Raw genomic sequence first — 125,991 nt, forward strand, 5'->3', positions numbered from 1 at the left:
TGGGTTCAATTATGGTGCGAAGAGGTGTTTTTCATTTCTATGTGAACAACAGACTAACAAACACTTGATTTATATACATGTAGATTAGTGTTTCAATCAGACCATAAAGTTGTTGTAGTGATAGGAAAATGTTCAGGATCTTACATGTGCCTAAATGTGCTAGGGGTGTTTTTATTAATTATGTCAAGAATCAGCTATTGTGATAATCTGATCTTGTTTTAATTAAGATGGCGTAGCCTTGTAGATCTTATCATCCTGTGAGTTGCCTTGTCAAACTAGCTCACATTTTACAGATATCTAGAGTTATCAGCATTTAATTAAAGAAACAACAACTCCTTGTAAAGCTCACTGATGGGGATCATTTTTATTAACCACGGGCAGCAACGTTGGCCACCATTTCAATGAGAAATTGTTAAACTGGCATGAAAAATGTCAACTGTTTAGGTCAATATCAAAATAATGGCACCTTTTCTAGCTGCTAGTGATATGTATAACCTCTGGTTGCCATTAGCCATAAACTAGTTGCAAAGTTGTCTTTTCCTGGTTATCTCCATGAGTCTAATAGATGGTGAGCAAGCCATAAAATGGATCAGCCAGTTGAAACCTGTAGCAGAATAAGTGCACATTCATTGTTCTCACTTTAGTTTTTATAATGTTTATAAAAACTAAAGTGAGAACAGAAACTACTTCTCTGGTTTTGTTGTCAGCGGAGCCATAAATACTGCTTTATAAATGGGGGAGGGTGCTATTTAGGGTATCTCACAAAATCAACAACTAAGTAACCACCATTAACCACTTGTATAACAGTGCTCTTTCATAACAGAGTACTTGTATAACGGTGTACTTGTATAACAGTGTGCTTGTATAACGGTGTACTTGTATAACAGTGTGCTTGTATAAGGGTGTACTTGTATAACGGTATACTAGTATAACAAAGTAGGGGAGAAGTGGGTAATGTGGACAGCTGGGTAATGTGGACAGTTAAATTATTAGCTAAAGTTTATAACCAATTCCACTTGTTTCATATTATAAAACCTTTCCTTTTTATGTTAGAAGAAGCCACATGCTGATTTGGAAGTCTCTATCCATCATACATCAATCTGTAAGCATCTTAATATTTATCATACAAATAGTAATTTTTAATTCAATTTTACTACCTGGGTTACATAGTGTAAATGTTGTTGGAAATTTTGGGGTAATATGTAAACAAACAAAGCATATTGTGTTGTTTATCTCTATTGATTGTCAGAAGGCAACTCCTGACTATGACTGAGGTTTATCAAAATTTGTAATAATGTATAAGATGGGGTAATGTTGACATGTTCACATTACCCTTATGCCATGTCCAAATTACCCTGTGCTGCAAGGCATATGATATAAACTGCCTAATTTGCTAGTTTCAATGCAAAGTCTAAATTGTTACTACTACTACTAGGCTTCCTAGTAAATTTACTAATATATGTACATGTAAATTTCTCAGTCCAACAACTATTTGCCAATCACTATGAATGCCAAAGTGAATGTGGTTTTGCACCATCTTTTGATTGGGATTAGTAGACGCGAGGTTTTTAAATGTTGTAATTAGAAAATGAATGCTAAATTAATTGCCTTAATTTAATTAAAACTATCGCCTCTGAAAAGTTGGAAGCAGACTTTTACTGGCGCAGGAGTGGGAGGTTTTTCAAGCCAAACCTATCGGATTGTAAATGTGTGAGCCACAGCCAGCTCGAATTAGTCTTACCTAAACCGCTGTCATAGGGAAATACAGAAAGAACCAGAAGTGGACTCATATTTGGTTTTAAGCCATCATCATATGATTTAAGATAGACATAATTTGTTATACCAACAACACTCAAAGACAATCTGAGTTATTACCATGACTTAGTAGAATTATAATCTTATATTGTCAGATTTGATTTATTCCTGTACAGTTTTCGTTAAATTGAATATAACCAAATGCATATATTACTTGTAGTTATCTAATATCTGAGAAATTTTTACTTTTAATGGCAAAAAATGACATGTTCACATTACCCAGTGCACCTGTCCACATTACCCACCGACGGTGGGTAATGTGGACAATCTTGAGGTTTACGATATGGTGGATTCTGGAAAAACTATTGCTTGTATTACGAAACATGCAATTAAAAAAAGAATGCCAACAAACTCTGCAAGCTAAAGATATAATTTAGAGTATTCTAAAGTAAATAGTAGTAACTGTAACGAAAAGAAAAACTGTCCACATTACCCACTTCTCCCCTACTTGTATAACAGTGTACTTGTAAAACGGTGGGTTTGAATAGCATTGTACTTGAATAATACTTTACGTAATAAGCGCTGTGCATGTTCAACAGTGAGCATTCACAGCCAAGCTATAACCATCATTATTTGTTTCTATGAAATAAAAATTCAACGGTTAATTTTTTTGGAGTTATCATTTTATTAGACGATTTGAAGAATTTTGATTTTTCAATCCAGTTACAGGCATTATAATGGAATCACATGTTATCAGCCCATTTCTCACCCTCTAAAGGCATTATCTAGGTTTGAATCACATGTTATCAGCCCATTTCTCACCCTCTAAAGCAATTTTTGAGCGTTTTGCATAGAAAAACTTCTTCTGCACTTTCATGGAGCAGATTGGTGAGCGTACATTCAGAGACAGCTCTGTATGAATACAGATTTGCCCAGCCAGCTGAACAGAGCTATTGGTTCTTTCAAAAACAAAGTTGTCATAGAATGGTGCAGTAAATCGAAGAAACTGTTCTTGGTACTTTGCACTACCCAGTGTTCAGTGAAAGCTGTTATCATGAGTTGGAGTGGTGACTAACCAAACATAACATTAAGAGTTAGATGTGGCCAAATAGCTGAGAGGTATGGATATAGTATAGCATCATATAACATATATGCTATGTTATATATAATATAGCATAGCATCTTATAAGAAAACTGTTATGTTTCTGCACGGAAGCAATTAAATAGAGTATTAAATTAGAGGAATGGTTTATTGCACACTCCAGAGACAACTGATTTGATAACAGAAAACCCAAGTATTTATATGTTTGGTCATAGAAAAGCTTTGTAAAAAGCTACAAGCATTATTAATAGCTATAATGAGACAGTACTATATAATATTAGCTTGTATAAAGCTTTAGCTAAAAAGCATAATGTTTGTTGGCAAAGTACCAGTAATACTTGGCACTTGCATGACACCTCCTCACTAAGCTAAAGGTTCTTTCTGGTTCTCTTAGACCTTCGGGGTTTGTCTCTGCTATACTCATCTCCATCAGGTAGACGAGGGTTGCGTGGTCTTCTTCTAGACGGAGGTTGCTCTGTTACAGTTGTAGGGGCTGGTAGTTGCAGTTTTGTCTCCTCTGTTATATCAGGTTTATCTCCAGGGTCTTGATCTTCTTCTGTTGAGTATCTTGGTCTGAGTTGTTCAACATGTCTTCTCCAAGTAGGTCCCTTTGGTACCACTTTGACATTGAGACTACGAGTTCCATATATCTTAGTAAAAATGGCTGGAACCCATCTAGGTTGTCTGTTGCGTCTAGGTCCATGATACAAGGCATAGCATGGTGCTCCAAGATTGTAGCTGTGTATCTTGCTAACTGTCTTTTCTGCCGATCGGTTGACTTCTCTGGATTGATGAAACTGTGCTATGTGTGCGGGTGATGGCAATAGGGTGTCAATCTTGCATCTCATCTGTCTTCCATTCAGCAGCTGACTGGGAGAGTATCCTGTAGGAAGTGGTGTCCTTCTATAGTGCATCAGGAACTGTTGTAGTGCAGATTTAGGTGAGAGTGACGATTTCTTCATGGCTTGTTTGAAGGATTGTACTAGTCTTTCAGCTGCGCCATTTGTAGCTGGATGGTAGGGTGCTCCAGTGAGGTGAACAATGCTTCTCTCTTGACACCACTGCTGAAACTCTCCTGAGGTGAAGCTGGTAGCATTGTCAGTGACTATGGTGTGAGGGTATCCAAAGTGTGCGAATACCTCCTCTAAGATGTCTGTGGTAGCTCTGGTAGAAGTAGATGACGTCCTGTGTATGCATGGATACTTTGAGTAGGCATCTATCATCACTAGCCATTGGCTGCCCATGAAGTTCACTGCATGATCTAGGTGAAGACGACTCCATGGCTTCTCAGGTAGCATCCAAGGATGTATAGGATACTTCTGTGGAAGCTTCTGGTGTTCAGCACAGGCAGTGCACTGTCGGCTTGTCTCCTCTATATCAGAGTCAATGCGAGGCCAATAGACAGCAGTTCGAGCTAGATTCTTCATTCTTTCCATTCCAAAGTGTCCAAGGTGAAGGATCTTTAATACTTCCTGTTGTAACTTGACAGGAATGACTACTCTGTTGCCATATAGAAGACAACCTTCAGTGATAGAAAGTGAATTTGAGATCTTGTGGAAGAGTGACAGCTGAGTCTCCTTCATCTCTTTGTTACCAGGCCATCCTTCTGCTGTGTAGCGCATTACTGTGGCTAGTGTTGTGTCTTTCTTTGTCTCCTTTGCTAGAACATTGTAGTCTGTAGAGTTGAGCTGTTGTCCAATAGTGTGAATAGTGCATACTGTATCAACATCATCCTCATCTTCTCTTGCATCAAACTCTTTATCATGTCCAACTGGCAGTCTTGAGAGGACATCTGCATTTTGATGATGCTGGGTAGATCTGTATTCTATGGTGTAGTCATACTGATTTAGTACCAGTGCCCATCTTGCTAGTCTGTTGGCTGCTAGAGCTGGAACTCCTTTGGTAGGTCCTAGAAGTGTGAGAAGAGGTCTGTGGTCAGTTACCAAGATAAACCGTCGACCATACAGGTACTGGTGATACTTCTTTAGAGCAAATATGATTGAGAGAGCTTCTTTTTGTATTTGTCCATATTTCCTCTGTGTGCTGGTCAGTGTTTTTGAAACATTGGCTATTGGTCTCTCACTTCCATCAGGATAACGATGAAATAGTACAGCTCCCAGTCCAGTTTCTGAAGCATCACATGAGATTCCAATGTCAAGATCTGGGTTGAAGTGTGCTAAGACACTATCAGTTGATAGCATATCTTTCAGTTTGTTGAAGCTCTTTTCTTGTTCAGTCCTCCACTTCCAGGTCTCTCCTTTGCGTGTCAGTTTGTGCAATGGTCCTGTGAGTTGTGACAGATTGGGTATGAACTTGCTGTAGAATTGTGTAGCTCCTAAGAAAGATCTTAGCTGAGTTAAGTCTGTTGGGACTGGCATCTGTTGTACTGCATCTGCCTTCTTTCCTTTAGTGATTCCCTTTGAAGTGAGTTTGTGTCCCAGATACTCTACTGTAGGTTGAGCAAAACAGCACTTGTCTTTTCTACATCTGAGCCCTCTTTCTTCTAATCTTTGAAGAAGTCGACGTAAGTTTTGTAGATGGCTCTCTGCATTGGCTCCACTCACTAGTATATCATCTAGGTATACTGCTACTCCTGGGAGGTCTTGTGTCAGTTGCTCCATGATTTCTTGAAAATACCCTGGTGCTGAGCTTATGCCAAAGGGCAACCTCTTCTGTAGTAGTACTCCTCGGTGTGTTGATAGTGCTAGTCGTCGTTGACTTTCTGGTGCCAACAATATTTGATTGTAGGCATCTGCTAAATCAATCTTTGTGTAGCAATAGCCTCCACCTAGTTTTCTGATTAGATCTTCTGGTAGTGGGATAGGTTTCCTATGTGTTTCTAGCTGATTATTGATAGTCTTGGAGTAGTCTCCACATACTCTGATCTTCCCTGCAGCTTGACCTGTTGTAGATTTGCGTACAGGTACAACTGGTGTTCCATACTGGTTGAATTGAGTTGGTTCCCATATGCCTTTAGCTACACCTGCTTCGTATGCTTGGTTGAGCTCTTCTGTCAAGGCAATAGGAACTGGTCTGGGTCGGCAGAAGACTGGCTTTGTTGAAGGTTTGAAGTTTATCTCTAGTTCAAAGTTCTTGAGACATCCTAGCTCGTCTTTGAATATTTCTGGAAATTCTTTGCACATCTCCTTACACTTGATTTGTAACCTCCCATCTGGCTGGTTCTCTGTGATTGTTGATACAAGGTTCTGTTGTAGCTTGTCATCAATAGAGATGCCTAGTTGCTGTATAGCAGTTTTTCCTAGTAGGTTGAGATCTTGTACAGCACTAATCACAAATGGTAGTCTGACTTCTTTCTGTGCATCCAATTGGGCAGTTAGCTCACATCTGCCAAGCGTCTCTATGAGATGTCCTGAGGCTGATTTGTAGTTAACTGTAGTAGGTTTTAGGTTTGGCTTTCCTAGCTTCTCCCATATTGATTTACAGATGAAGTTGTCACATGCTCCAGTGTCCAGTTCAAGTGTGAAGTTGTCTCCCTCCAGTTTGATGTTTTCAGCAAGTTTCACCATCTTGGTTGATGTGCATTCTATCATCTTTACTGGTTTTTCTGCTGCAGATGATTTCTTTTTCTTGCATGCTCTTTCTATGTGACCTTGTTTAGAACAAAAGTTGCAGGTGGCTGCTTTGAATCTGCAGTCATCCGCTGTATGGTTAGTTCGGTCACATCTGTAGCATAGCTTTCCTTCCTTCTGCTTGTCAGGTGTAGAGTTGTTTTTCTGGATTGGTTTGTATCTTGATTTCTGTTGAGCAACCTTGTTGACTTTAGACGAGTTTCCATAAACTGTCTCTTTGGCAACTTTAGCTGCTTCTTCTGTTTCCTGTGCTACCTGTATAGCTTTGTTGAAGTTGAGTTCATTGTCCTTGACCTTGAAGAGAGATTTGAGAACTGCTTCATTGTTTACAGAGCAGATAAATCTTGTTCTGAGAGCCTCATCTAATGGATCTGTAATGTCTATGAAGGCACATGTAGTTGCATCTTGACGAATTCTGGCAGCTAACTCTTGAATAGTTTCTCCAGGTTTCCTCTGCATGTCACTCCAATACTTGTAACGCTCTCTAACAATGAAGCGCTTAGGGTCATACTGGTCTTTGAGAAATTCCAGTATTTCATCTATGTTGAGGTCGTTGATCTGCTTGGGTGTTGAAAGCTGAGCTGCCATATTACTAAGCTGCTTGTAGAGTGTAGGCTGTTGGTTGGTGAGAAAAGTGCCAGCAATCTTGTCTTGATGAATAGAATTTGCTGCAATGAATGTGTTGAATCTGTCTATGTAATCTGTTAGTAGCTCTGCTGTTGGGTCAAAACCTGGGAAGGCTGGAACAGCGGTTGCAGCTGTTTCTTGTTTCCGTTGTAGGTTTTGTAGTAGTAGCTCCATCAGTTTCTTATTCTCCTCCATTCTTTCATTTTGCTGACGTCTGTATTCCTCTTGTTGCTGCTTGAACTCCTCATGCTGCTGCTTTATCTGCTCCTCTTGCTGCTGTCTCTGGTCCTCCTGCTGCTTCTGCATTAGCTTGATCAGGTCTGCTACTTCTGCCATTGTAGTGGTGCAATTTTGAACAGTTACTCTTGTAATAAACTAGAACTCTTTGTATCGATTTTATCAATGATAAAATCTGAACAAAACTCTTTGTAACTGTTCAAAAGAGAAATCCTTGTCGCCAATTAGCTTCTGTTTATGTTTCTGCACGGAAGCAATTAAATAGAGTATTAAATTAGAGGAATGGTTTATTGCACACTCCAGAGACAACTGATTTGATAACAGAAAACCCAAGTATTTATATGTTTGGTCATAGAAAAACTTTGTAAAAAGCTACAAGCATTATTAATAGCTATAATGAGACAGTACTATATAATATTAGCTTGTATAAAGCTTTAGCTAAAAAGCATAATGTTTGTTGGCAAAGTACCAGTAATACTTGGCACTTGCATGACAAAAACCATTGGAACTTTTATGGTAGGCCAGTTTGAAGAGCAATCTTTTGAGAGTAAGTGGCCTGTCTGGGAAATAAAGGAGAATATATAAAATAATTAGCTCAGCGAGCTAATGTTGACACAGAGTAAAGAATTTAAAAGCTAAAAATAATACATTTAATTAGCTAAATTCTATAGAAGCTAGGAGTATAGTGTGGAGAGCATGCCCTTATAGACTGAGAGTGTGAATTACTGTGGTGGGTCAAATCTTTTTCAGGGCCAGTGATCGGTCTGACCAATTTCTTTCATAAACTATAGTAGTAGCAGTGAAAGGTCATGTGTTATATATGCACAATATGTGTGTATTCATGTATGCAGTCGTCATGTGCTATTGGGCACCACTATATGCACAATCATTCTTAGAAGTGGTAAGGTGTTCAGTGACTGATGGTAGCGCACTTGACCAGGAATCTGAACATCCAGGTTTATCTCTATGCGATGTGATCTTTTTGTAACGCTTTTAGCGTGGCTTGAAACAAACAACCCTAAATTGCATTGCTATCAATACGATAATGACATCATTGTTATCAAAGGTACGAGAGCTAGAAGCATTGTTTATGACCCTAGTTATGATGTTTTGAGGCCCTTGTAGTGATGTTTTATGGCCCTTGTGTTGTTATTGTATTTAGTAATGCTGAATGGAATGTTTGTCACTAATACCTTTTACTTGTTTTATCAATTTGAAAGCATGCTGCTTGTCACACACGCATACGCATCACAACAAATACATGTCAACTATACAGCCATTCATTTCTTTTTAAATTGACTTTTAGTAGATGGTGTTCTTATATTAAATACATTATTTTCAGATGAATACCTTGTGGACCAGATGTGGCACGTATAGTCTACCTAAATACTTAAGGGTTATGAACTGAATGGAGAGAAATAAGCAAAGATTTTAGTAGACATTGCGGACTTAGTACGAAGATAGATGAAGTGGCCAGGGAAGACAAACGCAGATGACAACCAAGCGCGACAACAATAAGTAGGTAGGCGTAAAAGCAAAACTCTGCAGAAGTTCTACCACACCACCTATTTTTCTCATTACTCCAATAAATCACTCTATCCCTTCTCTAGCTACACAACTACACCAGATATCTTTCTCATTCGAACGGACGTAAAGAAAAGACCAAGCGACTCTTACCTGAAATTGATTCGAACATAAACTATAACTTAGAAAAGCTCTTACCGCCTAATGCGTGTAAACGATCATGCCATCATTTCCTCTTAGGTCAGTTCTTTAAGGTGCTCAGCCAAACAAGACTTGTACTCCCAATAGCCATTCATTGTCACCTTAAATAGTCGGACATCTTTCACCTTATCTTTATAGTGTTCAGATCTCATAACGAGGCTCTGTTCTTACCTACCAAATTATTAACTTTCTTTTAAATTCATCGTGCACTATCAAGAAAGTCACAGTCAAGCTTTATTCACACTGCAGTGATTTTTGATCAGTCCATGTGAAAATTGCTCTATTCCAATTCATGCAAAACATCTACCTCCATTCTACAACTTAATTTTATAAGATTAGTCGAGAAAAACAAAGCAATCCGCTACTTCAACGAGTACTCGCTAACAATGTCCCTAACTTGAAGCCCAAAGAGACATCTATGTGACCTTATCAGGGCTGCTTATGACTCAGGCAGCACAATTTCTAACATTCTTTCAGTGGTCAAAGAGCCTGCTAACTGCTGTTGCTTCCTGCGTAACAACATTGTGTAACACCCAAAAAACCAGCCAGGAAAATTTGGCGATAAAATTTTAGGATATTGTGAAACAATCCCTACGGCAACACATGAAACAGTGACCGATTCTGATAGTGACAGTAATATCACTGATCAACAATCATGTCACAATAGTTATGTTTGTTAACTAGTGAAAGAAAAATAGCAGCAGTTGTTGGCACTGTCATGGTGGTCGATTGTGTATTCGCAATAGAAGTCTAGCTTTCTACATATAAATTAGCTTCATTAAAAGGAACTCATCAGCATTTTAAATATGAGCGCTAACACTTCAGAGGGCTCCCTCCAAGTGTGATTAAGTGTGGATGGTGGGCGAGATATAGAGGTATTACAGTAACGGCTGTTGACCAGCTTCCTGGTCATCGATAAGCTTCAAGGATGTGAATGCGGTTCCAACGAAACAAAGGAGCTGTTTGTCATAAAATCAACTGCTTATAAGGGTGTGAGTATAGTTGGCCAACTCAAATCAGGCAGAAAGACTCACAGATCAGCACCTCATCCTTCCAATATTTTTCTCAACACTAAATATGGTTGAGCCAAGTAAGTATATTTAGCTGACACAATCTGCTTAGTAAACCGACATACGAAGAGGGTCAGCAGTTATATTCTGTAGCTGATAAGTAGGACAGCGCCTCTAACTACCAATAGCAAAAAGAGAGATTTAGTTTTAGTAAAACTGAACTGATTTAAAAAAATAATATAAAGTTTTAATTACGTTTAAAAAGTGACTAGAGGGGTTTATATTGTAAATGGAACAAGAACTAATATCATGACACCAGTGAGACATCATATGTGACATCTCTGATAGGTCTGAGTAGTCAAACAGGCCTAAGGGAGCAGCAGTTTTAAAGTATAAATGTTGGTTAGCTAAGGTGGCAAGTTTAGCCTTCAAGTAAACACAGTGAGTATACACCCAATTAAAATACAAGGTTACTAAGACAGTCTTCAACTATTATCAATAAAAAATGATATGTTTGCTGGATAGAAAGCAGGTGGTCTTAGAAGGTCTATGGTATGCAATGCTATCAACGCTTGTTGACTTCACAGAATAACCTGTAGGCTTGGAATAGCCTAAAAAATTAAAGTAATATAGTATAACAAGATGAAGCTTAACATAATACAATTTAATATTATATGCTCTATATACGCTCTATATACGCTCTATTATACGCTCTACATGTATATAAATCTCAGTTTGTGTGTGTGTCAATCAAACTTGGTGAGGTTTGGGTTTGGGGTTTGGGCTTTTCCTCCAAAGCGTGTATAGTTCGGTTTGTCCAGCTTCAGCTATTAAACTATTGGGATGGAGAATCCGTATTGCAGAAGATTTGTTCTCAGAACCTCTCGTTCTCCAGGCAAATCCCTGACCAATTAAGCTAAGCAAGATTGACTGATTCATGATTCATGTATGTCGCTATGTGGGTAAAAATATGCTACCGCTCTACATTACGGCGCAACATAATTTTATGCTTGCTCTCATGATTCTTATTAGTAAGCTTACTCAAATTAGGCATTGGCAATGTGCCAGGCTAATGGCAAGCGGCAGACAACTCTCATTGCCTCTCATTGCTTATAAGCCGATTTTTAATACCCGTACTAGCACTTCGCTAATACTATTATATACTATTGCCTAATATAATACCGTGTTTAGATCTCCAACTCCTAATCGGATATACTGCTAGAAAACTTTCCAACACTGAAAATACTGTAACTAATGGCTAATTATTGGTGAAGAAGACTCCAACTTGCCTATAAAGGTATAAATGTCTAAAATTGAACAACTATTGCTCAACCTGGGTTTTTGTTATATTTTAGACCCCTGCACCGACCAAGCTACCAAACCTAGTTTACCAGACTACCCACAAACGATGCCAGAATACACAAAGCAACCGGCACCACCAGTATGCTCACAGGAGCCAGCAGAAACCAGCAGCAACCAGCAACTACCAGCACCGGTGTATTCACTGCAGCCTACAGCCTCAGGGTTTCAACAGCAAACAGTAGCACCAGTGTATCTTGTCAGTGACGCCCCTTACACAGCACCTGTGCAAATACCACCTACAAGTCCTCCTAATGATTATCTGGCTTTTTCCATCTTTACGACAATCTTCTGCTGCGTTTGGATTGGCATCGCAGCAATATACAAGTCAGTCAAAGTGAAAGAGGCAATTAGAGCAGGTATGACTTACCGTATGTCATTTGCTTCAAATGCAAATCAATTACATGAAAGTTGCTTTTGTTATGTGTTGGCCCTTCTAAAGGCCTCCTATCCAATGAACTGGCTACAGAAGCTCTTTATGTGCTTTGAATGTCTCTGTCCTGTTACAAGCCAGTTATGAACTTTTACAATCACTTGATTGGATAGGTTTTTAGAAGGACTGACAGCGGTTGTGTAGCGTAACCAGTAAAGTAATTTATTCACTAATCTATATAAATCTCTAAAATATTTGAAAAAATATTACGAAGAAAGTAAACTTTTAGAAGTTGCGCTACAAATTTGTTTCGTGCGGTGCAATCATCAGACGCGGTTGTATTTATGTATATACATATATATATATACATATATATATATATATATATATTTATATATATATATCTAAAATCAGTAAAACAGACTATAACTTTAGATAGAACACTTCATTACCAATAGTTTCACGCATGTATATATCATATACATATCATATGTAATATATATATTTGTGATATATATAACAGGTGTGACACCATAAATGTAATATATATTACATAATTATATATACATGATTATATATATACTCAGACCAATGAATTTGAATGAAGGTTTAAAAATCTTTAGTCAACTCTCATAAGACTATAATAAGTCTGAACTCTATTTTTAGGAAATGAGCAAGCTGCGGCCGACGCTTCAAAGACTGCAATGACTTTGAATATAGTAGGAGTTATTTTGGGTATTATTGTTCTGGTTGTAGTAGTATTATTGAATTTCTTTGTGTATTATTGAATATTTCCGATGTAATAATTTCCTATAACTGAGTCAACTGAACAACTTGTGCAGACCTTCTGGTCTTTTGGATGCACATTACATGTCTATTATCAATTTTCAATTTTGCTATTTCATATAGCATATAATATTTTCATAGTATAATTTTAACTTTTTTGCAATAAGTTGTATGTTTTAAACATATCTACGCTTAATTGGAAAGGTAGACATTACTATTAGATTGATTTTATCATAATTGTCACAATCTATTATCTTGTTGTTGTTATTGTCTGCGCTCAATTATTTTATATTCTTGTGAGGTTGGCTTCCTTCTTCACTCATGTTGAAAAAAGATCAATTGCATTAATCATCAAAAGTTGTTTTTTTTAAATATATTTTGTATAACATCAAACACTGGCATTGACTCACTATAATCTCTCTCAGTGTAACCTTAGAGTGACCTTGAATGAAGCTACAACACCAACATTCACAAATGGTCACATTCACAGTTAATCTGATTAGGTGTGCTTAAGGGTTTGCCTCGAATCACAGATCAACTGTCAGCATCTCCAGCTGCTCATCTCTAAGATGTACCAGTTTTTTTAGTTTGGACTAACTGAATGCCCGGCGTCGCACAAAAAATAAAAAAGTTTTTGCACAGAAAATTGATTTTCAATCAACACATACAACATTTACCATTTTAAGTTTTAAATAAAGGTGTTTGTTTATTCTTGCGTATGACAGGTAAAAGCATAATTCTTATATTTAAAAGCTTGAGGCATAGCTAAAGCAGACTGTTGTAAAAATTTTCTGACTTCTTGTGCTACACAGATATAAACAGTGACAGGTTATGTAGTTTCCATTGACTAAGTTTCTTTACCCAATATATTTGAGTAACTTAAGCTAGTCTAAATTTTTACGATAATAAGAGCCGTGTCTATCCTTTGGTCTGGGCTCTTAGAAAAACTATTACAGCTCACAGGAATTCAAAAGATGCAAAGATATAAAGCTTAGCATACTACCATTAAGCCACACAACCAGCTTTCTATGGTATGAAATAATTATACATATAATCGTTACGCTCCATGATCTCTAACGCAATCATCATCTTCAAGCATACTAGAATAAACAATGATTCCATACTATGTCAAGGTGGGTGCATGGTGTAGTGGTTAGTGCGCCTATCTGCACAACTGGTGTTTGTTGGTTCAATTCCAGTACGAAAAGGTGTTTTCATTCTTATGAAAACAACAGACCAACAAATAAGTTATATATATATATATATATATACATATACAGTGAAACTCGGATAAATCGCCCTCGGATATATCGAACACATGGTTAACTCGAATGGATTTGCTTGGTCCGTTCCCACGCAATGATAAATGGCTTTAGATAACTCGACCGAAACTCCGTTAACTCGAACAGTTTTTTTTCCAAACGGCAATCGAGACGGTTCTTACTATCGCTTTAGAATATCACTTTATTCCAAGCCATAGAGATAAACATCAACTTTTAGTAGTTCTTAGGCTTCGTTATTACCAACATCGGCAAATATTCTCATTAACGACTTTTCTAAAGGCTTGCAAAAATCAAATTTTACCAAACATCCGCTTAGCGATAACCCTCCGAAAGCAAGAAAAGCGAGGTAAAATTTGGATAACTTTAAAGTAATATCGGCAAAATTGATAATGGGTTTTTAATAGTAAAGCAGTTTTGTAATAACTGACTTACTGCAAAAATTGATCTTGGTTAAAACTCTCGGTAGAAAAATACCTATGTATTTTTTCTGAGCGTTTTAACCGCGATCAGGTTTTGCCAATTTTAATCTGAGAACGTCCTGGCAGTCACATCACCTAAAGCAACAAACAAATCTCAAGTGATAAAAAAATATCTATACTTTCTGATTAAAAATATTTAAAACTTCACACGAGAGACCCTTTAACTTGCAACAAGCAATCTATGCTTTTAATTTATATATAGTTTGTATATGTACATGTATCCACTGATAAATACGTGCACTTATGACTGTCCTGATAACTTGAACGCTCTAATAACTCGAACACTTTTGCTCAGTCCCTTGAAGTTTGAGTTATCCGTGTTTCACTGTATATATATGTTAGGATAGGAAGATGGTAAGGACCTTACATGCACCTAAATGCGACATTGATATTTTTATTAATTATGTCAAGAATCAGATATTGTGATAATCTGATCTTGTTTTAATTAAGATGGCGTAGCCTTGTAGACCTTACCATCCTATGAGTTGCCTTGTCAAACTAGCTCACATTTTACAGATATCTAGAGTTATCAGCACTTAATTAAAGAAAGAACAACTCTTTGTAAAGCTCACTGATGAGTAATATGTGATCGTTATTAATTATGGGCAGCAATGTTTGCCACTATTCCAATGAGAAATTGTTCAACTACCATGAAAAATGTCGACTGTTTAGGTCATTGTTAAAATAATGGCACCCTATCTAGCTGCAAGCGATATGTATAACTTCTGGTTGCCATTAGCCATAAACTAGTTGCAAAGTTGTCTTTTCCTGGTTATCTCCATGAGTCTAATAGATGGTGAGCAAGCCATAAAATAGATCAGCTGTTGAAACTTGTAGTAGAATAAGTGCACTCATAATCTTTATAAGGGCATTAACGTTTTTTGTTACATGGTGCTTCCGGCCTTTTAATTACCGTAGTTTCTATAATACATAGTTGCAAACAAATAAAAGTATTTTAAAAAGGTCTATTGCAAAGTGATACCACATTGGCTGACCAGGGTTTGGTACGATGAGACAAGTCTCTTACCATGATCGGCTTCAGTGCGGAAAGGGTTAATCTTACTCAAAAGATGTTATTGATAGCCATGGTAGAGAAGTAGTGCATTTCTAACCCTGAACAGACAATTGCTCCTAGTAAATAAATCACTGCTTATTCTGCTAGACAAAGTCGAATGTATAATTTAACCAGCTCTAAATGCCTACAGTTGGTGTACCAGTTGCATGAATCTATGCTAAATGTACAACTCTGCTTGTTTATCACCGATTTAGTTAGGCATGTCTTTCCTTTATAGAGTGGCTGTTCACATACATGTGAATCTACATGTATGACTTAATACCTAGCTCATTGTCTATGTTCATGTGTGTCTATGTCTATGGTTGATTTACCAGAACTTTATGTTGATGATTGATGTACCAACTCTTTATGTGTATGTTGATATACCAGAACTCTATATCTATGATTGATTTACTGACTCTTTCTGTCTACGGTTGATATACCAGTTCTTTGACTATGGTTAATATACCAACTCATGTCCATGATTGATATACCAACTCTTTATGTCTATGCTCAATATACCAACTCTTTATGTCTATGGTTGATATACCAACTCTTTATGTCTATGGTTGCTATACCAACTCTTTATGTCTATGATTGATATATCGACTCTTTATGTCTATGATTGATATATCGACTCTTTATGCCTATGGTTGCTATACCAACTCTTTATGTCTATGGTTGCGATACCAACTCTTTATGTTTATGATTGATATATCGACTCTTTATGTCTATGGATGATATACCAAATCCTTATGTCTATGATTGATATATCAACTCTTTATGTCTATGATTGATATATCGACTCTTTATGTCTATGGATGATATGCCAACTCTTTATTTCTATGGATGATATATCAACTCTTTATGCCTATGATTGATATATCAACTCTCTATGTCTATGGTTGACATAATAGTTGCAATACTCTGTTTATCCATTGCTCATATGAATAAAGAAGCCTTAAGTCATCTCTTTGACCACTTTTATAGAATTTAAACAAAGACTATTATGCAGAGCTTACAAACATAAACAGGTCAAGGTGTAGCGGTGATTCCTCTCACTCACCACTCCATGAGAAGCTAGGTCCGGTGGCCTACTTTAACATACCAGCCAGGATTAGCCGGGAGTTCCTCAATAAAAGGAGTTTCCTCATAGTGAGCTACCAGCAATCATTCATTAGGTACATTATCACTCTCTCGATTGCTTGTAAGGTAGCTCAACGTCTTGAGTACCCAGAGATATAACAGATATTTACTGCTGAACCAACATGGCTGCCGCAGCAGGTAAGCTCTAAATCAAGGAAGCGTGTAAACACTTGTACCTGTGAGATACACAGTAGTTAAGGATTTATATATATGTAGATAATATACATGTATATAATATATATGAATATGATATACAGGTATATAACATACATGTATATTATATGTATTACCTGGTCCTATGCTGCGTTTCTGCTTGCACCAGAGCAGTACAGAATATAAAATGTCAGGTAATGTACTATTTAGCATGAGAGTAGTATATCTGCTATTCCTACCTTTGGTTAAGCTACTTGTCTGGCTTTATCCTGAGTGTGATTTTCTGATCAATCTCTAGTGGAGTTACCTGCCTGTTAAGGTCCAGACTAATTTGCATTGTGGTATGATAGAGACAGCAGTTTAAGGTAGAAGGCCCTTTCTGTCACGACTGGGGGCCTCCAGGGAAATTGAACGCTTCCTAAAACTACAAATTGTTGTTCAATTGTTTCCAATTGTTGTTCACCTTAATATCACATGTGCTCTTAAAAACTCCCAAAAACAATGTCTTGCAAGGACTATATCTACAGAGATCAACTTATGGTGATGACTAAGGCTTCATACTTATATCATTTAAATGAATGGCTTGTCTGTGATAAAGTACGGCAGCCTATGGGAGTTGAACCTGGGAATTCTAATCTACGGAAGTTTCATGATGGCGGCGATTGACTGTTCGTTTTTTAACTTTTAAGAGCTTGTAATCACATTTCCACATATTTTGCACCTACAACACAGCAGAGTAGACATGGTGAATCTTTTGATACCAAATAACTGTGATGTGAATTTTGTTGCAAGTCAACCTATAAATATCTTGTTTTCTCTCCTGCCTCAATTAGGAGAGTATCTCTAATACTGTATGGGGCAGGGGGGGAGGGGGAGGTTTAGAGGGGTGAGGGGGGAGGGGAACCACTACTCTGACTGCTTCGTATCTTTAAAGGAAAACTGTCAATATTAGCACAGCTGACCAACTATAAAACAGTGGGTTGAGGGGCACATAATGCTTCTCCAGCTGTCCACAAAAGTAATAATCAACTTGGAGTTGTGCATTCAACGTATGCCTCGACTGTTTCATTTTCTCTACTACAATGACTGTTGTGCTGTAATCTCACCTAGCATAACAATATAAATCAGGCACTGCCCAACACTATAAATGAGGCACTGGGGAACTAAAAAAAGATTTGATGGTAAAAAGATCTTAGTCATCTCACTTTAGTTTGTATGTAAAATCAAGATACTGGTGTTGACAATGAGCGGATAGATCAAGCCATTGTGGCACAAAGCCTCTTCAAGGGATGTAGCCTGTGTGCGTTCACTTTATGTCAAGTATAGTACTATTATTCTTTCAGATCCATATAATGAGAAACCAGCCAGACCTGTTTACCAGCCACCTACTGCGCCTTCAGAATCTGAAGTACATGTGACAGAGCCAGCTCACCAACATCCTACTGGCACAGCATATCCTCCTCCATATACTAACCTGCCAGCAGGTTTCCCAAATCCCGTAGCAAAAGATTATCCACCAAATCCAGGAGCCCCGGGCTATCCACCAAATTCAGGAGCCCCAGGCTATCCAGGAGCCCCAGGCTATCCACCGAATTCAGGAGCCCCAGGCTATCCACCGAATTCAGGAGCCCCAAGCTATCCACCGAATTCAGGAGCCCCAGGCTATCCACCGAATCCAGGAGCACCCGGCTATCCACCAAATCCAGGAGTACCAGGCTATCCACCAAATCCAGGAGCACCAGGCTGTTTGGAAAATCCAGGAACATTCAGCCACCGCAGAAATCCAGAAGCACCAACCCACCCAGCCAACTCTGAGACATCGGGGTATCCACCGAACACGCAACCAGGGTTCTCACAGAACACCGGTGCTCCAGACGCACAGCCAGTCTCCTTTCAAACAGGACACGAGAAAAATTTGACATCTCAAGGCTACATAAACAATCTAGCAGCACATGGCTCCATAGACAATCTGGCAGCACATGGATCTTTAGGGAATTGGACAAAACCGGTCTACCCAGAGACTCCTGGAGCTCGAGGATACACACAAAATCCTGAGGTAGTAGTAGGCTATCAGGCATCAACAGGTACACCAAGCTATCGAATGACTCAAGCTGCCGCTATCCCTGCCCCTCCGGTAGTTGTGCAGAAGATGCCCCTGGCCGGTCCTCCCAATGATTATTTTAGTTTTTCTATCATAACCACTGTCGGCTGCTTCTTTGTCCTTGGACTTGTCGCTCTCTACCAATCAATGCGTGTACGACAAGCAGTTCGAGACGGTAAGACTATGATTCCTTGTTAGTGACTTGAGCTACCATTTTCTTGCTAGCTGCTATACTCTAAAGTTTTTGTGATGAACATGCGGCATTTTAAAGAAGAGCATCCGGGTTATCTAACACGCAAATTTACTACGTATTACTACTAGACTCTATTCTCTATGGAGCACAGTCTAGACTCTAACGACTCTAGACTGTGCTCCATATTTTCTGAGCCGCATCTCTACATATTATAAACTTGTGAATGCTTGTTTTATTGGCCAGGGTTTAAGCTATGCTCTACCAACTTGCTGCTATTTCTAGTCATCGAACCCAATCAAATATTTATCTACTAACTTGTAAACAAGTCTCTGCAACTCCTTGAACGTTTCGCTATAGCGACAGAGAATCAAACGTTAAACACTGAAAATTACAACAAATTTGTAATATTTACAGGAAATGCGGCAGTCGCAAAACAGGCGTCGAGACTGGCCAAATTGCTGAACATATCTGCAGTAGTGACTGGAGCTATATTGTTTATACTCATCATAGTGGCATCCTCAGTCTAGCACACCAGAGCCACGGCTATTCTACTTGACATTGTCTTTACAAGGATGCTTCCAGAAGTCTTAGTGATTCAGTTACCATGAATGAACAGTGGAAAACACTGATGAGAGAATTCCGTGCACTTTCAGTGCATCTCTGTTTGTGGGACGAATGGGCTATTGGATATATCAGCGAGCCAGCGAGCCATAGCAGTAGAGCAGATTTTTTTTTCTTTGACATAATTGCCTCCTATTTAAGGGGTAAAAATCCTTCCCCTGGCAAAAAGTTGTACGCTCGGAGATTTGCAGTGATAACAATTAACTGGAGACTTAGCTACTGGATGTTCAAATAGCCTAGTATCCTAGTCTACTAACAACTGTGCACTTTTTAGTAGGTGTTCTCCTGCCAATGATTATTTTTGCTGAACAATTTTTTTTTTCACGAGCCTCAACACATCACAGGTGAGAATATATCAATGATTACAATCTACTCCATTGGCCTGTGCTAAGTTTACTGAGCTCGGTAAAAAGGTTCCTTTCAAGCATCCACAATTGTATTGTTGCAAACTTTCTTGCTTTAAGAATGTAAACTCATCAATCACCATGTCTTGATGACACGTTAGTCTACAAGTTTGTCATCATCGGCAAGATGGAAACAGCAAAGATCCGCAAATCAAGCGAGTTTTCTTACTCACCAATGCTTATCGAATGTTTCATTCTTTACCAAAGATGGAAACCGCACTTGCGAAGGATGCACAAGAGAATGCCGTGCAAGCTATTCCATTTTAAATATTTTCCACACTTCAGTCGCTCTTATTTTGGTTTGAGCGTTTCCAGATGCGCCGCAATTACCTCTGGTATAAAAATCATCATATTTTATAAACGAAGCATTCTCGTAAATCCACAACATATGAATATTCATTGAAGTACTTATGCCATGGTAACTCAACACGCACAACTCTAAATCTTCACCATCCAGGTATATTTATACTTATTGATACCCTCAAACAACCATAGACTCATATAGGCAAAAATATAGGCCCAAGGGTGCATTCCTAAACCACGGATACAAACATACACACGCCTCAAATGCTAACCTACGCATGCAAGTAAAAATGCATACATGCAGCCACATACATACATTGTAAGTGCGCAAAGCTATACTAGTGCTCATAGAATGACAGCCTCCAGGCATGCAGTGAGTACTAATAGCAACTGCTGAATAGCTGGGAAGATTCTAATTCAAGCGGAGTAACTTTCAACTCTGGTTAATCATCAAAGCATTATGGGCCACCCAAGCTTTCCTATAAATTATTGTCGTTATGCTTCATTTTTCGACGGTCTATGGTCAGAACTGGAGAGCTGAAGGCTTAACTTCCCAAAAGATTTCATTTTAGTCTGCGCAATGCGATGCCGCAGAGTTTGGGCTGGTGTGATTGTTGTGAGCGAAGATGTACAACAACGCGAGACACACCTAAATACTACAACTATGCTGCTGTGTAGCTTCTGCTCTGGAACTCGTAGCTTGGCCACAGCTGCCTGTGAGAACTGTACATACTATTACTGTTCAGGCTGTCTTGACAAGTACCATCCTAGCGTAGGCCCGCTCAAATCTCACAACATTATCAAAGGTAGGTATTGCTTGCACCTGACAAGGCTGGTGCTGAGAATTATGTTAAAGTTACAAATTAAAGTTAAACAATTGCTTGTGAAATGTATCTTACAACTAGAGAGAAATAGTTGTTGAACAGTTATATGAAGCGGAGTTGGAACCCGCTTACAATAAGATATACTTCTTCAACTAACTACTTAAGGTTTCAAAGATAACTCTTTCGTCATAAAAACATTTTCTCATACCACAAACTACAGCCTCGCAACAACTCTCTAACGCTAGCCATCTAACTAGGAAATTGATGAAGCTAATAAATCATATTTACCATATATAACGACACACGCCAAAGGAATTCAAATTTGTCACATGATGGTTTGGTGTTGAGAGAGCCAGCTACGTTGTCTCTTAGGCGTTGGCTCTGACGTTGTGCTCTTAAACGTTGGAGCGCAAGTTCATGAAGCTGTCAAACTTTCATTATAGTTTCATTACAGACCAGTCTGCTCCTTCCTGATTTCTACACCACTTGACTTCGTGAGCAGCTTACCAAATAACACAGAAATAGTTCCTGTCGATATGATCTAATGTTTTCAACCAGGTTTATATAAGAGTCTAGTAAACCTTGAAACCGGGTCACGGTAAGGCTTTGCTTTAAATAAAATGTGAAAGTATGAAGAGAGGCATTATTTGATTGCAGCATCTGCTCAGCACTGTGAGGAAGCCTTCTGCCAAAGCCACAATGAAAAATACTGTATATTTTGTGAAAACTGCGCGAAACTTCTCTGTTTAAAGTGTGTGGTTCACCACGCTTCTCATGATCTCTCCAACACTGACGAAGCTTACAAGCACGCTAAGGTTAGTCATGTGAAATCGATTGACATATTTATCAAGTAAACTATTATTAGAGGCTGATTTCTAATATAGAAATTTTAATGTATTTCTTATGAGAACTCTATAGCCAGAATCCTGGAAAGTAAAGACAGAGCTCATACGCGATTACAGAGCTTGCTACAAGTAACTAAATCAGTCATAGTATAGCTGGCTGTTTCTAATGTCTGTTGTTACTCATCTAATTTCAGGGAACTTTAAGCAAAAAACAGGATGACCTTGACACCCATTTAAAGGCAGCAACTAAATTAAAGAAAGATCATGAGGAGCAAATAAAGTTACTGAAGGTACAAGGTAACACATGTGCAGTATGCAAGCAATAGACATTTATAGAGTGAAACGAAATTGTTAGATACAGTATTTAAGCACTAGATGTCTATAGAGTGATGAGAAACTGTTAGGTACAGTATTTAAGCACTGGATGTCTATAGAGTGATAAGAAACTGCCATTGATCAGATTACTCACAAAGAGCGGTTCGTTTGTATCCCTTACTTGGGCACTCATTATAGTAAACGCATATTATTCATAGATGGATGCTATAGAAGCTGTAAAAAAGGTACAAGTGGAATGTGAGTTCCTGAGAAGCAGTGTGTCAGCGCGTGAGAAGACCATGATACAGACCATACAGAAGGTATTTAACATAATCATGAACTATCCTTGATCACAGCTTCAGAGTCTTTTATAACGTACTGTCTGCAGTCAGAGTCAGCTAATAGAAGACAGGGTGTCATCCTCAGGATGTTGCTTTTGTACATAATTCTGTTCACTCACTGTCATATATCTTGTGGATTCCTTATTCCTTTTTGTAACATAAAGATATCTTTAGAGAGTCTGCTAAGTACAGCGCACGATACATCAGGAGTTAATAAATTGATACTAACTTAATCACAATACCCGGATAATAAAAAGTCTAAAGTTGAATAATATATTTTTAGTCAATTGTCGCACTCATAAAAAGACTAACAGTGTGTCAACCAATTATAGACACAAAAACCTAGTTTGTCAAAGGGTGAACAACTCCTGTAGGTAAAGAAAGAAATGTAGGGTCACCCTGTCATTTGATTATCTATGTTAATAAGAAATTATCATGTTCAAATAACAAACTAAATCTGTGTTTTTAAATTTCACCAATGGAAGAAGTTTATTTGTTTTCCTGTTTTCAAACTCTATAAAATTGAAAAATTAAATGTGATTAATTTGTGCAAGTATTTTATATCATTCTTAGTTCGTCACTCAAATGTTTTAATAATAATATTATGAATATTTGGCAGGTATGTAGTTTAAGCTACCAAATTGATCAGTATGTTGAGACCCAAAAATGATAATTTCTCAGGTCTGCGGAATATTTTCAACCTGTTCAAGAAAAATGAAACTGTCTAAGTTAATTGAAGACATTGCAAATTATAAAATATATATCTACTCTAATCTGTAAATATTTAGCGCTTATTAAAACTATACAATCGGTATTTTTGGTAAACTTTCCAAGGATGCATTGGAGAAAACAAAAGATATTCAAAAGGCTCTAAAAGAAATCCCAAAGGTGTCATCTGATTCAATGAAGATTATGAACAGATTGTCTGGAATACAGAATCATACCAGCATCAATCTTTTCCTTGCTGTAGGTCTTATTCTTCCTTAGCATTATCTAAACTTATGAAACATTCAAATTCTATTTACAAATCGCTTTATTAGTCCACATCTTAGTACGAGTAAGACCAAAGAATGTCAGTCTATAGTTATTAGTACTGATCCTACAGTGAAGTATAAGTAACATCCAAAGAGTGTCAGTCTATAGTTATTAGTACTGATTCTACAGTGAAGTATAAGTAACATCCAAAGAGTGTCAGTCTATAATTATTAGTACTGAATCTACAGTGAAGTATAAGTAACATCCAAAGAGTGTCAGTCTATAGTTATTAGTACTGATTCTACAGTGAAGTATAAGTAACATCCAAAGAGTGTCAGTCTATAATTATTAGTACTGATTCTACAGTGAAGTATAAGTAACATCCAAAGAGTGTCAGTCTATAGTTATTAGTACTGATTGTACAGTAAAGTATAAGTAACATCCAAAGAGTGTCAGTCTATAGTTATTAGCACTGAATCTACAGTGAAGTATAAGTAACATCCAAAGAGTATCAGTCTATAGTTATTAGTACTGATCCTACAGTGAAGTATAAGTAACATCCAAAGAGTATCAGTCTATAGTTATTAGTACTGAATCTACAGTGAAGTATAAGTAACATCCAAAGAGTGTCAGTCTATAATTATTAGTACTGATTCTACAGTGAAGTATAAGTAACATCCAAAGAGTGTCAGTCTATAGTTATTAGCACTGATTCTACAGTGAAGTATAAGTAACATCCAAAGAGTATCAGTCTATAGTTATTAGTACTGATTCTACAGTGAAGTATAAGTAACATCCAAAGAGTGTCAGTCTATAGTTATTAGCACTGATTCTACAGTGAAGTATAAGTAACATCCAAAGAGTATCAGTCTATAATTATTAGTACTGATTCTACAGTGAAGTATAAGTAACATCCAAAGAGTGTCAGTCTATAGTTATTAGTACTGATTCTACAGTGAAGTATAAGTAACATCCAAAGAGTGTCAGTCTATAGTTATTAGCACTGAATCTACAGTGAAGTATAAGTAACATCCAAAGAGTGTCAGTCTATAGTTATTAGCACTGATTCTACAGTGAAGTATAAGTAACATCCAAAGAGTATCAGTCTATAGTTATTAGCACTGATTCTACAGTGAAGTATAAGTAACATCCAAAGAGTGTCAGTCTATAGTTATTAGCACTGATTCTACAGTGAAGTATAAGTAACATCCAAAGAGTATCAGTCTATAATTATTAGTACTGATTCTACAGTGAAGTATAAGTAACATCCAAAGAGTATCAGTCTATAGTTATTAGTACTGATTCTACAGTGAACTATAAGTAACATCCAAAGAGTGTCAGTCTATAGTTATTAGCACTGAATCTACAGTGAAGTATAAGTAACATCCAAAGAGTATCAGTCTATAGTGATTAGTACTGATCCTACAGTGAAGTATAAGTAACATCCAAAGAGTATCAGTCTATAGTTATTAGTACTGATCCTATACCTTAGTATGAGTAACTTCTCAAGAGTGTCAGTCTATAATTATTAGTACTGATTCTACAGTGAAGTATAAGTAACATCCAAAGAGTATCAGTCTATAATTATTAGTACTGATTCTACAGTGAAGTATAAGTAACATCCAAAGAGTGTCAGTCTATAGTTATTAGTACTGATTCTACAGTGAAGTATAAGTAACATCCGAAGAGTGTCAGTCTATAGTTATTAGCACTGAATCTACAGTGAAGTATAAGTAACATCCAAAGAGTATCAGTCTATAGTTATTAGTACTGATTCTACAGTGAAGTATAAGTAACATCCAAAGAGTGTCAGTCTATAATTATTAGTACTGATTCTACAGTGAAGTATAAGTAACATCCAAAGAGTGTCAGTCTATAGTTATTAGCACTGAATCTACAGTGAAGTATAAGTAACATCCAAAGAGTATCAGTCTATAGTTATTAGTACTGATCCTACAGTGAAGTATAAGTAACATCCAAAGAGTATCAGTCTATAGTTATTAGTACTGATCCTACAGTGAAGTATAAGTAACATCCAAAGAGTGTCAGTCTATAGTTATTAGTACTGAATCTACAGTGAAGTATAAGTAACATCCAAAGAGTATCAGTCTATAGTTATTAGTACTGATCCTACAGTGAAGTATAAGTAACATCCAAAGAGTATCAGTCTATAGTTATTAGTACTGATCCTATACCTTAGTATGAGTAACTTCTCAAGAGTGTCAGTCTATAATTATTAGTACTGATTCTACAGTGAAGTATAAGTAACATCCAAAGAGTATCAGTCTATAATTATTAGTAACTCAAGATCAAACTTTAACAACTTCACTTACTACTCTCATGGTGTATCCTGCCTATAAATGACTAGGAGTATTTTGGTCTTGCCGATTCAGAAATTTTTGATTATCTAAGATTTTATGCGAGAGCAGATTATACTAGCTATTGAATTGGTGATTTGGTGATTCCTCTTTTTGTGTTTTCAGCAATTTGGAGAACTTAGTGCTTGGTAAGTATCAACCGTGGTCAAAAAGTACAGAGAAAGTTCAGTATAAGAATATACTAGTTTTACCAGCTGTGCACACTTGTCCACATATATTTCATAAGCTATTTAATTGTAGTACGGATAAGCACCTTGCCTTGCTCAATTCTCTAGCACCACCTCAGCAATATGCACTGAATTTCAATTATAAAAGTTTCAACTGCTCAAAGGAAGTGTCCATGCTTGGAGATAAGTTATGTATTTCAACTGACAATCCACACGGTAAGCATTAAATATGTGCTTGTTATGTCAGTGTCCCAACTGTGTGATGCTATTTCTGATAAACCAATAATAAAGCTTTAGTTATTAGAGTTGCATTAAGTTGATTGATGGTATGTGGTAAAATATTCTTGCTCACAAATAGGTTAGTTGAGTAACTAGTCCTCATGTGAGTATCTCTCTAAACGGCTGAATCCAGATTGGTGCAAAATGATTTTAATCATTTGTTTAGCCTTTGATTTTTGCTAGTTAATCATTGTCATTATTTCACAATTATTACGTTGACATTGATTTTGTTACTAAATTTGTTATTAACTCGAAAGACAGCCGCACAATATATACTGCTCTATTTTTAGACTTAGTCTTACATACGTGTACTGCGCTAATGTTAGAGTCTGATACACTGTCCCACTCCTAGTCATATAGTCTGATAGACTGCCCCACACCTAGTCATATAGTCTGATACACTGTTCCACTCCTAGTCATATAGTCTGATACACTGTTCCACTCCTAGTACTATAGTCTGATACACTGTTCCACTCCTAGTACTATAGTCTGATACACTGTTCCACTCCTAGTCATATAGTCTGATACACTGTTCTACTCCTAGTCCTATAGTCTGATAGACTGTTCCACTCCTAGTCATATAGTCTGATAGACTGTTTCACTCCTAGTCATATAGGTAGTCTGATACATTATTCTACTCCTAGTCATATAGTCTGAACACTGTTCCACTCCTAGTTGTATATTCGGATATACTGCTACATTTCTTAACTTCCATTAAGATATATTTAATCATCAAACTTATATTTTGATCCAATCAAGAAACTGAATACATACTTTTGTATTGTTTCTGCTTGTTATGTATTTCTAGCATAGACCTATTAACTATCGTATACTATAGTATACTATAGTATACTCTAGTATACTATAGTATACTATAGTATACTATAGTATACTATAGTATACTCTAGTATACTCTAGTATACTATAGTATACTATAGTATACTCTGGTATACTCTAGTATACTATAGTATACTATAGTATAGTTAATAGGTCTATGATCTCTAGTAATAAAAAAAGAAATGTGCTCATTGTGTAGAATGTCATGCATCCAAATAGTTTTTTTCATTGCCATATACCATTTTGTTGTGTGATATATTAGTCTAATCCATTGCTTCATGCATTAAAATTTTACATTTCATGCTCGCCAACGGCCCATGGTCGTGATTAGCCATTTAAGATGTTTGTGAGCTTGACATTGGGTTAACTTTAGAGGAGAACAAATACATAGCATAGCTCATCAACCTGTGAACTAGCTCTAGTAAGTAGGTCAGGTACATGTGGACTAGCTTTAGTATGTAGGTCAAAGGCCTGTGGACTAGCTATAGTAATTAGGTCAGGTACTTGTGGACTAGCTCTCGTAAGTGGGTCAGGTGCCTGTGGACTAGCTCTAATAAGTAGGTCGGGCGCCTGTGGACTCGCTCTAGTAAGTAGATCAGGTGCCTGCAAAATAGCTCTGGTAAGTAGGTCAGGTGCCTGTAGACTAGTTATAGTAAGTAGGTCAGGTGCCTGCGGACTAGCTCTTGTAAGTAGGTCAGGTGTTTGTGGACTCGCTCTGGTAAGTAGGTCAGGTGCCTGTGGACTAGCTCTTGTAAGTAGGTCAGGTACATAGATTGTCATAGTGCCAAGATAACGAAATTAAAATATTTACATATTGCAATTACCTTTTTGTCTACTTTTTTAAACCAGAGTAAACAATAGTTTTTCCCAAAAACATTTTTGCGCCACCTTTTCCTACATTACCATGAATGATCATGCACAGGTCAAGGTTATTTTTGTAGACTTCCCTTTCATAGCTGGGCAGAGAGACAGTGATGGTGATACAAGTAGCTTATGCAGTTCTCAATCAGGACTAGCTAGTGAACATTCCACAACATTTTCTTGCGACGAACTACAGGAAATGGTGTATCAAGCCGATGTACACGACAGTAGACCATCACTAGCTAAAGCAAATCGACTCTCTGAGTATAGCAGCAGAACTATTCCCTCATCCAAAAAAGACACAAACATTGTAGAGCCATCTAACAGTGAACGAAATGTTCCTATAAGTTTTGCGGTAATTTCACAGATCACGTTGATATATTCAATCAAATTTTACGAATTAACCTTGATAAGCAAGTCATACCCTGTTATCATATACCTATGATAAAGAGTTTATCATGACTTTATAATATCTATGTCTCACAATACGTGTCACAAACCGTATAACATCGTTAATAATAATAATCATAATAATCGTTAACATAATCGATGACTGAGTACGTTGTGCAAAGCTTGCACTGTGAATAAGCTGCGATGCTCTGGCTCTCTGTTGGCATGTTAAAAATGTGATTGCGTCAAAAAAGCCGATCAAATTATATTGAGACCAATAAAAGGCTAAAACATCAGCTACAATTTGATGTCATTTTTGTTTTTGTAGACTAACACTGTCCAGAGATATAGGCGTTTGAATGAGATCATTTTTTGAAACGCTGAGATTTGAGCGGGTGCTTTAATCGTGACGTGTATAGTGATACATGTGAAAAGTGTTTGCCAACGATAAATATAATATCTCTTCGTTAGCCAATCATCAACATGAAATTTTTTTATAGGTCATAATGCATGTTATCCCTCGTAAAATGTGTTGTTTGTGATCTCGAAATTAGGAATTTTACTTAATTATTAGATCCTGCATCAACATCAAAATTTACTGAATTAATTGACATCGTTAATTTACTGAAATGCTGCATCGACACATTTTATTGATGAACAACAGAATTGTATTAGAAAACTGTATCTGGTTTTAGGTTTTGGGGGTGAGAATAAAAACAAACTCGATATGGCTTAATATTTTCAAAAGTCAAATATGCTCTGTTTTGAGATGCTATAGGCTAGTCATCAATTAAAATGAAACATTTAACAGACAGCTTTATGATACAGGGGAGAAAGAAGCATTGCTTAGCAAGAGAGGATAACTTCTATTGCTACTCCCAAGGTGGGGCAACCCTCAAGCTACATGTATATAGTTGTTGGAGTCACAGATTTAGTGATAAAAAACCTTAGCTGTTCATATATCATTTATTTACATGTATCTGTCGACCATATCTTGCTTTTACCTTATAGCTTCCGACCACAGTTGCCTTGCAGAATAATGTAATTACTAAGTAACATCTCCCGACACATTATAACAGAAGTAGTTAGTATTTGCATGTGCAAGGTTTTACAGCCCGATTAAATAGGTCGATATGCACATGTACATTTATATACATGAGGCTGAAGTGTGTTTACACGCTTTAACCAGCCATGATTAGTCCGCTAGTTTAGAGACGACCAATTAAACTTAATTCACTTATTAAGAAACTTGTTAAAAGTTGATTTGCAACAAAATTCACATCACAGTTATTTGGTATCAAAAGATTCACCATGTCTTACTCTGTTGTGTTGTAGGTGCAAAATATGTGGAGATGTGATTACAAGCTCTTAAAAGCTCAAAAACGAACAGTTAATCGCCGACATCACGAAACCGCCGTAGATTGGAACCAGTTATTTATCTGACGTAATCAATCCATTTGGTTATAGTTTTCACATGTGATGTTATCACGTGAATTGAAAGGCCAATAAAAGGCTCAATATAAAATGTCTCGTAGCACTAGTTTATGACAAACACTTTGGGTTTTACTGAAGAGCCCTTACCAAATATAGATGCTCGCTAGTAAACAGTTTTGTTTCGTCTTGGTCTAATCATCTAGTCGTAATCTGATCATATGACCCAATACTTCCTGCCAAACAGCGCGAATAATTTCTGCAGCATTTTTCGATTATCACAAGTGACCAACAGGCTCGTCATGTTTATCAGAGAATGATATGTACTCCTTCGAGCTAAGAGTAAAAAATTAAACGAATTTTCACGGTAGGCTATAAGATATCCGTGCTGAAAGTGGCAGCATTACAATGAGGATGAAATAGACGTGGAAGGACAATAGACATGGTTTTATTGAATGCGTGAAGTATATTTGTGAAAATCTTTTGACGAATGAGGTTGCATGGAAGTGTAAAAAGAAGCCATCGTGTTCAACTATGTCCCAATCAAGCCGTTTTGGAAAGAGATTCTAATCTACGGCACTTTCGTGATGGTGGCAATTAAATGTTTGTTTTTGAGCTTTTAAAAGCTTGTAATCACATTTCCACACATTTTTCACTTACAATACAGCAGAGTAAGACATGGTGAATCTTTTGATACCAAATAACTGTAATGTTAATTTTGTTGCAAGTCAACCCTTTAGTGCATGGAATGATAATATGAAACTATAGCTAAACAAAAAAAGTGTGAGAGCGATATTTTTGGCAAGTTTGTATAAAACAAACAAACGGCTGTATTATTCTTCAGCCATTGATGTGCAAGTATCGTAACCTGGACACATCTTGTAGGCTAAACCCAGACCTCCTCCCTACCCACAAACTTTTCTAAACAGAGTTCTCTCAAAACATCCTGAATTCTTACCCCACAGTTTAAGCCTTGATGCTGTTCTGAGGAGACAGCAAGAGCATGACCTGGAAGAAAAGGAGCCATGGTTTGAACCTAAGAAACCATCAAATATTATGCAGTTGTTTGGAAACCAATATGTTTGTGAGTTGATTGCGTAAGCCAAACTTGGGCGATGTTATTGATTGCGTATGTCAGTTGAAAACTCACAAATGGTCTCAAAGAGACCATTTAAACTTCATTGATTAATATAAAATATGAAAACAAAGCAAATTTGTGATCTACACTTTAGACACTCAAGCTGAAAAATTATTTGTTTAGCTAAATGGTTATGTTAGTTCAAAAAAAAAAGAAAGAAAATTTTGTAATGAATTGGCTGCTTTTTTTCAGTTATGAAACAACTAGTAACGCTGCTTTTTGTGCGCTGACATAGGTTTTCTAAAGACAAGGTCACCAAAAGTCAGATGAAAGGCAACAAACCTCCTCGTTATTATAGTAACACTTCTAGGGAGATTTGGTTCCATGTAGGTTGAGGCATTCTGAATCATTTTATGCTCTGACTTTACATAAGGCTAAACAGGAAGCCACTGGAAGTTTATCACAGTTACTGGTAGAAAGCAATATACTTTTCTTACAGATTGTTTATCTCAGATCGTTAAAATATTCCATGTATTTAGTACTGCAATATTTAATCTATCATACAAATATGCTACACTGGTGTCATTGTTTCCTTGCGAGCATAACAATATGTGTAGAATACTGTCAATACTTTATTGGCAATAATTTAATTACAAACAGAGAGGCTTTCTAAATTATGTCGTACAAGAATCATAAAAAGGCAACAATTAGCCAATAAAATAAAACAAATGGTTTGACATATATCAGTTAAAATACGATTATCTACTAAGAGAACAGATATTAGGTAGAAGATTGTTAAAATGATATTTTCAAAATAATTGTTAGAGGCTGTATGCAATTTGTTCATATCACGTAACTTGAAAACCTGTAACCGCCATGTAAAAAATGAGGACACAAACTATAAAAGATCTTAAAAGCTATAATTGCCATAAAATAAACATTACGCAGAAGTAATGTAAGAAAATGTAAAGATTTGGAAAGATCATTCGTTGGAATAAGATATGCTAGAATATGATGTAGATTTGCAATTAGTCAGGATGCTTTTATGTGCAACTACAATAGAATGTGTATTACTCTTTCACAAGCTACAAACCACTAATGTCCATACTTTATTCTTGCTATACAGACAACGCAAGGTAAGTTGTCATATTCAAGGAGTTGTCATATCTTGTGAGAAATGTTCTTGAACCAACATAATTCAATTTGCAGTAGGCAGTAACAACAACAACATGAATAGCCCTGTGCGACAAGGTATCTTCCAATCTTGTAAAAGAAACCAACTGGAGAGCGTTTTACTAAAGTTCAAAGAAGAATGTGGTGATATCGGAGACCTCCTTCGGTTGGACAAGAGCGACTCTACAAACCACAAGCTGTGAGTTTAGAAGTATTATCTCATCGCACTAAGTATTGTATCCGAAAACAACATCAAAAGCTATATTAACAAGTCATAAAATACAAGGATTTATATTATTTGTTTAATGTTTGTTTTTCAAGTGTGTGACCTTCCTTAAATTTCTCCATGCTTTCAGGAGTGCCATGTCCAAAGCTATTCCAACTACGACACAAGGAGTGACACAGAGGTCTAAACATAGCTACTATTCTGGATACAGACTTACTTCAGAACGAAAAGAGGATGAGCATGTGCAGGAGCTGCTGTTTCAACAGACATATGTAGCCGAAGAAAATAGTGAGGGGAAGATAGACAAACCCTGCAATTCAGACATGATAGACTAGCCCTGATCCTTCTATAGAAAGAGTATCCCTCACCATCGTAAATGGATGGGCCTTTTTATATCACCTTACAACCAACAGTGTTATTAGGATTGATGTGAGCGCTGCTTTTTCACAATACATCAACAGCCCAGCTCAATGAGTTTAACAGACTATTGAATGGTACGATTAATTTGCCTAAAGCTGTTTAGCTTTAATCTGTTTGATGTGGAAACACAATAAATTAAAATCTGTTACATTCACTAATGTTCACTAATAGGGAGAACGGCTTAACCTTTGCCATTGTCTTACATCAGAAGTGTCCTGTTGGTAAGAAAAGTGTGTCTCACTCTTCGAGTTTTGGGTTTGAATCTATTTATTACACAAAAGATTATTGAGTTTAGGCTACAAAGATTTTTGAAAAAACTTAGTTTCTCAAGCATGTTTCACTCCTCAAGCAAAGGAGATGCTTCTGCTAACATACCATAAAACCTCTAATTGAATGTCACCTTTAGTTGAACGCCACCTCCATTTGACTGCCACTATGACATTCTTTGATCTTTACAAAACTATAATAGCAAGTGATTAGTAGAAAAGTGTCCACAAAATCGAACAAACATTGACTCGGTTTAATCAATAACAATTAATTATTTCAATGTTTCTGTTCGTATTGAAGTCCGTTTTGGTGACTATAGGGCTTTTCAATTTTTCGTTAAAACTTTGAAAGCAACACCATAAAATTATGTAATTAATAACCGCATCAGGCTTATTATTAGTGGTTTCTTGTTTACACGGTCTTGTTACTTCGATGTATGTAAAAAATGGTTTACATTTACAATGGCATATATATGACCTGCTTTAGGCTAAAAGTTGTGCTTACTGCCCATGCGGCTAATAGTTTGGTCATTGGTGCAAAATGCAACGCGTAAAAGTTTTGCTCTGCTCAAACAATTGTTTGGATGCTAATATCAACTAGTTCAACAATGCAGAAGAGGAGTTGAGGTCAGACGACATTGTGGAAGGTATAGAACAGCGAGAAGATGTTCATTCCGCCAAAAGAATCAATCAGAACGCCACTGGCTGAGCAAATGATGCAAATATTTTTGTTTAAAAAATGTTAATGTTTGTTTTCACATGTATTATAAGTATGGCTCATTTATGCCTCTTGTTTTTGAATATATATTTGTAGCATTTGCTAGATTATTTTTATTATTATATAATTTATAAATTTGCAGATTTATAGCATATTATTTGATAGCATTCTTGCGGTTATTGTAACACAGCTTATAATGGTTTGACGCTCATAACTCCCTTCCATTGCACATAGGAAGCCAGTTTTGGCTGCAAACTGTAGCAAACATACCAATGAGTGCAATGAGCCTTTATGCAGCATCTATATATAATTATATTTCTCAAAGTAGGTCTGTCTGTGGATTGGTCATTCCGGTCATAGCTAGAGTGCACACTGATTATTTTACCGATGCGGCTAATAACAAATATTATTACGATGCTTCTGATAACAAATATTTTTCGTAAAGTTCGATTAATATATCTGGGGTCAAGGCCAATTTTTCTCACACAGACAATTATATAGTCTTCGTGGATAGAGCCTCTACCTAGTTCTACCCCATTCTCTCACCATTCAATCAGACAAAGACAGCCCGATATCTCATTTTCAAGTTTGTACCAATGTTGAAAGGTACCAGTATCATCGTATTCAAAGTTTTGATGGATAGCTTCTGGTGAAACAGTAACCTTTTTTATACACACACACACACACACTTCTATGCAAGAATTTTCATTATTAACCCTTTCGCGGGCAAAGCGACGTTTTTGTCGCTTCGCGATACTCCTTCATATGGGTGGAGCGACGTTTTTGTCGCCATAGTAACATATTTCTTTTATTGCAGTTTTTGGTTAGCTAAATGCCGGTTTTTGTTTACTTTTTTGACCGATAGCAAGCTATGATATATTGGCTTTAGTTAACCTCTGAAATAATTTTTCAATTTGCACAAAACGATCATTTTCAGCAATGATAAATGAACAAATATTGCGAAAAAACTTAGAAAATTGTTCTAAATAATTTTTAAACTTTTTTTCTTTTTGGTTCTGCTTTAGCTGTTATTTACTAAAAGCTTGGAGAGTTTTATTTAGTTGATCGTCATGGCGACTTCTAAGAGAACTCTCCGAGATTGTTCTAATACAGCAAGTACTAGTACCAGAGTTACTAAGTGAATCCCAGCTGACAGTGACCTATTAAATTTAGTAGCCAGAGATGACAGTGAATCAGGTTCAGATTGTGATTGGAATGATTTTACATCTGGAAGTGATATTGATGAAGAAGCTGGTAGCAGTAATGATGATGTGGTGGGTGGGGGTGATGCCAGTGCCTGGAAGAATATTACCAATATGAAGAGAGATAAATCTCCTACAATTCATCAGTTTGTAGCAGTGACAGGTCCAGTATTTCCTCCAGTAGATGCTGTGTGATGGGTACAAAAAGACAAGAATAAGCACATGGTGCAAAGACTGATGTAGGCCTTTGTAACGGAAAATTCTTTTGGATATATCAAACGTAAATAGTGCTTATTTGAGTGTACACTTGTATCATAAAAAGATATACAATAAATATATTTATTTTGGTAGATCCACATATATAAATATTTTTATGTTATACATTTTTATTTATTCATAATATATATATATACATCTGGACAGATACATGTATGCATATGCATGTTTATACATAGATATATGCACATAAGAACATACAAAAGAGTGTATAAACCTTTTAAAAGAAATTGATTTTGCAGAAAATTAATTGGCCAGGGGGTCTGATATAGTCCTGAAAATTCACCTGTAAAAGGGTTAATGCTACATATTCAGAACCTTTATTTTGTTTTCTCAGTTCATATTAATTGTATCATTACCAAATCATATTTTATTGTAATCGTAGCAAAACCGACTTAATTCAGCTATTACTTGCAAATTATTTCACATTTACATCTAAACCTTTTTATAGTCATTTTATTTTTTTAAATCTATTTAACTTGCACGAAACATTTTCCTCGTGATATGAAGTTTAAAAAGTTCTTTGACAAAGTTTGTAAACCTTTACAGTTGTTTTTATTTTCTCTCCTAATGTATTTCAGTTACACAAAACACTTTTCTCATGATATGAATGCTGTTATATGTTAAATACAAATCAATTTTCTGACCAAAGATTTTTTTATTACCCGAGCAACACCGAGTAGCACAGCTAGTTGTTAAATATAGTTATAAGATAAAAGCATGCCTTCAAATTTATAATGAAATAAAAAGGGTTACACAGGTTAATTGTATCATGTTTTGGTACGAATTTGAAGTGTACACGATGTGCAGATGGTTACGATTGCATTTATTGACAGAAGGAACAGATAATAGTAATGGCGTTTAAGCCTCACACATATATTGATATCTATCACGTCATTTCCGTTAAAAGACAGCATAGTCGTTAAACATTAAGAGCAGCATAACTCTATGGACACAACCTCCATCCAAGACTTTAGATAGTAAAATACATGACAAAACAAAAGGTAATTAGTTAGTTGAGTACACACAATAAAACAAGACAACTTCTTACTAGCATAGTCTAAAGCTAATGTTAATAACATAAAATGCACCAAGTAAAAGAAAATATAAAACAAGACAAGTACCCCAGCTGTGTGTGTGTGTGTGTGTCTAATACATTTGAAAATCGTCAAACTTTGAAGGTCGTTTATGAGCCCGAGAACTACACCTACTACTGGAAAGGCCAACCTCTATAAAAACGCTAGACTTAGATTGCTCATTTGGCACCTGTGTCACACTTTCATCTACTTGTAGGCTATTGTCAAAAGAACTGGGAGATGCAAGCTGCTTTGCAAAAGATGCGTTTCTCCAAACCAAAGAACCATCTGACCTCGCACAAACAATATCGGAACCTTGAAGCCCAACAACTGTATGCTCTTCTCGTCTATAGTTAGTGTCTAGCTTCCCCTTGCTCTCCTGTCTCATAACCATCTTATCTCCTACTCCAAACTCAGTCTCTCTAGTGCCCCTATCGGCATAGGTTTTCATTTTCTCCTTGTATTGACCATCACAATCCCTAGCCTCACTGTCTATACCACAAACAACATCGCTGTACATAGGTAACTTTGTTCTCATCTCTCTTCCAAACATCAAAGAAAAAGGTGTAATTCCTGTTGCTGAATGAGGTATCGATTTGTAGGTCATAGCAAATTCCTGCACAGCTCTTTCAAGATCTCTGCCCTCTTCCTTCGCAACTTTGAGAACCTTCAAAAGAGTCCAGTTCATACGTTCAACTTCCCCATTGGCTTGGGGCCACAAAGGTGTGATCGATACCCATCGCACCCCACACTGCTTCAAGTACCCTTGACATTCACCTGACACAAACTGAGGACCATTATCTGAGCGAAGCAACTCCGGATACCCATACAGTGAAAACACATTCTCTAAAAAAAGGACAACTTTCTCTGCCTTGGTATTCTTTAAAAAAGAACATTCAAAGATTCTACTAAAATAATCGACTAGAACCAGAACAGAACGACCATCCGGCAAAGGACCCAGTAAATCAATGGCACAAAAACTTCCAGGGACCATTGGGCATTTGGGTGGGAGTGATTGGTACAGGAGGACCATCCTTACTAACTAACTGACATGAAACGCACTGTCTACAGAAAAATTCAGCCTCCTTATTGACACCTGGTGACCAGACTTTCAGATGCAATCGCCGTTTTGTCTTTACAATCCCTTGGTGCCCTTCATGAGCCAAAGAAAGAACTCTGTGTCGCAATGACACTGGAACAAAAATACGGTCGCTGCGGAGAATCAACCCTTCACAACTACTCAGCTCATTGCGAACAGCCTTTATTGCAGAAAAAAACTGCTGCCAATTACCAGTTTGAAGTGCTGAATTAATAGTCTTAGACTCCTCACAAGTCAAAGCTGCCTCACACATCTCCTTCCAAGACAGAGCACAAGGCATAGCAGTCTCTACAACTGCCCTGATGTATGAATCATCAGTGACAGGCCCAGAGACATCTCTTGATACACTCAAACGAGACATGGCATCAGCAATATTCTCAGAGCCTCGCCGGTAGACAAGATTGAAATCAAATGCCTTAAGCCTAAGACTCCATCTTTTTAACCGGAGGTTGGCCTGGGACTTGGGTTATTAAAAATTGCAACTAAAGGTTTATGATCAGTCACCAACTGGAAACTGTTCCCTAACAAGTACATTTTGAAATGCTCACAAGCCCAAATCAAGGCAAGCGCCTTGCGCTCAATCTGAGAATAACGTGATTCAAAATCTGTCAAACGTCGATGCCCATATGCCACAACGCGAGAAACTCCCTGTTGAAATTGGCATAACACCCCACCAAGACCGGTAGGACTTGCATCTGCGACCACACTGGTGGGTGCATTCCTGTCATAGTATACCAAGGTTTCACAGGAAGTCATCAAATCTTTGATAGCTACAAGGGCATCCTGGTGTACCTGCAACAATTCAAAATGAACACAGCTCTTGGTCAGTGATCACAAAGGTGAAGCAACAACAGCAAGATTGGGAACATATCGATCAATGAATTGCACAAGTCCTAAAAAACCTTTCAATTCAGCTACATTTTGGGAAGTCTAGCTGACAAAATGGAATTAATCTTACCAGTGTCAGGTGAGACACCGTCACTCGAAATAACATGACCTACAAACTTGATCGAGGAAACACCAAATGCACATTTAGCAGGGTTCAAAGTAAGACCACACTCGGACAAGCGACTCATTACTTTTAACAATCAGACTTTGTGCTCAGCACTAGTTTGACCAAAAACGACAATGTCGTCAGCTAAATTTAAAACTTCCTCAAGCCTATTCAAAACTGTCTGAATGGTGTACTGAAAAATCTCAGGAGTAGCAGATACTCCCATTACTAACCGCTTCATTCTAAACAGACCGACATGTGTTACAAAAGTAGTAATATTCCAAGATGCAGGATGCAATTCACACTGGAAAAAACCTTGTTTCAAATCCAACTTTAAAAACACTTTGGACCCATTGAGCTCAACTAGCATTTCCTGCATTGTTGGCACAGGATAGCATTCCCTAACAATTGCTGTGTTGGCTCATCTTATATCAACACACAGACGAACCTCGTCCCTTTCTTTAGGCACAACAACCAAAGAACTTACCCAAGTTGAACCTATACCCTGAACCTGCTCAATGACATCCTCTTCAAGTAATTTTTGTAAAGCCTTTTCAACTTTAGCCCGATAGCTGAAAGGTAGACGTCTGACTGGCCGAGCAACTGGCTCACAGTCTGGATTAATGGGTAACTTAACCTGTACATTTTTCAATTTGCCCATACCAGAAAAACACCCAGGGTACTTGTCTTTCACAACACTTTCCAAACTGGCTTCAGTACTCAAGCTACTAACATTAGTCAAACAAAATAGCCCTAGACTACTAGCAGTGGCAGCACTCAACAAATTGCATGCAATACCATCAAAGACATAAAATGTAGCATTAACAGTCTTACTATCTACTGAGATATTTGAATTGAACTGTCTTAACATACGCAAGGGTGCACATTGTCCATAAGCAAATAATTTTTTGGTAGCCGGTTGTAATACAACACTATTGCACAAAATGTCATAGGTCTGTCTATCAAGTACATTATCTACAGTACCTGAATCTACAAGAAATGTTACTGAAATACCCACCATTGATGCAGCACAAGTGGGTGTGCCCTTACCAAGTGTAAGCCCATGGCCTACTGTAAACTCATGACTAAAATTGTCTACAGCTTAAAGGCGAACAAGTCATAGTCGTAATGTCCTCAGGTGTAGCAGCGTTATCGCCAGCAATAGCATTCACCGTCGTAGATTTTTTGTTCTTCGCTTTAAGACAGAACCTCGAGCCTGCAAAATGTCCCTCCTTCTTGCATCGGTTACAAATTTTACCCCGTGCAGGACAGGAAGTGTCACTAGCTACATGGCCAGGCTTTGAACATCGGAAGCATGTAACGGTCTTTGAAGTCTTCTGTCCTTTTCTAGTGTTGCTAGTCGCAAAAGTGTTATAGTTAGATATTGCACTTTCTTTATGAGCGACACGAGCGACGACATTAGGGGTAGTGACAGCTATAGCTCGAGAATCGCCATCTAGTAACTGAACTGTACCAGCAACTTCCATAGCTCCAGCTAATGTCGTGATTCTAGTATCCTCAATGAGTTTTTTCGATAATCCTGAATGATTAACTCCAGAGATAAATTGCTCCAGCAAACTTTCATCAAATCTATCTTTAAAATTACAGTGTCTAGCTCCCTTTCTGACTCGAATCTGGAAATCTGTAAATGACTCACCACTCTGACGTGTAATTGAACGAAACCGCATACGATCCAGCCTCATGTTTCTAGGCTCGCCAATGTATGATTGTAAGCTAAGCTTTAAAGCGTCATAATCAACAGATTGTGGCACTGCAGGCAAAACCAAGTCTCTCAAAGTCTGATACTGACCAGCACTAAGTCCCATTAATAAGATAGGTACCTTCTTTGCATTCTCGGTACTAGACACAGCAAAGTAGCATTCCAATCTTTCCAAAAACGAGTCAACCTCGGTGCCGTCAACAAACGTGGGAATAGGTAATCCAGCCATCACAGTTAATAATAACGAGTTAAATAACCAGAAAACGAATCAAAAGTAAGCTAAAGCATCCTTGTCGCCAATATTACGTTTTGGTACGCATTTGAAGTGTACACGATGTGCAGATGGTTACGATTGCATTTATTGACAGACGGAACAAATAATAGTAATGGCGTTTAAGCTTCGCACATATACTGATATCTATCACGTCACTTCCGTTAAAAGATAGCATAGTCGTTAAACATTAAGAGCAGCATAACTCTATGGACACAACAAATTGCAAGCAATAGATATATTTGATAGAGATATTTCTCAACTTCCCAATGCATATTTATTTTGAGACAAGTTAGAGGTAGGTTAGAAAATTTATTGCATCTAAAAAAGGTTAATGTGGCTCCACCCGAAGGAGACTGAAAAATATAGGCGAAATTTGTTTTGCCCGTAGAAGGGTTAAATTTATCTTTCCAAAATTCTGACGAGCTATTTAAAAAATACAAAACCAGCCTCTATTTGAACGCCATTTCTATTTGATCGCCACTATAGAGAAGGGTTGAAAAATAGAGTGCCATGGCGTTCAAATAGAGGTTTTATGGTAAATTTTCAGCAAGTGAAAGAGCTGCACTCTTTCAACCAGATTTGAGAAGTATGGTAAGAAATATTTCTTTGTGAAAATGGAGTCTTCAATGGGCACACTTTGCCTTGTCGGCAAGCATCATACTTGTGAAAAGCAGCTTGCTGTTATTACACTTGTATTTAGTTAGACTGAAATGAGTCACTGTGAAATACCTGTACTACCACATGACCTTACATATAATTTAGAGACTGACAGTTTGGAGATCTTCATAGCTTACTTTCCTTTCATTGATAGACAGGTCAGTGTTAAAGATTACTAGTCAGTTCATGCGTGTCTCATAAGGAGTTGCCTATCCACTAGTAAACAAGCAAGTTATTGCTAAATGGACTACCCTGTTTTTTCCGTTATATATTAAAATCACACTATAATAACGTAAGCAAAGCACATTGCACATTTATGGGCTTATGCAAACTGTCAAAGGTTTGCATAAGCCCATAAATAGCTTACGGATTGTGCCTCCATGGCCATTGGATGTGATACCATCAGGATATGTTATTAAGGACTCTGCAAAAATGTTGTTGAGAGGCTTTACATATTTGCAATCATGCCAATTGGATTTAATGTAGTGTTTTGCACATTTTTTCACGGTCTGACATGGAAATACAAAAATCTGCTTTTAGCAAATGTGGTGAGAGGGTCTGGCAAGGTCCCTACCAGTCCATTTATTTCTGTTCAGAAGAAGACGGTGGTAACGGCGAATCATATAAAGCAGGCTCTCCAAAAGGCACATCCTCCTTTATTTTGTCTGAATCCGCAAGGATATTCCAGAATTTTGCAGAGATTATTCTGTGGCCTAGTCACAGCGGTGAGATGACGGAAGCTATCACTGATGGATGCATTTCTGGCAGTTATAACTTGTGAGCACTGTTGAGAGCTTTTGCAAAAAAGATACCTCCTTGAAAGATTGTACCACAGAAGCTTATAGCAAAGGTTATGAGGTCAAGATGAGGATGCCAACCAGCAGTCTGTATGTATACTACTAGATATGATTCGGGTTATGATTATGGCCATCCTACTTTGACCTCACTGTACTGACAAAACAGCATTGCCCATTGAGCATGGACTATCCTCCATTACCCATCTAGCAGAGGCCTTCCTGCATTGCCTATCCTCCATTACCCATCTAACATAGACTATCTTGCATTGCCTAATCTCCATTACCCATCTAGCATAAGCCATCCTGCATTGCCTATCCTCCATTTCCTATCTACCATAGACTATACTGCATTAACAATACCGCACTGACGATCCTGCGATGACAATACTAGTGCATTGACTGCCCCCCCATTGACCAGATTGTATTGACCATCCTACATTGGCTATCCTGCATTGATCACACTGCATTGACCAAACTGCATTGACAATTTTGCATTGGCAATATTGCCCTGACCATCCTACATTGACAATACTTTATTAACCGAAATGCATCGAATATACCATCATAGCTGCAGAGCTGCCGAAATTATGCTCACCTTTGACCTAATTTGCTGAAGTTTGGTTGAAACTGAAAGAAATGATGGGTTTTTTCTCTAAAACTGCTACAGGTAACTGCTACTGGTAACTACTACAAGTGAATGTAACAGGTAACTGTTACAATTAACTGCTACAAGTAACTGCAACAGATAACTGTTACATGCAACTGCTACAGGTCAATATAACAGGTAACTGCGACAGTCAACTTCTACAGGTAATTGCTACAGATAACCGCTACATGTAACCGCTACAAGTAACTGGCCATCCAAAAAAAATTATTGTACTCAGCCTCATTAGGTCTTCCTTATGTTGAGGGACTGCTAGCAGTTTTTCCTTCTACTTATGGTCAGTCACTATGTCGTGGATGATCTATGATCTATCGTCTTTTTTTCAATCTATTTTAAATAAAGGCTTATGGAGTTGTTCTCTCACGGCTCTTTGTAAGATCATCGCCTATTTTATAATTTGCTCGCTAGAATAGTTAAAGCGATTCTTTTAGATTTACTACACATTTGTGAATATGACTCCTGACAATTTTAGCTAGTTTTAATACATTTTTGGACCCATTTTGACCCTCACGCATTTTTCTAGTTTGAGAAAAATAAGAGTCAAATTTGATACAAAATGTATTAAAACTAGCTAAAAACATTTTAAAATCTAGTAGAAATTGTCGGAGTCATTTTCATGTATGCTTGAAAAAGAACTTCGACCTGTACTAGCTTGAAAATAATTTAAACCTGGAAAGAAAATCCTTGATTTGTTGTTATTTTACTTAAATGCATCTGGTAAACCATTGGAAGCAATTTTATGACGATCTGGCATGATTTTAGCCATCACGCATTTCCTCACGCGTTTCACTAAACCCGCATTGCAGCATACTAAACCGGCATTGTAGTATGGCTTGTGTGACATGCTTTACTCACTGCACTGAGCGTACGTATTTGTTTACACTGAAACCTCTGCATCGTATTAAGATGAGGCATAACTAGCAAATTTATTGTCATTTTTAATGATATTATTCTTAGAAAAATATTCAGCTTTCACTGGTAAGAAACGTGCGTGAGAGAGCGAGAATAACAACGTTCGCTTCACTATCTCAAGAGTTTACAGCGAGTCAACATTTGTTTACCTAATTACGCTTAGTGTGTTATTTAGATTTTTTAAACACGCGTACATGTAGCTTCAGAACTGATACTAGCCAAACTCTGATACTACTTAATGTTATTTTGAATTTATTTTATTGTAAGCGTCGCGTTTGAATGAATATACCGGTATATTTTTCGAGTTGAAAAAAACTATTAATTTATGTTTTGGAGTTGTTTTCCGTACGATATTTACTAAACAAGCCTATCTAAGACTTGATTCAACGAATGAGGCACTGTCGCAGTCGATATTGAACCATCGTTCAGTATATAAACATTTTATTTACTAAAATTATAACGTTCGCAGGCTAAACTGCTGCGCGATTATACGGCACACGCGTTTCGGACAGAATTATGGAGATCACCACGACCAACCCGTTTTGTTAGCAAGAAAGAAATGTTAGTACATATATCTCTACATGTAAAACATTGAAATATATAAACGAGCACAGCGTCTCCATAAATTTTTTGGTCTGCACGATTTGAAGAACAGCTTGGTCCCATTATTCACTGATTCGCTAACAGAGGGAACATAACAGCCGCCATTATTTAACTTGCAACCGCGTTTTATCGCAACGGAGCTTATTATTTTCATAAGTATTTGTACAAGGATCCCATGAAGTAAACAAGCTTCTGGCGTAGTCTGCATTGTTTTTCAGAAGGAAATTTTATATTCACGTAATTAGCATGAGCTGTTCATGGTGTATTCTGACTACATTATTATTAAATTTGGCCGTCACAGCAACGTGAATAAGAATAACAAGAATACAAACATATAACAAAAATAAATTTATTCAAGTAAGAAAACTTTTTTATGATCGTGGATTTACCAAGCTAAAGCGTTTGCGTTGATAAATTTATATTTGAGTTGCACCACTGGCTCTCCAAAATATCTCTTGCTATTGTGTGTATGAAGTGTACGTCGTTGCAAAGACTGTTTAATTTACTTGAGTTATTCTAGTAATTTGTTAGACTAACCATCTTCAATGAATAGTAAGTTGATCTTGTAGCCGCCTTGATTGTAAATTTTAGTAAAATGTAAATAATTCATATTTTTCTGAAAATATGCCTGGGTTAAGGAAGCTTTGAAAATGATACATGGGCACTACGAAATAGCTCCACCCTTTCCAAAAAGATAAATGGCACAATTCCTATTGCTTTAGAGTTAAATGGACATTTCAATATGTCATGTAAATTTTTAATAAAATATCGGAAATAAGCTAATTTCATAAGCTGTGTCATGATGAGACATTGTGTAGTTGACCCTGAAACTAGCTTCAGAGGTCTATTCAATGCACATAAGACCTAGCTTAAAAAAGTGCACAGAGTTTGCTCTGTCCATATTTGGTTTCCAAAAGTAGTACAAATATAGTATTAGGTGCTGAAAGATGAAATCATCTGATTGAATGCGCTACTGAATTTGATTTTTGAGTATTCGTCTGTCAGGTTGTAAATCAGCGCGTAGTCATACAACCCAAAAATTGTTGATGTAGTATACACCGCCAAAATACTTTAGTTTTGCGAGCTACTAAAAGTTTGTGAATATATTCAATAGATTTAGTTGGGTAACTCTTTGTTTATAAATAAAAAAATAATAGTCTATTATCTTGAGTTTTGGCATCTCTTTTGTACTTTTATAGCTTATTTTTCTGGCTAGAGATTTTCTGCAAAAAACAGGTATCGATTCAATCTAATACTTTTTATTCAGGTATTGAATCATCCCACATATACTCGTTGAACTCGGCAACCATTTACCTGGATTTAGTCAACTTTGTCTATGAGAGTGATTTTTAAATGCATTAAAGAATCTGTGATTTTGTTGCTTTTCTATGGCAGTTGTTGCAGACCATTGTTCAAATACTGTTTCTTTTCATAAAACTGATTTGCTTCACCTCTCTTCACATATTTGAAAGTATCAGGCTTGTAACTTTTTTGGTAGCTCAGGTTGGTCATTTAACTTGCGACTGCAGTACACTCAGCATCGCCAAGAAATATGATGGAAGCACATTGTGAAAAGGATTGATACAATTACATTTCATTTGTGCATCATTTTAAGGCACCTTATCATTGCTGTTGTTAGCTGTTGCTGTCTGTCTTGAAGATTCCAGTGAATTGACATATGATCTCAGTCCCAGAATGCATTAAGCTCGTATCTGAAGGTGTTACTGCATATTGCAAATTTGCTATTTCAAACAGCTTGAGCACCTATAATACTATAATATTTTAGTTCCAAAGTCAGTATTTTCCTAGGTTGTTTGATAACATAAAATTTATATATTGTCGTATTGCCTACTAAATAATAAATAAGGCTTTCAATATTTACAAATATGCAATTTGACAACGATGTGTTGTTTTCGCACTACTCTCTCCCAATAGGCTTTTAAAGTAATCTAACAAATGAAGATCTGTTCTTTCTGTGGGTCTTAGCATTACCAGATTCATTGTGCTGCAATATGGCTGTCAAACCAAATATTAAAGGCCTTTCACTAGTTGCTGTGAGGTTGAGTCACAGTGAATCTTTCTTTTATCTGTTTTTGAGAAGTAGCTAGGGGACTTTGTCACATTGTAGAAGAATGATAGGGTTGTGGCGCTTGAAAGTGACTGTCTGAAGTATACCGGGTGTCATGCTGACGCGCCACTTATTCAACTCGCTTCATGCATTTTATAGGTGGAGTTGTGAAGGATGGCTACAGATGGCAACTCTTTACACCTGGAAAAACCGTTGCTGGTAATGGCTTTTCATTTACTAATATTTGTTGGGCAACTTCTTAAACTATTTTAAAATTGCTCGATTTTTTGCCCTGATTCGCTAATGGCTTTTGCAGCGAAAGGAAAAAGCATCGATTCTGTCTTGCATCATCTGTGGAGCCGTTGGACAACTTGAGAAGCCCTCAGAAAGTTTGCTTTCTCTTCTGATTAAGGCTGACTTTGTCAGCTCAGATGTTGCACCCTCAGAAACAAGCATTTGTTCACAGTGCTCTCCATCAGCCAGCTTGTTAGAGCGAGCTGGCAATGTTTGTTCCGTTGTCAGAGACAGTTTGCAGAAGAGGTTCGCATTGTCTTTGTAAATGCAGCCTTCTTATTGTTCATCAGCAATGTCACATTGGACCCAGTCTCATACCTTCTCATATGCCATGCCTATGCTTTTCTAATCTGCGTACGACTCGTGTTCTTTTGGTTGGCGATATAAGGTCAAGCGGAGGAAGTATTTTTATTCACTAGCTTTAGTTCAAATTGCTTTTGTATAGTGCAGTATTTTTACAAGCCTCATAATGGGGCCGGTGTAGCTTAATTAATCTATAATCTCACAGTAGATAGATCCCTTGCATCGCACAAGTTAAATTCTAACTTGAGGTCATCTGCTCCTTACACTAATTGCTCAGGGCTCATGTCGAGTTTTACTAACATACATAAATTTTTAGTAAAATACATAAAAAATTTAGTTTGATTATTGATAAGGAAAAGTTTGTCAAGTTTCCTATGTTGATGAATGCATGTTGACAATAAAAAAACAATTCACTATTGTAACAATGATGTTAACAAGGTTTTAGTCTAACTGAAAAGAGATTGGATTTCACCTACCACAGCCTAAAAGAGCATGCAATTTTGTTTTTTCCTTTTCTCTATCAATATCTGATGCTAATTTGGATTTGATGGCATTTGTGTATCAGAAACACATTTTTTGTATTGTTGCAATTGGAATATTTTGGGCTCGTTATCAATGTCCTTGATGCCAGTGCATGCGTAAACACAGTGCTAAATGCCAACTAAAATTTACAATTTTCTATGAGTTTATTTTACACTACAAAGTAGAATTATTGATTATATACTAGGTGCTGTAAACCGATGACTTTGAAGTCGTAGTTCTGGAACATACTCCATTTGTTAAATTGAACGCATCCATTGTCCATGGTCTTTTTCCACTGAGTTTCAAAATCCATTAGGTTGATGCTCTACTCATGTATCAGCCTAACTCAGTATTTGACTTTTAGGCATCTTAATGGAGGGAACGGTGTTGTGAATACTGCCCTAACAGCTCTACTCTTAAAACATGGCAATGATGTAAACATGCCTGGAGATGTTGAGACTCAGTGGAAAATACCTGACAATGATGGTAGGATTTGATGCAGTTGTCATGCCACTTTTTTTATAATATTTCTTTGCTGGTCATGACAAAGTCTGGAAAATCTATATCGTCCCATTGTGTTTAGATTCAAAAATCTACTTTGTTGTTTCTCACCTGTTGCATAACCATGCTCACTTCATTGATTCTCTCAAGCAGTTGATAATAGTCAGAGGTTTTCCTTTGTAAATGTCTTGTAACAAGTGTTGACAAACTGATTCAAATCTCAGCAAGATCACCCCGTATAATAAACAGCACAAAATGCACTTACCATCATTCGGTACTGGAAGCAGGTAGTTTTACATACCAACTTGCATTTGTCTGTTACTGCTCACACAGACTTCTAGCATGATGAAAGTCTGATTGACTAGCTATGTGTTCCACCACCGCACGACATTTGTTATAGTAGCTGTACACTTCTGTTCGATCCCCATTGCGAGAGATAGAAACCAAAATCAATGCTTTGAAAAAAAACATGATACATGAGCAGTTTCCGCGTTGATGAACTGATGTTTTTATAAACTTAAACTTTTCATTGTCATATCATTACAATTCTTTGCAGTATAGCACTAAAAACTTTTGCTATGAAAAAATTTTGGTAGCATACAAAAATCTTTACTGAGGATCGTTACTGTTTGAATATTTTCAGGGTTTTTAGTATTACATGGTGGTTGCAAATAGAAACTACAGTAATAAACTCATAAACTATATCTTTGGTTTCTTCGTGCACACCAGATGCTAACTACCAAGGGTACTGCTACCAAGCTAAGTCATTCTTGGTTTGACAAATATATGATAAACTCGGTTTCCTCTTTTCTGTCCACTGAAAATGATTCATTCTCAGAGTCTGTAAGAGATGAATAAATCTATTTGGCCTTACTTCCGTGCATCTTCATTACACCAACTGGAAAGGCCTTCGAGTTGCTTCAAGGCATTGTATGTTTAATGTGCGATTAAGGTTGCCCCAATATTCTGTATGGGTTTGTACTAGTGCTGGGCATGGGTAGTAAAACTCGTTGAACTCGCGGTTTATCTTCTCTCGGGTAGTAGAAATTTTGATTATTTTGATCTTGCTAGTTCGGGGTTTAGTACACGAATCTGTCGAGTAGAGTGGACAAAAACTCGGTCTATTGCGCTCTGAGCACTGTTTATCTACTCGCCTGTTAACGCCACGAGCACGAATATCGGTAGATAGAAAATAGTAAAAAATAATTAATAGATTGAATAGAATTATAATTACGTTGTAAATTTTAAGATATGTCTGATGTTTGGGAATTTTAGACATAAAATCCGTATCAAAAAATCTAATACCCGAAAAACCCGTTGGCCAAGAAGTACTCGTGCCAAGCACTACGAGCTACCCGATACTTGAAAAACTCGAACGGAAGGAGGTGAGTCTGAACTCGATGGCCAAGAAGTACTCGTGCCCAGCTCTAGTTTGTACTGTATTTAGTAATACTAAATGCCCGTACTGTTTTTCTTAGCTTTGTCAAGTGGTCCTTTTTGCAAGAGTAAGTTAAATTAGGAGAAATGCTGATATTGTGATTGCACTATCCATTATTTAGGGTTGGAGATGTTTAAGATGATGCATATTGGTAGTTACAGAGCTCCTTGGTCGGCATTCATTCAGGCAATCATGCCAAACATCAGATCTTCAAATTGTATTCCCATTTAAATTGCTCTCATCACCAAGTTAACACATTGGTGTTTGAGCACTTTAGTATCAATTCATCTCAACACAACGTAGGACAGAACCACATTTGTTGACAAGCGTGCAGTTCTTATCCTGTTGCTATTGTCATAGGGCTATTGTCTTATAATATCACCCTGGTGGGTGGTAATCAAAGGTTTCTATGTAATATTAAACTTCATCACTGCTGGCTTTCTTTTGCTAAAGAGCATTCGTCATGCTGTGTTTTCGTACCACAAACAACATCTTCCGTGCTCAGTCCGCATGCTTCCGCTAAATCACTTTACAAAATCCTTCAAGACCGCTGCTAACTGTAGTAATCACGTTAAGGGACAATTTCTAAGAACAAGTGCAGTTCAGAAAACCAAACATGCTATATCTTTTACAATAGTCCACTGAAGTTTGGTATATGAGGTCGATGAAAGTTCGTTGCGTGCTATTTGATCTAATCTGCTGTTAAATGTGTTTTAAAGGTTTTAATCACATTTGCTTCCTAATCATTTAAAAAGCTTGTTAAATGCGGCTTTCTAACACCTAGATTGTTGCGATGACAGTGAGACGTTGTGGCATGGCAAGTCATGCTATGCTTTGGTAGTACAGTGGAGTCTGCATTATTCAAACTGAGGCACCAAGTCAAATAGTTTAAATGAGCCAGAGTTTGAATTATAAGAGCCGTGCTATATCTTGTATTTTACATTAGATTACTAACGTACTGTTGATGGTCTGTTAAGCTCTGTGAGTTCTCAATGCATCCCATAATTTTACATATAGAATTTAATACTGTATTTTTTAATCTAATTAGTGATTTACTAGAAAATAGAAATATTCAAACATTTTGAATAAAGTATGTATATGTTTTATTGATCATATACGTTTATTTCAATGTACAAAAATTTTTCAGTCCAACTAATTGAACGGAAGAGTTGGTGAATTGTGTTATCAGAGTTTGTTTCAGAATATCTGCTGATGTTACTCATCAAGTCAAGAAGAGTTTTGACTAGCAGAAAGAATCTTATCTTTATTATTATCTCTCCCTGTTAATACTGTAGATTTAGAAAGAATCTTCCTTTATGTTATCTCACTTGGTTTTACTCTATGAGTTTCATTAATAATACCAACCTTGTACTAATTAGTTTTTATTTTGTAATTCTGCTTCAGTTCTGAAGATATGTTTGCAAAAGTAGAAAAAGCTTTGAATAAAGTTTGCAACTGCATTTATTGATTAGCCTTTGATTATTCACTTCTGTATCCAAGATAAATGTTCACTATTGCTCTAGTTTGATGCAGTCATAACGCATAATATTTTTTCAGTGACTCCATTTTCAATTGTTTTTCATGTTCACAGAATAAAGACAGCTTTACCAGTAGCGCAACTATAATATTGACCCACCTCTCCCGATCGCTAAAGAGTATATGTCACAGCAGTCACGCTAGATTCTCTGACTGCGACTAATACTAATGTACTCAGCTCTGTTTATTTTTACACTTTTACTATTTTTTGGTTTGAATAAATGGTAACAGTGCATCTTAGGTCTGTACAACACGCATACAACGCATGCGCAATGTACATACAAGGCACGTGCAACGCACAAACATTGTGGATACAACGCCGACACAAGTAATTAACAACGCATGCGCCACAAAGTGACAGTTAAAAAATATTATTAATGTGTAATAATGATAATAATAGTAGTAATAATATTATATTATTATTCTATTTATAGTCTGTTAATAAAACAGGTCTAAAACATTACACAAAGTATTCTATTTATTTTCTATTGACCATTGTATGTGAGTTGTGAGAATAGTGTATGCGCATTGTATCCACAATGTTTGTGCGTTACGAGTACCTTGTATGTACGTTGCACATGCGTTGTATGCACGTTGTACCAACCTAAGATGCACCGTTACCGAATTAACCAGAGTCGATTCGAATTAGTCAGGCTATTTACAATTGTAAGTAATATAAAGGTACAAGGACCTATAAAATGTTTGAATTAAGCAGAAGTTTGAATTATCCAGGTCCAAATTATTCAGACTCCGCTGTATTTTTTATTAGTCCTCACTCGAGTAGTGGAATGGAAGGATCACTGTATTTGTTATTAGTCCTCACTGGAGTAGTGGAATGGAAGGATCACTGTATTTGTTATTAGTCCTCACTGGAGTAGTGGAATGGAAGGACCACTGTATTTGTGGTTAGTCCTCACTCGAGTAGTGGAATGGAAGGATCACTGTATTTTTTATTAGTCCTCACTCGAGTAGTGGAATGGAAGGACCACTGTATTTGTGATTAGTCCTCACTGGAGTAGTGGAATGGAAGGACCACTGTATTTGTGATTAGTCCTCACTCGAGTAGTGGAATGGAAGGACCACTGTATTTGTGATTAGTCCTCACTGGAGTAGTGGAATGGAAGGACCACTGTATTTGTGATTAGTCCTCACTCGAGTAGTGGAATGGAAGGACCACTGTATTTGTGATTAGTCCTCACTCTAGTAGTGGAATGGAAGGATCACTGTATTTGTGATTAGTCCTCACTTGAGTAGTGGAATGGAAGGACCGCTGTATTTGTGATTAGTCCTCACTGGAGTAGTGGAATGGAAGGACCACTGTATTTTTGATTAGTCCTCACTCAAGTAGTGGAATAAAAGGATCCATGTATTTGTGATTAGTCCTCACTCGAGTAGTGGAATGGAAGGATCACTGTATTTGTGATTAGTCCTCACTGGAGTAGTGGAATGGAAGGACCACTGTATTTGTGATTAGTCCTCACTCGAGTAGTGGAATGGAAGGACCACTGTATTTGTGATTAGTCCTCACTCGAGTAGTGGAATGGAAGGACCACTGTATTTGTGGTTAGTCCTCACTCGAGTAGTGGAATGTAAGGACCACTGTATTTGTGATTAGTCCTCACTCGAGTAGTGGAATGGAAGAAAAGATTTCCAATCGCGAGTACTGTCACCATACTTCAACTAGGTCAAACTCTATTCACATCAACAATTGTCCAAAGGAAGTTGGGTGTTCCATTACATTCATTTCTCTGTCATATTCCTTTTGTTTACAATATGAATTTACTGTCACGTGGTTATTCTAGATGGTCTACAACTGGTCATTGAGGATGTAAGAAGTGGTGTGGATCTTCTTGAAGTCAATAATGAAAGCAGCCATTCAGCCACAAACCTTCCAATCACAGGGGATCGGCTGGTTGTGGATGGCAGCGAAATTGTAAGCTTCCTTCTACTCGTGCATAGCTACATCGCAATACCTTACCGTTAAAGAGATCTAATTCCATGTATTAATGATATCTGCTGTATAGATAGCATGGTTATTAGTATCTCTGCAGGATATATATTTCCTCAGTAAGTTGGCCTGCTCTTGTTAATCATATAACTATATATAGATTAACTTAGCTTCAATGTGATGATTTGAAAAGTTTGCATTGACATGTCAGTTGTTAGAGATCACCTTATCACTAAGTAGTATACTTTGGTTGTTGTAGCAAAACCCTAACCCACAGTGTCTACCAACAGAAGATGCAGGTAAATGTCAGTAACTCCATTTTTAGCATTTGTTTAAATGATGGTTTTTAAATTAGAGAATCTGGGTTTTTATATTGAACGATGTGTTTAGTGATTTTGTGGGCAATAACTGAGATATCACATATAGTAATTAGTGTTATAATTCATGGTTATCCACAAAAATACTTCTGTTCACTTACTTTCTGATTCTCTACAAATAAACTTGTCAATGATTGCTTTCCACATGTATGACACTGAAATTTTACAAGATAGTAATAAAATCTAGAAGCAGAAATTTTTTTTACTTAGGTGATTCATAAACAGGAGATCGATATGAAAGATCATGCAATAAACTTTGCATAGACAATCATGATAGAGAGGCTTGCAGGACTGGTGCTTTGCGAACCATGTCTTGACCATTGGGTGTATAAGCCAATCATTAGTTTGCGTATCAATTGGTGAGGTTGCAATAGAGCTTCATGAGCCTCACATTATCTATTGCCATGGCCAACAACAGTTGTGCTAAACCGGTGTTATATTTTAAGTTTAAATAGTGTCTGTGCTTTTGTATCGTGTCTCCATTTTCCAAAGTTCTATAATTTTAGTAAATGTAAATGAGCGACCATTTAATAGTTTCTCTCTATTTTAGCTTCTACATCATTGTCAAGTAATCCAGCATCACCTAAGCTACCTCCTCCACTAGAGAACACAAGCAGTAAGTATTTGAAATATAAAAATAACTGGCCTACCGAAAGGGATATTATAAAGTTATTGTCTATGTTATTGAGGTGTTAGTGTGTATGGGTATTTTGCTGCCACATACTAAATTCATTGGTTTTGACATCTGCTTTGTATTTTAAAACCATCATATGCTGGAATAAATGTTTTTATGGGAATATACTGATTTGTTGGGTTCCACAATCTAAATAACTTACAATAACTCCTTAATAATTACTGCAGGTATCAGCACATGACATTACAGCTAATACGTTACATAAAGATTATGTAAAAATATTTAAACAAATTAGAGTACAGTAGACACCCCTACAGCGTAAATAAGCTGTTTTGACGACGTTTATGTTATAGGGATTTTATGAGGTGTAAATTGCATGTAAATAGCCTAATCTGTAAAGATCTTCCTAAACTCATTCCTTTGGCCCTTCAAAAGGAAAAAATTAAACTTAACTTTTTTAGTCATGCTGTACAGTAACTGTGATATTATTGGTTTGTATCGATGACTTTTCCCGTTCTTGCTATCACAGACACTTTGTAAGGGTCCATAATTGTGGTAATTTTGCTTTAAGTTGGGGATGTGCACACCTTCAATGCCAATTTAAATCTAGGTACTTTTTTCTCTCCACAGCAAGGTCCGTGTTTCAAAAAAAAAATGCATATGTTTAAAGTAGAGTGAAAGAAAATGATATCTTTATTATAATAAGAGTGGTATTTGTCTGTCTGTCCGTCTGAAGCCAGGGTTAAGGGTTAGGATAAACATCACTTTCAATGAGACTCCAACTCGTAACATACAGATTGGTAGACCAACACTCTTAACACCTGCAACAATCGACTACCTTTAGATATTTCTGAATAATTGCGCAGCTAATGTTTCTCTTTGCTTTATAGGCAGGCATGATGGTCTTTCATAACATTCTAGGCGGCCAGTGTACTAGTATATATAATAGCCATATCCGTATATGTCGTTGTTTTTCCCCAAGTTCAGCAAAAAAGAAAACAATATTTTAAGGCCAATTATGGGACTTGTTCTTCAAATTAAATTTGAGAACTTGTACTGGCTTGACAATTTATGATGCATGAAGTTTTTTATGTAAAACGATACAAAAACTTGGCATAAATTTTTCTTGTCAAGTTGAATTTACGTAAAAGAATGTTTACGGTATTGGGGCATCTATTGTATCTGTAAAAACTATAAGTTATATGTAAAACTAAAGCAATGAAGTAATTATCAAAAGAGGTTTTTATTGTGACTTTACCTTAAGGTGTGTGAATGCGAGTGCCTCCTTGGTGCTAGATAGTTTTGGAGGTAGAGGTGGTGATAGAGGTATGATGTGTAACTCAATTTACCGTAAAACCTCTAAATGACTCCCTCCTCTATTTGAACGCCATCTCTATTTTACCATCCCCTGAGAGAAGGGTTAAAAAATAGAGCGCCAATTCTCTAATTGAATTCTCCATTTGATCACCGCCACTGTGATATTCTTTGATCTTTATTGATGGCATATTATTTATGTTGATGGCATTCTCTTTATTTTAGATTCTACATCACTGTCAAGTAATCCGGCATCACCTAAGGTACCTCTGTCACTAGAGAACACATGCAGTAAGTATTTGAAATTTGAAAATAGCTAGCCTACCAGAAGTAATTATTATTGTGATCTAGCTCAAGTTATTGAGATAGATGTTAGTGCGTATTGGTCTTTTACTGCCCAATACATGACAGTATAAATTGGGACTCATGGGGTAGGTTCTTAAGAATATACCCCCTGAGAATGTTGGGATGGCGAATCTTTGGAATGTTGGATGGCGACAGGGAGGAAGAAGGAACCTCTCGGAATTGCGGAAATATTTGAAGCCAGTCTTGAATAAACACCTGTAGTGCATTTTAGACAGTTTTACAGACAAATGATGTTCGGCAAAGCAGTAAATGCTATCAGTATAAATGCAGGTACTGTAAAAGAGATTATTCAAGTAGGCAATCCAAAATTCTGGAGAAATATTTTTGAACCAAATCAATTATTACAATCCATCGTTTTTTTGGCGTCATCAAGTCGTTTGCACATGCGCTTGTTCACGAAAAAGCCGCCATATTTGTAGAAAACGATCGTTTTTCTTTTATTTACTAGTACTTTTAGGTGTTTTGATATTATAATAAAAAAATTGCAAACAAAAGCATCATTTTCAAAATATCATTGCAAAAGCTTCATGTTTTTAACGATAAAATTTTCTATAAAGATTGCCGACAACGATAAAATGACGTCACGAAAAAACGAAGGGTAGTTATATTGATAAGTAAAAGAATCGATCAATTATTACAATAGCATTTAAGATTAGCAATAAAATTGATTGCTGTTCATTTGATCTTTTTAAACAAAGCCCTCATTATCCAAATAGAATTTGAGGACTTGTGCCGACTTGACGCTTTACTTCAAGTAAGGCGTTATACAATGCAATAACAAAAATAAATAATTACAATGCAAAAACTGTGCATAAGTTCTTTACTCTCAGAGGAATTTCGATAAAAGGCGATTTATGTTATATAAGGTGTCTACTATATTGTTCTCTGTAACCGACCATTCAAGTTCATGGATATATTGCATAGGCATAATTAAATTAACAAGGGAGCATACCATATACAGTGAGTATGTATTTAGTTTAATTGCAGCGCAAGGGCTACTTTAATGAACCCTACACTGCCATGATTATTTATTATGCTAAGGTTTGTCTTTCGGTTAGACCTAATATTAGCAGGACCTAAAAATATTCTTATCTTGAAAAGCTAACTAATTATGTAGTGTCAATTGCAGTCTTGGCCTCCAACAGAAGTGACGTTTCACTGTTTTATAGATAAAATGATGTAGATATTGTGCTCACTTTATTTAGCTCCAACCATGTATTTGTGATATTCAGAATTAACAAGTACACATCTGACTGCATTGCACAATGCATGTGTGTGACACATTATAATACAAAAAATCACTGGGGAAGTTTTGTGAATAGATTGGAATGAATGTAGACTGGGTTCTATAACAGATGAGAAGGAAAATTAAAATTGTCAAAAGTGAGTATCAATGCTTTCGGAAAGAAATTAGTATATCACTGAGAGGAATACTTATTGACGTTAGTTTATTATTCATTCCATTACTTTTTAAAGTTGATCCATGTAAATACAGCACTTCTGTAGAGATCCACTCTTGCATTTTTTGGAAAGCGATTTGGCGTTTTGAAAAGAGATTCCAATCTACGCCAGTTTCGTGATGGCTGTGATTAACTGTTTATTTTTTAGCTTTTAAGAGCTTTTAATCGCATGTCCATATCTTTTGCACCTACAACACAACAGAGTAAGACATGGTGAATCTTTTGATTCCAAATAACTGTAATGTGAATTTGGTTGCAAGTCAACCTTTAAATGATTGACAAAATCAAATGGTGTAGGCATTAAATTCAACCGTATCACCATTCATTCCAGTCTAATAATATTCAACCCAATATAGCTAAGGTATATTATTGTTATTGTAGGGAACACTAATAAAAGCATTGGTTCACTTGATGTAGCTAATGACAGAAGGTTAAAAACTAAAAGCGTTTTGACTTGATACAAAAAAGGAGTAAATGAATATTTGTCTTGTCTTCTCACCGCGCTGAAACATGCTCACCGCTGAAACAGACTTAAGAGCAGTCCATAATTTGTGAGCCAATTGATGTAAAAATTATAGTTTGTAAATATTCTAAGAAAATCCTCTAAACTCGCTTGCTTTTTATCAAAATAAACAATGCTGCTGCTAAATCAAAGATACAACCGATAATCCTCACCTACATGTATATAAGCTCTGAGAAACAATGAGTTGGTTTATGTTTATAGTTTTCAATGTAGTAGACTCGCAAGCTAAAAATTTGCTTTTTGCTGTTCTATGTTGTGACATTGAGTTTACGTTACGCCATCAACCGTATCGAACACTGTAGAATACACTACATACAAACCTTTGCCGGAAAAGGTTCTCGATGTTACTATGATTAGGCAAGAACTTGGGCCGGATGAGGTCAATCCGTTGTACAATTTATGGCCCTGCTCTGGCTTCTTTTTAGTTCAACTAATCAAATCTCCTTAATTGACTTGGCAACATTTAGTGAGCTCAAATGCTCCTATGGTAAAGTTATTTTTGTCAATGCTGTCATTTCTTGCAACACAACCTTTTTTTTAAATTTTACTGTCAAGCTCACCCAGATTAGCACCATTACATGATGCAAAAATGCATAGAACCTAATTAAAAACACTTTCTTGCGCTATAAGTTTACAGTATATTTTGTATAAATAAAATCTTGACATTGTGTTCAAGGAACTTACACAGGCATGCAAAGCTGACTTTAAAATAATCACTCTGTGGTTGCCATCTCTCGCTGCCTAATTGCTTAGCTTAAGTTATCTGTGTGCATAACTGCTCATTACATAAACAGAAAAAAGAAACTTGTACAAAAAGCTTAACTGTCCTCCTTCAGATTCTCTGGCTCGTCATCTGACCAGCAGTGCCTCTGAGCGCAGCTGCGAGTCAGGACTGACAGAATCGAGCATCGCGTCAAGCAATAATGGACGAGGAAAGCCAGGTTGGAAGTGTTCACAGTGTACGATGGCTTTTGTTTCAAGCTCATTGTTAGTCAGTCATGTACACAGTACACACAGTGATATGAAGGCTGGTGAGATGATGACTTGTCCCTTCTGCACTAAGAACTTTCCTACGTTTACCCAGCTTGGTAGGCATCTTTTATATATTGATGCAAGATTTAAGATTGGAGCAAACTGGTGTAGGTAGCGAACGTTTCCACTGCTTGCTGAGGCTGAAGATGTCAGGGTGTGCCGTAGTCGGATGGCGTCAAACTTCGACATACTAAGTTAGATTGTCAGATTTATATCTTGTGTTAAAAACATGGTTGAGGGAGCAAAGATTCTTGTAAGAGTCCAATGTATTTTGGTTACCCTACAGGATGAAAATATTCGATGGATTTAATAACTCGCGATTTCGCAAACAGGCGATTCCGCGAATTATTAAATTTCGTGAATAATTAGTTCTATTGTTAAATACAAGGGAGAATAACTACTGTCGCAAATTAAAAACTAGTCGCGAGGTAGAAGTAGTAAACATAGCCGAGTTTCAGATTTTTTTTAAAATCATTGCCGGAGATTTAAGTTAACCCCATTGCCAATGCATCACACTTCTTTACAAAATTATTCAAGTTTGTCAGAAGTTATTCGGAATTCGGCACAGCATCTTCATCGAAAAAAAAATGCTGCAGTTCTTTACGTTCAAAAAACTCAACTTACCACAAGTTGTTGGTTCACCAAAGGCCTCCGAACATTCATGAAAACCTTTGGATGAAGCCAAAAATTTATAGCTTAGCATGAATTATGCTTAGCTTATGAATTAGCTTATGTATAAATATATTATAATTAATTACAAACATGAGTGTACAAATACCATATTTCAAATACAAATTAAATTTTGCAAACAATGAATGGAGTGAATAAAAACAGTTTGGCCCTTATGGCGATTGCCTGGCAATAAAATTAAACTGCTACTCTCGATAAGTAAATACTAGCGGGTAATGGTGCTCCCCGACTAGTTATTTTGGTAATAGCGTCACTGTCTTGGGTAGATGTTGAAGGCGATTCTCTCGCCACTACATGGCTGGTAAGGCAGTTATCATCAGAACTCTCCTCGTGGCTTACTATTGCAACGTTCAGCCAGTTGGCCAAAAATTTTTGATCGTAAAGGCATTGTTCCTTTTAAAAAACATATTCTCCTCGTTAGCAGCTACCGTCACTTCTACCTCGATTTCAAGACCTCCCTGAATGATTGGTGATATTCTAGGAATGACATCCACCACACTTGCAGTCATTGTGCCTCCGCGTATGATGAAAAAGCTGCTTACTCTACTTATTTCACGGGGTAGATGACCAACTGTTGAGCAGTCTGCGTTTATTAGCTTTATTGAAAATGGGTCGTGCAGATTATTGGGCTCCTCTCTCGCACTAAAATGAATAACGAAGCGGTAAGGATGGAAAAAAATACTGTATTGCGTTTTACCAAAGAACCAAAGTAAAATTATTAATTTGGTAAAAGGTTTTGAAAGAATCATTACTTGCCACAAGTTTCAGGTCGGTTCATCAAAGGCCTCCAAGGTGATGAATATTCGTGAAAACCTCTGGGCGCAGCAAGAAATTTATAGCTTAGCATGATCGACTCATAGTTGTCAGATAAATAGAAACCGAAACACGCGGTGTACGCATGCGAAGGGTTAACTCTATTGCTAGCTGCAATAGAGTTGACTCTTAATAGAGAGTGATTGCGTTCATCCGCGAGTAAATTAGTCCACGAATATGCATGAAAAAAGTGATTTTGCGAAACTTAACTCCGCAAATATATTCATCCTATAGGGTATTTATTCTACAGCGACAGAAACTTGATGATAAGTACTTAAGGTATTTATATATAGCACTAAAATACGTTACAGTTGTGCTTCTACTTACGACTCTTACCATGCGAGAAACTCGAGATACGAGCTGAGTTTCGAGCAAGTTTCTTCCTTGATATACGAGTAATCCTTAAGACATGAGCTGGTTGTCGATGGCCACCATATGGCCAAGTATGTGATGTACTCGAATCAGTTTGAAAACAGTTTTTAAAAGGTTTGCTAAAAGTTATAGTGAACGCGAGGCAAAAAGTGCTCAGCCAGAAATAAATGCTAAAAAATACAACGCTAAAATTTAAGTAAGTTTTGTAAAAGATTAAAACTTTTCTTCAAGTGCGTGTTTAGCATGCTAAATTTATTGAAGTTAAACTCAAAGTTTTTATTACATCGGGTCACAAAAGTTTAATGTACCGAATCTGTTGCTCTCAAGTCTCTCAGGCGGCCGTTTTCAACAACATCTGTCTAGAAGGTAAAAACTCCATTCGATAGTGTACATAGTGATGTTAAATTTTATTGCAGATCATAACAACTAAATATGTATTGAAGTTACTGAATCACAGCAAGTAAAAGCACATTTTTCCACTGTAATATCCTGTTTAGGTTGTGTTTTTTATAGTGTGGTAACGGATTAATTTGTACTTAGTGCTTTTATGTAGGAAATCAGTCTCAGAATGGATTAAGCTCGTATGTCAAGACATAACTGGATTGAAAACTATGTAAAAACTAATTATGGCAAGCTATGTTATAAGTAATAAACTAACTTAACAAAGTAATTATTCTATAAAAAGAGGTTTTTATTATCACATAGCTTTTATTTGAGAAAACAGGTTGTTAAAACAGGTAAATTGAGCTGTGGCCTTCACTGTTTGAAAGACTCGCAGTGCATGGATAGAAATGGTAGTAGAGGCAGTGCTGACTGTATGAGCCTTAAATCAACATATCTTATTTATTATTTTTCGGTTTTAATGATGAGGAAACATTTTCTTTTTGTTTTCATACGTGAATTGGTTTTCATGAGCTCCACCGCTATAAAACGGAAAAATAAGAGTACAAAGCACTTTGATATCATTCATTGAATATCATCAGGGTCCTTTGACAGCAGATAAGTGCATGAGTAGCAATATATCAGCAAACACCATGGCGTGAAATGTTTATAAATGTTTTTATGTTTTTGGAATATGATAATCAAACTTTTGCTTTGTAACAAATAAGTTTGGTGTATGCTGAAAATGTTTTATTGGCTCGTTCACATGTCTTCCATAGAGTAAATATCGTGTCAGTTACGCATCACTGAAAGCAACGTGTTAATGATAACTCCAAGCTTCCGGGTATGCTCGAGATTAATAAAAATGTTTATGTAATCCACGGTATACATTATTTTAATATATTGTCATGCGTACCCCTTTAGGGTACATGTGCAAAATCTCCCAGCACACGCATAGATATCTGCCACAAAAGTGAAATAATACTCTGCTGTATCACTCCTCATGAGGATAACTCTATCGCATGTATTATATACCATTTTTATACTATTGGTTTAAACGTGTTTTGTAGATGACCATATAACCAAGCTTCACGGAGATGGCAGCCACAGTTGCCAAGGTTGCTATTCCGTGTTCTTGCGTGCCTCACTACTACGAAACCATCAGAGGTCTTGCAGTGCCTATAGAAAGCATCTACAGGAAAAGAAGCAGGTTTCAAAGACTGGCAGAGGTATTCAGTGTATTTCTTGAGTTTAAATTCGGTTTCGATTAGGTGAAGGGGATGAGTCACTCTATCTCAGGGTCACTTTCATACCAGCATTTTCCTAAAACAATATTTAAGATACAATTAACACACACAGTACAGTGCACCCTCAGGATACGGGTACCATGTTATATGATTTTTTTCGCCTTACGAAATGGAACATGATGATTTCTCCACCTCGCCATACTAATCTTATTTCACCATACAAATTCATCAAAATCTTCGCCCGAGTTCAAGTTTGGCAGTCGATGTGCTTATTACGTACGTCGAAATAACAAAGACACCGAAATGCTGGTCGCCGAAAACATTTTCACAACGCATGAAAAAAACACCATGACCTATTTCTCTCAGTTCTGCATTTCCCGTGTAAAAAACAGTAATATTTTCCCTCTAAACCGGTATCAAAGTTGGAGTTGTGATCCTTCAAACAAAAGATCAGTGGTCAGACAACTTCTTTAAACCTGCTAACAAAAATTAACTTATGAATTAAATATGTGGTTGCGTCAAATTTGAGTTGATCTTAAAAGAAAGCATTTTTTTCTCTATCAGTTGATATGTTGTTTGTTGTGTTAGGCGATCTCATTGCCAAGATATTTGAAGATTAAAATCGAAAAAATCTGGTTGCCGTAAAAACGCTCAGGCCAAAAAACATGCCCAGACTTGCCCAAAATGATGTCAAGCGTGATTTATCTGTCAATATATCTCGTATTCACATCGGCTATTTGCGATAAAACTCTAGTCCTATGCGGCTCTATTGGCATATATTTTATTTTGTATTTGTTCATGTTGGTTAGAATAAAATTTTAAACCCCGCTACAGATACATTATTATGAATATTTCAAAGGCTTCAAATAACGAAAATTGAAAATTTGTCTTACTCACTTTCTCCAAATGCTGTGTAAACATTTGAGTACCGACTACCAATTCTACCGGTCTTCGGTAATTCTGTCAAGCAAACTATGTAGAATAAGGTCTTTGTATCAGCACAGTTCCGCCGCTACCCACACTAACGATATACAGCCTCCCAAAAGCCCCGCCCACATTATGTCCGTCGCCTATCCTTGGGGCGGGCTGTATATCATTGCCAACGCTGAAAACTAGTTTCTTACTACCGTAAGTAAAATAAGCAAGTTGCGTCTTTGAAAAGCATATACATAGGGATAGAGTTTTAAGGATGAGAAGTCTGCTGCAAACTGGATTTGAACTCACACTCTCCAGTTCTGCGGACATCCATATACTGTATCCAATTCACTACAATATTCTGCAAATCATGTTTTGCATTATCTTCAACAATATAATTTTATTATATAATTTTTATAAGCAAAAAGATTTTCATCTCGGCATAAAGCTTTTATTAAAATATTCATCAAGTCGTGGCCACTCACGTAGTTTTAGCTGATACAAAAAGACAAATTCATCTACTGCAAAAACTCAAACAAAACATGGTTTATGCAGCACACATTCAAGTCTCTCTTTCCCCTTTATGGCAGTTTCCACACTGACAAAGCTGATTTGGCTGGTGGGACGACAAACATCCTGTAATCAGTAAAACACATGCAATAAATATATGTCATTCATAGATATGTCATTCTAAAGCGTATCTACTGAAAGCTTTCAAATTGGGAGTTTGATAGATTGCGAGTGTAATTTTATAAACGAATAAATGTTTAACAAAGGCACAATATGCCAAGCCAATGATTCGAAGCTTTGGTTCTGGAAGTTAAAGATTTGCATTGATCAATCCATTTTCTTCACTTTCTACAAGTGAAAAGTGAACATCTAAAGTCAAATCATAAATCTAATTTACTAGATAAAACTGCCACAAAAATTTTGAAGCAGATGTAGCTAGGTGAACCGATAAAAAAACATAAAACGATGATTAGTGATAGCAAAAAGTTATAATTTTATTAATTAGTACATGCATTAATGAGTAGTAAAATATTACCTTTAGTATATTCATCAATCTAAGCCATTGTATTGCTAGATGCTAAAGATTAAAAAGAAGCCGTCAAGAACTCACTGTACATACGTATCTCGCACGCGCAGGAAATTACATTTTAGCCTCAAACAGGGAAATATAATCTGAATGTAAACTCAACAGGAAACTCTATAGGAGACTCAAAGTAAAAGATAAATTTACCTCCATTCTCCGATCTTCCTCCGTAGAACTTTAACTACCTGATGCCAAGAAAATTCGGAGCCACCTTCGCAGTAACTTTACAGCAATTTTTACAATTATGTTGTTCACCAATAAAACGTGTCGATCGAGTAATTCATTAAAGTAACGATGTTAATTAATTTAGTAAATATCGATGTCCATGCGATTTAATAATCGAGTAAAATCCCTATATTTGAGATCACAGACAACGCGTTTTACGAGTGATAACATTTATTACGGCCTATATAAAAATTTCGCGCTGATGATTGGCTAAGGAAGCGACCTCATATTTATCGCTCGTGGTTTCTTTTCAGATATATTGCTTGTGACGTCACGAAAGAAGCACCCGCTGGAACGTGAGCTTTTTAAAAGAGGGCCTCATTCAAACGCATATATCTCTGGACAGGGTTGGTCTACAAAGACAAAAATGCCATCAAATTGTAGCTGATGTTTTAGCCTTTTATGGGTCTTAATTTCATTAAATCGAATTTTTTGACGCAACCACATCTTTAAACAGAACATTTTTGAAAACAGCATCACTCAAGCGGTCTCGGTTTTATTGAGGTCTGCTAAAAGTCAAAATGAAGCCGGAAACTGATAAATAATAAAGTTTTAGTGATAAAAAGTTGAAGTTCAGTAAAATACTTGAAAATACATACTAAAACTTAGCTTCAAGTGTGTGCGTTTAGTAAGCTAAACTTATTTAAAGTGAATTCAAAGTTTATGCTATACGTACGTCTGTCCTGAAGGTAAGAACTCATTACGGTAGGTACTGCACATAGCACTTACCGCAAATCCTAGTCAAAAAATACGCTAAAGTTGCTGTAGGCATTTATAGTGTATTTATAATAGTTGTTAACTACGGTTAACATACTATTTTGTTTCAAATTTTTAATGTGTACAGTACAGTGGAACCTCAGTTCTCGAACGCTTCGGTTCTCCACCAATTTGGTTTTCGGCCAAAGATTTTGAGATTTGTTCTTCTCGGATCTCGAACATAAATGCGGTTCTTGTCCAAACCTGAGCATGCGCATTGAAATTGGAACATCTCCGGAAACGGCATGAAAACATTCGTTAACAAACGGAGAAGCAAGTTACGCTTCATAAATTATTTACAAAAATGTAGAAATCATCTGAGACGACGTCTCCTTTACCGAAGAGATTTGCTAGTGAGATAACCCCTCCAGTCAAGTTACCCTAAATTGTTTTGGAGGATTCTCCTTCAAAGATGTGAAGTAAACGAAACGTGCCATTGCTGTTTATAATTTTCTTTCTTCTACGATTTTTGATGTAACTGATCTGTTGCATTTTTCTGCTGTTTCATTATCAATTTCTGCAATTTTTCGTATTGTAGCTTGACCTTTAATGTTTTTGATGTTTGAAGAGCAAAACATACAAAATGTTTACTTTTGTTTTTTTTTCCATCATCATAAATGGAAAACCTTTTATTAAAATTAAACACGATCTATATCTACCCATTTTTATTTTTAGTATACAATACAGTTTATGGTGTAAAATTTTGAAAAAATACTTTACCAAAGTTGTTTTCTCACCTTGGAACGGATTAAAGTTTACATACGCTTATTCTAATGGGAAAATTGTTTCGGATCTCGAACAACTTGGTTTTCAAACAACCTTCTTGAACGGATTATGTTCGAGAACCGAGGTTCCACTGTACTCATACAAAGTTTTGATGATTTTTACCTGGGATGTTTGCATTATATATTTACTATGGTTTCTATACTCCTCTATACGATTTTTTACTGTACGATGTCAACCTGGGTGCGGATTAAAATTGTATCCTGAGCGTGCACTGTAATTGTATCTTACATGAAAATTCATTGTTCCTGATTTTTTCATTTTAAGGATTTCTGGATTCTCGGCATTGTTTTGCGTGAAATCATATATTTTTGCTTACTTATTCTTCTGTATATACACTACATGTACATGTAGTGTATATACAGAACTGTTCATAAACTGTGTACATGTACATGTATGTGAACATTTGGTATTTCTTCATTGAATTGGTTGCATTTTAAAGCTGACTAGGTCATTATTAAACATTTTACCCCGTCAGAAACATTGAATATCTCATCAGTGTTAGTGCATAGTTCCCTGCATTCTACTGTGTCCGTTTTAGCCTTTCCAGACGTTGTAACATATACTAGCCCGATTGCACATATAGGAGGAACTAGTTAGCGCTTGCTTTCACTTACTCTAAAGGCGATGTTCACAGTGCATTAATAATTTAATTCAGATTATTTGACCATCATTTGTACACCTAAATCTCCCAGTTTTCGTTTTTATGTGTTTGTAGATACTGGTTCAAAAAACGTTTGTACACACTGTCTTCTCAGTCTGCCCGATGAAGATGCTCTCTCACATCATATTCAACAATGTCGCACCGAATGTCTGTCTAAAAAATATAACTGTGAAGGCTGTCTGGCGGGCTATGACGTTTTGATATCCTTGTTCACTCACCAAGCCGACTGCACCCTTTTCTCCAAGATTAGCTCTTTGAGCTCGGACTATTCAGTAACTCTCAGGTGCATATCGTTTCATTGCCAACTCTTGTCAAACATTGTAGTTTATATGAATTCTTTAAGATTTTTCTAGTATTTTGCATGCATTTTATTTCTTGGGAATCATAAAATACTTCGTTTTAAAGAGTAAATTTGTATGTTGGTTTAGACCATTTTTCTTTTAGGTGTCAAGGTTGCAATGCTGCTCATTCGGATTTGGCTGCATTTTCGAACCATAAAAACGAATGCAACAAGGTCCAAAACTTGAGAGATAGGGAGTTAAATGAAAAAATTCAAGTGAAACAGACTGAAATATGTTTACAACCATTGCGCAATAGTGAAGATGAACCAGTTGGCCAGTCACCAGCCACGAATACCTGCTACCAATGTCTTGAATGCGATCGTTCATTTGCAAATCAGGACCTGCTGAATAAGCATAGACAGAACATGCATAACATTGTCGACTCATGTGCGTTTAAATGCAGCGGATGCAATGTTGGTTTTTCAACTGAATCGGCCTTAGATGTTCACTACCAGTTATGCAGACAATCGGAGCCCATTGAAAATTTATACGAATGCCCGGAGTGTTTAACAAAGCTGGAGTTTAAAAGTCTTCTAGAATTCCACAAGTCAATACACGTTGATCCTGAGGCAAAGCCATTTAAATGCTTTGGCTGTAATGGAGGATTTACTGCTGCTACCCATAAAGCTAGTCACGAGCAGAAGTGTGGCAAGTGCAAGTTGTTAAGGCAGGACAGAGCAAGAGTCTCAACTTTAGATAAGAGCGCTTTCAAGTCATCTGAGAATAAAGGAATTACTCAAACTTCTCCATCCACATTGCCTCATGCTCAACGGTGCCACTCTAAGTTTCAATGTAACCAATGTTCCAACGAGTTTGTTTATTTTTGTGATTTGGATAAGCATAGCTGTATCCAAAAGGAGACTGCAAAGGATGGGTCAGAATCTTGCCACAGTTTGACAGATTCAAATTGTGAAACTGATATGGATGATACCATCATATCAGAATTTTTGCGAACTGTAGACTATTTAGCCCTTGAAATTCTTTGCCCAATCTGCGGTATTGAGCTGAAATACCAGCAAGACCTGTCTCGAAGTGCTTTAAAAAAGCATGTCACTAGACATTTGGTCGGTCATGGAAAACAAGTTATCAAGCGGGTATCATGTCCTGGCTGTCACTGGGGCTCCAGCTACCCTAGTAGGCCGCACTATTTAAGGCACACCAATCATTGTCGTGTAATCAAGGAAAAGTTTCCATCAGTGGAGTTCAATAAGCAAGTTGTCCGGTGCCCCATATGTCTCGTTAGATTTTCTAGCGTTCCACAGTGTGCTACTCATTGCGCTGAACATCACATCAATTCAACAAACCATTCAGAGAAGATTTATATATGTGAGGGTTGTAGTGCTTGGTACAACAGTGAAATGGCTCTTCATGAGCACCAATCTGAGTGTTTTCTCTATCCACGAGCTCTCTCTGCTGCAGGAATTGGTGTTGCTTGCGGGGTATGCAGCATAAGGTTTGCTAAAAGAGAAAAATGTGAAGCTCATATCTCACAATTTCATAAAATTTCTTCAAATTCTTTCATTTGTGTGTTTTGCAACATGGTATTAGAGACACTGGATGGCTTGATAGAACATGTAAATACAATTTGCCCCCTTGCTCAGTCAATTAGTAGAACTGGTCATGAGGATATGCGCATTGATAAAAAGCTCAACAAGGCAAAGGTTGCTATGCAAAAACAGGTGGATGCCAAAAGTAATTACATAGATGATGAAAATACAAATAAGGCAAGAACTAACCAAAAAAGTAAGTTGAAACCTTTGCGAAGAGGATGGGTGCAATGCAAAATTTGCTTTGCCAAATCGAAAGCCAGCGATTCTGAACAGCATGCACTTATTCACTCGCAAAAGGAATTGAGACCATATCGATGCAAAGTGTGTGATGGGGGATTCAATACAACCGGAAACCTTCACAACCATCAGTTTTACTGTCAACGTAGGAAATCAATTGTTGAAGATCTACCAGATCTACCAGCTTCACCTGATGTTGTTTCTGTTTCACCTTCACAAAGTCTGAATTCAATAGTAGACGCGTCTCAATGTAATAATGAATTAACTTTGCCACGACATGAAGAATATTCAAGTTTTGCATCGCCCACAATGCTTTGCGATGCTGAAGCCATTTCATCACCTGTCCACACACAAAGTCCCATCGATGTGCCTGCTAACCTGGAAATTGGTGTAGTACAGGGAGAGAGTTCATTCATCCTCACTTGTGATTTTTGCAAGAAGACATTTGACACAACCGAGCTAATGGCTGAACATTTAGTAAATTTTCATGGAACAGCAGGTCTTGTTTGCTCCATATGTCTTAAATCGTTTACATTTGAAGAGACCCTTACTGAACATCTGCTGCACTGTAATGATGACTCCAGTGGTGGTGTCGTGAATACTTGCAAGGAAGCCAACACCACAGAGAACCAAGGTCAAGGGAATGATGAGGTTAGCGCATAACACATAAAAACTTGTTTTCTCGAACTGGCTGCAAGGTGTCTTCTCATATCAAGTCTGTTGTCTGTTACAGCTGTTACTGTCTGTTGTCTGTGTTGTTATAAATGGTGCAATTATACTGATTGCTGTTTGTTTGAAATATTAATACATTCACTGAAACTTTTAGGTTGAAGAGTGGAAATGTCTAAGCTGTTGCATCAAATTCACCAAAGAGACCAACTTTCTGCTGCATATTGCCAGTCATGAAGTTACAAATGTAGGCAAGTGCAGTCTCTGTGCAGCGAGCTTCAAATCAGCTGCGGACATTTGCATGCATATGGTTAAGTACCACAGGAACTTCCTCATGAATGGTACGAAAGAGGGTGGATCACAAGATGATAGCGATAAGGTAATGAAGAATGGTTCTTTAATGGCTGTAAAGAGTTCTTAGTTTTTATTTACTGCTAATATGCAAGTTGGAAGCCTACTTAGTGTACTAGCTTTATTCTTGACATTAACAGGCTTATAGAGGCAAGAGTACAGTTCTATTTTAATCCAAGGCTACCTTTTTGCTGTAGCATTATTCAGTTAAACTCATTTCTTTCTCTCAGTAATTATTAATCTGACCTGGCTCGAATATCATTTCAAGCATGACATTCCTATTATTTTTGTTGTCAGTGATTATTTTTTGCCCTTGATAGATGAGCATACATTACTGACAGTTCCAATGCATGCAAACACACATATGTGTACACATAAATGTCTTATAAAGTAAATTCATTGTATGCAGACTAATGCCGAATTAACAATTTCACAAGTTTCAATTACCCATAAATGTTAACTTCCAATTTTCTAACCGAGGAATTTGTCCGCATTCAATATGAAATTTGAGGAAATATTTCGGTTGATGCCCAAAGCAAATTTTCACGAAACAATGCAGTTTTATTAATAACTACAAAATGCCCGGCGTTGCACTGGTATCAGAATAATTACCCAGTGAATTTGAGTAACTTAGCTAGTAACTTATAATAATGGCTGTGAAGCGTCATAAAGCGTCGTAACGGCATGACGTTACGGCATGATGGCCGTTTCATGACGTTACCCCGCGTCAAGACGTTATCGCGTGTCAATGATGCTAGTATTTCGCAAGCACTGCATAAATATGTACCCAATTATTACTTAAAGGTTGACTTGCAACAAAATTCACATTACAGTTATTTGGTATCAAAAGATTCACCATGTCTTATTCTGTTGTGTTGTAAGTGCCAAATGTGTGGAAATGTGATTACAAGCTCGTAAAAGCTCAAAAACGAAAAGCGGCCGTAGATTGGAATCTCTTGATTTCGATGAAGTCACGAAATGTGGTTATCGTCTTGTCACGTATGTTCTTACGTGAATTGAAAGGCCAATATAAAGCTCAATATAAAACTTATCGTAGTACTCGTTTATGACAAACACTTCGGGTTTTACCGAAGACCCCGTATCAAATATAGATGCTCGCTACTTTACAGTTTTGTTTCGGCATTATTCAATCATCAAGTCGTTCTCTGATCATGTGACCCAATACTTTGCAAATAATTTTTGCAGCATTTTTCGATTATCACAGGTGACTAACAGGCTCGTCATGATTATCAGACAATGATATGTACTCCTTCGAGCTAAGGTTATAAGTAAGTAAGTTATAAGATATCACTGCTAAAAGTGACAGCATTGCAATGACGATGAAACAGACGCGTAAGAACAATATACGTAGTTTTATTGAATGCGTGAAGAATATTTGTGAAAATATTTCGACGAATAAGGTTGCAAGAAAGTGTAAACAGAAACCATCTCTCACAACTACATCACATTAGAGCCGTTTTGGAAAGGGAGTCCAAACTACGGCGGTCTCGTGTGGCTGCGATTTTCTGTTCATTTTTTAGCTTTTAAGAGCTTGTAATCACCTTTCCACATATTTTGCACCTGCAACACAACAGAGTAAGACATGGTGAATCTTTTCATATCAAATAACGGTAATGTGAATTTTGTTGAAAGTCAACCTTTAATATTGTCAATTTAACGTGTAGTGTAGTGGGTAGTACTCCTGTCTGGAGATCTGGAGCTTCCACGTTTAAATGCAGTGCCAAGCAGATTTTTTGTTCCTAAAACTTTTCCGCTGTAACTAGACATCGGGATGACAAACACTGAGATATATATATACCAGCCGAATGCCCGGCGTTGCACAGGCATTAAAAAACAGCTTAAAAACAACAGTGGCAGTTAATGTAGTTGCTATTGGCTAATTTGAGCAAGCTAGTATACATGGTAGTTAACTTACTAAGAAAAGCCGGGAGAACAAGCATTGGTGATGTTGGTATGCGTATGTTGATGTATGCATATTTAACTCAGATAATGACTATCTGTCTAATGAATCCATTGTATCCCGTGTAGCTTAATGGGTTAGCTTGTCACATTGTGAATGGGAGGTTCTGAGATCAAACCTTCTGCAATACAGATTTTTCATTGTTAGAATTTAATCACTATAACTGGACACAGTATGTACAAAAAACAGATAGATAGATTTTTTGGTCTGGTTCAACCGCGCTAAACAATGCTCCATACTTTTTAGTTTTACAATCAGAACCCCAAAAGATTAGTGTGAGTGGTAAAAGCAAGGACCAAAAGAAGACGGGAATTCTTTCCTTAGAATTAGGGCAAGAACTATAGAAAGCATAGGCAAAGATTTTGAAATCACTTTAAAATTCTGTATGAATGAGTTTAGTAGTGAAAGTGCTGCCAATAAGAAAGTCTGAAATAAATGGAGAAACTGGCTGTGATAGTTTAAGACATATATTGTATGTCTTATGTTTTTATATGTAAATATGTTCTTATATTTGATATATGTAGCATATATCAAATAAAAGAACAAATAATATCAATAATCTCAGTTAATTTTAAGTTCCCCTAGACCAAGTTAGGCCAACTTCGTATCTCTATCACCACTTCTAACTGCAGTTTCTTAGTTTTACGTGGAGGTGATTTATTTCTGTTATAAATGTCACAGTAAAAGAAATCCATTATTTTCAAGTGTGTTACCAGTTTTGGTCTCGGGCCTACTAGAAATGATGACTTGAAATCCGTAGACTTGCTCTTAAAATTTTGACCTGAAAACTTTTTTCTTTGCTATTGAAGGACTCTGATGATGATTCCGATGTAGAGCTCCAAAGTGTGACATCCAAAGCGAGCTTAGCACAAACAAAACCCACATCAACGGTGCCTGAAAAAAGCCCTAAATCAGCTCCTCTGAATAAAGTCGTGGCAGGGAGTTCAATTTCCTCAGCTGTTACTAACGACAAACGCTCAGCTCCTAGCAAGCAGAATGAATATGCTAGAGCAACTGTAGCAGATTTTAAATATCATTGTCTCGTTGGCACTAAGTGTCTTGTCTGCAACAGGAATTTTGCTTCGAAAGCCATTCTGAAAAGGCATTATGGCATTCATGATGGCTACTACAATGCTGTCTGTCCCATTTGTGGTATTGGCTTTTGTAAGCGAACCATGTTGCGCAAGCACAAGGTCAGAGTGCACAGGACGGCTAAGGCAACGGACAGCACTTGCAGCCGCTGTGGTGGAGCATTTGAGCAAGAATTCAGACTTAAAAAGCATATGGAGGTCTGTATTTGTCCCAAAAATGATTCTGTTGTGCAGTGTTTGCAATGTGTACGCACATTTGACACGTGGCATCAGTTGAAGGGCCATTTATGGACTCACATTAACAAATGCACCTATTGTGATGAGAAGATCTCTGTGCAGTCCAAACGTGTGGATCACATGCTATCATGTGTCAAAAACCCGCTCATCACAGGTTAGTTACAACTTGCAGATCTTGTCAAGATATTTCGCTGTTACAGCTTCAATGAAATTTACTGTATGTGTGCCGGTTGATGTCTTTGAATCTGATCAGTACTTTGTGTTGAAGGTGAATGTCTACCTACTTCTGTCAAGACAGTTGTATCTCCGCCTCAAAAGCCATTGCAAAGCAAAGCTGCTCCTAAGTCTACGAAGAAGATTCCGGAGAAGAACTTCAAGTGTAAGGAATGCTGCAGTGAATACACAACAATGAAGGCACTAAAGAAGCATGAAGTAGTCCATGAGCAAGCGGAATATAGGTAAGCCTTATCACTTCATTCTAGGGTAAGCTTTGGTAGATGAAAGTGTGCGGAAGAAGCAGCCACGCATGATTTTATACACGCTGTTTATCTTGTCATCTCTCTAGCAAGGTTTTGTCAATTGAAATTTCATGCGTTTGCCTTGTTATTTATTGTTATTATTATTTAAAATACTTAAAGGTTGACTTGCAACAAAATTTACATTACAGTTAATTGGTATCAAAAAGTTGACCGTGTCTTACTCTGCTAGGTTGTAAGTTCAAAATATGTGGAAATGTGATTACAAGCTTTTAAAAGCTCAAAAGCGAACAGTTAATCCCAGCCATCAAGGAAACGCCATAGGTTGGAATCCCTCTCCAAAATGGCTCAAATTGGACGTAGTTGAACACGATGCGCTTCTGTTTACACTTTCATGCAACCTCATTCGTTGAAATATTTTCACAAATATACTTCACGCATTCAATAAAACCATGTCTATTGTCCTTAAGCGTCTTTTTCATCATCATTGTAATGCTTTCACTTTGAGCACTGATATCTCAAAACCTAACCTAAAAATTAGTTGGATTTTTTAACCTTAGCTCGACGGGGTGCATATCATCCTCTGATAAACATGAGGAGCCTTTTGGTCATTTGTGGTAGTCAAAAAAATGCTGCAGAAATTGTTCGCGCCGTTTAGCAGTAAGTATGGGTCACATGATCAGATTACGATTAGATGATTAGACCAAGCTTAAACAAAATTGTAAAGTAGCGAGCATTTATACTTGATACGGGCTTTCTGGTAGAACCCGAAGTGTTTGTTATAAACTAGTGCTACGGGATGTTTTATATTGAGCTTTTTATTTCACGTGATAACATCACGTCAAAACAATAACTACGTCGAGTTGAGTATGTTATCAAAATAAAGGGATTCCAACCTACGGCGTTTTCGTGATTGCTTTGATTAACAGTTAGTTTTTGAGCTTTTAAGAGCTTGTAATCACGTTTCCTCATATTTTGCTCCTACAACACAGCGGAGTAAGACCTTTTGATACCAAACAACTGTAATGTGAATTTTGTTGCAAGTCAACCTTTAAAACTTGTGTTTGTTTCAGGTGTCGCGTCTGCGGAGGCAAATTCTCATCGCTGCTTGCTAAGAACAGGCATATACTCAGGGAACATGAGTCTAAAACTAGGATAATAAAGGCTGCCCCGAAAGAAGAGCCGAAGGTGGAACCAACCGAGACTGGTACTTGGAACACCAATTATAAATAGCTTGAAAAACATTAATCCTCGCAAAGCAAATGTCTCAGGAGCAAGTAATACTTCGTTAAATGTTTTTCGTAAAAGGCCCTCTCATTAAAAAATATGTGGCTCCTAGGTCACAATTTGTGAACTCCTGTGCATAAGCCACAATGAAAATACAGTGCGCCCCGGGTTATGATTTCCCTTTTGAACGATTTTTTCTCCTTATGATGTGGAACACGATGCTTTTTCATCTCCGCCATACTACATCGACGAAAATTTCTCTTGAAATTCAATTTTGGCAATCAGTGTCCTGAATAATAACGAATCACGTCATAATAACGAAGATGACGAAATATGCTATTTGATGAAATCCTTTCCACAACGCCCGAAAGAGATATGATGCTCTCTCGCTCAGTTCAGAATTATTCGTTATAGTGAAAACAAAATCGGAAACGTATAGGTGATGGAATTTTAGACAATGCTAAAGTTTAGTAAAATACATACTGAAACTTAACTTCAAGTGTGTGTTTAGTGAGCTAAATTCATTTAAGTTAATTTCAAAGTTTATGTTATACGTCTGTTTTGAAGGTAAGAGCGGCTGACAGTACGTACTACAGATGGTACGTTGTAATGTTACATTTTATTGCGGATCATAACCATTAAATACACTAAAGTACTGTAGGTAACTAAGTTACTAAGATTAACATTATATTTTGTTACTAGTTTTTAATATGTGAAGTATGTATGAAAATAAAATTTTGATTTTTTATTACCAGGTGTTTGTATAAAATAATTTACTATGGGTTTCTATATGACATTTTCGCCTTACGATGCCAACACTGGAATGAACTAATGTCGTATGGCGCGGCCCGCTGTATGAGTAAAACTGCATTATAACAGCGATGCAGAAAACATGCAGTTGCCTAATCATTCTTTATATCATCACTGGCACAGAGCCAATTAGATTTTTAATTTCGTATCGAGTACAGTGCACCCCTCAGGGTACGATTTTGATCCGTTCCAGGATTTGCATCATATAGTAAAAAAATCGTATGGAGGGTTATAGAAACCATGTTATTTTACAATGCAAACATCTAGTGAAAATCGTCAAAATTTTACAAGTGTTGTAAATATTAAAAATTAGTAACAAATTAATATGTTAATCTTGTTAGTTATAGTTACCGACAGGAACTCTATTCTATTTAGTGGTTATGATCTGCAATAAAATGTAACATTATAATGTACCATGTACGGTAAGTACCGTAGGGAGTTCTTACCTTCAAGACAGATGTATGTATAACATAAGCTTTGAACTCACCTCAAATAAGTTTAGCTTACTAAACACAGACTTGAAGCTAAGTTTTAGTATGTATTTTTAAAGATTTTACTGAATTTCAACTTATTACTAAAAAAAATTTATTACTTAACAGTTTCTGTCTTCACTTTCGCTATAACTTTTAGCGGTCCTGTTTAAAAACTTTGTCAACCTAATTCAGCAAAAACCTCGAACAATGTTGTCTTCGTAATAAAGTGGTTTTTTGTTAGCAGGTTAAGGGAAGTTGTTTGATCACTGAATTTCTGTTTGCAGAGATCGCAACTCTAATTTAGCTACTGGTTTTAGAAGGAAAATGTTATCATTTTACAAACAAGAATTTCTTAACTGAGAGAAATCGGTCATCGTGTCTCTTTTAGGTGTTGTGAAAATATTTTCCTTTAGCAGCATTTCGGTGTCATAAGCAAACAGACTGCCAAATTGGAACTCGGGTGAAAATTCTGTTGAATTCGAATGGTGAAATAAGATTCGTATGGTGAGGTGAAAAAATCATCATGTTTCACTTCTTAAGGTGAAAAATTGTATATCCGGGTAATCGTATTCTGAGGGTGCACTGTAGCTGTCAAAGGAACGATTTGCATCAATCACCAATGTCGTTACGAAACAAATTTGAAAAGACAGCTAACTCATTCTCGATCACTTTTAAGAGTTTTATTTTTTTGACTTTTTTAGAACAGCTATTTTTTAACAGTTGGTTGCTGGTTAAACAATTGCTTAGTTGTGGAAAAAATTTCATTATGGCATTTGGTTCTGACTGTTTTTGATAAACCATACATAGCTCATCTGATTGTTATGGGACCAACTTGGGAGCCAGGTTTACAAAAATTTTTACTAAGTCTTATTTAAATATGTGTTTATACTTGGGTGATCGATGACATTATTATTTTTAAGAAGCCCTTTTTTCAAAGACTGAAGGAGTGTCCTCGTGTGACTTGTCTAATTAGGAAATCATTGGCATCGCCAAGAATCAGCAAGAATGTAGCTCGTTGAAGCGGCAGAGTCACTTTTGATTGCCAATTCATTCAAATCGTAGCCAAGTGTATTTGCTTTCCGTTATCAGATCACTTGAATAAATGTTTTTGTCCAAAACATACCTAAAAAGTTGCAAATGAGTGCATTCAATTTTTCAATAATTAATAATTAATTATTAGTAAAGAATCAGTAAGTACTAGATAAAAAAACAATTTGATGATAAATTATGGTTTCCACAATATCCAACTTGTCAGATCGGTATGAAAACACTATTTGCTGAAGGTCAACTGGTCATCATGTGCCATTTCTGTCAAAAATAGGGAATTTTCAAAACTCAATCGTCAGTGTAAATCGTCAGTGTCATCATCGGTGTATATCGTCAGTGTCATCATTCTCCTTATGACCGTCATGACAGATATTGTTGAGGTGTTCGAATATCAGTTGCAGAGGAGCCGCGACAAGAAACCTTCTACATGTGCACTCTATGCAATCGTGTGTTCAAAGACACAGAGACCAAGTTGCAACACATGAGGGATGCTCATGGTATGGATGCCCCAAACAATAGAAAATTGATTGACTGCAGACATTGCGGAAAAAGGTAAATCGACAATATTTGGCTGAACATAATGTTGTTAAAATTTTTATTGCTTATTCGGCCTATATATTGTAGGCAAGTCCTACTTGTTGAATTTTCACAGCTGTGTTCTACCATATGTGGTTCACCCTCATATACAATTACCCTGATATACAATTTTTCACTTACTAAGTGGAATGATGATTTTTTTCATCCTAACCGTATGAATCTGATTTCATCACACAAATTCAACAAAATTTGCACCCGATTTTAAATTTAGCTGTCGGATGTGCTTATTACGTACGTTAAAGTAACAAAGACACCGAAGTGCAGTTCGCCGAAAATATTTTCACATCGCCTGAAAGAGACATGATGATCTATTTCTCTCAGTTCAGCAATTCTTGTGTGTAAAACAGTAATATTTTCTTTAAAACCAGTAGCAAAGTTGGAGTTGCAATCCTTTCAAATAGGTCAGTGGTCAGACAACTTCCCTTAACCTGCTAACAAAAGTCCATTTCATTCCGAAAACAGCATTATTCAGGTTTTCTTGCCGAAATATGTTGAAAAGGTTTTAAACAGGTCTGTTAAAAGTTATAGTCAAATCGAAGACAGAAACTGGTAAGTGATAAATTTTCAGTGAAAAAAAGTTGAAATTCAGTAAAATAGTTGAAAATACATACTAAAACTTAGCTTTAAGTGTGTGTGATAAGGAAGCTAAACTTATTTGAGGGGAATTCAAAGTTTGTTATACGTACATCCGTCTTGAAGGTAATGCCCTACGGTATGTACTGCACATGGTACATTATAATATTACATTTTATTCCATATCATAACCACGAAATATGGTACAATAAAGTTACTGTATGTAATTATATTGTATTTCTTTAGCATTCTCTTTCTAATCTATAATTAGCTGCCGTCGTCTATGTTATTGTTGGAAAGTGTAGGCAGCATCAACTTCTTAGTAATAAGAGGATCTCTTTGTAGAACTATTCTTCCAGCTTTGTCTTAATGCAACATTCCCTAGCGGATGATATTATTCGATAAATTCAAAAATTCGTCAATTCGCAGGCAGACAATTCCGCGAATAGTTAAAATCCACGAATAATTAGAGCTGTTGGTATTTTCCTTAAAGGTTGACTCGCAACAAAATTCACATTCCAGTTATTTGATATGAAAAGATTCACCATGTCTTACTCTGTTGTGTTGTAGGTGCAAAATATGTGGGAATGTGATTACAAGCTCTTAAAAGCTCAAAAATGAACAGTTAATCGCAGCCACACGAGACCGTGACAAGACAATAACCAAACTGTAATGACAACGTCAGAGAAATAAAGAGATTCCAATCTACGGCGGCTTTTCGTTTTTGAGCTTTTAAGAGCTTGTAATCACATTTCCACATATTAGGCACCTACAACACAACAGAGTAAGACATGGTGAATCTTTTGATACCAAATAACTGTAATGTGAATTTTGTTGCAAGTCAACCTTTAAAAGAAAAGGGGAAAATAACTACTACATAAAATTGATAACTAGCTGGCAGGCGTTGTCAGTAAACATAGCTGAGTTCCAATTTTTTTGTAACCTTTGGGGGGGTTTAAAATTGCACCCATTGCTAATGCACTGCAATTATTTACAAAATTATTCAAAGTTGTCACAATGTCTTCAAAATTAAGCATGTCGTCATCAAAGATCGCTTTGAATCACTGTGACATCACCTCCAACAACTTCTAATAACGAAGCTGGTGACAATGATGATTTTGATTTAGACATGGTATGTATTTGATTGGCAGATACAATTACATGTAGAATAAAAAGTCATGCATAAAGTTAAACATGTGCTATACGCATGTGAAGGTTTTAAACTCTATTGCTAGCTGGATTCAGGATTAATTTATTCGTGTATGTGTTCCTCCCCGCATAAAATATTCCACAAAAATACATGAAACGACTTTCACGAAGTGTTACTCCTTGAATGATGTTGTCCTGTAGGGTAACTAATTAAAGGTAAAATTTTATGAAGCTTGGTTACACCAATCATTCTTCAGCATCTGTCCCTGAAGAATGATTGGTTTAACCCAGTCTGTCGCAGTTATCCATATGTCTTGACAACGAAGCTGTGTAAACAGAACATGCAGTTCAGAGGAGAACAAAATACATAAGCTGTATGCTAAGTTGAAGGTTAGTAGGACTGCCACAAACCTCTGACTTGCCTTGCATAACTGATGTAATTTCAATGATGAAATTATCTGACTCTTTGATTGGCTCTCGCACTTATTACTAAAAAATAAGTGTTGCCACATGAAAGATGGATAGCAATTTTAAAGCAGTCATTTGTTCTTCTTTCTCAGGTGCTGAAAAATAGCGTGGCATGAGTGGACTGACATTTGCCAAAATCTGTTATATATATGCCACCTAAGTCTTCCTTTTTCATGATGTGACAACTTCCCATATTAATGGCTGACCGCAGTACTTAGTACAGCAGTCAGCTGTACTAAGTACAGCTTGGCCTTACAGTGCGCCCTCGGATTACAATAGCTCTGTTATTATAATTATATTCAAAACCCTCAAAGAACAACAAATGCATTAGTCGGAGCATTAATTTGTTTCAATTAGTTCAGTAGTTAGTCTGCTACAGGACTTAATGACAAAACTTAATAATTTTCATTGACCTGTCTCATTGTTCATGCCATTAAAAGTTGTTTCACAAAAAAATCACTTGATATAAATGAAGTTGTCTACCCTGTAACCATGTAAAATGTGTATACTCCTGTCGCTGTCACACCTTTGCCCCCCCCAAATGGTTGGGTACTTATTTGCTTATGGTAGGTTAAGTTTTTTATTTGCAGATTTCCTACCAAGTTTGCACGTAGGCGGCACCTACAGACAGCACACTCTGGATCAAACTCACAGCCCCAAAGCCTTGTCTGTCATCTCTGTACCAAGAGATTTCCTTCCAACTTTGCTAAGCTGCAACATATGAAGAAGGTAGGATCCTGTAAAATTTTATAAAGTCCCCAATTTCACCGCCTTTCTCCCGAGCCCCTTCTTCTCACCCCACCTCTCCCAAACATTCCTTCTCAGCCCCACACCCTCCTCACAGCCCTACTCTCCGCGCCTTCTCACAGCCCCACTTTCCCGCGCCTCCTCATAGCCTTTCCTGCACTCCACGTCCCACCTCATAGCCTCACTTCCATGCGCCACCTCACAGCCCCACTCCCACACGCCACCTTACAGCCCCACTCTCATGCACCTACTCAGACTCCTCACCCTTAGTTCACAGTGTAAAAGTAATCATTTTGAAAAAGAGAAGTAGGAAATGTAGTTTTGCTAATAAGCAATTCTTCATACTTCTTGAGGTGGCTAGTCTAAGTCTACGTACACAATGGAATGTTGGTGAGAAGGCTAGCCACTCTTCCCTCTATCCCTCTAGATTCATAAGCTGACGGAGAGTGAGCTCGCCCCGAGGAAGCAGAAAGTATGTAAAGTGTGTGGTGAAACGTTTGAAGGGAAAAGTGAGTTGAAGGCGCATAAGAGGTCTGTTCATTCACAGTTGATTATGAACAACAGCATAGACCTAGCGCCTGATATGCTCCTCTTAGGTGATGCTTCCTCCAGTGATCTCGGTGAGTCTACAGTATTTGCTGCCAACCTCGCATCGATACAACGAACATTAAAATTCACCATAAAAACACACCGCTAACACGAAAGTGTCGTTTGCTTATAACACAAACATTCTATGATGTAATAAGAATTCATTATAAATCATTTCAAATCTGGTCTAGTCATGTCCAAGTTTGATATACAAAAAAGCAAAAAAAAATATTTAAACAGCTTCCTGTTAAAGCTAACTTTCTTTAATTACAATAGTAGTTGGAGAATGATTTAATAAAATTCTTAAATATTTACCCTATACAAAGAAGTAACCTTCAAACTGCTTTTGATCCACTTGAAGTTGCTATCGCTGAAGTCAACGTAGGACCGAAAGACTCTTATTTTTTATTTACTCAAGAATAGACAAATATTATCTAGCCAGAGAATCATATTTCAACTGAAAGAAAACATACATTTCAAAGTAACATGACTTGATATTTTGATCAGCCGTGAACGAATGCTAGCTTCTTAAATTTGGTTACAACTTTGCTAACTAAAGCTTATGCCAAATGTTGTTCATTTTTATTTGATGAAACAGTTTTAGAATGGCATTCTGGTGGCTCACAACTGTTTTCAATTTGACTTTGTAGGTGTTTTTAAACATTTTTATTGGTTTGTGGCTAAGTTTGATGCATCGTATATGAAATCCAAAGTTAATCTGTTCGTTTGATTTCTTTTTGCACATTGTTGCTAGCTTTGACTGATGGCTACAACAACACCTGGATTTGAGATGCATGCCGGCACATCAGGCAATATAAGGTTAAAAAATACCTAATCTCAGCAATGATCTCTTTATAAAACGTCAAAAATTATTGTTAAGGAATCTTAGAGTTTAGGCCTAAATCTTAGAGGTTTAGGCTGGTAATACAGACAATCATGTAGATCTTTGGCCTCATCTAGCTTACAATTTATCAACTTTTCTATTTTTGTAGTTACTTTTTGCCACTCTAAAATTCTGTAAAAACAATCAAATGTGCTGGAAATTTATAAAAAACAATTCACTGAAACTAGATACCTCATAAAGTTTATATTAATGGTTTTTAAAGTGATAGTATTTTATTGTATTTGTATATAGAGCGTCAGCAATTGTGCGCAAGACAGTGTGTGCCAACAATTGCGCCCAAAACAAATGAGCACAGTAACATTTGAGCATAAATTCAGACATCAACTCTCTCTCTGTTATTCCTTATTTCATCATTCACTCACTGTTACAAGCATTTGGTGTTAAAAAAGAAGGGATTGTCTTAATCTTCATTTGTTAATAAAATATATTTTATTATTTAATGTATTAAATATTAATATGTTTTAAATTTTATTGACATTTAAATGCTAAAGTATATAAAGACAAGTTATACAACTCAAATGTTGTAACAGAAAATCTATTTATAAAAAGAATATAATTACTTTTGTAGGCTAAGGTTCATAAGATATTGAATGAAGATATTTTAGCGGTTTTCTTCAACAATACTCGCCCATTTGAATGTGGCGTTATTTACTTTTAAATATTCACTCTGTTTACAGATTCATGCCACCCAGTTTATTCTGATCATTTTCTTTGAAGTATGGTTTTGTTCATTTAAGATATTAATGAATTTGTCAATTGTTGAGTACGTGTGGCTTACTGACATCCGCACTCACATGCATTTAACGTATATCTTTCCTTTGCACCCACTGTTCACACAGCACCAGGTATCTCTTCCATTCTTTGGCACTCTGTCGTGTTCATAACAGTAGCCTTCCTACAATATATTATCTTTTCCTTTGAACGATGTTATCTTCTTTACATATCGTGTTTGTCTATGATGCTCAAAGTTGGTGACTGCAATTGTCAGCGCTCAAATAATTCCACGCTCATTTGTTTTACGCGCAATTTTTGGCACTCAATTGTTTTGTGCTCAAAACTCAGCTCATGTATACCACCACTCAGCTCATGTATACCACCACTCAGCTCATGTATACCACCACTCAGCTCATGTATACCACCACTCAGCTCATGTATACCACCACTCAGCTCATGTATACCACCACTCAGCTCATGTATACCACCACTCAGCTCATGTATACCACCACTCAGCTCATGTATACCACCACTCCACCCGGCTTGGACTGCGATGCTATTTTGTTAAGCTAATGACGAGCTTATCGGTCGTATACTTGCAGTGTTCAGTCCTCCAAAGGTGCGAGTCTGCCGCCACTGCGACATGACATTTGTCCACAAATCAGAGTTGAAAGCTCACTGCAAGGCTGAGCATGCCCACATCTCTCATTCATCAGTTCCAGAAACCCGACTGCTGAAGATGAATGGCACAGCTCCAACTTCCTCAGAATATACCAGTCTCACTCTCAACTCTGCGGCCTCCAACATATTGGTGGTGTGTGCTTTAATGTATAATTTTGTCTCTTCAACTGCCATGTCACTCTAGACAACTGTTACTTTTCAACTGCCATGTCACTCTAGATGCTCGTGATTCTCGCCATATTTTGTGAAGTTTCACTTTTGGATACACTTACAAGTCTATTAGATATTAGATATTGGCTCCATAAATGAAAAGCGGGTTATAAGATAAGTCTATTAGATATTGGCTCCATAAATAAAAAGCGGGTTATAAGATAAGTCTATTAGATATTGGCTCCATAAATGAAAAGTGGGTTATAAGATAAGTCTATTAGATATTGGCTCCATAAATGAAAAGCGGGTTATAAGATAAGTCTATTAGATATTGGCTCCATAAATAAAAAGCGGGTTATAAGATAAGTCTATTAGATATTGGCTCCATAAATGAAAAGTGGGTTATAAGATAAGTCTATTAGATATTGGCTCCATAAATGAAAAGCGGGTTATAAGATTTCCGATGGTTTTTATCATATGATGGGCAACAACACCTTATTCATTCATGAAATCGAGTCACTCATGTTAGACATTCCTAAAACAATTACAAGTGGTTGATCATTTTATTACTTTCCTTATAATCATGTAAGGTTTATCAACGCGCTGAGGCTCCTATTTGTTGCTTTTTTGTGTTATACTCTAGTTTTATTATTTACTAATTTGTTTAGAATAATGACATAATGAAGGTGAAGCAGCGGATCTGTAAGGAATGCGGAGAGACCTTTGTGTCTAAGACTGAGTTGAAAGCTCACAGGAAAGCTGAGCATAAGGAGAAAAAGACAGAGTCTATTAGTGTCGATGGGGAAGTCCTTCGACTGCTGCAGGCTGGGGACGCAAAACAGAACAATGTCAAGGAGAGCACAGCTTTTGCCTCGACTCTCACCGTACCGAGTGATGCTGAGGATGATGAGTGAGTTTGCATATTTTCACCGCAATTCACATAGTGACACCCCAAGACACCAAGTTTGTATATCTGTAGTTGAGGCTTTCTTTTCTGTTTTTGGTTTTTTTCACCATAACAGCATACAAAGCATTTTAGGACATCTGTATAAAGTGTAATTCAAATATTTCCAGTATATGTGGTATTTGGTTGAGCTTTTGCGTTTGTCTCGCAATGGCAATAGAAGCTAGCGATTGTTCTCATCATATTCTCAAAAAATCAACTAACGTCTCATACGAATATTGTGTGCAAGGTTGCTTATTATTTTTCATGTACAGTAGACGCTCCTATAACGTATACCTCCTATAACGTATACCTCCTATAACGTATACCTCCTATAATGTATCCCTCCTATAACGTATACCTCCTATAACGTATACCTCCTATAACGTAAATTTCACAAAATGTAAAAAATGTTTGCTTAGTGTCAAATTGGTGCAAGTTCTCAAATTCCATTAATGAATAATGAATAACGATAATCTTGTAGTTAGCCTTAAAACATCGCTTTCTTTCTCCTGCTGCATTTGTGAGACAGAACAACATACATGTAGTGTATATCCTAATTATACAGTATATATGTATACAAGTTCTATGGCATGCTAGTTCGCCATGATAGATCGTCAGAAGTGTCCACTAAACAGCGAATCAGTAGCTGAAATTGTTTAGAAAAGTCCTTGAAGGCAATCGATTGGTGTTTGTTACAACGTCTGTCTACTAATCTGAATGTCACAAGTTGGAGTATGATCGAAAGTTATCTTTTATCATAACCTTGACCCCCTAGAGACAGATGTATGAAGAACAAGTACACACCACTCTTATTATATTAAAAATATATTTTTGTTTTACTTTAATGTAGATGTATAACATATTTATGATTAGGTTTACTTTGCAGAATTACTTGCTGTCTAGAAAAAATAAACAAATCATTGTAAATGGATGTCAAAAATGTTCTTAAATTTTTGTAAAATTACTACAATTATGAACCAGAAAACGAGTGAAAGTGGTTAGAAAAAGGAAAAAAGTTGTCGATGCAAACCAGTAATACTGCAGTTACGGTACAGCCAACATATTAAAAAATTATGTGTAGTTTTTCTTTTTTGTGGCCAAAAGGATGAGTTTGGCAATATCTTGGAACGAATAAGTCAATTTACATGTATTTTACTGTTATAACGTAAATTCCCTATAAGATAAACGTTCCTGGAACGGATTATTTATATTATTTATTGTAGGAGTGTTTACTGTATATTATTATTATTAGTTGAAGCAGGAAGGTACTTGCGCAGAAAGCTTTCATGTCACATCCAAAGACAAAGATTATCTGCAATTATTTTGCTAGAAAATTGTGTTGAAATGAGAATTTGTATTACAAATAACATTTCTTATAAACTGAAGGAGTTCGACGTGAGCATGCAACTCCTTATGTGGTGACATGTAAACTCGTCTGGATGGTTTGATCATCCATTGCTTTTGTTAGTAAGAGAATCTCAATTTTTTGTGCTATTTCATAAGGTTTTGTTGGTTTTATAGGTAGCCTAATAGGCCCAAAGAAGTTAATATATTTAAAATGCTGATATTAAAGATAGAATTTAGCTTTGTTCCTTTAACACGTTGGAGCCTAGGCTCAAGATAATTCGGGGAAATGTTTTCTCACCAGGAATGTTGTGTATGCCACAGTAAACTTTGTGTGGTAGTTTCGCTTGTTTTTTCGTACTTCTGGTTTGCGTATCAGGACTATCAAGTCTTGGTCCCTTTGTGTGGTATATGTTTTGGTAAAATTCTGAAGTTTCAAGTCGATTGAATTGTTAGTTCTTGCGGTATCGTCATAATACCGAGAGCACTTCTGGCTGATCGAGAAATGAAAAAGGGCCGCTGACAGAGCATCAGTTCGTTTTGCGCTTCCACACTTTTAGTTTACGTAGGATTATGAAGTTGTGGTCACGATGCATCATACGTTTTAGTACGATTGCAAAAGTTCAAGTTGATTGGACTATTAGTATTTCAGATATTGCTGAAATACAGAGGGCACTTCAAACCGACCGAGAAATAAGAATGGCAGCTGACAGAACATTAGTTACTAATTACACACTGACTGTAGTTCATAGTAACAAAGGATCAAAAATAGACAAAACTAGAAAGTTTCTTCTCCTCATCAAGAGCTTTAGACTAAAACTATCTGTTTTTCCATTCATGAAAAATATACACACTCTATCAACATACATCAACCATTCTGTTTCTTCAGTCACCTCTTAAACATCACATCTTCGAAAGAGGGAAGAATAATTTTTCATTGAGTTCAAGAAGCTTGGGGCTTCAAAATGGTATTAAGATCACAAAGAATTGTGCTATCGAAGTTTGTTAAAACGGTCTTGGATCAGGGGCCCTGATTGTGTATACAAAATTAGGCTTGAAAGCGTTAAAGGATATCCTTCTAAAGATGTTTATTTGTATTGCATGTCTTTTGCCTTCAATACTGGCCAACCTATAATTTCCAAGTAATATCAGGTTTGATTATTAGTCTGCCACATTTGATAAGGTTTTTGGGACGGCCAACTGCAAATCACATGACACCCTAACCTAATGGTCTGATAGTGAGCTGATTTTTCAATAGGCCATGGCCTATATACTGTACCATAGTACCTTATAAAATTACTACTGATTGCACCATTTTGAACTGCGGCTTAGAACAACAAATGAGTAGATTTAAAACCATGGTCTAGATTGCTATATTTAGGTGCATATCTACATTTCTATATTGTACTTCTACATCGTATTTGCTCCGCCGTAACATCTTGATGCTATTCTTATCGCAGGCCGAACCGAAAGCGATTAAGACTGGACCAGGTGACGGTTCATACGAATGAAGCTATCGGCTCTGCACGTAAGTACCACTTAGCAAAGCGTATATAATACGTTTAATACATCAATCTAAATGAAGTTACAAAGTGGTTAAAAGTATCGCTTATTTGAACATTGGTGTAGCCATATCTGGTCACATGGTCTCATGGTGAGTAATAAGAGAAGGATAGTGTTAGTTATTGTGAACTAGTAATAGAGTTTCTTAGCCAGTAGTAGGTCACTCGATACGCTAGAGAGTGCCACGGATTAAACAAACGAACATTTTATGGTCTTTTATGTGTCACAATCATTTTTCAAATCATTCACTATCAGAACCACACAGCCATTCATAACTGAAAGTGTACTAGTATCAAATCATTCGCTATCAGAACCACACAGCCATTCATAACTGAGAGTGTACTAGTTTCAAATCATTCACTATCAGAACCACACAGCCATTCATAACTGAGAGTGTACTAGTATCAAATCATTCACTATCAGAACCACACAGCCATTCATAACTGAGAGTGTACTAGTATCAAATCATTCACTATCAGAACCACACAGCCATTCATAACTGAGAGTGTACTAGTATCAAATCATTCACTATCAGAACCACACAGCCATTCATAACTGAGAGTGTACTAGTTTCAAATCATTCACTATCAGAACCACACAGCCATTCATAACTGAAAGTGTACTAGTATCAAATCATTCACTATCAGAACCACACAGCCATTCATAACTGAGAGTGTACTAGTTTCAAATCATTCACTATCAGAACCACACAGCCATTCATAACTGAGAGTGTACTAGTTTCAAATCATTCGCTATCAGAAACACACAGCCATTCATAACTGAGAGTGTACTAGTTTCAATCTGCCACTTTTTTCCATCAATCAACAGAAGTATCATAATCATCTTGTCATAAAAAATTTTTGACATGCAACATAAAATCTGAGGATATATTTATCTTGACATGTGAAGTTATTTCTAACATTAAGCCTTTTAGTTGCCAAAGTTCGATCAAATTGTAAACATGTCAGTATTTCCGAAGGTGTGATAATGAATTTACACAATCAGTTATTCCCTCAACATCACATCAGCCAAGGCAACTAGGCGATACTTAATGTTTTCAAATGAATACCCCTCGTGCTATATATATCATGCCCAATATACTTTGCAGTAAATTAATTTATCTGATTCAAATTCCACAAAATCTGCAAATAGTGTCTTTTAGGTGACTATATGACGTGGCTAAAAACAGCATCGCAACAATTGTTAATAGCAAATCGATTAAAAAGACAAATGTAAGTCAACCCAACCAAAAATGCCAAAATCTAGAGATTCAGAAAAATTCAATATTTGAAAGCAAGTGTAATCACTAGTACACATTTTTATTAGTACCTATTAATATGATATTAGTATTAATATAATATTGTGAAAGACTTGTTCTATTCATTTTGATTCCTTTCATAAAAGCTCATCAGATAAATCTCCAAAAAGGTGCAACTTTCTGTGAATAAGATTTTGATTTTTTGGTAATATCAAGTTTGTGCTTTTATTGATTTTTAGTGATTGCATGTTTGGGAATCTTTGTCCGCTTCCTGACTACTGCAAACTCTAAAGTCGTTAGGCGAATAGTACTAGGTCCTCATGTTCCAAAGCACCAAAGCCTGGAAGTTTATAGTTTTGAGGCAAATGTACTAGGTCCTAGTGTTCCTAGACACGAGAGGCTGGAAGTCTATAGTTGTGAGGCAAATAGTACCAGGTCCTCGTGTTCCTAGACACAAGAGGCTGGAAGTCTATAGTTGTGAGGCAAATAGTACTCGGTCCTCGTGTTCCTAGACACGAGAGGCTGGAAGTCTATAGTTGTGAGGCAAATAGTACTCGGTCCTCGTGTTCCTAGACACGAGAGGCTGGAAGTCTATAGTTGTGAGGCAAATAGTACCAGGTCCTTGTGTTCCTAGGCACAAGAGGCTGGATGTCTATAGTTGTGAGGCAAATAGTACCAGGTCCCAGTGTTCCTAGACACGAGAGGCTGGAAGTCAATAGCTGTGAGGCAATTAGTACTCGGTCCTAGTGTTCCTAGACATGAGAGGCTAGAGGTCTATAGCTGTGAGGCAAATAGTACCAGGTCCTAGTGTTCCTAGATGCGAGAGGCTGGAAGTCTATAGTTGTGAGGCAAATAGTATTCGGTCCTCGTGTTCCTAAACACAAGAGGCTGGAAGTCTATAGTTGTGAGGCAAATAGTACCAGGTCCTAGTGTTCCTAGACACTAGAGGCTGGAAGTCTATAGCTGTGAGGCAAATAGTACTCGGTTCTAATATTGTTAGACACGAGAGGCTGGAAGTCTATAGTTGCGAGGCAAATAGTACTCGGTCCTCGTGTTCCTGGACATGAGAGGCTGGAAGTCTATAGTTGTGAGGCAAATAGTACCAGGTCCTCGTGTTCCTAGACACTAGAGGCTAGAAGTCTATAGTTGCGAGGCAAATAGTACTCGGTCCTAGTCTTCCTAGACACGAGAGGCTGGAAGTCTATAGCTGTGAGGCAAATAGTACTCGGTCGTAGTGTTCCTAGACATGAGAGGCTGGAAGTCTAGAGTTGTGAGGCAAATAGTACTCAGACCTAGTGTTCCTAGACATGAGAGGCTGGAAGTCTATAGTTGTGAGGCAAATAGTACTCGGTTCTAATGTTGTTAGACACGAGAGGCTGGAAGTCTATAGTTGTGAGGCAAATAGTACTCGGTCCTCATGTTCCTAGACATGAGAGGCTGGAAGTCTATCAATTAGATTAATAAAACTAGTATGCTGTAGTGCATAGGGGTTTTGAATTGGCCCAGAATTGGATAGCTAAACATAAGTTGTAGAATAGTGAGCAATAGTAATATATCAATAAAGGTATATTCTGTATATACCTTTATACATTATACTAGCTGTACTACCCAGCGTTGCCCAGGTATTAAAATTCAACTTATAAACAATGAGAGGTAATGAGAGTTGCCTGCCACTTGTTATTAGCCTGGCACATTGCCAATGGATAATTTGAGTAAGCTTACTAATAAGAGCTACCTCATGACGCTACACCATGACTTTGCGTGGTGACCAAAAGCGTAGCGTATTTGCTCCCATATAGCGACATATATCGCCTAGCCACATCACTTGTGTGGCTTAGTTAATAAGGCAGTCGGACTGGTGAACGGGAGGTTCCGAGATCAAATCTTCTGCTTTATGGAATCTATATTCCAAGATATGAAAATTGCTCTAGATGGACAAACTTTGAGAAATATATATATAGTTAAAGGAATTTGATATATCAAGAAAATTTCATATGTAAATTATTTTGTAAGTAGAAGTACTCTGTCTATGAAACTATGTAAAAACTTGAGTTACATGTAAAACTAAATAAAATAACAATGTGCTAAAATAGATTTTTATAGTTTATCTCAGCTTTGCTACCTAATGGATGTGCAGTCTCGGCATTGCATTGGTTTGGTGGTGATAGCAATTATAGAAGTGATGAAAGTGATAGGACTGCACTAGATGTATTTAAAATTAACATGATTTGTATACCATTTTTATCATCCTCACATGGTCTATTTCATCCTGCTCTTTCATTTTTTCTCACATAGCTGGAATGTTTTAGATAAATTTCAGGCACCGCATGCTGGAAAGTATTTTGTATGTCAAGACAAATATTTCTTAAGATATTATGTTGCACATCGAAAAATTTTAATGAGATGATCATAAGTCGATGTTTGACTGCACATTTGTCACGTACATTGTTAGTAGAAGGTTAGTTTAGTAGTTTTAATCTTTATAATCGTGTTGTAATGTTAGTAATATGGTTTTCAAGAAACACGCAGCAGTAGTACTTAAGCTGCTCACCATGAAACCTGTATTTGAGCGCCACCTTTATTTGAACACCACCTCTATTTGAGCGCCACTGTGAAAGAAAGGTTGAATAATAGAGTACCACTTTTATTTGACTGCCACTGTTTGACATTCTCAATCTTTACAAACCCATACTAGCAAGTGGTTAGTAGAAAAGTGTCAGCATAAATGTGCTAATAATGACTCAATTACATCAGTAACGATTACTTCATTTGTTGTTTTTGTTCACATTGAAGTCCGTTTTTCATTTCCTAGTCTAGGTTTTTTCGTTAAAAACTTTGCAACACCATAGAAATAGTAACTGCAACAGGCTAATAGTAGTTCTATGTTTAGCACAGTTTTGATACTTCGATGTCTATGATAAACATTTTAGCAATTACAATGCTTTCGACGACTTGTGCTAAGCGTCCCTCCGGCGAAAAGTTTATCATTATTTTCGCAAAATGTTTTTCAGATAGCAACGCGTAAAAGTTTTGCTCTGCTAAAAAATGTGCCTAGACGCTAATGCCGACTAGTTGAGCTGTGCAGAAGAAAAGTTCAGGTCAGCAGACACTGTGGAAGGTATTGAACAGCTAGAAGATGAAATGGCTTTATACGAAAGCAACAATCAGAACACAACCTGTCGAGCAAACAATGCAAATATTTGTGTTTCGAAAATGCTGGTTTTTTTTCTGCATTACTTGTACCATTTGATAGATCATTGTAAAGTTTATAATTTGAAATTTATAATATTTGAATATATATATTTGCAGCATTTGATAGATTATTATAAAATTTATAAAAATTGATCGATGCTCCTAACTCCTGTTCTATAGCACATAAAAAGCCAGATCTGGCTGCAAACTGCAGCAAGCATCGATGAGTGCAATAAGATTTTATGCAACCTTGTTAAATATAATTATAAAATGAAAATATGCCTTCAAATTTAAAATTAAATAAAAAACTTTAAAGCGCCAACAAATTGCAACCGCTGGCTATAAGATCATCGTAGGTTAATTGCATGCGATAGATATTAACTGATAGAGACATGTATCAGCTTTCTCATGCATATTTATTTAGATATTTACGAAAAGTTGGAGGTAAGTTAGTCAATTTCTTGCATCCGAAGGGGTTAAAGCACATAAATTACATAATTTTTACATTACATTCGAAAGCCAAGACTGATGTATTGAAATATATAATAAAAAAATTATGTAATTTATGTGCTTTAATGTCGCATTGCCCAAAGGAGAGTGCAAAACGTAGTAAACGTTCGATTTGCGTAAAAAAGTTAAATTTTCTTCTCAACATTCTGACGAGGTGTTTGAACAATACAATGCCACCCTTAATTTGAACGTCACGTCTAATAAAGCGCAACTCTAAGCAAAGGGTTGAAAAATAGAGCCCCATGACGTACAAATAAAGGTTTTATGGTACTCTATTCGTTGGAATAAAGGAGCTCTGTTCCATAGTTCACCATTAGAACTATTCAACAGTGAAGCTGGCTGCTCATCCATTGGGCTCAGCGGCCAATGTTAAAGAGTTGTAGGGAGGGTAAAGTGTAAAAGTATATCCTAGCAAGTCTAGTGAATTGTCAAATGTGTGTTATGTACTCAGTGAGGCTTAAGACAGCTTGAAATGTTTCAATATTGACTGTGTTGATATAAGATGACGCAGTGCCATTCTGTTGCTTGTAGCTACTAGTGGCAGTCTTCCCTTCAGGTGTGAACACTGTAGCAAATATTTCAAACTGAGAATACTCCTCAATAAGCACTTGACAAGAGCTCATCCATGGATGCCTTGATGGAATGGGAGTGAGATGGCGTGTACATATTATATAGCCTTCTGCCTTGGCCCACTGCCTTAAGAATTCATGATTCCTGTATAATACCTTACGTTGTACATTATAGAGTATAAGCGGTGTAGGTTAGTGTTTAGTAGATAGAATTATTATGGTCATAATCCGTATGACACCAAGGTATTGCTCCGACATTTAGACAATTTTTTATCAAAAATTGTACAGAACTTAGAGATAATTTCAATTCACACACTAGATGTCTAAAACAACTTGCACCTATGTTTATTCAACATGTTGATCTGCTGACAACTTTGTCCATTTTATATACTACTATGTTTATTTTGGTCAAATATACTTAACATAAATTAGTACAGAGAACTGGCAAGCAGTGTCATTCATGTTTATATTCTTCTTGGCACTAATAATAATAGTCAATAGTTACATCTGAAGACAATAAGGAAGTTCCATATAAAGATGAGAATAAGTTCAGATGAGTGTAGTGATCGGAACAAGTCAGCCGCGTGTCAGCTTTTGCCATCTATCATATCAGTATGCGAGGATTAATTGATATTTAGTGTTGGCAAATTGCTAATTAGCATTCATGATGAGCAGACCTTACTCGCATCGGCCTTGCCCTTACATAACAAGATCTAGCAAACCTGTCGAATATTCCGGAATGTAAGCAGTGAGTAAACAAATTACAAGCATTAGATCGCTTGAGCTATTCATCAGCCTTCTTAGCCAATTCCTAGCAAAATTCTTCATATATTTGTTAAACATAATCTTGAGCTCAGTGCAAGATGAGCAAGCGGAAGATAGCCTATGCTCGAAAGAATGTGATAGATCCAGAGGAGGAAGGTAAGACTTTAAGATGTGCTAGCTTGACTGCAATTTTTGTTTATTCCATTTCAGTTACAATGCCACTAGGTAACAGATGGCGGTTTATTCAATGTTTTATTTATAACCTGTCAGTTTCACTCCAAGGATATTGGTTGCCTTGAACTGAATCATCAACAATTCTACTCTATTGTATGTAGATAATTCCAGGACACATGCAGCATAATAGAGCTGTATTATATTTGCTGCATGAATAAATCTACAAATATTTGAGTTCGCCTAACATGAGATATAGCATCGATGCTTATCCTCAAATATGTGTGGTTTGATGTAAAATAATCCACTTAACACGGCTGTAGGCGAAGAACTTCCCTTTGAACCAAGAAATATCACAATTCACACTGACTACTGGTTCGACAGAGATTATGATCTTCATGATAAACTGCTGGGCAGGTTAGTAACATTGTTGCTGAAGGCAAACAAATGAAATAGGACACTCATGAAGCTGTGAGCCAGTGAGTATTTTCAGTCCTATAATATTGTGCTTTTACTAGAGGTAAATTTGGGGAAGTCAGAAGATGTAATGAAAAATCATCTGGACTGGTGTTGGCGGCTAAAATTGTAACAGCGAGGAGAGAAAAGGAGAAAGAGGATGTGAGAAAAGAAATAAAGATAATGTCGCAGCTGCGGCATCCAAAGATATTGCAAATATATGATGCCTTTGAGAGCGCAAAACAGATGTGTATCATCACAGAGCTGTAAGTCTTCAGTTTTCTTACTGAACATTACTTTTCTGTCCTTGACCTATTTGAGTTTGTCCCATTGTCTTGTCTCTCAGATATTCTTGATTTATAGCTGTTCTTGTAAAGGTTTTTGTTTGCTAGCATGGTCTAATTTCCTCTCTACCTTCTTCATTTACTTGGTTTGGTTTCTTATACCTAGGTGTCGAGTCACATCTGTAGTTGTGTTTGTTAATCAGTTAATCTTTAATAACTTGTTAATTGTGTTTGTGGTGTTAGTTAACTAGCTGTCCATGCTCACAAACTATCCAAGCTTCATGAGCAAAATGTGGGAGTATTTATTTGACATGAGCATAGACGGCTGCAGTCATCACAACCTCTGATTATCATACAATGATCATCAATGAGATACATTCATGTATGTTTAACCCCCTCTTTAATCTTGCTAGCCTCTGCACCTCTTTGTCAGCAGCTATGTAATATAATAATTGCTATGCCTTATTTCACTCACTCCTTATGTTTGTTTATTAGGTTTAGTTGGCTCATAGTTCGCAATGCTAAATCTGCCTCTGTAAAGTGGCTGTGAGAGAAAGCCTAATTATTTCAGCATAAAGTCTTGCTACTAGTGAAGATGTAAGCGCAGGCAATCAACTATATTGCACTCTAATTGCTCTTACCTGCTCTCTATTACACGCTTGTTCTACAGCTCCTAGCATTCTGTGCCACACGAGACTCTTTCACACTGATTCTAGAGTGTAAATTGTTCATTAGTTTTCTGTCAACTATCCGTTAGTTTGACTCGTACTGGCCAGCAGTTATAGCCTAGACTGACTGAGTTGGGATTATAATATGTTACTATAAACCGCTCATTTATTGTTACATTTTGTGAAAAATACCATAATGTTTCGTTGGTAATTGTTCTGTATATATGGTTAGTGACAGCAGCTGTGTGTTTCTTCAGGGTCAATGGTGGCGAGCTTTTTGATCGAGTAGTAGATGAGGACTTTGACCTGACTGAGCGCGTGGCCATTCTGTTCATGAGGCAGATCATTGATGGCATCGCTTTCATTCACTCGCAGAACATCCTGCATCTAGATATGAAGGTATCGCTGCTATATGGTGTCTGAGAGTACGTTTAGATATTGACTCCCATCCCTTTAAGAGTTACCCGCTCGTGCAAGCATTCCGCTAGTTTGATTAAGTTTATTTGAAACGTGATAAGATTCTGACATGCGATTGTATGACTGTTTCTACTTGCAGCCAACTGGTATGACTAGCCATTTGTTGGCTATTTGAAAAGCTGTATTTACTTTCACGTTTAGCGAATCTACAACCAGTTTTTCTTAAATCCGATCATCTATATAGATTACACCGAATTACCAGTCTGACCCGTATAATCCACAGGTCCATAGCAACAATCAGAACACAACCTGCCGAGCGAAAAATGCAAATATTTTTGTTTCAAAAATATTAGTTTTTCTATCTGTTTGTATTATAATTATGGCTTGTTTATGTCACTTGTTCTTGAATACATATTTGTAGCATTTGATTGATTATTATAAAATTTATAAATTTGCAGATTTATAGCATATTATTTGATAGAATGATTGAGGTAATTGAAACATAGTAAACTGCCAAATTACCTACTCACTACTTACTCTTTAAAGTAATTATGGTAATAAGGCTTAAGCGTGAGTGAGCAATGCTAAAGTAAGTGCATAGTGTTTCCTTTTCCAACATTTTCTCAAGCGTGTCCATTGTTCACCTTATAATTTCGATGTACCCATTTCCAGCTTATCGTTGTAAGAATGTTTTGGTCATATTTATGGGGTTATAAGATATTATTTGACATCTTCACATATTCATCTTCACTTCTATATGCTGGCTTGTGGGAACACAGGCCTAGCAAACTAATGCAATGAGTTTATCATAACGTAGTCAAATGAATTATTATTTCCCCTTGTTGTAGTCCAGCAACACCTGCTCATTGTTCTTATGTGTTGCAGCCAGAAAACGTAATATGTGTTGCCAAAACAGGTACACGCATTAAGATAATAGATTTTGGGCTTGCCACAAGATATGACTCATTCTCCAGCACCAAGGTGATGGCTGGCACAGTGGACTTCATGGCGCCTGAAGTCTGCAACTATGAGGATGTAACTCCGTCAACTGATATGTGGAGCGTTGGAGTCATCTGCTATGTTCTGTATGTCATTCTAGAACATTTATTTATTTTAAAAAATGATATTGATGTAAAATAAAATTTAAAAGAAAATTCTGGCTAAAAATATTTTTTAACTAGATGTAGATACCACAGTATAAATTGAGAGATTTTTAAAATATTTTGTTTGTGCAAATGATGTGGTGACTGGAAGGTTCGGGATTCAATGATACTAAAATTGTCTATGATTTCTTCGCATTGAGAAATAAGTGTCTGAAAGAAATAATGCTGCAAATGCAACTGCAAAACAGTCAGCAATGGCTCTTGTCTAACCAAGTTAACATACATTGTGGCTATAACCCTCATAGCCTCAGCCTTTTCCCTTTCAATAACTTTTTGGTACATCAACTGAATGAATTAGCAGTCAGTGAAAGGTGGCGAGAAGGCATAAAATGTCTTGAGTGATCTACAATCAACGTTCTGTTTGCCATCTTAGGACTGTCGCTTTTATCTCTACTACAAGGTTTTTTTTAATATTTTCTAGTATTATAGTAAACAACTGTACCAGGTAATATACTCAATAGATATACTAGTTATAAACATTGAAGTCAAAAATGGTTAGCGATGGACGATTATTTGTCTATTAAGGAATGAAATAATGTAGTGAGGTGAAAGAAGGCCAGTAATTTTGACCGATCAGATCACATGATCAAATTGATTTAGAAATTAAACTGAGCAACTCTACTCTTTTCCCGCTACAGTTTTATCGTTTATATCTGATGGATTGGCGGAACTGTTCATGTTAGTTTCCCTTAAACCGTGTTTGTAAGAGCCATGAAACTGTTTGAGCTGGTTTCCATAAAGGCCTTTTTAATAGCTCCTTAAGATCTTATTCATCCGCTTCGCTAAATCAGTTGCCAAATGAGTTGTCAAGGAACTACACTCGTAATTATAAGCTTTACATCTGAACAATCGTTGTAGGGTTTCAGGCTTGTCTCCTTTCTGTGGTGATGATGATGCTGACACAATCTGTAATATCTTGAGAATCGATTTTGATTTTGCTGCCGAGGAGTTTGATGAGGTCACAGCAGGATGCAAAGATTTCATTAAAAAGCTGCTAGTAAAGGACCCGAGGTGATAAATAATATCTTTTTTTTAAGTCATGACTTTAAAACTTTAGATCTGCTACTGATAGAACATGTGGGAAAACTGCATCACCACTGATACAACTGAATGAACTGAATTGCCCAACTCATCAAATGTTGGTTTTGGCTCACAACTTTCATTAGTAACCTTCTTGAGTGCTAGTAACTTTCAACATTTCTCTGTTCTACTGGTTTAATTTATAAAAAGACAAGTATTAGTAGTAGTAGACAGGTAGTAGACAAGTATTAGTCGTAGTAGACAGGTAGTAGACAAGTAGTAGACAGGGAGTAGGCAAGTAGTAGGGCTAAAGGATTTTCTAAGTTGAAACATTTTCCTTCTAACACTCATCACTAACCTTTACTTCGATTGCAGAAAGAGAATGACTGCGTTGGAATGCATGAAACATTCATGGTTGAATAAAATCACAAGATCCCAGACCAACAAGCACCTCTCCAAAAAACACCATATCAAGTTTTTTGTCAAACGAAAATGGAAGGTAAGTTTGCCACGCTACGCCCACTTTCACAAGTCTGATAAATCAAAGGCAGTCGGAATTAAATAGCTGAAAATTCTTCAAATAAAACGTGTCATAGCCAGTCATTTTTTAGGAATAGCATAGACTAGATGTGAGGCTTAGGTGCTATGAACTGGATCTCTTAGGCAATATGGTGGCTCAATCAGCAAAAACCTCAGCCCAGCATTTATTGTTCGGCCTGCAGGAAACTTTCTATGTCTAAGGTGTGGCAGAAGCCTGCACCAAAGACTTATGTTTGGCGCTTTATAGAGAGCAATCGTTTATAGAGGTCAAGGCATCAGGGTGGTAAAATGGCTGTCATAAAATATGCATTGAAACGCATAGGTGCTATCGATTCTCACCTGCGCGATCATGTTTACGAGCTCCTAGGGATTATGCATGAGCTGTGTGTAAATTGTATGGTTATTACTCACTTGTACTAGTTATTCTCGCTGTTCAGGAAACAACTAGTTGGCTTACATAAAAGGTTGCTACACTCTGTGTAATTACCTCTGATCAACGTTTAAGTTGAATACAGGCATGGATGTGCATTGACACAAGGCTCAGCATGTTGATGTTTGCAATGCATGCATTTCATTGGCTTATTACATTACTTAAAAAGGCAGTTCTTGGATTTTGGAAAGTCGCATCAAAAGATAATTTTTCGTATGATTAATAAAACTAGGAAAATACGGAATGCATAACCTTGTTGACCCATATATATTTAACAAAAAAATAATGATTTTGTCTAAGGAATTGTGAAGAAAACAGCAAACCCCTGCCCAGCCTTCGTACGCAGTAAAGCATTGATATGATGCCCATTGATAATTATCTGTGCTCTAAAATACCTACTTGTATAGACAAGACTTCAATCAAGCTTTAGTCAAGGAAACCATCGACATGTGTCCCTCGCCTTGAACATTAAAATGACTGAGGAGACAACTTCAGAATTTTCAAGCCTGGACAAACGGACATACTAGATTATTAAATGGCAGTGCTGTACAGTTTTGTAAATAGATATATTGAGACTATAGAGTTAACCTATCTGAACGAATGGCTAGACTGCCATATTGTGACGTTTTTTAGCCATTTGGAAACAGCAAAGCAGAAGTTATTGATTCATGAAGGTAATTTTTATGAAAAGCAAACCTATGAAGTCATCATTGGCGACATAGAAAGAAACCACTAACAAGACAGTATGTTACTGTCATACACTAAAGGGAGATGTAACACTCGAATTATGCAATGTTTATACAGTCATGACTTTCTCAAGATTTTGCATCACAACCAAGTTTAAATTTTCCTATCTTAGTCTTCCGTCGCACCATGCCGCTTTCAAACTTGGTTGACGACTCAGTTTCACTTGTGTCTACGCAAAACCTTAGATCAAAAAATATACCAAACATCTAAAGACAAGGTTATTTTCATATTTTTACTGCAGTTTTGGTAAAAGTTCAGTTGTTTTGGTAAAATCTCAAAAGGTTTGATGAAAACAAAATAAAAACTGATATAGCAATTATATATGTCGCCGAATATTTTAAATAAGGCAATAACAATATAAATGCACTTGTAATAGTATGCAATAAATAGCACATAAAAACTAACTATTTGGCCATGCATACTTAAGGCAGTCAGGTTTCATAACTACTACAAACATATTTTTGCAGGATTTGTTTTCAAAACTGATACTAGGTTATTATTAAACAGGACTTCACATAGCCTTAGAACTAAACCCTGCACGAATACATTCATCGCCCATTTTGTTAAGTTTTCAGTTTTCAGTTCACTGAGGTAATATTCAGTGACATACCTATAATGAGAGTAATTTGTGATTGTCCCTGACCAGTACTACTACCCTTCACTTCTGAACACTTAATGCTCTTCCACTTGTATCTATCATTGCAAAATGCATAGACCTTACCTCCATCATCACTTTCAAGTCAGTAATATGTTAACAAGGAAGCGTTGTACAGGGAAGATAATTTTATGCATTTGGTTCAGTACATGCCAAAACAACCACTTATAATATCAATTTTCAAAATAGCTAGAAAGTTATGTTAAAAAGTACCCCTTGAATAGCATTAAAATAAATGGGCCTTCAGACAGCATCAGCTGCGTGTTGCTTCTATGATGCATGCAACTCTCTTCCACGTATTAGTACAATATTTTACATAATAATATATTCTATTTAATAATACTATATTCTACACAATAATATTACATTCTACACAGTAATATATTCTACATAACGCTACTATTTTATAAATATTTCTATTATACATGTCGTGTACAAAATGCGACATCTTTGTAGAAAGTGATCCAAGCAGTTATAGCCATAAACCGATTTGCCCGGATTGCTCAGGAACGCAAAGCAGCATCAACAACACCTTGCTTTTTACCAGAACCAGAAGTTGCTGAGATTCCAGGCTGGAGGGTACGTATGGATGAGAGAATTGCCCAGGGTAAAGCAAAGGCGGAGCTAATCAACAACAAAAATACTTTACAAACATGCAATAATCCGGGAGGGCTGCCATTGGTAGGAACAACTTCCTCCCTATCATGTTCTAGTGGCTATGATAGTTCTGGCTCCACAAAATCTTCAGCAACCACGGATGATGTAGCATTACTTATTGGTTGCAACGTAGAGGAACAAGCTTATGATGATGATGATACAAATTCAGGGTCTGTTCAGCGTTTGGAGAGTGTTGAGACACTTGTCAATGATGACGTAAGCGAGCTCAATATGAAGGGGGAGATGGATATGATACATACCGATAGACGAAAACATTTAGAAGCAAATTCTAAGTCAGCAAGTGATGTGCAAGCTTGTTTAAAAAAAGTTTCTCAATCTGAAAATGAGAGCTCAACAGAGGAGGATTCTGAAGAGGATGAACTTTACAATTACTACACAGATGCAGGAGTAGATGAATGTAATTCCAGTCATTTGTTAGCCAGCAAATCCCCCACATGTCTTGATCACAATATCAATGGCCATGAGGCACAGGAATTAGAGGAGCCATCGGTTCAGGCTGACACCGAAGATCGCTATAAAGTGATTCACCAAGAAAATGAAGATAGCAGCGCCTCGGTGTTGCAAGATCCCGAGAACAGTGAAAGTTCTAATTTTCCATCCAGATTGGAATGTCGGGCCAGTTTGCTAGAGAATCTGGTGGAAGTGCCCGATGATGTTTCTGTTAAAAATGTCAGAAGTAGACAGAATTCTGAAAAAAATAGCGGAAATATTAATGAATTAGCGCAGCGAATTCCATCACCATGTACAACGAAGGTTGATCACACTTCCCGATCAGAAACAGGAAGATATAACCGGTCACGCAAATCATCTGCTCTGGCAATTGGTTCACCAAAAGCTTCAAACTTTTCTCCACAATCTAGCAGAGGTGATTCTACTCCATCAGGACGATACTCACGATCTTCACGGAACAACAGCCGTGAACCAAGCATTGACCAGGACTTAGATGACAGTACTCCAATAGGAAGGCACCGCTACTGGTCCCCTTCACCTGTTCGAGAATTAGAACTTCAAAGACGTCTAAGACTTTCTGCTTTGTATGATGAAAACTATGCAAGACCTTCAGCTAGTTCAGATGATATTATAGAGCGAGTGATTCCCATCGAAGTCGAACAGTCTCCACCACTATCCAAAAGTAGATTTCAACCAGCATCGCGCCAGCCATCTGCTTCAAGTACACAATCAGATGGCTTCAGCATCCCGTTTGGTACCACACTCAGCCAAAAGTCTCGCTCTCAGAGACACAGCAGTGGAACAGTCAATTACGATGACTTCTGTCCGACAACTTTTGGACTAAGAGAATCTCCCAATCGTGATCCTAGTTTAAAACTTTGGAACACTAGAGAATCACCAAGTAGAAGTGGGTTAGAACGGAGACAGGCGAGAATTGCAGCAATCATGGGTGATTCAACAGAATCTTTAGACAGCATTGGCAGAAGGAGACCACCACAGACCAACATAACAAACAATCGAAGTTACTCTGGCTCTAACACCGAAAATAGACAGGCCAGAATTGCAGCTATAGTCAATAGTAGCAACAGTGATAACCAGAGAGAATGTCCTGGTCTTCCAAACAGCAGACCCTCAAGCAGGACTAACTCGGATGAAGATCGACACCGAAGAATAGCAGCTATTCTTTCAAAGACAGAGAATTCCTAATTAGTAGTCTCAAAAATATATTTGATATTGCGTGTTTTGCTAAATGATTTATAATTTAATGACAAGGCTATTGGTATTACCACACTAGCTAGTTCTACCGACTGATACAGACCCAGATTATTTGACAGGCTCCAAATATACACAACCATTATGTTGTTTCTATAATCGTTATGCTGTTGATCTGATATAAATAAAGCATGATTTTAGTAAGATCAAATGCTCAACTGTACCAGTAAGCTCATCATTTCTATTTAACTGTTGACACTTCATCTTGAGTATATTCTTCGTGATTGCTCGTGGAGCAGTGATACAATACACTAATCACTTTTGCTGATTATATCCTTCAGGCCTTTAATACAATTTGTTGGAATCTTGCATCAAATCAGCAAATACAAAAAACGGCAAACCTTGAAGCTTATGCCATAAGAATCTAAAATTAGGGACTCTTAATGTAGATGAATAGTAAGCCATCAGCAACTGGCTTTCAGAGAGTATCACTACAAGTTTGCTAGCATTTAGTTTACAAAAATGTTGCGGTTTCCATTCTCCATTTTTTGACAATGACAACTTAAAAATGGCCATTTTTAAATGCTAAGATCAGACCAAATAACGACATACCTAATTGTACATAAGGGTACATGACATAGATGCAGATATATTTCATGTCTGTTCTTAATCATACTCGGAATTTGATGAAAGAGGTTACAACTGTTTTATCACACCAATGATTTTTGGCTCATTAAAATCATATACATGTATATGTATTTTAGTATGAATAATAAATCTTTATAATTTACAAATGTCGTTCAAACAGTCAATATCTAGTGATTACAGTACAACAGAAAGCTAAAAGCAGATTACAACATTGTACAGACATTAGTTTAGGCTCTAATGGATTGACCAAGTACACCACAGATTAAAAACATTTCATCACATTAACGAAAAGATATCGAAACGATGTTACCAGGTAACCGCTTAAGATAACCAAAAGTTAATCAATTGCAAAAGTCTGTGCTCACAAAAACCTCCAAATAATCTATTGCAATAGAATAAAACCTTCAAAAAAGCTATCCTCGTCAAACATCACGAAACAATACATTTGAATGAAATGGATAAAACTATTCCCTGTTATCAGTAAGAAGGGGAGCTGTACAAAGATAGTCACATGGACGTTCCCTTGCTTACATTGCTTATTCATTCAACAAATTAACAGAGTTACAAAATTGAGTGTCACACGAGATGAGATTAGCAATGGGGTGTATGAAATAAAATATTTATGTGTATGACTACTAATACAGCAGGAACAAATACATCCATCGACGTCAACTTCAAATAATAGCAATAGCTCGAGCAAATTCTCGCTGGTCACCAGTACTATTAGCTTAAGAGCCTCCTATCTGCAATAATATTCATAAAAGAATTATTAATATTAAACATTTCTTTATTCTCTAGGTTTAAAACCTGAACTACCTTTTGTTGATAAAACTGATAGGAGTATTCCATGAGACCAAATTAGGAATGCCATCTGTATATGGCCCGCTATGACCGGTGCTTGATAATGACTAAGACATTAAAATGACCAATACAGTACATGCCCTACAACGTAAATAATCCGGTCCAAAATGTTTACGATGTAAGGATTTCACGTTATCCCAAGCATAAAATGCATGCAAATAGGCTAATACGTTCCAAAATCCTCCTAAACGCACTCTATTGGCCCTTCTAGACAAAAATAACTAAACTTAACTCTTTAATTTAACGACAGTAAAATTGTGGTGTTATTGGTTTGTATCAACAAGTTCTCTTTGTTTCTTATTATTACACTTGGTCCAGGGTCCATGATAACCATAATTTGATTAGGATTAATTTAATTAATCTGAGTGCACACTTTTGATGTCAATTCAACTCAATTCTGTTCACATTTTTTCACCACAAAGGTCCATGCTGCAAGAAGAAAACCATTGTATATGTCTAAAATGTAGTAAAAAAAAATTTTTACTATAACAAAAGCGGTGTCTTTTTATTCATCCGAAACCAAAATTAAAGGTAAGAATAAAATATCACTTTCAATGAGACTCAAACTCGTGACACTCAGTTGAGTAGATCGAGTTATAACATCTGTACCTATCAACATAGTTATAACATCTGTACCTATCAACATAGTTATAACATCTGTACCTATCAACAGAGTTATAACATCTGTACCTATCAACAGAGTTATAACATCTGTACCTATCAACAGAGTTATAACATCTGTACCTATCAACAGAGTTATAACATCTGTACCTATCAACAGAGTTATAACATCTGTACCTATCAACAGAGTTATAACATCTGTACCTATCAACAGAGTTATAACATCTGTACCTATCAACAGAGTTATAACATCTGTACCTATCAACAGAGTTATAACATCTGCACCTATCAACATCAACCACGTTTGAGTTTTTCAAATAATTTAACAGCCACTTATTTTCTGTCCTTCCACTGTAGAGAGAAAATGATATTTTCAAAGCAAACTATGGAACTCTCGTCACTTAAATCCACTTTGAAAACTTGCACCAACTTGATGCTTCTATATAGATATCCTATGTAATACGATGCAAAAACTTAACATCAATGCTTTACGTCAAGTGGAATTTACATACAAAAAGTTTGCATTACAGGGGCATCTACTGCATAATGTTATATCTAAGCTTAAAAGTAGCTCTACCATAAACACAGCCTACCTAAGCATATCTCATCAACCAGAAAGTACAAGGACGGCTACTGTACTAATGACATCTACCCGCAATACTTCAAACCATCACCATGTTCCTGCAGAAGGACAGCTTGAGCATTGTGAGACTACCAGCTAGAGAGCATGAAACCACTATCTAGAGACTGCTAAACTACCCCACAGACACTGGAAGCACTAAATAGGGACCAAGCGAAAATTAATCGCATCAGCGATATACTATTATTAGATATTAGGAGGTGTGAGACGAGGCTAAAATAGCTAATACATACCAAGAAGTAGGAGAGATTACCTCATTAAGGCGTCCTGCTCTCGAGCCTTTTTTTCATTAATTTTCTTCTTCCTATGTTTCTCTCCAACCGCAATACAAATGGCCAGAACCAGCACCTGCGGCATGATAGTCAGTAACAAAGAGCAATATTGCGAAGGGATATTGACACTGACAACAGAATTAAAAGCATTAAAAACATCTGCTGTTAGTAGAATGTCAGGAAAGAGGCAACAGTAGGTACAGTTAGTTTAAAACTAGCTAAGTATAAGTGTGAAAATTGTTTACAATTCACCTGTAATACAATTCCAAGGAAGGGCCAGACTGGCGCTAGTTTATCTCTTGCGTGAAGAGTCTTTGCTATCGAAGCATTTCCCATGCTATTGTTGGCGAAGCAGCTACAAGGGAAAGAAAACTCTGTATAAAAGGAAAGGCGCGCGGATGACCTGACAGGCGATGTCGAAAACTATAAGCAGTCTTAAACTCGCACAAAACTCTAATAGCAAAAATATGACAAAGATGCTCTGGTCAAAGATACATCAGAATACGCTGTATAAAGTGTATATAATCTGATTCATAACAGAGGAAGTAGTAGTCTATGCTATGAAGATGCAGTCGTACTAGTCTGCTCAAAAATTCTAACTGTGCCAGAGCCAAGCGAATTTCTTAGTTTGTTCAAGAACTGCGCCGAACCGCTAGTGCCTATGCAGAAACTCTGATCAAAGCCTATACCCTCTTGGGCCTAAACAGCGCAATTATCTACGAAAAAGTGAGATGAATGCCGACACAGACACCAAGAAAATTTCTAAACAATTTCAGCTGTTAATACATATGGAACAGAACTCACAAAAAACCTCGGAAAAAACTAAAGAAAACAATTCATAGACAAACTCACACAAAGGTCAAGTTTTGCTTACAACAGCACCTACAACATATAAAATAAAGAACTGGTACCTATACTCTCCTTTGTCTTCACTGTCTTCCAAAGACTGTATGTAGTATTCAGAAATAGTCAGAGGTCCATACGTTGCCACGGTAAAAACATCAGCATCCATGACAACACCATTCAACGACCATGTGATGTTTGGGGCAGGAAATCCATAGAACTGCATAAAAACATAAAAATGCTTAATGGGATTTCAACAATTTGACCATGCCACGGAAACATTTGAGAAAAACTGGTAAATGGATACGGCAAGAATCACTTGTTATGTTGCAGTTATAGACTGAGAAAGATAAAAAAACTATGGCCATGGTTTCTTGAGCTCTCAAATCCTAGGAGTTGTCAAACAAATAACGCAAAATTATTTTAAATGAATGGCAGTATCAAATCTAAATGCTGCTTTATGTTACCAAACAATTCATATTAGACAGTTCTTAAAGGGTTTTGGCAGCACTTCTTATGCTAAACCTGATTGGCATAATTTTCAGCATGGATCAATGTTGGGAGCGTGCGAAGTATTGCTGAAAATCTTGGCAGTATTAGTATAATACTCCTATCATTATCTTGGTTTGTCTTCAGTGACCATTCTGCAATAGTGATCACTCATCTAGTTCCTATCATTCTATGAAAGATGTACACACAGGCCAATAGTTGGGTGATTAACGTTAAAAACAGAATCAGTTACCATTCAAAAACTTGCATAATGTCTCAAAAATTGAGTCGTTTACGTTCATTATTTAGACAATTATCTATTGCAGAAACCAATTAGAACAGACATATTTCGTTTCATTTCATCATGAAAATTGAGTAGTTTTACTTTGGAACATGTTCAACAGTGATAAATGTAACTGTTAAAAGGATATATGTTATAAATGCTAAAAGAGAAAACAGGTGTTCATAGATATAACTGCTCATGCAAAGCTAAGATTTGCACAACTTTATTAATTCTCAAATTGTTTGAACCAGTTGAACTTAAAAATATTAAAAAATCAAATACTTAATGAAGTTGTGGCAAAATATATGGATTTTCACGACTGGCAACAAAACTATGTGGCCAGACAATATCTAAATAAAACTGCTCGTCCTTGACTTCTTAGCTGAATTAAAATTGTTACTGTGAGCTGCGTATAACCGGTGAGATTCCAGGAAAACAATGCAAGTAGTGTAAGGTACCGTAAAACCTCTAATTGAAAGCCACCTCTATTTAAACGCCACTACGAGAGAAGGGTTGAAAAATAAAGCGTCACTCAGGCTAATTAGTTCCTTGTTTAACGGGGTCTTAATACTTCAAAGAACATGCATATGAAAAATGGTTTGCAAGTTTTGAGCCAAAGGTTACGTTTAGCGAGCAAACTTTTACGCGTTGCATTTGGGCTAAATTCAGCGCGTAAAGGTTTTTCTCTGCCAAAAAATTGTTTGTACGCTAATATCGACTAGTTCGGCAATACAGAAGAATAGTTGAGGCCAGAACATATTGTGGAAGGTATTGAACAAACAGAAGATGTTCATTCCATCGAAAGCAACAATCAGAACGCAGCTATCCGAGCAATCGATGCAAATATTTTTGATTTAGAAACATCAATTTTTGTTTCTGCATGTAATATAAGTATGGTTTGTTTATGTCACTTGTTCATGAATAGATATTTGTATCATTTGATAGATTATCATTATATAACTTATAAACATGCAGATTCATAGCATGTTAGTAAATATCATCCTTGCGGCCATTTTAACACAGCTTACAATGGATCGATGCTGATAACTCCAGTTCTATTGCACATAAAAAGCTATTTTTGGCTGCAAATTGTAGCAAACATATCAATGAGCTTTTATACAACATTGTCAAATATAGATATAAAATATAAAGATGTCTTCAAATAAAGAATGAAATGAAAATTGAAAATTCAAACAAACTGCAAAGAAGGACACAGGCTATAATATCATCGCGGGTCAATTGCAAGCAATAGATATAAACTGGTAGAGATATTTCTCTGTTTCTCCATGCATATTTATTAATAGATTTTTGACAAGCTGAGGGTAAGTTAGCAGCTTTATTGCATCCAAAAGGTTTAACATCTCTTCACCGAAAAAAGAGAAACTATAGGCAACATTCGCGTCGCCCGCAATAAGGCTGAATTTATTTTCTCAAAATTCTGACGAGCCATTTAAAAAATACACTGCCAGCCTCTAATAGAACACCGCCTCCAATTGACCGCTACCACAGAGAAAAGGTTGAAAAATAGAGCGCCATGATGTTTAATTAGCGGTTTTACGGTACATCACTTAAAATACATATTTGCAGTTCCGATATACGCTTCTCATGCTTAATCGTCACATTTTGTAGCGAATATTCATATACAATACATTGTTTCGTGTTCAATTTGTTTCAGATACTAAACCGCAATAGTAACTACTTTAAGTATTTAAATACAGCATTGAAACAAAAATGACATAAAAGATGTACATAAAAATGTACGTGCAATCTAACATAATAAAGCAATAAATTACAAAAGGAGGTTGTTGTTATTATTGTTATTATTCTATGCAAGAATAGAGAGAGTTCTACCATTACTTCACCAAGGAAAGACGGACTCAGCTGAGTTTGATGGCAAAGAGTGTGACACAAATATGCAGCATACTCTAACTTACATAATACATAATTTGATTCAACTAAACTCTTATATTTTGATTGACCATTTTTGCCTTTTTACTTTTACTTACAAAACTGTAATGTTTTGAAAAATTTTGAACATAGTATGTTGGGTATTACTTTGTATCTAGATAATTAGAATTTATACTGTATTGTAATTGATAATTGTATCATATATTCTCGCAAATGTACATCAAATGTCAGAAAATTTATCTGTAGAGGTGATTATAAGTGGAGGTTTGACTGTTTAATATTAAATAAATTGATAGTTTCAGTAAGGGTAAGTTTAGGTTCTATTGCAATGCAATTCCATACCGAGTCTAGCGATAAATAGATTCATACAGTTTTTGGAGGCTGCTCAGTCAAAAAGACTATAGTGTGTTCACAAACCATTCTTTGACAGACCGACTCGTCTGCATGACTGTAGGACCTGAATATTTAATGAAATAATGTAAGAAGTGCTTGAGAATAAGTCGCTGAATACAAGACTACAAGAGTAAAGAATAGTCACATACAGAGCAAAGAATACCGAGGGAGTCTTTATCCATATATTGCTCTTTGAAAGGGACAATATCTATGGCAGCCTCTTCAGGTTTACCAATGACAGCCATGGATGCAGAGAGAGGAATTGCTTTCTCCTGGGTCCATCTGCACTCATACTCACCAGGTGAAGTAGGCTCTAGAATATATATGTTTCAGTAATTACTGGTAAGTATTTATATCTAGAGGAGAGCGTGATGAGAGGAGAGCGTGATGAGAGGAGAGCGTGATGAGAGGTAAGACCGTCTGCTTAACACTGACAGCTGAAAGTAAAATAAAACCTAATCTTCAAACTATTCATAGACTTAGTTCCACACTTCGTGTTCAGCACTCTTCATTAGTTTACTTTAGTAATTATCTTTTCCATAATTATTTACTTCAGCAGTATATATTTATACTAATTCGTATACAAAATAAACACATATATTTTACATATGTATTTGTAAATTATGTATATTGGTAGACAGTTGGTAAGCCAGCAATTCCACAAATTTTGCCAAAATTGTGATTTACGGATCATTGAAGAGAAATCTTGATTGCCATGTGACGAGTTAACCTTCAATTTAGTTATGTTCAATTCCCAGGGGGGAGGGTTGATCATTGCATAATGATAATGAATCAGAAATGTTTTGACATCGAAGGAGTAGTACTACCCTAGGACACTTATATTTCGCTAGTATTTAGTTTCGTGAGTACCATACAGAGTAAAATTTTGCTGCAACTTAATTTCGCGGATCTGATGAGTGCGAAAATATAGTGATGTGAAAATAAATGCAGTAGAACAAACATAATTAGATTCCTCAGGTCCAGTTCACTAGTATAAAAAAGTTTCCAATTTGGGACTAGTTTGTATTTGTGAACCGCGGGTAGAAATGTGTGGGCGAGATCGACAATGCAACTTGATCGCTTGCTGCTATTTGTTTTTTGGACTATCAATAAAGTCTAGGTCCTTGCCGCCATGACTGATGTGGTATCGATATTAAATATCAAGTATTTATAGCGGCGGTGGCCATGGCTCAAGATTGTTATTGTCTTTGGTTGGTAATAAAATTCATCGCTACAATAATTATTATTCAATTTTATGACTTTCCCTACCAGACTTTCATCCTGTTCAGTTTTCATCCATTCAGTTACAAATTCAGTGACTAAACTAATATCATCATCTTCCTCATTTGTCTTGGCTTTTCCAAAAAACCTGTTATCTCAATTTGCTTTGCCACGCCGCTCAGTCGGCGTATTAGCTATAATGAGTTCAGCAGAAATTGCCCAATGAGCCCACCACACACAAAGGTTACCTGCATTTCTAATATGACGATTTTATTGTGGATATCAATGAATAAAGCTATTTAACTTCGCGTTTTCGCTCGTTTGTTATGATAGTTGAGTTTCGCTCATGAAATTTTCGCAAGAGGATGACTCCGCGAAAATGCGAAAGTTAGATGGCGCGAACACATAAGTGTCCTAGGGTAGTTTAATTTCATAACAATTACTAGTTTCACTTTTAAAAACCCGGGATCCATATTCTTTTTGGGGTGAGTTGGTCCACCTAACTCATTGGAATTTGATAATAATTGGACAGACTTTGAAAAGGCTGGATTGGTCAATTGTTAAGAACAATTTTTGGTTTTCGGCAGATGAGAAACTGGCCAAACAATGACTAACTTTTGCAATTGTTTGGACAAACTGAATATAGTGTTAATATGGACAAATTTAAAAATTGATAAATAGCTTATAATTGGCAAAGCTTAAAGATGAAGCAATTAAAAAATGTATGAAAGCTGAAAACTTGATTTAATATTCATGTTTTTATAATCATGTTTTTATATTCATGTTTTTATAATGACTTCTATAAGAGCAATGACCTAGTGTCTCCGAACAAAACTCAAATAAAGCATTATCTTCATCCATTGAAATGCAATTGAAATTATTGCTTAGTGTTGTCTGAAAATAGATTTTGTCGTTGAAAAAATTAACAATTAATACAAAACACAGATCTACTGCATGATCTTTTTTTTTGTATTTTTTAACAAAAGATGAATGCTGAAGAAATAGCAGATCTTTTTGTGATTTGAAATCTTTGAACTGGTAAGTCTTGGCAAGCTAAGCTTGAAAATGGAAGCGCATATCAAAGTATTATAAAAGATTAAGTACGCATAACAAAGTTCCGTTTTAATTGATGAATTACACTTCAATAGTGGTTTTGGCATGTGAATAATTATGAAAAACTCGTTTTTCTCATTTATTCCATTTTCTATTAAATATTATTTTATAAATATAAAAAAATGTGTTTAATCAAGAAAAATGAAGCACAAACATAGCATGCATGAAACCTATCACTTGTATAATCAGTCAAAACAAATTTTTACATTGGAAATTGCTTGGCACAGACATCGGATGGATTTTAAAATGCAAATTAGCAAAAAAGATGCTCAATGTCATTGGAACATCAGACGCACTATGATAGTGAATAAAGAAAACTTGAAGTACAGTAGCTGGCATTCTACAAAGTAAAACAGCTTATGGTTACATACCGGAACACCAATATACTTACGGTCACTGGCAAGAGGAAAGTTCAAAGAATAGGCGCCAGATGAATCTGTCACGGAATCTTTCAGCACTTCGGTTTCACTACCTTCCACCACCATGCCATTAACCAGCCATTCAACTTTTTGCAAGAGCTCGTTATATACATTAGAATAAAATGTCATGTTACAATGAAAACTTCCATCGGCAGCTTCGGCAACTTTGAGGTCAGAGACTATAGCAACGGCAGAGATGCTTGTTGTACTAGTAAGGCACCATATGTTATAAACCCGCAAGGCAGGCTCCTCTATGGTGAACATAAGTGTTTTATTGCTAGGAAACGAGCTAATATATGAAGTATTCAGCTTGGTCGATGCTTGGCCAAACTCAGGAATTATTTCAGGGTCGCAAGAGGTATCGCAGTCAGTCACATGAACTTCAATATTCGAAAGGTCATCATCTATTTCACAACTACCACTAAATCCTTTGCTCACATCGTAAAAGCCATCCTTGAAATGAATTACCGGATCGGATGCAGCAAAAACTGATGCAGCAAAACAACAGCAGAGAAGTCCTTTAGCAAGCAGAACGGCCATCTTTGTATTCTGTAAATAATAGTAGTTTGTTAGAACCAGCTTACCAGATGAAAGATAAATATTAACTAATGTTTTTAGGTTGCAGCAAATTGAAATTTTTATATTAATTTTAAAATACTAAACTAATATCAATAGCTCTGGTTACACTTTACAGCGCATGATTTTGAATACAAAATGGAAATCGCAAATAGAGTCTTCACACAGTGTTGATTCAATGCATTGATTGGTCGTTCATGAGACCATCATACTTTAAATGGAGTCGCAGTTTCATTTCTCGAAGGATGCAACAAAAACCGCTAGATGATTATCAGCTGATATGTTCTTGTGTCCTTTGCCAGACCAAAATGATCAACTGACATATTTGGTGAGTAGTCAGAAAAGTTCTCATCAATGCATGGAACCTCACCTGTAGCGACATGCAAAATTTGAAAGGTTTGTTCTAATTTCAGGTCTTTGATAAAAAAATTTCAAAATTAAAAATTTTCTGGCAACTGCTCCAGTTGGTCACTGAACTTGTTTGCAAATCTTAAAGGTTGACTTGCAATAAAATTCACATTACAGTTATTTGGTATCAAAAGATTCACCATGTCTTACTCTGTTGTGTTGTAGGTGCCAAATATGTGGAAATGTGATTACAAGCTCTTAAAAACTCAAAAATGAAAAGCCGCCGTAGATTGGAATCGCTTTATTTCGATGACGTAGCCATGAAATTTGGTTATTGTCTTGTTACGTGATGTTCTCACGTGAATTGAGAGGCATAAAAAGCTCAATATAAAACTTATTGTAGCACTAGTTTATGAGAAACATTGCGGGTTTTACCGAAGACCCGGTATCAAATATAGATGCTCGCTACTTTACAGTTTTGTTTCGGTTTGGTCTAATCGACAACTCATAATCTAATCATGTGACCCAAAACTTCGAAAATAATTTTTGCAGCACTTTTCGATTATCACAAGTGACCAACAGGCTTGTCATGATTATCAGACAATGATATGTACTTCTTCAAGCTAAGGCTAAAAAATTAAACAAATTTTTACGGTAAGTTATAAGATATCACTGCTAAAAGTGACAGCATTACGATGACGATAAAACAGACGCGTAAGAACAACAGACATAGTTTTATTGAATGCGTGAAGTATATTTGTGAAAATATTTCGACGAATAAGGTTGCATGAAAGTGTAAACAGAAACCATCTTTCACAACTACATCACATTTGAGCCGTTTTGAAAAGGGAATCCAAACTACGGCGGTCTAGTGTGGCTGCGATTTTCTGTTCGTTTTTTAGCTTTTAAGAGCTTGTAATCACTTTTCCACATATTTTGCACCTACAACCCAACAGAGTAAGACATGGTGAATCTTTTCATATCAAATAACTGTAACGTGAATTTTGTTGCAAGTCAACCTTCAAGGCCCGCGACTAGCTTACAAAACAAATTAGTTAAGTGCAAGTTACAAATATTGTCTGCATTATTTGTTGTATTAAAACGTTAAATGTTTGTAGCGAATCTATTGTATAAAGATGACAAAATCTGAACTTTAGTCTACCTTCACTACATTTTTACCAGTTTATCAATATATATAAATCTCAGTCCAGTTATGGCAATAAGGTTTTTGCAATAAAATCCACTTAGCAGAGGATTTGATCTCAGAACCTCAAGATTTGAAAGCATCAACTTTATCCATTATACTACAGCCTTCAACTGAAGCATAGCCATTGATAATGGTGAAAATATCCATCACATCAGTTAAAATACTCATACCGATGTTGTATCACGTAACGATTCGCAGCTGGCCTCACTAGGTGAATGCCCAGCATTGCAGGGGTAATGAAAACCGCTTCTAAACAGTCGCAGGAAATGTAGAACAAAGGTAATATGGTAGGTAAGATAATGTTGGTAATGTACTGTTTATAATCTGTTTTTTATTACCCGTGCAACGCAGGACATTCAGCTAGTTTGGTATATTCTGGTGATCAGTCTTTATTTTGATACAAAGATCTCAAAAGCAATATTTTAATTGACAACCCCATAGGAAAATGTGCAATAGAGCCCAAATTTAGTGCACCTTTGAAATCTAAACCAATGAGACAGGCTACAAAACAGAAAAAACTGGTTGTCTGGGAAAATATGTTCTAGGTTAAATGATGACTCATTCAGGAATGAATATCTGCGATTTTGTTTACTATCAGGCATATCGAAAAACTACGGACTGTTGGAAAAGGCTAGGTTCACACACCTTTCAGGTATAGCAAATATCTAGTGGATGAGCAGCTTAGATGACCGACATATCTGAATGATAGAATGAGGTTAAGGACAACTTACCCTAAAGCCCCTTTCCCCAAGCACGCTTAATAGGATAATACATAAGATCTATTTTTAAGACACTTCGGAAACAAGTGTAACACATATATCTAACATATATAATTTTTCTGTCATGTAACATCTTCAACAAGAAATATGATCAGCAGCCCTAAAAAGTACACATAAGATAAGAAATGAACAATGGTGTTACTTTCTTAAAATTTAATCATACACTTTACTACATAGGATTGATGAGTTTTTCAAGATAAAACATGGTCTGGTAACTGTTGCAGCATACCTGTTAACCAATAATAATATCAACTCCCAAAAAGGAACTGTATGAGAAACAGCAAAACGAATGTCAAACTCAGTCCAACTGTCATAAAGAACAAATGAACTACATAAGAATCCAGGAATACTATAAAACAGTGCTGAAATACCAATAACTGAATCAAAACCAATGATCCTGATGCCGGCCATAGACCTATTAACTATACTATATTAAGTATAGTAGTATAGTTAATAATTCTATGATGCTGGCTAAACCAAGGATGGGAATAGATGGCAAGGACAAGATAATAGAAAGATTCAATGTGTACAGATAAAATAATTGTCCTGTGAGTTGTCCGCAAATCTGAAGAGCAATACTCTAATTGGTAGCATGGTTATGTCACGAGTATTAGTGGTTCAGCCAAAGATTGCGTAATCTTGAATTATTGCGATTGCTCGTTTGTTACAATTGCAAAAGGTTAAATTAGTAAAAATTTAGCTAGCATGTCTTACCTAAGAATAACAATTGACTAAGATTGACAAATGAGAAACACTATATATAGCTCGTGGAATGCTTAAATGACTGATCAGAGTTAACCAATTGAACACCGTCACCACACTTCTTATCTGGATTAAAAATACGTTATAAATTTGCCAAACATTGAGATATAGTCTTTCAACAGTACCATAGGATTTATATGTTAATATTACATTGTCTCGGCCGCATAGTACTGTAACTGTTTATCACATTTAACACACTTCAGTAAAGCTAAAGACAAACTGTGTGATAACATAAACAAGTTCACAACTTAATGCGGAGATCTCAAAAATTTTGACAACTTCATTGTCTATTGCACACATTTATGTTTGTTTGCTGCTATTACCATCCATGTAGTATATAAATGTTGTGTGAAAATCCCACCAAAACAAAATAAAAACAGAGAGTGAAGCCAGACTACAAGATCTAACAACATGATCCCAAAACCTCAAACGATCCAATAATTGGAAAAGCAACAACAAGCAAATTAGAAACTCTAGGGTGGAAGGAACCCATCACAGAAAATGAGTCAATCGCCCTGCTAGACCACCAAAGAAACCTTGGAGACGAATCAGATGATTACATGTATACAGATCTGCCATCCTCTGTCAGACACGACCTAAATACCAAGAGTTAGTCACGAGCTCCATCTTACATGTCTACATCACATATACCAGCCGGAGACTTACACAAAAAGATATCTCCACACAACTGACTTGAAGCATTGAACCTTAACACTCAACCTTCCCCCCACAGACTAGCCTTCCCACATGCTAGATTGATATAAGAGAACAGCTTCAATGACTTCAATCAGCTCCTCTCCCGAGCATCAGCTGAGGCTCTCTTTTCCCCCGCCCCTACAGAGGCTCTCCTTTCTGTTGCCTGTGGAGCTATCATCCCACCGCCTGGGGAGGCTCTCTTTTTTTGACTGCGGAGCCTCTACCTCCATCACTAGCTGACCATCTATATCTAAGGACTGTCATACTCTCGTTTGACTGTCGAGACTCACAGCCAGACAGGACCGTGGAGAAGAACATAGATGATCATTCGAGTAATGTTGTAACTTTTATTCGCTATTTCAACCTTCTTTCATTAATATTATTGTTTTAGAAGTCTGTTAGTTGTGTATTTTACTTCTTTGATTTTTAGAATAAAAAAGCATATTTTACTGGTAAATATTAGTACGGCTTATAATAGCTTAACATCTTCACTAGTAGGCCTACCTGAACCAGTAGTAACCAAATTAGTTGACACAAGTTAGGCAAAAGTGCAAAAACTAAACATAGTCAAAATAGAATATGACATAACAAATTCAACACTGATGCTGTGTGTAGATTCAGATTGATTATGTATAATATAACTTCTCCCTAAACACACATAACACAAGACTCAGCTGACATGCATGAAACCAATTATCGCAAGCAGTAATAATGTTTAATAGCATCCGTCAAGTAGGGATAAGTCATTGTAACCACGTTACAAATACGTTTGGTGTTTTGAGTAGTGACAGAGATGACAAAATGAGTAGCTGTTTTGATGTTTTGAAAGTCAGTAGCGTTATTTTGGGCATAAAACCCAAAGACATGTAATCTAAAGACTTTCCCTGTTTCACAAACAATCAGGTTACAAGTACCAAATAATAAATTCAACGACTGGTCACATTACTTAAATTGCTTAAATTTTTCCGAAAGCATTCCATCGCTTCACCTTGTAGATTTATTCACGTTAAACCACCAGAGAAGCGCCATCGATAAATGCCAGTATAACCAATTTTAGGTCAGGTTTCCAAAAGCTAGATTCATATTTAGCATATATTTAGACAAATACAAACAATCTCAACCTGTCTTGTGTAAAAGTGTAATGCATTGCTGCTCTGTGTGACTGGTTTTTGTTTTATTGTTTTTTAGCTCTGATAGTCTGATAACTGCTTGCACAAATATCAAATCAGTTATGGTGCAATTACTAAAGTTTTGACTAAAACGCTCAGAACAAAACTAGCAGAGCATCTATGTATACATAATAATATAAGAACTAATATAAGAGTATTACCAGATTGTGCTAAATTCAAGTGAGAACTCAAAAATATTTTCGGCAGCAACCTGCGCTGCCGTTTGTCGGTATGAAGAAATATTTCTATTTATCACAAACTCCGGGTGACCTACAAGCTGTGACTATTTGAAGAGATCATTGCTGTAATGTATTTCCTGGCGAAGCATGAAGTTGCATATAAATAACTCTATGAGTTTTAATGTATTAACCTGTAAACCAACGACCTTACTATGTATTCAACTAAAATTAAGAAACAAAAATCATCTTTATAGAGCAAAGTCTAAAAAAGTTTACCACGTGGTATATGCAGATCTTCAAACCGTTTATAGTTATTAAATTTAATCTTGACATTTCTTGAATTTAAATATGCCACATATGTCCAAAACAAGCATAACTCCGATTCTAGACAACATATGTGTAATATGTTAACGTTAATAACAACTTGATTGATACATTTCCGGCCAAATGCCGTGTTATTGTAGAATATTGATTCGCTTAATTTATAACAAAACTTGTACGTGTTTCGCATGGAAAGCCCTGTGTACTGAAGCTCTCGTGGTAAAAGAGTGAAAATTACAAAAATAGTGAACACACTTAAATAGTGTATACACGTCAATGTAAGATACATCTAATATAAAATAGGTGCCTGTTTTGACTAGCCATCAGCAAATAGGTTCTTAATACAAGTTGGCTTGTCTTAAATGAGTATAACTTTCGTACACAACAATAATTGCTGCAAATACTAAAAGCGTTTATGAGATTTAAAAAAATGACTCGATTCATTTCAATTCTCACCAAAAAGTTAGCAATTCAATTCCCAATTATTTTGCATCATATGCCATATAAGAATCTATTCTATTCACAAGTCATTGCAAAAACATCCTGATTCAATTCCCAATTTAGCTATTGTAACTTCAATGGCTCGATTCAATTCTCCCAAATAAACAAAATCAATTCTTTATTAACTTACAAAAATGGACCAATGACAATACAGTCATACTTCGACTTACGAGCTTAATGCCTTCCGAAACTGAGCTCGTATGTTAATTTACTCGCATGTTGGTGCAATTTATTTATATATAGAACACTTAAATATATATTGATTGGTTTCTATACTCTAAAAAATGCAAATAAAACACTCATAACAAGATATTGTAACAGAAAAAACATGTTGGTTATTGCCTTAACTTACCGCATGCTTTCAAAAAGCAACAAATAAAAAATAATGCAAGGAAATGTGATTAATTAAAATGTAAAATTAAATACATACAGTAGCAGCTAACGCTAGCATTTGCCAGGGAGGGAGATATAAGTGTTATCCTTCATTACAGCAGTTGAATTTGATAAATTTGGATTTTATCAAAGTCTTAAAAAACCAACTTAAAAGCAAACCTAAAAGCAAACTTTCATTTTTAACTTAACGTAATTAAAATTTCTTCGGCGTTCATAGTTGAAAGTTTCTCGCTAGTTAGCTAATTTTTCCTTTGTTTCGCTTTCACGACTAGCCGGCCGTTTTAAGATAAACCTATCTAAGGACGTTTACCTTTGTCGCCCTTTCGATGTGTTGCTATTAGGACGAACACTGGTCTCGTCACAAAAGGTTAATGCACGACCACTAGCCAACTTGTCCGAAAGTCTATTTTTATAGATAGCACCGGCCTTTTCACATAGGCCTTTTTGCCTTTTAACCACCGGTCTTTTCGCCTTTATTGAAAAATCGTTTCAGTTACGCTGTCACCGGCCAATTGTTTATCTTTTATCCAATGCCTGAGCAGTCTCTCCATCAGCGGTCGTGAAGATCGCTGCGTCGTTTAGAAACTATGGTTAGTCCTTTTGCAAACTAAATGCCCTGAATATAACCCTTCAGTTGGATAATTGTGGATGTATTTCTGTCATATTGCTGAGCTAGCTCAATCACGCATACACATTTCGCATATCTTACAATAATTTTCTGTTTAATATCAATTGTTAGCATTTGCTTTTCTTTCCATTAACTTTCATTTTACTGGCAAACTTTCGGTCTACGCACCGTACTTTTAATTCACATAATTCTGCACTGAAAATTGCTCACAAAAAACACGGTACAAAAGTATAACCTGAGTAATTAAAAAATACAGAGTGATGCTGTTCTCATAAAACACCTCCGGCATACTTCGCAACTGACTCACGTGCTCGTATCTCAAACATTGCTCGTATGTTAGTGCTAAAACGTGCTTAAAAGCTGGCTCGTATCTCAAGTTTCTCGTACGTTAGAGCACTCGTAAGTTGAAGTATTACTGTATATCAAAATAATAATAACCCACAATCGCTAATTTAGCCACATGCATTAGCTCAGTCTATTGATTGTTTGTTTAGCAAACATCAACTACCGGTATTTCACTAAGGATTTCATTGCTGTTTCAGGTGAAATTAAGTCATGTTTGTTAGGTATCAATCAGGACCGATGTCACGTAACTAAATTAGTAATTAACTATATTCTATCTCATACATTGTTATATGCATGTATTATTCTTACATTACATTTTACTTGCTAATAGTTTCGGCTTCAGCCAATTATGTTAATTGTTACAATCATCATTATAATCAACTTCCTGTTTCTGTTCAACTCGATATACAGCCAATACATGTAGATTTAAACACCGAATATTATCTCGCAGAACCTGCATATTTTATTGACATCTAACTATAAGAAATTACAGATGGCAACACCAAAGTATAACTCAACAATGTTCTATTCAACATGGTTAATACACATATACACACATATACGCACAATACGCACATACAAAACAACATGCTGTTTTTGTTTTGTATGTGCGTGGCGAAAATCCTTGCGTGCGTGACCCGGCAAGCCCATGCTATTCATCGTATAGCAGTATAAATCAAATTTGACCAAACCTTTAGAAAAGTCGTTGACAAAAATATTTTGCCGATGGTGGTAATAACAACGCTTATGAATTACGAAAGGATGAGGTTTATCTCTATGGCTTTGAATAAAGTGATTTTCTAAAGCGATAACAACCGTTTCGGTAGCCGTTGGGCAAAAAAACAGTTCGAATTAACAGTGTTGAGTTCGAGTTATCTATAGCAATTTATCATTACGTGGGAACAGACCAAAGAAACCGTTCGAATTAACCATGTGTTTGAGCTATCCGTGGACGAGTTATCCATGTTTGACTGTAATTATGTCAATTTAGTTTGTACAAATTGAGTAATTTGTACTCAAGCATCTCCCCTATATTTGCTAGCATCTGATAACCTGTGTTTTGTCATTGCCAATGACTTGTCTTGGTCAGTTGTTTCCACATCTACAAGCAAAGATTCCTAAGGCTGTCTTTCAGGACTGACACGGTCATCACTTTCACCCATACTCAGACACACCCATGGGCTGTGTTTGATCAAAATTGCACAGTACCATCGGAGTTGTCTTCCATTGTTTAACTTCAGCATTGCTTAACAGGGTCATCCACTTGAGACAAGCCCCTCACATGCGCAACATCCAAACTAGTGTTGTTCACACTTTAGGCTATAACATCATCCTCAGATATGCTACAACATGTACTCAAGGCTGAAACAGCTCACGTAGTAGACTTTACCACTGAAGCAACAGTTCTGGAGGCCTCCTTATAAATTAACATGAAGATTAACATGAAACTTGTAAATATAAATATTCTTCAAGAAGAGTCACTGGAATTGTAAATCAACAGCAATAAACAATTGGTGTTAGCTAGAACTAATTTGGTTTCAGCGTGACAATCAAAAATTATGTGTAAAAATTGGTTACATTCATCTTCAACTATATAGCCACCCTCCTACAATTATTGCTGCTGCATGAATCGCTCAAGATATGACACATAGACTCGGGCTAATGATGGTTTTACATGAGGATTTTTTTGAGCTTGAGGATCAGTCGGTGCATGCCAATACAAAATCTCATAGTGCTACCTCAATCGTATTGAGAAAAGAAAACTGGTTCACACTGGCTTTTTAGCTTTTAAAGCGGTTTTTGCCAACTGGATACCATTTGCATTAATACTCATGGCTAAAAAAATAGCCTAATTATATAGTTAAAATAAATTTGCCATGTTTTGCAATAAAAAGCAATGCCTAGTCTTCACATTAAAAATAGTTCTATGATATTCATATAGCCTATTTAAAGTGTAGAGGTGACCCAGTCCATGTAAGGTTTTCCTAGTTAGTAGCGCAGCAAAGTATTTGCTTGTTGGCATGCTCTTGAGTATTCTATGGCGCCTTACAGTGCCTCGCCTTGCGCGTTCACAACTCGAGTTGTACAACTCGAGTTGCACAACTCGAGTTGTGAACACGCAATGCGACTTTTCAAAAGTAAGGTGCAATATATCGGTATTACGGTAGCATAACCGTAGATCTAGTTATATTTACAATGGTACATCAATAGGCACCCGTTAGCTAATAGAAATTAAACTGTATGTACTGTAAAACTAGAGCTAATAGCGAATTATTAGAATTATACTGTGCCGAGTTTGCAACTCGAGTTGTACAACTCGAGTTATATTTACAAACTCGAGTTGTACAACTCGAGTTGCACAACTTGAGTTGTACAACTCGAGTTGCAAACTCGGCACAATATAATGCTAATAATTCGCTATCAGCTTTAGTTTTACAGTACATACATATAATATATATAATATATATATATATTATATATATATTATATATATTATATATAATATATATATATTATATATATAATATATATATATTATATATATAATATATATATACATATAATATATATATAATATATAATAGTTTAAGTTCTATTAGCTAACGGGTGCCTATTGATATACCATTGTTAATATAACCAGATCTACGATTATTCTGCCGTAATACCAATATATTGCACCTTACTTTTGAAAAGTCGTGTTGCGCGTTCACAACTCGAGTTGCGAACACGCAACGCGAGGCACTGTAAGGCGCCATAGTATTCCTTGTGTAAAAATCAGCTTTGTACAAGTTGGCTATACCAAGGCAGTGCATTTCAGGTTATTATGCCTGTAACCATGTAAATGTTTTTATTGATTGCAATATTGCCTTAATTCTTTTCAATTCAAACATAGATGTTGCTGGAGATCAGACATAAAGGGAACATCACGACTCTACACAATTTTGTTTAGAGTTGTGAGTTATAACGCTATTTCAGGCAAATGTCTTGATGCTTTACCATAATGAAGTAAATGTAAGTGAACACATGTATCCAGTAATCGTAATCAGATGGTGGCTTTGAAAACAGCTGAGGGGTGGGACTCACTAGGCCCTAACCAGTCTTTTTTTTCCCACAACAGCACTCAGTTGTAGGCTCTACTTTTTTTTATTTTGTGGGTGCTGCTATTTTTATCTTGTGGGTGATGAGATGTTCATCCAGTCAGCGTTTAGTGTTGCAGCCTTCGCCATGCTTGTGGCATTTCAAGTGTGCATGTGTACACATGCGCTTAAGAAAGGCACCCAAGATGGTAATTGACAGTGAGCAGAGGTTGTCCCCAATTTGAATTTGCAGAAAAGTCCTGTTATCGAGGCCTAGTAAGACTAATCCAACCTACAGTCGAATAATTAGACTAATCAGATGTGCATACAACAGCAGCTACATGTTCGCCTGGTTATCTGTAACCTACAGTAGAATAATTAGACATATCAGATGTGCATACAACAGCAGCTGTGTGTTCGCCTGGTTATCCGTAACACAAGCGTGTTCACACATGTTGGTCGGTGATTAGTGATTGTACATTTTGTGTCCTAAACTGATACCAGGTTGTTTAGCGAGCTCTACCATTCTTGAGTGGGTTAAACTGCACTGTACCCCTTCATAGTGAGTAAAATATTATGCGAAACTCTGTCTAAATTTTTTCCAGAGCTTCGGGAAAAATCTGTTTCAATTATTTTCGATTAGTCAAGCCCATCTGCCATGACTATCACCCCGTCAAGTAATTTTTTTTCCTACTAGATCTCTCTTTTTCTATAGCTCAACAGGCATATAATCCATTCATTGTGACGCTTTATAGCTCAAATGCTACGTTCAGTATTCAGTTTGTTAGTTTGATCCCATGTTAATTGGCAGTAAATTAAATAATGCTATATAACCTATGCAAAGTCATACTCACATCCAAACTCAAATAAAAGTTACCTTAAATACAATGAGATCCTATAGTGCAAAATCAACAACAAATTAATTAACAATAAATACTGCAGGTAATTGTATACCGTATGCATGTAGCATTAAACAAATGCATTATGTGACACTATGTAAAAAGCTAAATGTAAAAACCAAATTATATGTACACAATTGAAATAATAAAGTAATAGAAAGAGTTGTCCTTTACCATTTTATCTTTACATTAAAGATGGAAAAATAGAGGTGGAGCTTTGCTAATACAAGCATTGCTTAGGTAAAGATGTGATAGAGGTCAAGATATTGTTTAAATAAACCCATATGAAATTTAAATTAAGAAAATTAGATATACTTTTTTGCATTTCTGTTTGAAATTTTTAAAATATGTTTATAATGTGAAAAGGAAAGTTCTCGTTCAAATTATTGTCATACTAAATGCGAATACCATAAATACCCACGTATAAGACACTTTTTTTCTTAAGAAGTTGACCCAAAAGCCCAGGTGCATTTTATCCATGAATACTTTTATTACAAAAATTATGCATTTATCATAGTATCGAATTTCAAACTTACAATATTTATCCTTTGTGGTCACCATTGGCCGATCGTAGGCATGTCGACTTTCTTCATGTTGTCGTCCTTGGTGAAAGTATGCTCACCATTAATCATCCATTTGGTTCAATTCTGCTTCAATGCTGCTTTGATTAGCTTATTCACAACGACATCCATTGGTTGCAGAATACTGGTCATGCTACCAGGGATGCATACGAGGTCTGTATTGTGTCGCTTCAATTTTGATTTAACATTGTTGGTTGTACGGCATCGGAAAGCGTCTAACATCAGCACTGATCGCTGTCACCAATCATTCGACATGATGATTTCATGGAAATTTATATGAAACACCCCATTTCTATAAAAATTAATAGAAATCTAGGGCTAAAATTAGGATGCGTCCAGTTACAAAGTTTTTCCATGGTTTTTGGGGTCAAATATCCACTGCGTCCTATACATGGTATCATCCTATACGAGGGTATTTACGCTAATCATTTTGGTGTCGAAACATCTTTCAAGATTGCTCTTTAGAGCTTATTACTAAAATGCAATTTTGTTTGCCACTTTTCATAAGACTTATTGCATTGCTTTCTTACCAAAACACTCGCCATTAAATAACATTCTCCTGCCAATTGGTTTTACTAGAGCCACATCTTCCATGTACTATATTGCTTACAATAGGCGATGCTAAAATTATATTTTGTTTTTATAACTTTTTTGTAGTTGTAAAATAGCCATACTGTAATTGAGTTAAAAAGGTTGCTGACTTGCTCGTGACTACTTCTGCTATTTGCTATCAGTGTCAACATATTTATGATAGTTCCTTGCTGATTGTTTAATACTAGTACAGCCAGAGGCTTAAAACTTGATGGGTGATAAATTAACTAGATTAGTTTGGAATGTGCTAGAATACATAAATAAAATATGTAGGTTTCGTTAAACTTTAGTTTCCAACTGTAGGTACACATGCTTAAACACTCAGTCATGTATCAGTCTAACCTGACAAGAAATACTCATCTCACACACGCCTAGTATAGCATTCTGCTAGACAAAATTGAATGTGGAGTGTAATATTAAATACTTGTAATAAAAAAACATTTAATAGACAACATTGTTCTTCAGTGTGGCAGATATATCTATACGGAATAAACAAAATTCCTACTGCTTCTAATGGTGCTTTATTGGTCCCACTATTTTTAGTAATTCAAATGTGGGCTGTGTGTGGACACAAAGGTGCACATACAAGGCTACTTCGGATGATTGTCTTCTATTTTTCCTTACTGGTAAAAGCTGTAACAACATACAATGTACTTATTGTTTCTGATGACTTTTTAAAACACGAAGGGGCACTCATCAATCATAGAATTACCTTATGGCAGATGAGTGATAAAAAGGCATTGTGAACAAACACCAATATATTACCATTGTAAGC

At 36.5% G+C, this 125,991-nt stretch overlaps 6 protein-coding genes across 8 annotated transcripts; 5 read left to right on the top strand and 1 right to left on the bottom strand.

Moving 5' to 3' along the window:
* Positions 1-16,423: 16,423 nt before the first annotated feature.
* Positions 16,424-19,966, top strand: LOC137393744 (calcium-binding protein P-like). The gene is made up of 3 exons (XM_068080428.1): positions 16,424-16,664; positions 18,023-18,955; positions 19,388-19,966. Exons 1-3 carry the CDS (start codon positions 16,649-16,651, stop codon positions 19,498-19,500), a joined length of 1,062 nt encoding a protein of 353 aa, XP_067936529.1. The 5' UTR covers positions 16,424-16,648; the 3' UTR covers positions 19,501-19,966.
* Positions 19,967-20,881: 915 nt separating this feature from the next.
* LOC137393836 (uncharacterized) lies at positions 20,882-33,191 on the top strand. Its single transcript, XM_068080545.1, has 11 exons — positions 20,882-21,107; positions 21,783-21,940; positions 22,165-22,260; positions 22,504-22,605; positions 23,461-23,592; positions 26,085-26,107; positions 26,220-26,362; positions 28,204-28,478; positions 30,830-31,028; positions 32,232-32,394; positions 32,552-33,191. Exons 1-11 carry the CDS (start codon positions 20,882-20,884, stop codon positions 32,754-32,756), a joined length of 1,722 nt encoding a protein of 573 aa, XP_067936646.1. The 3' UTR covers positions 32,757-33,191.
* Positions 33,192-47,668: 14,477 nt separating this feature from the next.
* Positions 47,669-67,592, top strand: LOC137393837 (zinc finger protein 624-like). Its single transcript, XM_068080546.1, has 10 exons — positions 47,669-47,772; positions 52,564-52,694; positions 52,969-53,008; positions 53,637-53,777; positions 55,260-55,325; positions 58,220-58,471; positions 61,742-61,900; positions 66,409-66,637; positions 66,799-67,467; positions 67,553-67,592. Exons 1-10 carry the CDS (start codon positions 47,727-47,729, stop codon positions 67,590-67,592), a joined length of 1,773 nt encoding a protein of 590 aa, XP_067936647.1. The 5' UTR covers positions 47,669-47,726.
* On the top strand, positions 67,521-93,175 carry LOC137393272 (zinc finger protein 865-like). 2 transcript variants are annotated; one of them, XM_068079752.1, is made up of 12 exons: positions 67,521-69,133; positions 69,309-69,543; positions 72,441-72,965; positions 73,080-73,269; positions 74,361-74,494; positions 77,240-77,396; positions 80,222-80,360; positions 80,806-80,998; positions 83,187-83,398; positions 84,084-84,325; positions 87,166-87,233; positions 92,760-93,175. In XM_068079752.1, exons 1-12 carry the CDS (start codon positions 67,616-67,618, stop codon positions 92,864-92,866), a joined length of 3,720 nt encoding a protein of 1,239 aa, XP_067935853.1. In that variant the 5' UTR covers positions 67,521-67,615; the 3' UTR covers positions 92,867-93,175. The 2 variants fall into 2 exon arrangements, with proteins under 2 accessions (XP_067935853.1, XP_067935852.1); XM_068079751.1 differs by having other exon boundaries at positions 69,309-69,530; positions 72,293-72,965.
* A 485-nt stretch (positions 93,176-93,660) lies between these two features.
* On the top strand, positions 93,661-102,755 carry LOC137393838 (uncharacterized). Its single transcript, XM_068080547.1, has 8 exons — positions 93,661-93,718; positions 94,057-94,150; positions 94,252-94,455; positions 95,399-95,540; positions 96,444-96,643; positions 97,580-97,732; positions 98,117-98,240; positions 100,570-102,755. Exons 1-8 carry the CDS (start codon positions 93,661-93,663, stop codon positions 102,445-102,447), a joined length of 2,853 nt encoding a protein of 950 aa, XP_067936648.1. The 3' UTR covers positions 102,448-102,755.
* Positions 102,756-103,182: 427 nt separating this feature from the next.
* LOC137393515 (neuroplastin-like) lies at positions 103,183-117,974 on the bottom strand. Of its 2 annotated transcripts, none has more exons than XM_068080094.1 (7): positions 117,863-117,974; positions 112,137-112,713; positions 109,561-109,724; positions 106,407-106,558; positions 105,748-105,850; positions 105,477-105,571; positions 103,183-103,844 (listed from the first exon to the last, which is right to left on the bottom strand). In XM_068080094.1, exons 2-7 carry the CDS (start codon positions 112,702-112,704, stop codon positions 103,841-103,843), a joined length of 1,086 nt encoding a protein of 361 aa, XP_067936195.1. In that variant the 5' UTR covers positions 112,705-112,713; positions 117,863-117,974; the 3' UTR covers positions 103,183-103,840. The 2 variants fall into 2 exon arrangements, with proteins under 2 accessions (XP_067936195.1, XP_067936196.1); XM_068080095.1 differs by having other exon boundaries at positions 105,457-105,571.
* Positions 117,975-125,991: the final 8,017 nt, after the last annotated feature.

This window comes from Watersipora subatra, chromosome 4 (assembly GCF_963576615.1).
Source record: "Watersipora subatra chromosome 4, tzWatSuba1.1, whole genome shotgun sequence".
In the NCBI taxonomy this organism is placed as follows: Eukaryota; Metazoa; Bryozoa; class Gymnolaemata; order Cheilostomatida; family Watersiporidae; genus Watersipora; species Watersipora subatra.

Bases quoted from the DNA above. Each gene is read 5' to 3' on its own strand.
- LOC137393515 (XM_068080094.1), bottom strand. From the start codon at position 112,704: ATGGCCGTTCTGCTTGCTAAAGGACTTCTCTGCTGTTGTTTTGCTGCA. The intron at 105,851-106,406 runs GTACCAGTTCTT...TTTCCCTTGTAG, and splicing joins GAAGACAAAGGAGAGTATAG to CTGCTTCGCCAACAATAGCA. The intron at 105,572-105,747 runs GTGAATTGTAAA...ATCATGCCGCAG, and splicing joins TCCTTGGAATTGTATTACAG to GTGCTGGTTCTGGCCATTTG.
- LOC137393838 (XM_068080547.1), top strand. From the start codon at position 93,661: ATGAGCAAGCGGAAGATAGCCTATGCTCGAAAGAATGTGATAGATCCA. The intron at 93,719-94,056 runs GTAAGACTTTAA...ACACGGCTGTAG, and splicing joins GATAGATCCAGAGGAGGAAG to GCGAAGAACTTCCCTTTGAA. The intron at 94,456-95,398 runs GTAAGTCTTCAG...GTGTTTCTTCAG, and splicing joins ATGTGTATCATCACAGAGCT to GGTCAATGGTGGCGAGCTTT.
- LOC137393836 (XM_068080545.1), top strand. From the start codon at position 20,882: ATGCGATGCCGCAGAGTTTGGGCTGGTGTGATTGTTGTGAGCGAAGAT. The intron at 21,108-21,782 runs GTAGGTATTGCT...ATTTGATTGCAG, and splicing joins ATCTCACAACATTATCAAAG to CATCTGCTCAGCACTGTGAG. The intron at 32,395-32,551 runs GTGAGTTTAGAA...CCATGCTTTCAG, and splicing joins GACTCTACAAACCACAAGCT to GAGTGCCATGTCCAAAGCTA.
- LOC137393272 (XM_068079751.1), top strand. From the start codon at position 67,616: ATGGATGATACCATCATATCAGAATTTTTGCGAACTGTAGACTATTTA. The intron at 73,270-74,360 runs GTAAGCCTTATC...TGTTTGTTTCAG, and splicing joins CATGAGCAAGCGGAATATAG to GTGTCGCGTCTGCGGAGGCA. The intron at 84,326-87,165 runs GTGAGTTTGCAT...TTCTTATCGCAG, and splicing joins AGTGATGCTGAGGATGATGA to GCCGAACCGAAAGCGATTAA.
- LOC137393744 (XM_068080428.1), top strand. The intron at 18,956-19,387 runs GTAAGACTATGA...TAATATTTACAG, and splicing joins ACGACAAGCAGTTCGAGACG to GAAATGCGGCAGTCGCAAAA.
- LOC137393837 (XM_068080546.1), top strand. From the start codon at position 47,727: ATGCCTGGAGATGTTGAGACTCAGTGGAAAATACCTGACAATGATG. The intron at 55,326-58,219 runs GTAAGTATTTGA...GTCCTCCTTCAG, and splicing joins GTCACTAGAGAACACATGCA to ATTCTCTGGCTCGTCATCTG. The intron at 58,472-61,741 runs GTAGGCATCTTT...CGTGTTTTGTAG, and splicing joins TCCTACGTTTACCCAGCTTG to ATGACCATATAACCAAGCTT.